This window comes from Eucalyptus grandis, chromosome 1 (genome assembly GCF_016545825.1).
Source record: "Eucalyptus grandis isolate ANBG69807.140 chromosome 1, ASM1654582v1, whole genome shotgun sequence".
Lineage (NCBI taxonomy): Eukaryota > Viridiplantae > Streptophyta > Magnoliopsida > Myrtales > Myrtaceae > Eucalyptus > Eucalyptus grandis.
Window position 1 is genome coordinate 43,865,708 of NC_052612.1, and position 121,896 is coordinate 43,987,603.

The 121,896-nt window shown below is 40.8% G+C and overlaps 7 protein-coding genes and 1 long non-coding RNA gene across 11 annotated transcripts; 2 read left to right on the forward strand and 6 right to left on the reverse strand.

Moving 5' to 3' along the window:
- The first annotated feature begins 30,487 nt into the window (after nt 1-30,487).
- On the forward strand, nt 30,488-35,023 carry LOC104455211 (putative receptor-like protein kinase At3g47110). The gene is made up of 2 exons (XM_010070036.2): nt 30,488-33,176; nt 34,656-35,023. The coding sequence occupies exons 1-2, from the start codon at nt 30,488-30,490 to the stop codon at nt 35,021-35,023; spliced, it is 3,057 nt and encodes a 1,018-aa protein (XP_010068338.2).
- A 17,053-nt stretch (nt 35,024-52,076) lies between these two features.
- LOC108960768 lies at nt 52,077-53,834 on the reverse strand. The gene is made up of 3 exons (XR_005548942.1): nt 53,655-53,834; nt 52,230-52,318; nt 52,077-52,114 (listed from the first exon to the last, which is right to left on the reverse strand). It is a non-coding gene; the product is annotated as an uncharacterized LOC108960768 (long non-coding RNA).
- Nucleotides 53,835-56,434: 2,600 nt separating this feature from the next.
- LOC104455216 (basic form of pathogenesis-related protein 1) lies at nt 56,435-56,928 on the reverse strand. Its single transcript, XM_010070040.3, has one exon. The coding sequence runs from the start codon at nt 56,918-56,920 to the stop codon at nt 56,444-56,446; it is 477 nt and encodes a 158-aa protein (XP_010068342.2). The 5' UTR covers nt 56,921-56,928; the 3' UTR covers nt 56,435-56,443.
- A 26,874-nt stretch (nt 56,929-83,802) lies between these two features.
- LOC104444452 (probable calcium-binding protein CML36) lies at nt 83,803-84,789 on the reverse strand. The gene has a single exon (XM_010058131.3). The coding sequence runs from the start codon at nt 84,621-84,623 to the stop codon at nt 83,946-83,948; it is 678 nt and encodes a 225-aa protein (XP_010056433.2). The 5' UTR covers nt 84,624-84,789; the 3' UTR covers nt 83,803-83,945.
- A 5,840-nt stretch (nt 84,790-90,629) lies between these two features.
- LOC120290870 (triacylglycerol lipase SDP1) lies at nt 90,630-94,295 on the reverse strand. Its single transcript, XM_039307463.1, has 3 exons — nt 92,810-94,295; nt 92,141-92,284; nt 90,630-91,940 (listed from the first exon to the last, which is right to left on the reverse strand). The coding sequence occupies exons 1-3, from the start codon at nt 94,226-94,228 to the stop codon at nt 90,948-90,950; spliced, it is 2,556 nt and encodes an 851-aa protein (XP_039163397.1). The 5' UTR covers nt 94,229-94,295; the 3' UTR covers nt 90,630-90,947.
- Nucleotides 94,296-103,682: 9,387 nt separating this feature from the next.
- On the reverse strand, nt 103,683-105,120 carry LOC104444481 (protein GAST1). The gene is made up of 4 exons (XM_010058155.3): nt 104,915-105,120; nt 104,427-104,486; nt 104,271-104,304; nt 103,683-104,113 (listed from the first exon to the last, which is right to left on the reverse strand). The coding sequence occupies exons 1-4, from the start codon at nt 104,981-104,983 to the stop codon at nt 103,932-103,934; spliced, it is 345 nt and encodes a 114-aa protein (XP_010056457.2). The 5' UTR covers nt 104,984-105,120; the 3' UTR covers nt 103,683-103,931.
- Nucleotides 105,121-107,249: 2,129 nt separating this feature from the next.
- Nucleotides 107,250-113,362, reverse strand: LOC104444491 (N-acetylglucosaminyl-phosphatidylinositol biosynthetic protein gpi1). 3 transcript variants are annotated; one of them, XM_018876946.2, is made up of 10 exons: nt 113,127-113,362; nt 112,352-112,551; nt 111,350-111,652; nt 111,117-111,257; nt 110,929-111,038; nt 110,629-110,850; nt 109,590-110,081; nt 107,972-108,405; nt 107,792-107,885; nt 107,250-107,707 (listed from the first exon to the last, which is right to left on the reverse strand). In XM_018876946.2, the coding sequence occupies exons 2-10, from the start codon at nt 112,520-112,522 to the stop codon at nt 107,593-107,595; spliced, it is 2,082 nt and encodes a 693-aa protein (XP_018732491.2). In that variant the 5' UTR covers nt 112,523-112,551; nt 113,127-113,362; the 3' UTR covers nt 107,250-107,592. The 3 variants fall into 3 exon arrangements, with proteins under 3 accessions (XP_018732491.2, XP_010056467.2, XP_018732495.2); XM_010058165.3 differs by having other exon boundaries at nt 113,123-113,362; XM_018876950.2 differs by lacking the exons at nt 112,352-112,551; nt 113,127-113,362 and having other exon boundaries at nt 111,346-111,493.
- Nucleotides 113,363-119,191: 5,829 nt separating this feature from the next.
- Nucleotides 119,192-121,506, forward strand: LOC104444503 (protein EARLY RESPONSIVE TO DEHYDRATION 15). Of its 2 annotated transcripts, none has more exons than XM_010058176.3 (3): nt 119,192-119,311; nt 120,322-120,706; nt 121,058-121,506. In XM_010058176.3, exons 2-3 carry the CDS (start codon nt 120,355-120,357, stop codon nt 121,177-121,179), a joined length of 474 nt encoding a protein of 157 aa, XP_010056478.2. In that variant the 5' UTR covers nt 119,192-119,311; nt 120,322-120,354; the 3' UTR covers nt 121,180-121,506. The 2 variants fall into 2 exon arrangements, with proteins under 2 accessions (XP_010056478.2, XP_010056486.2); XM_010058184.3 differs by having other exon boundaries at nt 121,061-121,506.
- The last annotated feature ends 390 nt before the right edge of the window (nt 121,507-121,896 follow it).

Genomic DNA, 121,896 nt, shown 5'->3' on the forward strand with positions numbered 1-121,896 from the left:
AAACCCAAGTAAAGTAATGAGAGATTCACTTTACTCCTATGAACCATAGACTATGGGTATGGTGACTTGATTACGTTAGATTTCTCTAACGCCCTTTCGGTACCATTTCCTTTATTTTGAAAAAAATGTTTTGCAGGCAACTTGAATTGATTTTAAACTATCTCCCTAACATGTGAGGTTATCATACAGGTGCGCAAACCACCAATTTAACACCCAAGAAAGCAATTAAATAATGCATGACTTACCTCAAAGCAACGAAAGCATCTGCAGTGTTAAATTAAAATCCACATCAACAACCCTAGATATGATTTCTAATTAACACGCAATTTCTTTTTTTGTTTTCACTTTTTAACGAGGCTATAATCCATATGCAATGCAATGCAATGCTTTTAATATAATATGAAATGATATGGCATGGCAACATGTCCTAAACTATATGAATAAAATTAAAAAATTTATGATCTCTTAATGAACATGCAATTGTTAAATATGCAATCTAAATTAACCAAAATGATTTAATTCTAATGACGTGCAATGCAATGCAATGACGTACAAAATGCAATGCAATGATGTACAAAATTATTTCAACTAAAATGACATGCAACATGCAATTTAATATGAGGAGAAACGGTAGATTTTGTTTTTTTTTCCCTTTTCTTCCTCTCTCCTCTGCTCTCCCTGTACCTCTCTGTGCACACTTTTACTTTTCCTTTTCAGCCTTTTTATGAAGGAAAAAGAAACCTAGGGAAAGACCTCTTCTGTTCTTTTTCTTTCGACCAAGAGAAACGTAGAAAAGGCCCCCCCTTTTAACTTTTTCCGTGCACTCCTTATATAAGGAAAACAAAATGCAATCTTTTGTAAATATTTCATCTCTTATGAAAATTGCTTATAACCCTTACGATCACAAAAATCCTTTTCCTTATCTCCCGAATATCTTCTACTGATTTTTAAAGATAAGATTGCAATCCGATTTTCTTAAATTCCAAAAATCCTTATTTCAAATCTTAATTTTAGAAAACGGGCTCGGGCCAATTTGTATTCTTCATGGGCTTAGTCCAGCCTGTTAATTTAAAACCCAAAACCACTAATCGACCAATCCGCCATCGGTCCAGTAAATGCAAATAAAAAATAAATGCACCTACAACTAAATGCTATGCAATTAATTAATATTTTTTAGGGGTTAAAATTAATCCATAATTTCTTAATGCGATAAATGACTAAACGGGTAGCCAAAATTTAGGTGTCAACACACTTCAACAAAGTCAATATATAAAACAAAGTAATTTTTTGGGCCCAAAATAATAACCAATCTTTTTAAAGGAAAATCAAGCTAGCCCTAAACCGGCTTAGAGCCAAAAAAGCATTGAAGCTAGCCCTCTCGATCCATGCTTACTCCTACTTAGTTCATACTTGTTATTCCATTTCACACATGATGAATGCATATTAACACATCAAATCCGATTTACATGAAGAATATGATATACAATTTACAAATACTTAAAGACATTAAAATCCATAAACTCAATCAATCAACATTTCTATCTAATTCAAGAAACACAAACTGAATGCTGCACTAGCCTCTTTAGCGGTGGATCATTGCATTGATTAGTCATGAGCCACATGTAAATTAAGAGCATCCCATGGGTCCACCAATTATAAAAACTATTCCCGGCTAAGCTTATATGTAGGTGGCGTCCAAAACCTCATGATTGTGAACGATTTATCTTTAAACTAAAATTGGGGACATAAGTATGAATTATGAAATACTATTTAATAGCTATTAGAATAGCGTGGCGGCTGGACATATGGATAGTGTATATATTGATTACTCATTTGATAGAATGGTGAGTCTTTTGTCTCTATGGACTTGTTAATCCGCACATAATTAACGATGTATAAATAGACTAAACAAGTCCATCACTGCTTAATGAAGTCAATAGGATATGATGGAGGAAAACCACTTTGTTTAATTGACGGAACAAGTCCCATAATTATATGGAACCTTTAAAAGTGTTTCCTATTAGACAGCGTTATGTTATTTATTGATATAGACTTGTCACAGTTGGAAAAGTCATCCCTGAGGATTTTATGTACTTGGATATAAGCACCTACGATAAATTTTCAAGTTGTCTCAAATTATGATGTTTAAAAAATTAAGACACGAGAACACGCCAAAATTTGCGGTCAATGAATTCTGATTTATAAGTTTTACACTTGTGAAGTCAATTGTTGGAATCGATATGAGTTTGTTGTATATGACTAAGTGGATAAAATGATTAACCTATAATTTGGGAAAGTATTGCGAAAGCTCTAGAAATCTTGACTGTTGGGACGGCATAATACAAGTTTTTCATCTGGAAAATAGAAAAATAAAAAAAGAGTTCAAGTCCGAACCATTAACAAATTCTGGTGGAAGATGACAATGTTTATTCATTTTATTGGCAAATCATGGTTCTTACGTTCAGCAGAACTGCATGCATGTTAAAAAAATTAATAATCATCTTCGTCCTTCGTATTTTAACATTACATTCAATCTGCTTCAATGAAATTTTTTGATGTAAAATAATTGATAAATTTTTTTTATGTAAATTACGAGAGAACATACTTTATATTTATGTCTAAAAAGGCCTAATGAAATTCCAAGTTTAAGACAGGATATAGATAAACTAATAGGAAACTACTACATATTATTTATCTAAGTGGATAACCACTAAAAAATTGAAACAAATCCCCCGATATCCTAACGTAGTTATTAAAATAAAAAGACAAGGAAATGAAGTCTACCGCTGGCTACCACAATGACGACCATCATCTCCCTCCCTCCAATTGACAGCCTCTTACAACCTCAACCCGGGCTAATACCATAGATCGAGCAAGAACTACCTCTTCCTCCCGCCATGCATGTAATAACCTTCCTTTTTTAGAAGACAGAATCGACCGCGCTCAAAATAAACCCACTTAATTAATGAGACAACTTATTAGTAGTTTTCTTTTATATGCCTACCATGCTCGTCCGCTAGACAAGACTTTAGACAAAGCTCAAGTGATTAGAGCATTATTCATATGATGCTCTAACTTTTAGATGCAAAATGTTTAATAAACTTTTTGATTCGATAACTTTTAGATGCAAAATGTTTGATATGGACCAAAAAGATTAATGCGAAACACTTTAATGTTTCATATGTACACATCTAACTACCTCACGTGTTATTCAACCAGCTATTGCATGATAATTACCATCATTGGTGTACGTAATTAGGTCCAATCTCTCGGGATGGTTGAATCAAACATGGACTTCTTGTTAAACATACGTGACAAAATATTTCAGCCATGTCACGTTCGTACTTTGTATTCTCTAGGCCTCACACAATGGGAGCATGGGTGAAAATCTAGAGTTTTCGACACCTGATCATCAGATCTGAAAATAGACAAAAAAAAAAAAAAATTCCTACTAGACCGTTATAGTGCATTGTAAAATTATAAGTATATGAGAGAAAAACCAATTCTTCGCATCATCTATCGTTATGGTTATCTTAAATTTCAGGCGTAAAGTTCATGGTTTTCAAATCCTCATGAATCATGAAAAAAACATACATAGCTTTAAGGAGAATTTATGCAATCTGTTCGAACTAAGGGGATAGAGGGGCATGTATTTGTCCCCAAACTATCAATCTGTTTATGTTGTCTCTTGAGTTCTCAAGTCAGTGGTTAACGCAAAATCAGACAAAGTTCTGAGGACATAACAAAGTGAAAGTTTAGGATCAACGTTTAAAAGTTCATAACAAAGTGCATGTCACTTCCAAAATTTAGAGGGCTTACATAATTTTTCCTTAATTAAAAACAGAGATAAAGGATGTAAAGCAGATAATGAAATTGTAAGGGGAGAAACTATCAAATGAGCGTGGCATCGACACTAAATTGAGCCATATTATTGAAAACGGTCCGTTCCATGTTTGCAGGTCTCCCATTGCACTCATCAAATTTGATGATTTAAATTCAGTTTAGTACATATTGTTGATACCTAAATTTTAACATCCCATTTAGTAATATTGCATAGTAAATTAGGAATTGACCTAGTCCCCTGAAAAAAGATATTAAGTTAAATTGCATATAAACTTTAGGAGCATTTGTTATTTAGTTTATATTTTTTTATTATTATATTTGCATTAGATCGGTAATGGATGGGTTTGAATCAATGGTTCTTTGCTTGAATTTAACGAGTTGGAATAAGTCTGAGGTGAAAGAGAATGTGGCAAAGCCCGTCATTCTTTAATGGCTGAAAATTAACTTTTGAGGAGTGTTGGAAGATTGGTTTAATTTGAAAAAGATTGATATTATTCTTACAGTAATAATTTAAGAGCATAGGAGGAAAATTTGGCCAACGAAAAGAAACAAAAGAAAGAATGATTTGGTGCCGTGCTTTTATAGACCTTCGTGGTCAAGAGGAATCGTTCTTTAAGCAAAAATCAAGGATTAGATGGCTGAAGGAAGGAGATCGCAACACAAAATTCTTCCACAACTGTGTTAAAGCTAGACATCTCAATAACCGTATCCTCTCTGTCAAGGACACTGCAGGTACGGTGATTTCGGATCCTGATTTGGTGCCTCAAGTTTTTCTATCTTTCTTTTCGGATCTGCTTGCTCCTAGAGTTGGCTTAGCAAAGCCAGATATTCAAGAGCTTACTTCTCTCATTCGAAAGCCGTTATCTGATAGCCAGGTATGTGCCCTAGCTTTGCCTGTCTCTGATTTGGAAATCAAGAGGACCTTGTTCTCACTTGCAAAGGGAAAAGCCCCCGGTCCAGATGGTTTTACAGTAGAATTCTTTAAAAGTAACTGGGGTATCGTGGGCTCTTTAGTTACAGAGGCTGTGAAAGATTTCTTTTCAGTAGGTTCTCTTCTTAAAGAAGTCAATGCGACCATCCTAACTTTAATTCCCAAGGTGCCGAATGCTTGTGAAGTTAACGACTTCAGACCGATTGCTTGCTGCAACACTATTTACAAACTTATCACCAAGATTTTGGCCAATAGAATTGCGCCTGTACTTCAGGATATTGTTAGTCCATCCCAGAATGCGTTTGTGAAGGGTAGAAGAATAAGGGATAATATCTTATTGGCTCAAGAGCTATTTGCAGGCTTCCACTTAGACCCATACCTCCCAAGATGTGCAGTCAAAGTGGATTTTCGCAAGGCCTATGACACTATTGACTGGGATTTCCTAGAGCTTACCCTTACTGCCTTCCGGTTTCCTCTGTGGATTATTAGCCGGATCATGGCTTGTGTACGCACACCCAGATTCTCTATCTCTATTAATGGGGAGCTTCATGGTTTCTTCCCTGGAGGCAGAGGCCTTAGGCAGGGCAACCCAATGTCACCTTATCTATTCACGTTGATCATGGAAATCTTCTCAGGAATTTTGAACCAAAGGTCTTCGGCTAAAGAGTTCAAATATTATTGGAGATGTAAGTCTCCCAAGCTCACTCATCTGTTTTTTGCAGACGATGTGTTCCTTTTTTGCCAAGCAGATTGGAAATCGGCTGTGATCCTTAAAAGAAGCCTCGACATCTTCTCTTCATGGAGTGGTCTTATCCCCAACAAAAATAAGAGTGACATCTTTCTTTCGGGAGGTGATCTGCTTTGTGCAATAGAATCCTCCAAGAATTTGGCTTTCAGGAAGGTAAACTTCCGATTTGATATCTTGGAGTGCCGATCATCTCTAAGAGGTTGACTAAGGCTGATTGTACCCAGTTAATTGATCGCATTACCGCGAGAGCCCGCTCCTGGTCCCACAGGTTCCTTTCTTTTGCTGGAAGACTTCAGCTCATAAGGTCAGTGCTTCATGCTATTCAGACTTTTTAGGCTAGTGTATTCACTTTGCCCTCTTCGGTTATCTTGGGTATTGAAAGCATTCTTCGTAGATTTCTTTAGAAAGGCACCTCCTTGGATAAGGGAGGTGCCAAAGTCTCATGGGCGGAAGTTTGTTTGCCTAAGGAGGAAGGGGGCTTGGGGATTCGGTCTATCAAGGACTGTAACAAAGCCTCAATGCTGAAATTTATTTGGATCCTCTTTACGAATAAGGAATCGCTGTGGTGCCGATGGATACACTCCAACTTTTTAAAGAAGCATAACTTCCGGGTTGCCACTCAGCCTTCGGTTTGTTCCTGGAATTGGAAGAAGATCCTTCATCTTCGGGGCTGTTGTAGACAATCCTTTGAATGGAAGGTCGGAGACGGCCGATCTACATCATTGTGGTTCGATAGCTGGTTGCCTTGTGGCCCTCTTCATCTACAAGTTCCTCAATCGTTTTTGTTGGACCCTGACGTTCCTACAAAGGCTACTGTGGCTTTTTTATATTCTTATGCTGGTAGATCCTGTAAGTCTCGGTTAGAGGATTATGGTTTCTCGCTTCCTCCTCATTCGGTTGATAACGATCGTTTTGTGTGGCGTCAAGATTCCTCGGGGGCCTTCTCCGTTGCTTCTGCTTGGAACGTCATCAGAACTTCTAAAGCCAAAGCACCTTGGACTCTTTTTGTGTGGGATAAGGATGTTGCCCCTCGGTTTCAATTCCTTTTGTGGCTTATTACTAAAGACCGCTTGCCTACGCAGTCCCTTCTCCTCTCATATGGAAGGATTGAGTACTCAGCTTGCACTTTTTGTAATACTCAGCCAGACTCGACTAACCATTTGTACTTTGATTGCAATATCTCAACTACCATTATCTACTTTTGGGCAACTAGGTGCAATTTGCCTTGGAGGAACGGTACTTGGGCGGAAAACCTTGCTTGGGCTATGAAATTCCTTGCGGGTAAGGACTTCTTTCATAGGCTATCCCGCTATTCCTTTGGAGCTCTTTGCTACCTAATTTGGAAGAAGAGAAATGCCATGATTTTCCGTGGGGAATCTCTTGATATCCCCGCTTTGAAGAATCATTTGATAAAGATGGTTAAAGATAAAGCAATTACCTACAAGGATGTTCCTGACAATCCAAGGAATCGGCATCTTCAAAGGGGTTGGAATCTCGACCCTAGTATCTTCACATAAAGATGGTTAAAGATAAAGCAATTACCTACAAGGATGTTCCTGACAATCCAAGGAATCGGCATCTTCAAAGGGGTTGGAATCTCGACCCTAGTATCTTCACGTAACCCCTTGGGTGTTATCTTTGGATCTTGCTCGGTTCTCATGTGCGGGTGTCTGGCTCCCGGATTCCCTGGCGTCCTTTGAGTCCGGTGGTTGTTTCTGGTGGTTGTGTTGTGTTGTTTGTTTACTGCGTTCTTTCTTTCCTTGCCTCTTGAGGCTTTTGCGCGGTTCCCTTCCACTCTTTTGCACGCAGTGAGAGTGTAAGTTTTGGTGCCGCTTGTGTACATTTGTCCTTTGTCTTTCAATATATTCTTACCTTACCAAAAAAAAAAAAAAAAAAAGAATGAAATGGTGGTTAATCTAATTTTATCTCTTCTGTATATTCATGCAATTTAAGGGAAATAAAGATAGAAAAATAAGAGGAAAGTGTGCTAAGGCAGAATCAGCGGACATGGGCATATACATATATAGCTATATGTCTCGTTTTGACGCGTCCATGCTCGTGGCAGAAAGGAAGGTTTCAGATGAGCAATATTGAAAAATAAAATGGAATGATGCATGTGGGGGATATATTTGGTGTCACTCTTTAGGCAACATATATTTTGGTTAATAAAAGAAACACAAACGCAAGAAAAGAGGTCTTCAATCCTCAGTAGAAGTGAGCAGAAAGGAAGGAAAACAAAATGAAAGTGAGAAGATTGTGTCTTGACCGTACCAGACGTGATTGGAAGGAGGAAAGAAATTTTGTTTCTTCCTTTGGCGGGGTCTCTTTTTCCATTCCGACACAGGCAAGGAATAGACAATAGAGGGAGAGGAAATGTATAGAGAGTTGTCTCGGCCACACTCTCCGCTGTGTCATCACCGTCGTCGGTGCTGCTGCTCGCTGTTTTGCTGAGCATGACAATGCCAAACCTGCCGCTGCATGACAACAACGAGCCGCTGCTCCTCATCGCTCGAACACCATGCGCCTGAGCTACTGCTGCTTAAGCTCACCACCGATCTGCTGCTGTCCCATGGAGTCCCGACGACGCTGTTGTTGCCGATCAACTGCCTGCTGTGGTTGTCAGTGAGCCAGGGAGACCCGATCCTTGCTGCACGGAAAAGCCACAACCTTTACCACGACAAACCTTTGAGCCGTTCCGAAGAATTTCAAGGCGGTGTTCGAGTTCCTCTAAGCTTTGAGCCACTACCTGTTCACGTGATTCCTTACGCTTGACCAACATTCGACACATGAGGGGAGGAAATCGGGAACAAAGACAGATCCACTCACATTGGTCACGTACAGAATACGCCCGAGAAAGAGATAACAAAAAGGGAGATTTTGATGTCATGCTCTGCGAGTTCTGAGTGTCATTGTTATCCAGGTTGCCGTGCTATTATTCTTCTCGTGCAACCACCGTTCAAACCCGCCGCTGTTCAAGTTGGAAACCATATCTTCAAATTAGGTGACAAATCCTATCTAAATTTGAATTATTAATTACCTAATTGGAATATATTGTGATCTTAATTAGACGTCTTGAAGATATGCCATAAACAAAAGATTTTTCAAGTATTTGTGAATTAGGATAATTTCTTAATTTTACAATATGCAATGATCAATAGTCTGATTTTATGGTCCAAATACGACTCGCGATCATGTGAAAAACTGGCCAATCTAATCTCATGCCCAATATACAATTGGTTGATTTTACTTATTTCCAAATTTAGATGGGTATGGATCATATCTTGAGTGATAGATGCTTTCCATTGCTTGATTTTATTTGATTTTACTTATTTCCAAATTGCTTGATTTTATTTTTATTTTTTATCTAAAAAATCGAAAAAGATTAGATACAATTAAAGTAGATATTTTTTAGGGTCTGCATGTTTATTTTGATTATTTTATAATTTCAAATTTAAATAAAAAATCACATGCATATCATGTAGATTAATTGCATCATGCCTACATCATCGCCACTATGTCATTACTACATGTCACGTGCATCGTGTTGTGTGTCATCTTACCATGTCATCGTATGCGATTTCATTTGCTATGTCATTGTATGCGGTGTCATTGTGCCACACCATATGTCATATCATCATATATGTCACGTCATTGCTTGCATGTCATGTACTGATCTATATGTTTTGGTCATTTAATTAAAAAATCACCTGTCATAAAATTTTGCATGTTAAGTTTATTTATTTCGGAAATTCTATGTCGAGGTTCATCTAATTAAATTGCATGTTATGTAGACTAGTTTAATTAGGACCGAATGTCGATTTTGCCTATCATTAAAAAGTTGCATGTTTAGGTTTGTATACTTAGGAAATATTGTGTCACGCTAGAATAATATATTTAATCGTCATTAGAATTAGGATATTTAAATAAGTTATGTCACATGTCATGTTAGATTAGTAGAATGCATTGCATAAAGCATTATCTTGATTAAACAAGTTTAAAAAAAACATTTGAGAGAAATTGCATGTTAATCAGAAATCATATTAGGTTGCTAATGTCATTTTCTAACTAACTACATATACTTTCGTAGCTTCAAGATGAGTAATTTTTCAATTTCCTTGCAATTTATCTAATGCTTTGATTGTTGAGTGTTAAATAATGGTTGCACACTTGCTTCGCATGTGAGTGAATTACAATCAATACAAACTGCCTATGATATATTTTTCTGAAATAGAAGAGAAAATGTATCGAAAGGGCATTACAGAAATCTAGGGTAATCAAATACTCGTACCCACAATTTCTAGTTCATAGAACTAAAGTAATTCTCCCGTCACTTTATTTGGGTTTCTAATTAATCAACCGAAAATAGATTAATGGCAACTTCTACTTATAAATTATTTACTTGTTAAGAACTTAAACCCTAAGTCGTAAATTAATATGGATATGATGGAGCTTGAGTTAACTTTAAGCTTAATAATTTATTAGCCAAATCCCTAGATAGGGGTGATCGGTTCCCGGTTCGGTTCGGTTCCAAGGTGGAACCGGGAACTGGACTGGGAAAACCGGTTCCCAATTTTGGGAACTGTGGACCGGACCATTGGTTCTGGTCCAGTCCGGTTCGGTCCAATAGGATCGGCACTTTCTTTTTTCACTAAATAACGACCATTCATTAAAGAACAATCATGCTTCGGACTGATCAATCCAATTCGGTTCCCGGACAATCTAATAAAACTACTCACACATGTTTTCACATGCAAAATATTCAAACTTCACTTGTGTGAATATTAATCATAATTTATGTGTTTCACTCTTAATTTTAAGCATAAAAGCCATGAACAATTTGAGTATAATCTGTGCTTGGCTTAGGTTTCACTCTTAATTTTAAGTATAAAAGCCATGAACAATTTGAGTATAATTTGTGCTTGGCTTAGATTTTATAGACAATCTCTCTTCTATACTTTGAATATTTAGTCGATGTTAGACTCTTTGAGACTTGAAGTGCCTTGTCATTTGCAAGTGAGGGGAGCAAGAGAGAGAGTGAGCATGAGGAACTCCTAGAGCCTTATCCCAATCGAGGAGAAGATAAAACTAACAAATAAGTTTTTTAAGAGCTTTGGTGGTCTCTTGACCACATAAGAGGTTGTTACCTTAATTGCAATTCCGATTGCAACAAGTTTCATATATAATATTCATATACTATATGTGTTTATATATTATATGTATATAAATTATATATAAAAAATTTCGTCTAGTCCAATCAGTCTGGTTGGTCCGATTCCCACTTTGGAATCGAGAACCGGACCGCCGACCGTGGGAACCGCCCAAAACCGGCCGGTCCAGTTAAGTCCGGTCTGGTCCTAGTTCGGGCAGTTTCCGTTGCACACCCCTATCCCTAGGTGATGCACCCACTTTGGGGAGGTCGCGACACATAAGTTAGATATAGTTATTATTTTCCGATGGGAGATATTATCATTATCATCAGTATCGCATGGACTATTTTCCGCAATTAAGGAGGACCAAACAAAGCAGGAAAAGAATAAGAGAAAGATAACAAAAACCACCAAATGCATCCGGCGATGCTGCTTGTCCCATCGTTGACTTCTCTCTCTCTCTCTCTCTCTCTCTTTTAAGACATTTTTTCCGTTGACATTTTTGTTCAAGCCTGACAACCAGAAGTGGGAGGTGAGCAGTCGGTTATTAGGCTTGAGCTAAGCTTCCTCACCTTGCGGTGGTTTTGACATCACCGTACCTCCCCTGGACGCGAAAAGTTATTATAATCCCCTATTTGATGGTAGCTAGTATCAAAATATTAACACATAGTCTATCTTACCACCAATAGACCCCTTGATTCTAACCCAAGCTTTTCTTCTTGGGTGGATAGGAATACAAGATGTGACATTGCAGGGTCTCTCACCCCACTTTCCTGTTTCTTCTCCCTTAATAATAAGGAAGTTGTGCCGTTGATGTTTTATAACATATTTGAAATGCTAGGCGGCATCTATCTCCGGCATTTTGGCAACCAAACAAATTGCAATCCCATGCCTGCAATCTACGTGTCCTATGCCTCCAATATTTCGTCTTTTAAATTCTATTGCATATTCTTTTTCTTCCCTTCTTTTCGTCTAAATATGATGAGGAACCGCAAATTCCAATCTATAGAATATCTGACTAACCTCAATAATCAGATAAGACATGGATCAAGACATCAAACAAGCAACCCGAACATGAGATTATTTATACTAGTAACTTACGGATTTGAGCTAATGTCTTGCTTTTGATCCACACCTTTGGGTCTATTCTTTTGTCACTAAGCCAAAATGAGGAATTGCATGTAACCTTTTCTGCAATCGATTGTAATGTTTTTTCCTGAAATGGCGGGTCTCCATCGGTCGTGCCCTAAAGCAAGAAGTTTAATTGTGACATTATTCCTGAAATTGCATAAAGCCACTTTATTATAAGTTCCATTAGGTCAATAAGTTACTGTCGTCTTTGTCAGTCGTGCCCTAGGACACTCCCGTTTTAGTTCTTATTAATTTGTATTAACATCAAAACACATCATCTACAACTTTGGTTAAAAAAATTTAGTGATTGACTTAAGAAAAAAGTGTCAATTGATGTTATAAATTAATCGTAAACATGATCATAAGTTTGACAACTTGCAGGTATTCCTATAAAATGGGAGGTTTGACTGAAAATTTTGCGCTTTTCGGCGGGCTCAAGCAATGCATTCTAGGGCCTTGTTAGTGAGTGCCCTAGGCCTAAGCAATGGCTTTGAGGCTTGGCTTAGTTCGCCCATTAATTTATTAAAAATTACATCGATAAAATATTTATTTTAGTTTATCTACCTCAAAATACAAACTTGGTAAATATTGAAAGTGAAAGTGGAAGTAAGGCTTAAAACAGAAGAAGAAAAGTATTTCATAACACAATTAAAGTACAATACCAAAAAATTATGGAATTATTATCTAATTATGTTTCCAATTTATCTATTTTTAGCTCAGCTTTTTTGCTTTAAAAAGCAAGACATTCCCCATGTGATTGAGCCAATGAATTCAAGTGAGTGAGCTTGGTACTTGTCAAAACCCACTGGATTGGGTTTGGACATGGCCCATAAAAGCTCGAACCAAACTTGTTCAGTGATAAGGTCTAATTAAGTGTATCTTGTCACACCATTTTCAGGTATGTTTTCCTCTGTATCCGATGATTTAGTGTTCGTGTCATATGAAAGCGCCACTACCAGCCCTAAGAAAGGATGGAATAGGTCCGTTGACCATGTAAAAAGTACTTAAAAGTCATAAACTTATGGCATTGATATCAATTCAGTTATAAACTTTTTAATTAGATCAATTTAGTTCTAAACTTTTTCACATTAATATAAATTTAGTCAATCCGATCAATTTTACCCTTGCGATGCTGATGTGTGGCCAATGAATGCTGACATGGCAATTGCCCCACTAGCTCGAAGGAACTCCTTTGTTTTGGATTTCAATTGCAGCTGCTACTTCCTTTCAATTTAGCCAAATTTTGACCTTTTGTTTAGTCCGATTTCATGGCCAATGTAAGGTTAAGGTGACGAGACTTAGTGGGCCACAGTGGCGCCAGGAGTTCCTTCGAGCTTTGAGGGCCTTAAGAGTTCCGTCACTCCAAATCTTCTGTTGTGGGGCCTGAGGTATTAAAAATTACCTTGTCTCTAATCACCAGATGCAATGAAATGAATGCAAAATCTGGTGGGGTCGGTGTTTTTTGAGGGATCGAATTTCACCGTTATCGGTTAATTTGATTCCTATTGTTTTTTTTTATATATAATATTCATGATCGTGGGCATATACATATATAGAGTGATATGTCTCGTTTTGACGCGTCCATGCTCGTGGCAGAAAGGAAGGTTTCAGATGAGTAATATTGGAAAATAAAAGGGAATGATGCATGTGGGGGATATATTTGGTGTCACTCTTTAGGCAACATATATTTTGGTTAATAAAAGAAACACCAACGCAAGAAAAGAGGTCTTCAATCCTCAGTAGGCGTGAGCAGAAAGGAAGGAAAACAAAATGAAAGTAAGGAGATTGTGTCTTGACCGAACAGACGTGATTGGAAGGAGGAAAGAAATTTAGTTTCTTCCTTTGGCGGGGTCTCTTTTTCCAGTCCGACACAGGCAAGGAATAGACAACAGAGGGAGAGGAAAGGTATAGAGAGTTGTCTCGGCCACACTCTCCGCTGTGTCATCACCGTCGTCGCTGCTGCTGCTGCTCGCTGTTTTTCTGAGCGTGACAATGCCAAACCCGCCACTGCATGACAACAACGAGCCGCTACTCCTCATCGCCCGAACACCATGCGCCCGAGCTACTGCTGCTTAAGCTCACCACCGATCTGCTGCTGTCCCGTGGAGTCCCGATGACGCTTTTATTGCCAATCAACCGCCTGCTGTGGTTGTCAGTGAGCCACAGAGACCCGATCCTTGTTGCACGGAAAAGCCACGACCTTTACCACGACAAAGCTTTGAGCCGTTCCGAAGAATTTCAAGGCGGTGTTCGAGTTCCTCTAAGCTTTGAGCCACTACCTGTTCACGTGATTCCTTACGCTTGACCAACATTCGACACCTGAGGGGAGGAAATCGGGAACAGAGAGAGATCCACTCACATTGGTCACGTACAGAATACGCCCGAGAAAGAGATAACAAAAAATGAAATTTTGATGTTGTCATGCTCGGCGAGTTCTGAGTGTCATTGTTATCCAGGTTGCTCTGCTATTATTCTTCTTGCATATTGCTGGCCTTGTGCATCTCCATCATTGCGAATCACCACCAGTAAGCATCACCGCGGTTGTCCAAAGCCGTGACCCGAGACACCCGCCGCCGGTCACACCGTCTATCGTTGTGAACAGCCACGCAACCACCGTTCAAACCCGCCGCTGTTCAAGTTGGAACCATATCTTCAAATTAGGTGACAAATCCTATCCAAATTTGAATTATTAATTACCTAATTTAAATATATTGTGATCTTAATTAGACGTCTTTAAGATATGCCATAAACAAAAGATTTTTCAAGTATTCGTGAATTAGGATAATTTCTTAATTTTACAATATGCAATGATCAATAGTCTGATTTTATACCACTGGCCGCAGTGGCTCCGTTGGATAAGAACTTCGCTGATCCTTACCCAAAGGTGAGGAGTTCGAAACCTAGTGGCGGCACTTGGTGTCTTACACGGGATGTTGGGGTGGTGGGTCCTTAGCTAGCGTCCCCCTAGGTTTGCTTGGTCGGCTGCCACTATATAGGGTTTCTGGGTCATAAAAAAAAAAAAAAAGTCTAATTTTATGGTCCAAATACGACTCACGATCATGTGAAAAACCCACCAATCTAATCTCATGCCCAATATAAAATTGGTTGATTTTACTTATTTCCAAATTTAGATGGGTATGGATGATATCTTGGGTGATAGATGTTTTCCATTGCTTGATTTTATTTGATTTGATTTTTATTTTTTATCTAAAAAATCGAAAAATATTATATACAATTAAAGTAGATTATTTTTTAGGGTCTGCATGTTTATTTTGATTATTTTATAATTTCAAATTTAAATAAAAAATCACATGCATATCATGTAGATTAATTGCATCATGCCTACATCATTGCCACTATGTCATTACTACGTGTCACGTGCACCGTGTTGTGTATCATCTTACCATGTCATTCATTGTATGTGATGTCATTTGCTATGTCATTGTATGTGGTGTCATTGTGCCACACCGTATGTCATATCATCATATATGTCACGTCATTGCTTGCATGTCATGTACTGATCTATATGTTTTGGTCATTTAATTAAAAAATCACCTGTCATAAAAGTTTGCATGTTAAGTTTATTTATTTCAGAAATTATATGTCGAGGTTCATCTAATTAAATTGCATGTTAAGTTTATTTATTTCAGAAATTATATGTCGAGGTTCATCTAATTAAATTGCATGTTATGTAGACTAGTTTAATTAGGAGTGCATGTCAATTTTGCCTGTCATTAAAAAGTGCACGTTTAGGTTTGTATACTTAGGAAATTTTGTGTCGTGCTAGAATAATATACTTAATCATCATTAGAATTAGGATATTTAAATAAGTTATGTCATATGTCACGTTAGATTAGTAGAATGCATTGCATAACGCATTATCTTCATTAAACAAGTTTTAAAAAAAACATTTGAGGGAAATTGCATGTTAATGAGAAATCATATTTAGGTTGCTAATGTCATTTTCTAACTAACTACATATGCTTTAGTAGCTTCAAGGTGAGTAATTCTTCCATTTCCTTGCAATTTATTTAATACTTTGATTGTTGAGTGTTAAATAATGGCTGCACATTTGCTTGATCACCTCGCATGTGAGTGAAGTAAAAGCAATACAATCTGCTTACAATACATTTTTCTGAAATAAAAGAGAAAATGTATTGAAAGGGCATTACAGAAATCTAGGATAATCAAATACTCATGCCCACATTTTATATTTCATAGAAGTAAAGTAATTCTCCTATCACTTTATTTGGGTTTCTATTATTTGGGTTTCTAATCAATCAACCGGAAATAGATTAATGGCAACTTCTAATTATAAATTATTTACTTGTTAGAACTTAAATCCTAAGTCTCAAATTAATATGGATTTGAGAGAACTTGAGTTAACTTTAAACTTAATAATTTATTAGCCAAATCCCTAGGTGATACATCCGCTTTGGGGAGATAGCGACACATACATTAGATATAGTTATTATTTTCGGATGGGAGATATTATCATTATCATCATTATCACGTGGACTATTTTCCGCAAGTAAGGAGGACCAAACAAAGCAGGAAAAATATAAGAGAAAGATAACAAAAACCATCAAATGCATCCGGCGATGCTGCTTGTCCCATCGTTGACTTTTCTTCATTCCCGCGAGCAAAGAATTTTCCTTTTTTTTTTTTTTTTTTTTTTTTTTTGCTATTAAGACATTTTTGCCGTTGATATTTTGTAACATATTTGAAATGTTAGGTTGAGCGGAGCTTTGCTCAAGCCTGACAACCAGAAGTGGGAGGTGTGGGAGGTGAGCAGTCGGTTATTAGACTTGAGCTAAGCTCCCTCACCTTGCAGTGGTTTTGACATCATGGTACCTCCCTACACGTGAAAAGTTATTATACTCCCCTATTTAATGGTAGCTAGTATTTCAAGCTTTTCTTCTCGAGTGGATAGAAGTATAAGAAGTGACATTGCAGGGTCTCTCACCCCGCTCTCTTGTTTCTTCTCCCTTAATAATAAGGAAGTTATGCCATTGATGTTTTATAACATATATGAAATGCTAGGCGGCATCTATCTCCGGCATTTTGGCGACTAAACAAATTGCAATCCCACGCCTGCAATTTACGTGTCCTATGCCTCCAATATTTCGTCTTTTAAATTCTATTGCATATTCTTTTTCTTCCCTTCTTTTCTTCTAAATATGATGAGGAACCGCAAATTCCAACCTATGGAATATCCGACTGACCTCAATAATCATATAAGACATGGATCAAGACATCAAACGAGCAACCCAAACATGAGATTATTTATACGAGTAACGTACAGATTTGAGCTAATATCTTGCTTTTGATCCACACCTTTGTGTCTATTCTTTTGTCACTAAAGCCAAAATGAGGAATTGCATGTAATATTTTCTGCAATCGATTGTGATGTTATTCCTGAAACGGCGGGTCTTCATCGGTTGTGCCCTAAAGCAAGAAGTTTAACTGTGACATTATTCCTGAAATTGCATAAAGCTACTTCATTATAAGTTCCATTAGGTCAATAATTTACTGTCATCTTTGTCGGCCGTGCCCTAGGACACTCCCATTTTAGTTCTTATTAATTTGTATTAACATCAAAACACATCATCTACAACTTTGGTTAAAAAATTTTAGTGATCGACTTAGGAAAAAAGTGTCAATTGATGTTATAAATTAATCGTAGACTTGATTATAAGTTTGACGATTTGCAGGTATTCCGATAAAATGAGAGGTTTGATTGAAAATTTTGCGCTTTTCGGCGGGCTCAAGCAATGCATTCTAGGGCCTTGTTGGTGAGTGGCCTAGGCCTAAGCAATGGCTTTGAGGCTCGGCTTAGTTCGCCTATTAATTTATTAAAAATTACATCGATAAAATATTTATTTTAGTTTATCTACCTCAAAATACAAACTTGGTAAATATTGAAAGCGAAAGTGAAAGTGAGGCTTAAAACAGAAGAAGAAAAGTATTTCATGACACAATTAAAGTTCAAGACCAAAAAATTATGGAATTATTATCTAATTATGTTTCCATTTTATCTATTTTTTAGCTCAGCTTTTTTTGCTTTAAAAAGCAAGACATTCCCCATGTGATTGGGCCAATGAATTCAAGTGAGTGAGCTTGGTACTTGTCAAAACCCGCTGGATTGGGTTTGGACATGGCCCATAAAAGCTCGAACCAAACTTGTTCAGTGATAAGGTCTAATTAAGTGTATCTCGTCACGTCATTTTCAGATATGTTTTCCTCTGTGTCCGATTTTCTAGCGTCCGGGTCATATGCAAGCGCCACTACCAGCCCTAATAAAGGATGGAATAGGTCCCTTGACCATGGAAAAAGTACTTAAAAATCATAAACTTATGGCATTGATATCAATTCAGTTATAAACCTTTTAATTAGACCAATTTTGTCCTAAATTTTTTCACATTAATATCAATTTAGTCCATCCGATCAGTTTTACCCTTGCGATGCTGATGTGTGGCCAATGAACGCTGACATAGCAGTTGCCCCACTAGCTTGAAGTAACTCATTTGTTTTAGATTTCAATTGCAGCCGCTACTTCCTTTCAATCTAGCCAAATTTTGACCTTTTGTTTAGTCTGATTTCATGGCCAATGTAAGGTCAAGGTGACGAGACTTAGTGGGGCACAGTGGTGCCAGGAGTTCCTTCGAGCTTTGAGGGCCTTAAGAGTTCCGTCGCTCCAAATCTTCTGTTGTGGGGCCTGAGGTATTAAAAATTACCTTGTCTCTAATCACTAGATGCAATGAAATGAATGCAAAATCTGGTGGGGTCGGTGGTTTTTGAGGGATCGAATTTCACCGTTATCGGTTAATTTGATTCCTATTTTTATTTATATAATATTCATGATCAATTTTTTTTTTTTACTATGATGCTTCTAGTTTTCGAATGCAGAGAAATGAAATACGGTCCAAGATGCTGCAAAATCAATCAATTTTTGGTTAGGGGTTGAATTCTAGACTTATCAGCGAACTTGGTCCCTAATTTTTTATTTTTAAAGAATTGCAATAACGATCTATCCATGAAAACTTAGATGTCAACGACTTTATAAAACTTTGTCATTAAAAAAAATCCAAATTTATGATGTTTAGTCGTTAGTCATTACAGATCATCGTCAACCTTCATAAAACATTGTTTTATATACATATCACATTCCAAAATCAGTGTTCCAATAATAAAACACCAAACTAGTGTTAAATAATGTACTGATTTAGCAATTGACCTCAAACCCGTCTCACTACCCAGCACCAAAAACTCGTTTACCTAACATTAGAGTGATCGGATCCCTGATTATGTACATGCCTTCTCGCTTTTCTAGGGACATTCTTGACCATCGACTAAGGACCTTCACTAAATATGGATCTCAAAGTGGGGAAATTAATGCTAATTTTTAGAACAACCTGTTTCAATAAATTATATACTTATTATACTTCAAGCTAAAATAGAATCAAGAAATTCCAAGTTCGATTTATGATACTCCATTCAATCCTTGACGGATTTCTGTCACACGTTTCAGATATAAATAATGATGCATGTTGTTCTCCAACCTTTTAAACTTCAATATATAGTGTTTTGCGCTAAATTTCAAGTATAACCCAACATGTGTCAACTTATTGGAAAACGACATGCTCTTTTTGTCAATCTAAACATGTAGGAGAGGAATGGTGCGATCATGATATCTCCTTGTATTTTCAGTAATTCTCAAATAGAAAAACTCTGACGTCCAATCTTATTTATTCACGAAGTTTCGTACAAACACTAGATTCCGTTCATTTTACGGAAACCAACTTCCACAAAAACCTTTACCGGATAATTCAACGTTCGGTTCACGGGAAACAAATTAGTTAAGATGCTAATGGAAGAAACAACTTTAAAAATGGGGAAAATATTTTTCGCTTTTCAGAAAGTGGAAGACATTTTCCATCTCCTTTCTTTCACTTCTACACCAAGCACTTTTTTTTTTTTTTAAAATATCTTTTCATCTGTTTTTATTTTTTTGAAAAAGTTGAGTTTTTAATTATTTTTAATTGTTATTTTTTTTTCTTCTTCTTTAGCCGGTCGAGGGCCACAACGTGAGTCCACGATTGGCTATAGGAGAACTCAAACCTTGCTAGATTCCAATGAGGTCAAGCCTTGCTAAATCTGAGGAGGCCCAAGCTTGCTCAAGGCCACCTAAGATTGCTAGAGGTCAATGAGGCTTTGGCCACCTCAGGTGAGGCTTGAGGTTGCTTGTGACCAGTCGTTGACTATCATCGTGGTTGGCAATCGGTAGAGAAAGAAGAAAAAGAGAAAAATGAGAAAAATGAAAGAATGAAAAGAAAAATAATTAAAATTTTTAAATTCTTTTAGTAATTTTCCTCAAAAAATCAAATCATATATTAAATGGCAGAAAATATTTTCAAATTTATTTTCAAATTTGAGCTGAATATAAAAAAAAAATTATCAATTTTTTTAGAAAATAACGTTTTTAAAAATATATTTTAAAAACGTGACATCTTCCTTGAAACTGACGGTACTAACAATTGTGTGATTTCATAGAGTCTATCATGTGCGCGCAAATGTCAAAATGAATTGACATAATAGGGACCGTACTGAAGAAACTCCGGAACGAAACCCTGATCCACACGTTGAAGTTATCCTCCTCGCCAAGCTTACAGCATAAGCCTTCTCTCTGTTGGGGTGTGGCTTCCTTTAGAAGCTGGGGACCGACTTTCCTGTCCACACGCAGTACGTCGGCAGATCCAAGGGCTCTGCGATTCAGACAGCCAGGGTATACTCCTCATTTCCCGCCCTCTGTAACTGCTTCCTCGGAAGTGACAAGCACATAACTCACAATTCTTTGTCTCGGTCGGGCGAGTTCTCTTCCTTTACAGAGAAGAAGACGCGTTGCATACGTTCTCAAAACTTGATTTCCATATGATTTCCCCTTTGAAGTAATTATTTTAGATTGAGCTTCATGAGAGTAATTTATCAGATTTTTTGTGGTGGGAAAACGACCAAGCCAGGGTTTAATTTTTCAATTGAGCATATGAACGTAAGAAAAGGCAAAAAGTACATAAAAAGTTCTAAATATTAATTCAATTTTAAACATTTTAATTAGATCAATTTAGTCATAAACTTTTCTACATTTATACAAATTCAGCTCTTTCGGCCAATTTTGACTGGCCTATTCTGAAGTGGATGTTAGCCGGTGTCAATCGTTTGGTTAACGTTGATGTAATAATTTTTCAATTATTTATATTTTTTCGAATTTTTGTATTAATTTTTTTTCTTTTTTCTCTTCTTCATCCTTACGTATCTTCTCCCTATAGTGGCTGGCTAGGCTCCGATGAGCCTCGCCAGCCATTGGGTGATGGTTGCGAAGCCTTCACCCACCATTAGGCGATGGCGGCAAAGCCCTCCCGGGTTGCCTCATTCACGACCTTGGGCAATGTTGGATGAGGCTCGCAACCCTCATTGATGGCAGGTGAGGGCTTTGCAACCCTCACCTAGTGGCCAATGAGCCTTGTCGGAGCCTTGCCAACCACCGCAGGGAGAAGGAATCTGAAGAGGAAGAAGAGAAAAGAAAAAGAAAAAGAAAAAAAAAAAAAAAAAAAAAATTAAAAAAAAAAAAAAAAAAAATTGCCTTGTATGGCTAGCATTGGTTAGCATCTACATTAATACCAGCCAGCTAAAATTAGCCGGAAAAATTGAATTGGTACTAAAGTGAAGAAACTTATAACTAAATTGATTAAATCGAAATATTTATACTAAATTGGTACCAATGTCATAAATTTTAAAAAAAAAAAAATTGGTACTTTTCTCCCTTGATCATAATTGACTTGGGGATTGGGAATAGATGCCCCTTATTTCTTTTTCTTTTTCTCTTCTTCCTCCTTGGTGGAAAATATTTTCTAATTTATTTTCAAATTTAAGCTGAATATTAAAAAAAATTATCATTTTTTGAAAAATAACTCTTTAAAAAATATTTTTTGAGAAAGGTAGTATCTTCCGGGAAATTGACGGAGTCTAACCGTTGTATGATTTCACTGAGTCTATCATGTGCGCGCAGAAGTCAAAATGAAGCGACATAAAGGGAGCCGTACTGAAGAAACTTGGGAACGAAACGCTGATCCACACGTTGAAGTTGTCCTCCTCACCAAGCTTACTGCATAAGCCTTCTCTCTCTTGGGCGTGTGGCTTCCTTTGGAAGCTGAGGACCGACTTTCCCGTCCACACGCAGTACGTCGGCGGATCCAAGGGCCCTGCGATTCAGACAGCCAGTCTCCTCCTCATTTGTCGCTCTCTGCAATTGCTTCCTTGGAAGCGACAAGCACATAACTCACAATTCTTTGTCTCGGGTGGGCCAGTTCTCCTCCTTTACAGAGAAGAAGACGCGTTGTGTACGTTCTCAAAACTTGATTGCCATGTGATTTCACCTATGAAGTAATTATTTTAGATTGAGCGTCAGGAAAGGAATTTGTCGGATCTTTTTTGTGGTGGGAAAACGATCGAGCCTTTGTTTAAGTTTTCAATTGAGCATATGAACGTAAGAAAAAACAAAAAGTACCAATTTTGATTGACTGATGCCGACATGGATTCCAGTCAGTGAACGCTGATATTGTAATTTTTAAATAATTTTTAATTTTTTTCTAATTTTTGCATTAAATTTTTCTTTTTCTTTTCCTTTTCTTTTTTGTTTCTTCTTTCTCCTTGGGTTTCTTCTCTCTATAGTGGCTGGAGAGGCTTGTAATTTTTAAATAATTTTTATTTTTTTCTAATTTTTGTATTAATTTTTTCTTTTTCCTTTCCCTTTTATTTTTCTTTTTTCTCTTCTTCCTCCTTGGGTTTATTCTCCTTATAATGGCCAAAAAGGCTTTGACGAGCCTTGATTGGGTCAGGCAGGGCCTCCCTCACCCAATCTGGCGAGGGCAGCCTGCCCTCGCCGGTGCCCAACGTTGGTGAGGGCGGCCCTAGCTAGCCCAAGCAAGGGCGACCCTCGCCTAACGCAACCAAGAGCCGCCCTCGCCTAAGTCTGGCTTCCCTCCGCCGGCCATGGCGAAGGGAAGAGAAAATGGAAAAAAAAAGAAAAATAGAAAGGAAAAATAGAAAAAATAAGACAAAAATGCCATTGATGCGGTAAATGTGTTATGGTTAGCAAAGTTTGGGATTTTTCGTATCACAAAAAAAAAATGGGGCAAATTTGTCATTTTTGGCAAAGTTTGAGATTTTTTATAATCTTTTCCGTCAAATAAATATCAGAATCCTCGCACATCACATCATCATTGTTAATATGAGGCACCAACTTGTCCTTTATATGGACCCTTCGGTTTTGTTAATTATTTTGTGTTATCCCGACTTTCTTCTTTGTTATTACCTTAAATATTACTTTTTCTTCCCTAAACTATTTAGGATGTTTCTTAATCGACAATGCTATGTTATATATAAATTTATGTGCTATGCTACTTGGCAAACTATAAATGGACAATAAGCCATATTCAATAATTTATAACAATATGCCACATAACTTATTATGCCAAATGTATAAAACAGTTTTAATGTTCTCTTTCTTGTTTCTGTGGTAGAAGTGAAAACAAGCCAAACGTTGGAAATATGAATAACACTACAGGTATTAAGACTTTACTCGCGTTTCCTACAGTAAATAGCGAGCTATGTGGCTTGCGCCATGTAATCAATTATGTGTAGAATCAACATAGGAATAATCTTTGTAAAAAGGAAAAAAAAAACATAATTGGGGCAAAATCATTTAAAAGAAATTTAGTTTTTTATTTCGCCATCATCTCTTCTCAAAATTACACAAAAATCTTCAAGCATTATTTCCAACTGCCATTAAAGTTTGTCTGACCAACGTTGAAACTATTCGAATGATTTATAAATTGGTATACCGAAATGCATTGTAATTATACTTTTTTCACGTTGTTCTTTACTACTTCACCATATTTATATAATTTTTATTAACTTCGCCTTCACTAGAGTTAACGTTCACGCTGAACTTAAACCCAAGAAGATAGAGATTTATCATGTGACCCCAAAGACATATCAAAATAGTTCATTATAAATAATATAGTATGAAATTGAAAATCTTGAATCATTTAGCAGTTGTATGTAGATAGTCTTCAAAACGAAATTTTGTTTGATCATCCTTATAAAGTTCAAATTTTTCAATACCTTTATTTCTCTTTTCCTTTTCCACAATCACTTCCGCATTATTCTTATCTTAAGTGACGTCCACCTCATCATAATATCTCTCATTTTCGTCATGCAAGATTAAGTCACGCATAGGTGAACCAAATTGACAGAAAGAAATATGATATTTTAGGTCTGATCAATACTTATGTTTTTGAAAAGCTCTAATCGTATTAATGGGTGGATACGTATTAAGTGCGACCTTTTAAAACTAGGTTATATTATCACGAAAAGTGATTTTTCGCAGACTTTGTGAAGATTATTTTGAACAACTTATCTTTAACCAAAATTGGAGAGTTGATTATGAAACGCAATAATAGAGGTTGAAATAGCGTGGTGGTTGGGCATTTGAGGGTGGACATATTGGTAACACATTTGATGGAATATTCGGTCTTCGTCTCCATGGACTTGTCAATCCTCACGTAATTGAAGGGGTATCAATTGACTAGATATGTCCATCATTATTTGGGAAATAGGGTGGTGGTTGGGCATAATTTGAGGGTGGACATATTGGTAACACATTTGATGGAATATTCGGTCTTCGTCTCCATGGACTTGTCAATCCTCACGTAATTGACGGGGTATCAATTGACTAGATAAGTCCATCATTATTTGGGAAATAGGGTGGTGGTTGGGCATAATTTGAGGGTGGACATATTGATAACACATTTGATGGAATATTCGGTCTTCGTCTCCATGGACTTGTCAATCCTCACGTAATTGACAAGGTATCAATTGATTAGATATGTCCATCATTATTTGGGAAATAGCGTGGTGGTTGGGGATAATTTGAGGGTGGACATATTGATAACACATTTGATGGAATGTTCGGTCTTCGTCTCCATGAACTTGTCAATCCTCACTTAATTGACGAGGTATCACTTGATTAGATATGTCCATCATTATTTGGGAAATAGCGTGGTGGTTGGGGATAATTTGAGGGTGGAATGTTTTATGGAATGTTTGGTCTTCGTCTCCATGGACTTGTCAATCCTCACGTAATTGATGAGGTGTCAATTGACTAGATAAGTCCATCATTATCCAAAAAGTCTTATATCTATTGTAGTTGTGTCAATTTAATAATAAATCTTTATTATTATTTTTTTTTACAATTCAATCTTCTTCTTTTTTGCATTTGTACTAGTTTAGTGCATTCGGCCAATTTTGGCCTGTTGGCGTTGACGTAGATGCCGATTGGCACAAATCGTCTGGCTAACGCTAATGTGACAATTTTTAAATAATATTTTATTTCTCTTGGAATTTTTTATTTTTTTTATTTTATTCATTTTGTTCCTACTCTTCTTTGTCTTTTTCCCATAGTGGCCAACAAGGGTCACGAAGCCCTTGCTAACCATTGGGCAAGGGCAGCCTTGCCATGGCCTCACTAGCTGCGAGCAAAAATGGTCTCGCATGTGATTGGGGAGGCCATGGGCACCTTAGAACGGGCTAGCAAGGCTACCCTTGCCTATGGCTCCCAGGCCTTCATGAGGCACCTCATGGTCCCTTCCCCCCCACCCCACCCTTCCTCTCTCTATGTGTACTAATGGTTGTTGTTCTTGATTGAGCCTTGCTGCCACACTTCAATTTTGATTTGAGGCGGTCGTAAAAAGGCTTGGAGGTTGTAGGTGAAGGTGGCCATGGCCTTGCAACCATGAAGGAGGCCGCCTTTCCCCGCAATTAGCAAGGCCATGGTGAGGCTAGCCTCACCCAGATTTAGGCCAAGCCACCTCACCCGCAATCCTCAAGCCTCACCTAGTGGCCAGCGAGCCTCACTAGCCACTATATGGAAAAGAAAAAGAAGAGTATGAAGAAAATGAAAAAAAAAAATAAAGAAAAAAACTAATTAAAAGATTCACAAAAATAAAAGGTAGAAATGTTTAGTACTCAATCGGTATAATTGAAATGTTTAGAACTGAATTGGTAAAAACACTATATATATATATATGACTTTTTAGGTAATTTACCCGGATTTAATGCAAATTGTTAATACATTTGCATTTCTATAACCTCAATTAAGAGGGCACCAAATAATATTTTCGGTGGTCTAATTTTTTTATTTGTTCAAAAGTGATCAGGTCTAATGAAGTGTATCTGATCAAGTCAAATTCATATATATATGTTTTCCCCTATATTTGATGTTTTATCTCATGGAGTGTTTGTGTCATATGAAATTGCAACTACCAGGTCTAAGAATGGGATAGGACGAGGCCTTTTGACCATAATTAACGCGGGGATTGGGACCAGGCGCCCCTTATTCCCTCCATCCTAGGGCTAGGGGTGAGCTCAACTAGCAAGTAATTGCATTAAAAGTTAATTAAAAAAGAACGATGCGATAATACATTAGGAGATAATTTGAATGGGAAATACAAGTGTGAGGACTCAAAACAAGCTTGTGGGTTTCATTCAATCGACCAATGGAAACTTCACAAATCATTTGATAAAGAGGATTTAATGCATGTTCCTAGTACATTTAGCATTTCTTTAACCTCAATCAAGAAGGCACCATATAATATTTTCAGAAGTTATCATCAAATTTTTAATCGCAACCAAAAATAAATATATTACTCATAGATATAATATTTTTGGAACGCGCTTTCCTACAAACATGAGTTAAAAAAATTGAGATTGCATCAAGCTTGACTACTTGAGCTTGATGTTTCAGCTTTTGGTGCCTGACTTATTATTGACTTGGACTTTAAACTAATTTCGTGTGAAAAGCCAAAAGAAACAATCAAAAGCAAGGGAGAAAACGTTTACCAAAGACATGACAGATGTAAAAGGAATTTTGTGGAACGAGAGAAAAGAGTTTCAAATTAACTTCACCTTTTAATGAGTCTCATGTTCATATAAATAATCGACGGAGGCACTTTTTGTCAAGGATATGAAAGCTTCATTCGTACTCAATCCTCTTGTGATTGACGGTGAATTATAAGGCACCAATTTGTTCATTCTTCAGTCTTTGGTCTTCATCTCCATGGACTTCATGGAATACGAGGCACCAATATTGGTATTGCTTTTTCTCCCCTCAACTTTATAAAGGAGTGTCCTATTGGACAATCCTATCTTATAGATTAGTATTGATATACCAACATGGCAGATCAAAAGCAAATAATAAGCCGTATTCGATAATTAATGACAATATGCCATGTCACTTATTACACCAAATTTATGAAACATTCTTAGTGTTTTTGACATTTCTTTTTCTTGTTTTGGTTGTAAACGTGAAAACTAGTGAGACATTGATAAATGAATGACACCACTACGTGTACTAAGACTTTACTCGAATGTTCTAAATGAAATGGTGTGTAGTGTGGTATGCACCTATGTCACCAAATAAGTGTGGAATCAGTATTACTATGGAGTTTGTGAAAATGAGAAAAGAGATAAATTGAGCAAGATCAATTTAAGCAAATTTACTTTTCTATTCCACCATCATTTCTTCTCAAAATTGCACAAAGTGCTCTCACGCGTTACTGGGAGCCTCCATTCAAATTTGACTAACAATCATTGAAGCAATCCAAAGATGCATATAGCACTTTGCCTTTACAAGATTCAAGAAATAACTCCCAAGGGTGGGACTTTGTCCCAAGTGATACTTAGTTCTAGAGCTGAGGGAAAAAAAAAAAAATCTAAGCAATGAGTTGGCTTAGATCAGATGGCCAACATTTTCATGTTCAAAGAGGTCCGACATGACATTTAAGACTCCCCCTATCCTTCTTTGTTATTACTCCCAACTTTTTTTTATGGCGTTTCCTATTAGATGATGCTATGTTATATATTAATGTTTGAATCGACGGCACAGTGGAAGCGGATCGTAATTTTGTAATTATGTCGGGAGTTATAGAAATTGTCAGAAATAAAATGAAGAACAATAATAATAATAATAAAAAAGGATACCAGAAATTTACGTAATTCGATCCGAATATCATAACTAACGTCCACAGGGAGAGCCAACAAATAATCCACTATAAATCAGAGAATTACAATATTACGATCATTTATATATTCAAGTGTTTTTCAAACCTACTTTATACCCAATATACACGGTGTTTAACAACTCAGCTCAATGGACTCAACTCTGCACAAACCTCTCTGAGCTCACGTCTCTCTCTCGAGCTCTTTATTTTTGCTGCTTCTCGAGCTCCGGACGTCTTCTCCTTTAATCGATGGAAGGGAAGGAAACAAAACAAAAATTGTACTCCACAAATGTCAACACCGTGCCGATCTTCAAAGCATGCGCCTCCGTGCAATTAATGATAGCGTGTGTGAGCGTATGACCATCATGCCCTGACAGAAGAAGAATAGCTTCTGCCTTCCCTCATTTATCCACGACAAGACGAAAGAAGTTCACAAAAGATGACCAAGAAGAGGGAGAGAGTTCGGCGCCTACATGATAGGCTTCTGAGGCAGCAAGTGCTGACCAACTTTTTCTACGAGCATGCATGCACATGGCCATTTGCATGCATTTAATGACGTAGAAGAAATTCGGACGATCAACCCATAAGCCTTATTTCGTGCCGACAAATGAGAAGAATCCAATGGATTGTAGCCTTCATTTCCAACGTGAAGTGCAGATCGAGGGCGGGATCCTCTCGGCTCCTATCACACGCCATTTCTCCTTAAAAGCTTTGCGGACGTTCTTTCTCGTTTTGGCATGTATATCGTTTTGTACGTATCGAATATCATATATGAATTCAAACTCGAGACATAATTTAACAATTAATATTAGTATACTAAACCGAATACTAGACTCTAAGTGAACTATAAGTCATATTCGACAACTAATAACAATATGTCACGTCAAATTCATCAAACAATCTTACCATCTAACATTTTTTTTTTCTTATTTTTATTGTAAAATTGAGAGCAAGCAAGACTTTAAAATAAGAGTAACACTACATAAACTGAGACTTTACTAGAGTTTGTTGGTAAATGAAATGGGACACTATGTGCTGTGCGGCATGTGCGGTGTGTCGTTAAATAAGAGTGGAATCAGCGATATTTTGTAAAATGGGGAGAAGTGATAAATGGGGCAAGTTCAATTAAAGGAAATTTTGTGGCAAAAAAATTAAAGGAAATTTTGTCAGCCCTCTAATATTCCGTGCAATGTGTAATATGCTTTGTTGGCTATACTTCTTGGCCATACTGGTAATGAAAATGCTTGTATTACCCTTAACATCAGCAATATGAGGCGAGGTGACGTTTGAATAAAAGGCAAAGTCGGAAGAAGGGAAATATCCCCAAACCCCTGCTCTGTTCTCCTTGATTTCTTACAAATCTTTCTCTTCTAGGTCTAGTGACATTGGAAGGATAAAATTGCAATTTTGATCATATAAGATGAGTTGGTTCAACAAGTCTGCTCTCTATTTGTTATTCAAATCCTACGGATGAGAAAGCTTTTCCAAGGCCATGAAGCCTTTAATTGAAGGCTAATGATATTTTGGAGACCACCAAGCAGTTTCATTTAAGGACTAAAAGAGGAAAGGGCATGCATGCTAGGATAACATACATGTCCCAAATTTCATTAGTCTTCCTCTTTTTTTTTACGGTTATATGCGTTGTTAGCATATTCCATTTCACTTTTTTTATTTTTCCAATGGGGTAATTGTCGTCAATTACATGCCGTTTATGTTGAAATAAGTTACGTGTTTGTATCCTCTTCCTCTTCCCAATCGTTATTAGATTGATGGGAAATATGAGGCACCGGTTATTAAATTATGGCTTGAGTTTGAACTTGGTACGAGACCCAACTCATTTAAAGGATTCTGATTTGTTCAAAATATGGTGTTCCTTTTTAATCAGTATCATATTTTGATTTGTTGGGTGGTGCTACTTAACTATTAAATGTATTGAAGGTTTGGTTCCGTTGAAGATAAATATCCAAGTTTAACCGAGGGAGCAAACATTAGTCGCACTCCACTCAACGCGTCCAGTTTTAGGCCTTTTCTAATATCCTGAAGAAGACGTACTGCTGAAGTCTCTATTTTATATCCCCGCACAAGAGGACTCTCTTTAGCGAAGAAAAAAAGGGGACGCACCAGTAACGCTTTCTTTGATCGCACGGAGTTTTGAAAACGGTGGATTTTGTGACGTGAGTCGATGAGTTTAGATTTAATCAAGGCATGGAAGACACTCGAACTTGCGAGTAATTGTAACTCTATGGTTCTCCGAGTATCGGTGGATTATAGCTGCTTGCTCTTCCAGTTGCGTAAATATCGATTTTTAGACCGAATCATGTAAATCTCAGAAGTTCTTTATTATTGCTCATTTATTTATCTGGTAATTTTGCATTAATTCATTAATTACAAAATTTGGTTAGTTTCCATATTATTTCACAAGTCTTCGGTCTTCGGTCTTCGGTCTTCAGGAGAGAGAAAGTTCACAGAACTTCCCATGATGGAGTTAGTCAATAATTGATTTGTAAGCAGAGTAAAGGTTTATAAATTCATCTCAGACTGAAAGTGGATCAGTGGATCACTGGACGAGATGGGGAAACAACTATTTCTTATTCTCAACTTTGTTCTCTTGTGGTGGTGGAGCTCAATCACAATCTCCGGATCATACTCACAAAACCAAACAGATCGGCTTGCGTTAGCCTCCTTCAAAAATGCAATACATGAAGACCCGTTCGGAGTCTTGAGCTCTTGGAATGATTCTACCCATCATTGTGAGTGGCAAGGTGTATTCTGCAGCAAAAGGCATCCTGGGAGGGTCACGTCCCTAGTCCTAAGATCGCAAGGCTTGGAAGGCTTCCTATCTGCTCATATAGGTAACCTCTCTTTCCTAAGGGTCATGGTTTTACAGAACAACAGCTTCCGTGGCGAAATCCAACCACAGATCGGCAACTTGTTTCGGCTCCGTAATCTCGATCTTAGTAACAACTCATTTGGCGGGCCAATACCCTCCAATCTTTCCCACTGCTTGAACCTTGAAATCCTGAATCTCATAGATAACCAACTTGTGTGGGGAATTCATTTCGATCTTGGTTCTTTAACAAGACTTAAACAATTGCTCTTGTCTAAGAACAGTCTTGGAGGTCCTATTCCTCATTGGATTGGAAACCTCTCGCAGCTACAAGAGCTCTCCCTGGCAATAAATGAGTTGAGCGGAGAAATACCCAAGGAATTGTCCAAACTCAAGAGATTGACACTTTTCCAACTACGTTCCAACAATCTAACCGGTGAGGTTCCAACAGGGATTTTAAACATCTCTAACCTTCATGTATTCAGTGTTAGTCATAACCAGTTGCAGGGAAGTTTTCTCAATGATGTCGGCATCACTTCTCCTTCTCTCTGCTACTTTGTTGCCAGCTATAACTTGTTCACCGGGATGATTCCATCAACGTTAACGAATGCCACAGGTCTTGAATATCTTGTACTTTTGAACAACAATTTCCATGGGCCAATACCGAAAAATCTGGGAAGGCTAAAGGGCCTTTATGTGATTGCATTGGGTTCAAACCAGTTGCAGAATGACTTGAGTTTTATTTCTTCTTTAGCTAATTGTTCCAACTTAAAAACTCTCGGGGTGGAAGGGAACTTAATTCACGGATCATTGCCAAGATCCTTCTCCAATCTCTCCACCAGCATGAAGGAAATTGCTTTGTCAAACAATCAGATCCAAGGATCTATTCCCTTAGCCCTCGAAAATCTCTTCAACTTGTTTGCCTTGGATTTGAGCAATAATAATCTAACTGATCGCATTCCTCATTCCATCGGAATACTTTCCAACTTGGAGCGACTTCTTTTAAGCGGTAACATGTTTACTAGAGAGATACCATCTTCGATTGGTAACATTACGTCATTAGGTCGCCTTGACCTTTCCTCCAACATTTTCCAAGGCTACATACCGCAAAGTCTTCGCAACTGTAAGCAACTAATTGAGCTTGATCTTTCGAATAATAACCTAACTGGCTCAGTTCTTGCCGAAATCGTGGGCCTTTCTTCCTTGTCGATCACGTTGAGTCTAGCAAATAATAATTTAAGCGGATCTCTTCCATTGCAAGTTGGATCTTTAAAGAACCTTGGCAAATTAGATCTGTCTTACAATAGACTGACTGGCTTAATCCCGGCATCCATCAGTGAGTGCTTGGTATTGGAGCGACTTCACTTAGAAGCTAATTCATTTCATGGTCAAATCCCCGAAGCTTTACGTCCATTACGGGGTCTACAAGAGCTGGACCTTTCCAATAATAATTTTTTTGGTCCAATCCCAAGCTTTCTCGCAGAGCTCCCACTACTCGAGTACTTGAATTTATCCTTCAATCAACTAGAAGGACGAGTTCCAGAGCTTGGAGTTTTTCTTAATGCAAGTTCTGTATCGATTTATGGAAATACGAAACTCTGTGGAGGTGTTCCCAGTCTGAAGCTACCTCTTTGCAAATCATCAAGCTCTAAGAAGTCTTCTTCAACCAAGGCTAGAGTAATATATGGGGTAGCTGGCAGTTTGTTATGTTTAGCTTTGTTGCTCCTATGTCTGTCTATCTTTTACCACAAAAAGAAGCAGACGACAACCATTGCCTCCACTTCATTATCTTTCGAGAACCAATTCTTGAGGATTTCTTATGAAGAACTCCTAAGAGTGACTAATAGATTCTCCGAGACCAATTCGATTGGTAAAGGGAGATACGGCACGGTTTTTAAGGGGATTCTTGATGGCGGTGCCACGGTGGCAATAAAGGTGCTCAATCTAATGCAAAGAGGTGCTTTGAGGAGTTTTATCTCCGAATGTCGAACTCTAGGAACCATTAGACACCGAAACCTCGTGAAGATACTAAGTGTCTGTTCGGGCGTGGACTTTCGTGGCAATGACTTCAAAGCTCTAATATATGAGTTCATGGCTAATGAGAGCTTGGAGGAGTGGCTGCACCTTGGGACTATGGGACGAGATGATGAGTGTAATGAATCAAGAAATTTGAGCCTAGTGCAGAGGTTAAACATCGCCATTGACATAGCTACTGCGATCGAATATCTCCACAAGGGTTGTTATCCAGCAATCGTTCATGGAGATTTGAAGCCAAGTAATGTGCTTTTGGACAATGACATGGTGGCTCGAGTTGGAGATTTTGGGCTTGCAAAGATCATTTCAACAGTGTGTGTCGAAGCCACAGGAGTTCAAGACCAGGGTAGTTCAACTTCAACCGCAGTCAGAGGATCCATTGGCTATGTGCCGCCTGGTATGAAATTGTCATATTTTCTCGATTATTTGTTATTTGATTGCGATAGTAACATGAGAGTGCCAAAAGTTTGAATAAACAATGATTCTTGACGTTATGTTATGTTTTGTATGCTTGGACACCTCTTTCTCACAGCTCAATTTCTCTTTCCCCTATTAATAGCATCCACAGAAAAAGAAAATACATATCTTTTTGTACAAAAAGATTACTAGTAGCTTGTCCTAATCGTATTTGAAACTAAGATGAGAATGAACCATTGTAATTTTGACCAATGAGTGGAAAATGTTTGGACAAAACTTGTGAATCCATGCGAACAAATAGATTAAGCATATTGAGTCATCTCATATAAATATTTTCTTTCTATAATAAGTATTTTGTCTCACATAACGTTCATGCCACTAAAATGGATTGCGATTCTCTTTTGGTATGTTATGACTTAAGGTCTTGACAATAAATAATTTTTCCTTCATGGCAGACCCTTTCATGACCTATAATTTAATATTTGAAAGATATATTAGATGACATGACATTTACGCTAGAAATTATTGGAGGATACACTAATTGACAACATGATGAACTCTATCCAACTTTCACTTTCCCTAAACTTCTTGGTTAGAGCATATTAAGACAAATTTATGCATTGACAAGTATAAATCCATCACCGTCGACAAATCACTCTAAGTCTCTTCTTTTTCCCCCACTGTGTTCGTTTTTTGCCTGTTCTTCTAGGCAATTTTTCTTCTCGTCTTTGCATAAAAGAAAGTGTGGTATAGGTATCAAACAAAATCTGGATCATGAAAATGACAAGCCCCACGTGGATCTCACATGTTTCCACTCAAAAAACCGGCGATTCAAATTTAGTTAACACATAAACTTCTACCAAGGCCTTCATCTAACATATTTTCTTCTTTTTCCTGTTTTCACCCGTACCTTACTAGAGGACAAAGCCACTCTTGATGTTTAGGCAATTTGTGTTGCAAACATACGACAACTTTGGTTGCACTTAGTAGTTTTGGAGAAGAAGAGTTATTATGTTGTTAATTGATCTTTGGTGCACTTTATATATTCTAATATCTCATTTCTCTTCTGTTGATGCACTTCTCAACGATTGATGCACTTTATAAGAGTTCGTACGACAGGCACTAGACATCAGCCATGTACAGAAAACTAAACAAAAATTAAATAGGGAGAAATGAAAGCTAAAAACCAGTAGGGGCTTTGGGACCCTTTGCCTTGCTCTGGCAGACGATCCATTGGCTTCTGCCGCGCATGGCAAGCCCGACAGAGAAGTTAGTGAGGGCTTGCAAGGCATCGCCTTATGTTGGTAGCGATTGGTGCGAGCCCTCACAACTATCCTTGGCAAGCTCTTGCAAATAGACATCAAGCAAAATCCCATGTGATTTAGGAACTTTTTCTATACAATTAATTCAAGAAAAAGTGTCTATTCATTCCTATCTAATGTCTTGATGAAATTTGCAGAGTATGGCATGGGACACAAGGTTTCCACACTTGGAGATGCATATAGTTACGGCATTCTATTATTGGAGATGTTCACTGGCAAAAGACCCACCGAAGAGGCCTTTGGGCACCATCTTAACCTCCACAACTTCGTCCGAACGGCTCTTCCAGATCGGGCAATGGACATCGTAGACTTAAGCCTTTTGAGTGAAGCTGGTGATCGACAACAGGAGATCAAAATCAGAGATTGCATTTTCTCCATATTCGAAGTTGGAGTTGCATGTTCGATGGAATCACCGCCGGATCGGATGGATATGACTGAGGCGATCAGGAAATTACACTTGATCAAGGCAAGTTACGAAGCCAAAGAGAGGAGGATAGGTATGTAGTTAAATCAATTTTCTCATTTCATATTGGAACTCCTTCACTAGTAGAGAAAATCATCTTGCAAAGGTAGCGCTAGCAAATTGACATGAACGTCTCCCTCACTAGCCTGCCTACCCACACCCATTATGTGTAATTTTTTTATAATTACACCAATATCTATATTTAATAATCATAGAAAGTGGATGTATGGAGTTAAAGTCTATCTATTTATACCAAGTAACCGTGTAAAAGTTGATGAATTTTCTTATTTGTTCGGTTCTCTTCATTTCTGATGCCATTGTGGATTGATGCATTGCTTAATTACCATGGCTGGGTCATTGCCCTTGCCCCTCTCTCTCTGCACGCTTGTGTACTAATATGTGACCTCACTGTGAGGTCACAAGCTCAAGGTCAACTCTTAATGTCATGCTTAACTAAGAGCCCGCGGTCAATTGGAGACCAAGCTTGATCAAATACAAAAACAAGGAGAGGGAGGCAACCTCATTAGAAGATCATGAACTCAAGGCCTACTCTTAATGTCGCCATTGAGAGTGAACTCACTGTCAATTGGAAACCATGCTTGATCAAATTTGGGTGACGTTACCATCAAAATTATGTTGTGGTCATGTTGCCGACACCAGCTGCCACCGTGTGTGACCCATACCTCTTCTCCAGACCTCCTTTTCTTTTATCTTTTTATTTGCTATGTCATCAAATTACAAAGTTTTTATTTTTACTTTTTTTTGGTTGATAGAGATATAGTGTTAACAAAGGCATAAATGGGACAAGATCAAAAAAGGGAACATGGATGCATATATGTTGCACTTGTCAATGTGCTTATCACATTGTCTAATTATCCTTGTCAAGTCTTCCCACTCAACCAACCCCGTCTCTTTCTTCACCATTAGCCATTGTCTCTGGCCGTTGCAGCCAATTGTCATCACAGTCGGCTCCCCCACGTCTCGCCGCTTTCTCCTTCGTGTCATCCACAACCATCTTTGCTCTCTCTATTTGCTGACCCAACACTCTCCCTCACTCTCTCTCTTCCCTCACCACCAAATCTCTGTGAGGTCTCGGCACTACCTTTGATGACCTGATCTGGCCATGGCCTTGAGATCTCACCAAGATCTTAGTGGACAGGCCAGATAAGGGGCAGGCGTCCCTAGATCTGGAGACGACCCTCTAACCTCATCACTGTCGACAACTTAATCGTATGACTAGGGGAGCTTGATGCGAGGTCTTGAGACCAGCCAGAGGCATGAAATTGACGTTTAGGCAGCTCAGCCACCCTTAGAGAGAGAGAGAGAGAGAAAGAGAGAGAGAGAGAGAGAGAGAGAGAGAGAGAGAGAGAGAGAGATTGGTGTTGGGATTTTGAGAAGTAATGGTGTAAGGAGTGAAATTAATAAAGAGAGAATCGTGTCTTGGTTTGGTGTTGGAGACAACGGATAGGTACCCATGTCATCAAATAAGTGTGGAATTAGGATTAGAATGGAGATTGTCAAAAGAGGGAAAGAGATAAATTGAGCAAGATCAATTAAAAGAAATTTAGTTTTCTATTCCACCATAATTTCTTCTCAAAATTACACAGTGCTCTCAACCATCATTAGGAGTTGCCATTCAAGTTTGTCTGACAATCGTTGAAGAAATTCGATGATGCCTTCCATATAGACAATCCAACAAATCTAGAGATGGCCCCATGGATTCACGACATGCTTTTCACCATTTAGCACTTTGCCTCTTTACAAGCTTCAAGAAATAGCTCCCGAGGTGTAGGACTTTGTCCCACATAACATTTAGTTCTAGGGGTGGAAAAAAGAAGAAGATCTAAAGAACAATTTGGCCTAGATCATACGGCCGACTTTTTCAGGTTTGAAGTGGCCGAGGCTGAAATTTAGGATTCCTCCTTATTCTTTTTCGAGCCAATCCGCACCTTCAGCTTTAGCATCTCCGGGATCTCAGGACTAATGTGGATCGAACTGGTCAAATTATACATTAAAACTAAAAAATATGATCATAATCAAAAGATTAATAATTAATAATAGAAGATGTTTAAAAATTACTCCAAACACTTGAATAAACTCTTAAGTAATTTATAACATTAACATATAAAAAATGACTTTTGAGGCCCAAAATATAATAACTAATCTATTTTTAATTCATAAAAAATGAAACAAAAATCCACTAAAAATATTAAACTATAATTTTTTCCCAAAAAATAGGCTCTCTAGTCTCTCTTCTCCTCATTGGTACCATGGATAGTGCGTTGTATTAAACAGTGACAAAGAGGTCAGATTGCTTTTCACAGAATGATCCAGAGCTTTAGCGAATCAATTAGAATATTTTAATGCAAAAATCAATTGTAATTTTCTTGAATCCAAGTGCACGGGACGCAATCTCTTTTCACGACATGACTCATGTACATTTCTTTTGAGGGGCCAAAGGAAGTTCCCAATGGCTTTGATGACTTGAGCAGGAAAAGTATTGGACTAGTTGCATGATGCGCACCGCGCTCAAGAACTATAAAAATGATTTTTGTTTCAATAATGATAAAGATCCCGACACTCGCGCATCACACCACGATTAAAGAAATTAAAAATAAAAACTTTTTCTATAATAAAAGTGAGTTTTGCTTTCACATTTCTAGATTGAAAAGATGCCCAAAATCCATTTCATTCGACCAGAAAAAAGAAATTGTTGGGTGACTTTTTCATTCAAAAAGAGATTATGTGGAAAATCTTGGCCTTTTGGAAAAGGAGAAAAAAGAAAGTTATTATACAAAAAGTTAGTTGATTGGTCATGTAATGATTTGATCTTTGTGTTCATATTGACCAAGTAAATATTATTAAACTGTGCTACATTGCAAACTATAAATGGACAATAAACCATATTTAATAATAATATGCCACATTACTTACTATACCAAATATATAAAACAGTCTAAGTGTTGGACGTTCTCTTTCTTGTTTCTGTGGTCAAAGTGAAAACAAACCAAACCTTAAAATATGAATAACACTACACGTACTAAGACTTTACTAAATTAAATGGCGTGCTATCCCCGTGTGATCAGTTAAGTGTGGAATCAAAATAGAAATAATATTTGTAAAAAAGGGGAAAATATAAGTTTTAAAACATGTCTGCACTTTTTAAAAGTCTTAGGATTCAATTGCACTTTGTTACCAAGTTTTAGGACTCAGTTACACATTTCGAAAGCTTTAGAACTAAATTGCACTTTCGTGATAAATTTTAGAACATCCAATGCACTTATCCCTAATTGATCCTACCCCATTCATGTTTATTTTCCTTTTTAATATAATCGTCAGTTTGGTCGCCGACTTCACACCAATTTGATGGTATGTCGCAAGCCACACAGCCGCCTTGTCAGTTAGTAAGAACTTTCTAGTAAAGTACCTTTGACATTACTCTTGAAATACTTGTATCACTATGCCCACTAAAACATTACATCTCTAGACACTTCATATGTTGAGGAAATGCAGTGGGTTCATGTCAATTAGTTCTTAATTGGGGTGGTTAATTTCCACATGGTACTTACATAATCTAAACTTAATTGGACTCACATGAGTCCAATGGACATACTACCTCGATGAACACATTGACCAAGAACTCTTGAGGTTTCCTAATCAGAATATTTCTCATAAACAAGTTCAATAGTTTGTTAGGACTGTCAATTATCTTAGAACTTTCGTCCCAAAAGTCTCTAAATTTTTGCACCCCTTGCAAATAAACATATAACAAAAAGAATTTTGAGGGCCAAAATAATTTTATTTCATAAAAACGAAAAAATCCAAAAAAAATTTGGGTAAATATATTAAACTATACTTTTTTCCCCAAAAAAATAGGCTCTCTAGTCTCATTGTCCCCTCGTCGGTACCATGGGTAGTTTGTTGTATTAAACAGAGCGAAGAGGTCAGATTACTTTTCCCAGAATGATCCAAAGCATCAGCAAATCAATCAGACCATTCTAATGTGAAAATCACTTTTAGTTTTCTTGAATCCAAGTGCACGGTACGCAATCTCCTTTCATTGAGGGGCCAAGGGAAAATCCCAAATGCTCTTTTGATCACTCGAGCAAGAAAAGCATTGGACTAATGGCACGATGTACCGCACTCGAGAATTATAAAAATGATTTTTGCTTCAATAATGATAAAGATCACGACACTCGCACCTCCCACCATGATTATAGAAATTAAAAAATATATTACGTTTGCTGTTGTAAAAGTGACTTTTGCTTTCACATTTCTAGATTGAAAAGATTCCAAAACCCATTTCATTCGAACAGAAAAACAAATTTTAAAAAAAAAAAATTTTGGATGACTTTTCCATTCAAAAAGAAATTTGTGGAAAATATTTGCCTTTCAAAAAAGGAAACAATGAGATTTGAACAATCTTTCAAAGAAAAAAACGAATGCAGGGTCTCACAACCCCTACCACGCACGGCGAGCCTGGTGAAAAACTCTTTTGAAGAACAAAATCCCATGTGATTTTGGAATTATTTCTATATAATTATTTATAAGAAAAAAGTACATCGTGTATTCCTATTTAGTGCCTTCATGAAAATTTTCGGAGTGTAGCACTAGACACAAGGATTAACAGTTGGGGATGCATACAGTTACGGCATTTTGTTGTTGGAGGTGTTCACCAGAAAGAGCCTAACTGCGGAGGACTTTGGGCCCATTTTTACCTGCATAGCTTTGTCCAAATGGCTCTTCCCAACTGATTGATGGATGTCGTAGACTTGAGGCTTTTAAGTGAAGCTGGTGATCAACATCAGGAGATTAGGATCCGAGATTGCACGATTTCCATGTTAGAAATTGGAGTCTCATGCTCAATGAAATCACCGCAAGACCGGATGGATGTGACCGAGGCAATCAAGGAATTATATTTGATCAAGCCGAGTTACGAAACCAGAGAGTGACATATAGGCATGTAGGAAAGTAAATTTGTCGCTTTATTTTAGAACTCTTTCACAGTGGCATGGATATGCTCTAAGTAATCCACCTACCCGTATTTACATATCATACAAGGTGGATGTCTGTCAGCCATTTAACCATGTAAAATTTGAAGAATTTGCTTTCTGAACAGTTCTCTTCACTGGTGCCACTGTATACCATATGATCAATACACTGCCTTGTTACCCAAATTATGTGGTCAATTCATTATCAGCAATTTAATGGCATGTTGCCATTTTATTTGGGAAAATTAAATGACGGGTTAATAATTTTGGGAGGTTGTTGAGTTGGTCAAAGGCTCGATATCAAACTATACTGCTTACGATAGCAATTTTAGGAGGGTTCTGCTTGCTTAACACAAGTGTGATTTAACCTTCACGGACCACTTCACTACCCAGCAAACTCCGTCTTGAAAGCAACTTGTGCAAAAGCCGTTATGCGTTAGCTCATTTGTTTTCTTGCTCGTTAGCATTAACATTTGATTGCAGTTTAGCCTTGACAAAACATAGAAAGGGCTTTTCTTGCTTGTTTGAGATCAAAGTAGACTTTCTTCGGGAAAATTGTCCAAAAAGTACTGAACTCATTGCACTTTTACCAATTTATTCCTAAACTTTTCAATTTTGTCAATGGACTCATAAACCTTTCAACATTTTGCTAATTGAGTCTATCTGGCTACTTTTGGCTGGAATTCACTGATGTGGATGCTAACCATTTTACGTGATACGGTTAGTGCCGACAAGGACCAAATTTATTAATTTTTTAATGTTTTTTCAAAATTTTTTATGTTTTTAATTATTTTTCTCTTTCATTTTTCTCCTTTTCTTCCTTTGGCCGGTCGCCCAGCCTCCGACGATCGGCTAGAGGCCATGACCGATGAGACTCAACCTTGCCGAGATCTTGCTAGGGACGAGGTAGGGTGACCAACCAAAGGCCACCGGTTAGGGGCAGCCTCACTGGGATCTGGCCAAGGGCAACCTCGCTTGGATTGGGCGAGGCTCACCCTTGCCAAAGGCCAATGAGGGTCAGTCTTCGTCTTTGACGAGGCCGACTTCACTAGCCTTTGACAAGATTGACCCTCACTGGCCTTCGGAAATTGAATTCCATTTGATTGTTTATCATTTCTTTGTCAAAACAAAAATTCATCCTTTCCCCAGTTGGTGAAATTTAAAGCCAAAATAGTTTTTCATCCTCAACTTGTTTGATGGGTACAATGGCTTCCAAAATACTCTTTTGAAACCAAATTCATTAGAGGAGAACATCCTTGTAGATCTTCTTTCAAGACCTAAGGTGAAAAGAACCCCAGGAAGGAGATTTGCCCAATGTCCTCACTCAAAACCACAGCACTTTCCTTGTCAGACGGCATTTTTCTCCATGTAATAACACTAAATGATAAACATATTGGAAGTGTGAATACATTGAAAATTTGGGCCTCCTTCCTTCGTTGGAACTCTGGCTCCGACACAGTAGTACCTTGTTTGTAGATAGATTGTAGCTAGAATTTCGGTAGTACATAACAACTTGTAAGGAGCTCTTCTATCTGAATTTTTCCCCTAATAAATAAAGTCTCGTGAACTTGCCGTTTGGAGAGAATATTTGTAATTTGTAAATATAGTCGAGCGTGTTTTTAATTGAGTGAGATCGATTGAAGACACTGGATGTAATAATGAGCTGGGCCAGCAACGAGAAGAACATAATAAAATGCATTCGATGGAATGTTCAGTCTTCATCTCCATGGACTTCTTAATCCTCCCGTAGTAGACGGGGAACATGAAGCACTATTTGTCCTTTATTTGGCTTTGTCTCCCTTTCTTCTTTATTATTACTCTCAACTTCTTTTATGGCGTTTCCTATTAGATGATGCTATGCTATATATTAATATTAATATACTAAACCGCATAGCAGACTATGAGTGGACTATAAGTCATATTTGATAAATAATAACAATATGTCACGTCAAATTCATAAAACAATCTTAGTATTTGACATTTCTTTTTTCTTATTTTTTTTGTAAAATTGAAAGCAAGCAAGACGTTAAAATAAGAGTAGCACTACATGTATTGAGACTTTACTAGAGTTTCTTGGTAAATGAAATGTGGCACTATGTGCTGTGCGGCATGTTGTCAAATAAGAGCGGAATCCGCATTAGTTTGTAAAAGGGGGGAAAGTGAAAAATTGGGCAAGTTTGATTAAAGGAAATTTTATGGCAAAAAAATTAAAGGAAATTTTGTCAGCCCTCTAATATTCCATGCTATCTGTAATATGCTTTATTGGCTATACTTCTAGGCCATACTGGTAATGAAAATGCATGTATAACCCTTAACATAAGCTATACGAGGCAAGGTAACGTTTGAATAAAAGGCAAAGTCGGAAGAAGAGAAATATTCCCAAACCTCCGCTCTGTTCTCCTTGATGTTATTACAAATCTTTCTCTTCTAGGTCTAGTGATGTTGGAAGGATAAAATTCCAATTTTGATCATATAAGAAAGTTGGTCCAACAAGTATGCTCTCCATTTGTTATTCAAATCCTATGGATAAGAAAGCTTTCTCGAGACTGTAAAGCCTTAAGATGAAGGCTAACGATATTTGGGGACCATCAAGCAGTTTCATTAAAGGACTAAAAGAGAAAAAGGCATGCACGCCGGAATAACATACATGTCCCGAATTTCATTAATCTTCCTCTTATTTTATTGTTATATGCGTCAGTGTGTTCCATTTCTCTTTTTTCATTTTTCCTGTGGGGTAACTATCATCAGTTACATGCATTTTCTGTTGGGATAGTGACATGTCCCTATCCCGTTCCTCTTCCCAATCTTTACTAAATTGATGGGAAATATGAGGCACCAGATGTTAAATTATGGTTTGAGTTTAAACTAGATACGAGACCCAACTCATTTAAAGGATTTTGATTTGTTTAAAATATGATATTCCCTGATAATCAGCATCAAATTTTGATTTGTTGGGTGATGCTACTTAACTATTATATGTATTGAAGGTTTGGTTCCATTGAAGATAAATATCCAAATTTAACGGACGGAGCAAACATTAATCGGACTCAGCTCAAAGCGTACGGTTTTGGCCTTATCTAATATCCCGAAGAAGACGTATTGCTGAAGTCTCTATTTTATATACCCGCACGAGAGGACTCTCTCTTTAGCCAAGAAAAAAAAGGGGACGTACCAGTGACGCTGTCTATGTTCACACGAAGTTCTAAAAACGGTGGATTTTGTGACGTCAGTCGCATAATGAGTTGTTCTATTAATAAACACTGTTAGTTTAGATGTAATCAAAGTGTGCGTGGAAATCACTTGAACTTGCAAGTAATTATAACTCTATGATTCTCTGATTATCAGTGAATTATAGTTGCTTACTCTTCCAGTTGCAGAGGTATTGATTTTCAAACCGAACCACAGAATTCTCAAGAGTTCTTCACTGTCTCTCGTTTATTTTTCTGGTGTTGCATTAATTAATTACAAAATTTGGTTAGTTTCCACATTATTTCACAATAATTTATTCAGTCTTCGGTCTTCAGTCTTCAAGAGAGAGAAAGCTTACGGAACTTCCAATGATGGAATTAGTCAATAATTGATTTGTGCATAGAGCGGAGGTTTATAAATTCAGCTCAGACTCAAAAGTCGATCACTGGACAAGATGGGGAAACAATTGTTTCTTATTCTCAACTCTATTATCTTGAACTCTATTATCTTGTGGAGGTGGAGCTCAATCACAATTTGCAGAGCATACTCGCAAAACCAAACGGATCGGGTAGCGTTAGCCTTCTTCAAAAACGCAATACATGAAGACCCACTTGGAGTCTTGAGCTCTTGGAATGATTCTACTCATCATTGTGAGTGGCAAGGTGTTTTGTGCAGAAAAAGACATCCTGGGAGGGTCACATCCCTTGTCCTAAGATCACAAGGCTTGAAAGGCTTCCTATCGCCTTATGTAGGTAACCTCTCTTTTCTGAGGGTTATAATTCTGCAAAACAATAGCTTTCATGGTGAAATCCCACCACAGATCGGCAACTTGCTTCGGCTTCGTGTTCTTTATCTTAGTAACAACTCATTTGGTGGGCTAATACCCTCCAATCTTTCCCGCTGCTCGAACCTCGAGATCCTGAATCTCGTAGATAACCGACTTGTGGGGGGAATTCATTCTGATCTTGGTTCTTTAACAAGACTTAAACTCTTGGGCTTGTCTACGAACAGTCTTGTAGGTCCTATTCCTCATTCGATTGGAAACCTCTTGCTGCTACGACAACTCTCCCTGGCAAATAATGCGTTAAGCGGAGAAATACCCGAGGAATTGTCCAGACTCGAGAGATTGATACTTTTCCAACTATCTTCCAACAAACTAATCGGTGAGGTTCCAGCAGGGATTTTAAACTTCTCTGACATTACTATATTCAGTGTTGCTTATAACCAGTTGTGGGGAAGCTTTCTCAATGATGTTGGCACCACTTCTCCTTCTCTCTATTTCCTTAGCACCACCGATAACTTGTTCACCGGGATGATTCCATCAACGTTAACGAATACCACAGGTCTTAGAGAGCTTTACCTTGACCACAACAATTTCCATGGGCCAATACCGAAAAATCTGGGAAGGCTAAAGGGCCTTTATTTCATTTCATTTTGTTATAACCACCTGCAGGATGACTTGAGTTTTATTTCTTCTTTAGTTAATTGTTCCAACTTAAATGCTATTGCGGTGCGAGGGAACTTGATTCACGGATCGTTGCCGAAATCCTTCTGCAATCTCTCCACCAGCATTCACCGAATTGATATGCTAGAAAATCAGATCCAGGGAACTCTTCCTTCAGCCATTGGAAATCTCTTCAACCTGTCTGCGTTGGGTTTATCGAATAATTTTTTAATCAGTCGCATTTCCGATTCCATCGGAGGACTTTACAAGTTGCAACAACTTGTTTTGGCTGGCAACATGTTGACTGGAGAGATACCGTCTTCAATTGGTAACATTACATTGTTAAATCTCCTTGACCTTTCCTTCAACATTTTCCAAGGCTACATACCGCAAAGTCTCGACAATTGCAAGCAACTAATTGGGCTTGATCTTTCGAACAATAACCTAATTGGCTCAGCTCCTGTCGAAATCCTAAGTCTTTCTTCCTTGACAATCGTCCTTAGTATAGCAAATAACAATTTAAGTGGATCTCTTCCATTGCAAGTTGGATCTTTAAAGAATCTTGGCATATTAGATTTGTCTCACAACAGATTGACTGGCTTTATTCCAACGTCCATCAGCGAGTGCTTGGTATTGGAACTACTTCACTTAGAAGCTAATTCTTTTCATGGTCAAATCCCCGAAGCTTTACGTCCATTACGGGGTCTATAGGAGCTGGACCTTTCCAATAATAACTTTTCTGGTCCAATCCCGAGATTTCTCGCAGGGCTTTCACTACTCGAGTACTTGAATTTGTCCTTCAATCAACTAGAAGGACAAGTTCCAGAGGGTGGAGTTTTTCTTAATGCAAGTTCTGTATCGATTTATGGAAATACGGAACTCTGTGGAGGTGTTCCTAGTCTGAAGCTTCCTCTTTGCAAATCATCAAGCTCTAAGAAGTCTTCTTCAACCAAGGCTATAGTAATATATGTGGTAGCTGGTAGTTTGTCATGTTTAGCTTTGTTGCTCCTATGTCTGTCTATCTTTTACCACAAAAAGAAGCAAACGACAACCATTGCCTCCACTTCATTATCTTTTTCGAGAACCAATTCTTAAGGATTTCTTATGAAGAACTCCTGAGAGCGACTAATAGATTCTCTGAGACCAATTTAATTGGTAAAGGGAGATATGGCACGGTTTATAAGGGGATTCTTGATGGTGGTGCCACGGTGGCGATAAAGGTGCTCAATCTAATGCAAAGAGGTGCTTCAAGGAGCTTTATCTCCGAATGTCAAACTCTAGGAACCATTAGACACCGAAACCTCGTGAAGATACTAAGTGTCTGTTTGAGCGTGGACTTTTGTGGCAATGACTTCAAAGCTCTAATATATGAGTTCATGGCTAATGAGAGCTTGGAGGAGTGGCTCCACCTTGGAACTATAGGACGAGATGACGAGCGTAGCGAATCGAGAAATTTGAGACTAGTGCAAAGATTAAACATCGCCATCGACATAGCTACCGCGATGGAATATCTTCACAAGGGTTGCTATCTAGCCATCGTCCATGGAGATCTGAAGCCGAGTAATGTGCTTCTGGACAACGACATGATGGTTCGAGTTGGAGATTTCGGGCTTGCAAAGATCATTTCAACGGTGTCTACCAAAGTCATAGGAGTTCAAGACCAGGGTAGTTCAACTTCAACCGCAGTCAGAGGATCCATTGGCTATGTGCCTCCTGGTATGAAACTGTCATATTTTCTTGATTAGTTTTTATTTGATTGCGATAGTAATATGTGAGTGCCAAAAGTTTAACTAAACAATTATTTTTGACGTTATGTTATGATTCGTATGCTCTAACACCTCTTTCTCACAACTCAATTCCTCTTTCCAGTATTAATAGCTTCCGCATAAAAAGAAATACGTATCTTTTTGTATGAAAAGATTAATAGTAGCTTGCCCTAATCATATTTTAAATTAAGATGAGAATAAACCATCGTAAATTTTTAGACAAAACTTGTGAATCCATGTGAATAAATAGATTAAGCATATTAATTCATATTTTGTCTGATATAAAGTTCATGCCATTAACACAGATTGCGAATCTCTTTTGGAATGTTATGACTTAAGGTCTTAACAATAAGTAATTTTTCCTTTACAGCAGACCCTTTCATGACCAATAATTTAATATTAGAAAAATATATTAGATGACATGACATTTATGCCAGAAACCGTTGGAGGATAAACTAGTTGACAACACGATGGGCTCTACCCAACTATCACTTTCCCTAAACTTATTGGTCAGAGCATATTAAGACAAATTTATGCATTTACAAGTATAAATCCATCACCGTCAACAAATCACTCTACGTCTCTTCTTTTCCCCCCACTGTGTTCATTTTTTGCCTGTTTGTCTTGGCATTTTCTTCTCATCTTGCATAAAAGAAAGTGTGGTATAGGTATTAAACATAATTTGTATCATGAAAATGATGAGCCTCACTTGGATCCCATATGTTTCCAGTTAAAAAAACCAACTATTCAAATTCAATTAACACATAGACTTCTGCCAAGGCCTTCACCCAACATATTTTCTTCTTTTTCAATTTTCACCCGTATCCTACTAAGGGACAAAGCCACTTTTGATGTTTAGGCAATTTGCATAGCAAACATGTGACAACTTTGGTCACACCTAGTTGTTTTGGAGAAGAAGAGTTTATATGTTGTTAACTGACCTTTGGTGCACTTTATGAATTCTAAAATCATCTTTCTCTACTGTTGATGCATTTCTCAATGGTTAATGCATTTTATAAGAGTTCACACAATAGGCGCTAAACATCAGCCATATACAGTAAACTAAATGAAAATTAAACATAGAGAAATGAAAGCAAAAAACCAGTTGGGGGCTTTGGACCCTCTGCCTTGCTCCAGCAGAGGATCCCTTGGCCTCTGCCATGCATAGCGGGCCTGATTGTGAAGTGAGTGAGGACTTGCAAGCCATCTCTCTATGTTGGGTGTGATAGGCGCGATCCTTCACAATTTTCTTTGGCAAGCTCTTGCAAATGGACATCAAGCAAAATCCCATGTGACTTAGAAGCTTTTTCTAAACAATTGACTTCAAGAAAAAGTGTATGTTTGTTCCTATTAATGTCTTGATGAAATTTTCAGAGTATGGCATGGGACACAAGGTTTCCACACTTGGGGATGCATACAGTTACGGCATTCTATTATTGGAGATGTTCACAGGAAAGAGACCCACTGAAGAGGCCTTTGGGCACCATCTTAACCTCCACAACTTTGTCCGAATGGCTCTTCCGAATCGAGCAATGGACATTATAGACTTAAGGCTTTTGAGTGAAGCTGGTGATCAACAACAAGAGATGAAAATCAGAGATTGCATTATCTCTGTATTCGAAGTTGGAGTCGCATGTTCGATGGAATCACCGCCGGAATGGATGGGCATGACTGAGGCAATAAGGAAATTACACTTGATCAAGGTGAGTTACGAAGCCAAAGAGAGGATGATAGGTATGTAGCTAAATCGGTTTTCTCATTTCGTCTTGGAACTTTTTCACTAGTAGAGAAAATCATCGTGCAAATGTAGTGCTAGCAAAGTTACATGAATGTCTCCCTAGCTAGTCTACCTACCCATACTTATTATGTGTGTTTTTTTATAATTGCATTTTATAATCGTGGAAAGTGGATGTATGGAGTTAAGTCCACCTATTTCCACCAAGTAATCATGTAAAATTTGATGAATTTGCTTATTTGCCTGGTTCTCTTCATTTCCGATGCCAATGTGGATCGATGCATTGCTTAATTATCATGGTTGGGCCATTGCCCTTACCTCTCTCTGCGCATGCTTGTGTATTAGAATGTGACCTCACCGTGAGGTCACGAGCTCAAGGCCAACTCTTAATGTCGTGCTTAAACGAGAGCCCACGGTCAATTGGAGATCAAGCTTGATCAAATCCAAAGGCAAGGAGAGGGAGGCAACCTTATCACAAGATCATGGGGTCAAGGTTAACTCTCGATGTTGCTGTTGAGAGTGACCTCACTATCAATTGGAAGCCATGCTTGATTGAATTTGGGCGATGTTGCCGATGAAATTATGTTGTGGTCATGTTGCCAATGCCAACAGCCATCATGTGAGACCCCCCTACCTCCTCTCCAAACCTCCTTTTCTTTTATCTTTTTTCTTTGCTATGGCATCAAATTACAGACTTTTTTTTTTTGGTCGATAGAGATAGAGAGTTAACAAAGACATAAATGGAACATGATCGAAAAGGGAACATGGATGCATATTTGTTGCACTTGTCGGTGTGCTTACTACAATGTCTAATTATCCTCATCAAGTCTTCCCACTCAACCAACCCTCTCTCTTTCTTCACCATTAGCCACCGTCTCCGGCCATTGCAGCCACCTATTATCATGGTTGCCTCCTCCACGTCTCACAACTTTCTCCTTCATGTCATCCATGACCATCATTGCTTTCTCTATTTGCTGACCCAAAACACTCTCTCTTTCACTGTCTCTTCTCTCACCGCCAAATTTCTAAGGTCTCCAAACCACCATTGATGACCTAATTTACCCATTATGGCCTTTAAGATCTCATGGAAATCTCAATGGACAGGCTAGATTTAGGAGGCATCCCCAAACCTTGAGATGGCCTTTTGATCTCATCATCGTCGACAACTTGATTGTAGATGACGAGAGGAGCTCAAAGCGAGGTCTTGAGACCCACCAAAGGCATAAACTTGACACTCGGGCACTCTTCAAACCTCCTTTTTTTCATTGCCATGTCATTTAATGGAGATACAAAGTTGACAAACACATAAACAAGACAAGATCAAAAAGGAAACATGGACCTATATTTGTTGCACTTCTTAGTGTGCTCATCACACTGTCTAATAATTTTTGTCAAGTCTTCCTACTCAATCAACCCTCTCATTCTTCACCATTAGCCACCGTCTCCAGCCGTTATGGCCACTTGTCAGCACCGTCACTCCTCCACATCTCGCTGTTATCTCCGTCGTGTCATCCACGACCATCTTTGTTTTCTCTATTTGCAAACCGAAAACACTCTCTCCCTCACTCTGTCTCTTCTCTCACCACCAAATCTCTATAAGGTCTCGGCACCACCATTGATGACCTGATCTGGCCATGGCCTTTGAGATCTCACCTCAATCTCAATGGACAGGCAGATGGATGTGGCATCCCCAAATCTTGAGATGACCTTTTGATTTGGTCATTGTTGACAAAGTAATTGTAAATGATGAGGGGAGCTCAACGCGAGGTCTTGAGTCCCGCCAAAGGCATAAACTTGATGTTCAAATGAGCTCATTTGTCTTTATCCAAGAGAGGGAGAGAAATAGCTACACAAAAGCAAGGATGCCGACTAACATTGAAGCAATAGGGGAGAGAGAGCAAATGGAGCATGGCATGACCCTTCATAGGCACCAGCATTGAATGGCGGAGTGAGGAAGGTCAAGAATGATGATGGCACTAGCGGCATGTCAATGACACAAGCCATGTGTGGTTGTGGGAGCTCGATAAGGGGGGAGAAAGATGGGGAGAAGAAGAGAGATTGGTGTTGGGATTTTGAGGAGTGATTGGGTAAGCTGTAAAATCAAGAAGAGAGACTTGTGTTTTGATCTTGTGTTAGAGACAGAAAATAATAAACCAATGCATACAATGGATCTACATCCAAGAGACATAAATAGGGACGGTGAAGGACATAAAATACAATGCCCTGGATCTAGTATAAAATAGGTAACATGATGGCATAATTGGGAAAATGAAAATCAATCATAAACTGACTCATAGCATGGTCGATCTAGGCTATGTTAGAGTGAGTTACCATAAAAGATATACTACATTATTGACCAACTGTCAATGAAGTGTGACGTCTTACAATAGCATGCCATCAACAAGCTCAAGTTTGGCATTAAGATCAACAATATCAGGGGGGCTGTAGGCTTCATGGATTGAGATCAAAACAGGAACAATCTAGCTATAATACCAAGTCAGTATGTGAGGAAATATTGAATTGTGCGTTGCTTTATTGAATAATGTTTTACATTATATGGGTACTTATATCCAGAAAAATAAACACAAATAGGGAAGCAATCTAATGAAGAAATTAACTAACATAGGAATTAACGATAAAACCAGAACAAATTGAAACCAATTACAATCTGCATTACATCACATAATCTTGAACATTACCTAACGATTGAAATTCATCATAACAATCAACATGTCTTTGCAGAATTTTTCTATGAAAGTTTGAGGTTGAAATTGCTCTCGCAAGTTTGTTTGATAGATTATAAACTTTTCTGTTTTTTTAACTTTTTTGGTCAATATAGTGGAGACAGTTGAGATAAGTGGCCTTGGCTATATTTGTTAACAAAGTAATGGGAGGATGACCACATCCTATGGTAAATCAAAAAAGAAAACAGTGCTCTCCTGCAATTAGCTTACAATTAGCTTACAATTAGCCAACAACTAGCTAACAATCATCACATGTGCCCTTCCTCTAGTGGCCTGGAGCATAAAATTTGAAAGAGCAAGAGTACTTGAAATCTGCCAAAGCCATTTCAAGCAGTTGCAGATTACTTCTAAATTGCTAGTAATAATCTGCTTAAGTTGCTTTTATGCGCAACGTGTCATGCATCCATATTTTCCAAAACTAGCTAATTCTAATACTAAAATATAACAACCTAATAAATGCCTATTTTTCCAACCGATTTCCAGTTTTATTTTCCAGAATTTTTTATTTTATTATATTCGTTTTCTTATCTTATTCTCGGTCCCTCCTCTGAATCAAATTTTCACTGAGATACTCCGTGAATTTCAGTATTACCTCAGACGGAGCAATTGGTAACAAACATGCTCAATGATGAAGAAATCATCAACATCACGGGTAATTAGAACAACACTTTGGATAGGCTTCAGATCAATTCAATCTACACCCAAAAGAGGTGACCAGCAAAGGAATGGTGATGACAGCAAGTTCAAGGCACAGCAACATGGTTATTCATTGAAAAATCATCACCAATTCACCATAACAATCTCCTAAATCATCATGCTGAGGTAAGAGATCGTACTGATGTAGCTTCATCACACACCAGAGGGGTTTTGGTAGGACTGAAGAAAAGCAAATGTTAAGCAAACCCTACTAAAAACTTAGTTTCACAAATCGCGAGACATTGATTCCCCTAAAGCAATCAATAATTCCCCAAAGAACTATGGCTACTTCCTTCTTTTTAGGGGGAATTAGAAAGATACAACACCTCAAGCTTTCTATATACAAATACATCGTAATACCTACTCAGGATAGCAACAGAAGAGAGAGAGAGAGAGAGAGAGAGAGAATAGGCCAAAGAAGGATTCACCTGTACTGAATTGATCTTTCCTCACCAAATTTACATGGATATCCCCGTACTCGAACCTTTCAAGTTGAAAGCAATGCAGATACGGAAAGAGTAGGAGTTTCACCCAGTGATGGATAACTTCGATTTCGTCCTTGCAGGGCCTTGAAACATAGCAACAACAAAGATGTGAACGGTGGACAGAAAAGAAGAAACGCATGTGATGAAGACAGCTAAATGCAGAAAGAAGGATACAGAGTCCATAATTATGATTGCAACCTTGTCAAGTGCAGTCAGCGACCTTCCTGAGCTTCTATTTTGAGAGACAAGCTCTCGGCAGCATATTCAGCGGATTTCAGCAGACTCCACTGTTCATTCACAAGGGAGACATGTCCTTTAAACATAACATTTGTAAGCACTAGCAGAAAGGATGACAAGTCTAATCCAACAAGAAGAGGATAACAAGTTTGATCCAACAATAAGCATATGAACAGCAGAATCAACACGGTTCCACTTGAATTTGGCAAACATACTTCAGTATTGATTTAGTTTCATATAGGACTCATGTGCAAGAATGGACAACGACCAATGTACCCACTGATTAAATGAGGACCGAAATTCTTTACAATCTCAAAGCATGAATAGCAAACAGAGAAGATGTTAGCATGTCACTGTGAAGATTTAGGTAAAACATACTCACTTCTTTACTCTTCACTCATTTACACATATACATGCACAAGCACTTCCCAAGCACCTCACTGCTCTCTGTTTTTCCTCAGGCTTTTTGATGTTAGTTCATGGCAAAGAACTAATCCATCCAAAGTAGGACCTTCCGGGCTCCCAATAGATTCAAGAGTAAGACATCTCTCCTATTTACCCCAGTCAGAATTCACCAGTCCATGTATTTTGCATGACAAACGGTTCTACCTTCCGAACAAAATCGCATTATGATGCAAGCCAATATGCGCATCTGCCTCTTGAGAAATTTTCTATCCTATCATATCAATATGAAAGCTTCCCCGGCCACTATGACGAATAGCAATCAGCGCAATTGAGAAATCCTCGATTAGCCCACGCAACAGCTCAAAGGAAATTCACGAGTGTAATCGAATTCATAAGTACAAAATTGTTAAGCATCGTTAAAGCAAATACCAAATTAAGACCACAGCACCAATCAGCCAAGCAAGAGAATTCACAACCAGCGAGCATAATCTCAATCCGTTGAATATAATCCGTCAGATGCCAAAACCCTTGGGTATATGTAAGTCGACATGCTTTGCTCACGAATCTATACTTGGCATAACATCAGAATCAGAGACAACATATTTGGATGGATTTGAACAACAATTCAAGTAGTCATGGCATGTGGAGATCTTGGCCGTAGTCCAAAATCACCGGAAACAGAGGAGCTGTAAGTGAGTCGAACATGTACATCATGCAACAATCATTCCAGACACTAAAGCATAAGAACGCTGCTCAAAATCGTATTCCGAATTCGTTCAGGCGTTTTCACGAATGTTTGATGGTCAGTTCAAAAATTAGAACACAGAGTCATAATCAAAGAGTCAATTCCGATATAGACGATTTCAATGACATCAGAACGTATTTAAACTACTAACAGATCCGCAATCATCATTCTACTTTCACTCATAACCTTAATAACAAATCTCGGATTCAACTGAATAAAACAGAGCAATGACGTACATCCCTCGGAGTCCGTCTTTGGCCAAGAACAGCCAAAGACGTCGTCACAGGTGATCTGCGTCTGAGAAGAAGCTCCAGCAAATATCTCAGCTCGTCGGATTTCACGGCCTGAAGATTTGAAGAGGTCGGGGCCATCGCGAGACATGGAACCGCACCTTGCTTGCGTAGCATCGCGCGCTGGTGAAATAAAAATGAATAGAGAAGAGTAATCAGGAGAAAAGGAAAAGAAGACAGTCGCCATGGGGGTCGAAAAGAAAGAAAACAGAAGAGGGAGGGGTGACAATATTATAAAATAAAAAAGAAAGGAAACAGAAGTGGATGTATGGAGTCAAGTTTACGTATTTCCACCAAGTAATCATGTAAAATTTGATGAATTTGCTTATTTGCCATATTCTCTTCATTTCTGATGTCTTTGTGGATCTGCGTCTGAGAAGAAGCTCCAGCAAATCTCAGTCCGTCTTTGCGTAGCATCGCGCGCTGGTGAAAAGCCAACGTGCGAGTGCGTTGTAGACATGGAATCGGGAAGCAAACCTTCGGGTGTTCTGGGCGTGCTCAAAGGAAACAGCGAAGAGGTGAAAGGAAAAGGAATAGAGAAGAGTAATAAGGAGAAAAGGAAAAGAAGACAGTCGCCTGGGGGGTCGAAAAGAAAGAAAACAGAAGTGGATGTATGGAGTTATGTTTACCTATTTCCACCAAGTAATTATGTAAAATTTGATGAATTTGCTCATTTCTAAAGCCACTGTGGATTGATGCATTTCTTAATTACCATGATTAGGCCATTATCCTCGCCTTTCTCTCTCTCTCCGTGCTTGCTTGTGTACTAGAACGTGACCTCACTGTGAGGTCATGAGCTCATGGCCAACTCTTAATGTCACACTTAACTGAGAGCCCGTAGTCAATTGGAGACCAAGCTTGATCAAATCCAAAGACAAGGAAGGGGAGGCAACCTCATCACAAGATCATGAGCTCAAGGCCAACTGTCAACGTTGCTATGCCAACGAAATTATGTTGCCGTCATGTTGCTGACACCGGCGGCCACCGTGTGTGGCCCCTACCTCCTCTCCAAGCCTCCTTCTCTTTATCTTTTTTTCTTTGCCATGTGATCGAATTACAGAGTTTTTCTTCTTCTTTTTTATCAATAGAGATATAGAGTTGACAAACACATAAATGAGACAAGATCAAAAAGGAAACGCAGACACATATTTATTGCACTTGTCGATGGGTTATCACATTGTCTAATAATCCTGTCAAGTCTTCCCAGTCAACCAACTCTCTCTCTCTCTTTCTTCACAATTTGCCACCATCTCCGCCCATTGTGGCCACCTACCATTACCGCTGCCTCCTCCACGTCTCGCCACTTTCTCCATCATGTCATCATGGTCGCCCTTAAATGAGAGAGGGAGAGAGATAGCTACACGTGGTTGAACTGCCAGAATCTCAGCTTTTGAGGTGGATCTCGCGCTTCTTTTGGCGATGTTTTGTACTTTTGATTGTGCTTTGTGTTACAAAACTAACGGCGTTGTCGTCCCAGCAGAAGATCACGGGCGTGGACCGCAAGTGTGTCCCACCCTCCTTTTTCTTAATATACACCTTCCTCGTCATTAACCTCATCACCGTCGCCACTGCTGTCACCGCCGTCGCCGCCTTAGGAGGGCCAGTATGGCGTTGTCTGCAAAGAGGCCGTGAGGCCACCATGTGGTGGAGATACGTGACCCCTTGAAGAAGATGCCGCTCCGACTCGGCACCTTCAGCACCCCGAGGAGGCTGCTCTCGCCAATGACGATGCCGCTGCCAGCCTCCGCGGCTCGAATGCCAAGACCAACTTCCCTCCTCCTCCTCCCTCCGCTGCCTCCGCCCTCTCCCTCGCCCTCAAATGACACAAGCCTCGCGTGGTTGTGGGGTGGGCTCCATAAGGAGGGAAAAAGATGGGGAGGAGAAGAGAGAGCGGTGTTGGGATTTTGAGGAGTGATTGGGTGAGGTATAAAATTAATAACAGACTCATGTTTTGATCTGGTGGTGGAGACAGCAGATAAGTAAATTAACGTTACAATGGATCTACATCCAAGAGACATGAATAGTGATAGTGAAGGCGATAAAATACAATGCCTTAGATGTGGTATAAAATACATAACGCGACGGCATAGTGAGTAAAGTACGGAGCAAACAAAAACTATCTCGCAATATGGACAACATAGGCTATATTAGGCAAATATGTCCATGAGATATATACTAAACTGCTGATCAACTGTCAATAGCATACGACAACTTGTAATAGAATGCTGTCAAGAAGCTCAAGTTCGGCATCAGGATCAATATCAACATGGATTGAGATCAAAATAGGAACAATATAATGTTGATATGGAGTCAGATAGTGAGAATATTGAATTGTGTATTGTGCAATTGAAAAAGGGAAGTAATCTAATATGGGATATTTAACTTCAAACCATTGGCACATCCATGAATCGCCACACGTAAAAAGCCCTTTCTCTTATATCGTGAAGCATAAAAGCCGAAGGAACACTTACAAAGGTATATATAACCACTTGATGATCAAGAACACTTTGAATCTGCCAAAGCCATTGCAAACAGTAGCAAAATATTGCTACTTTGCTTGTAATAATCTATTTAAGTTGCTCTTATGAGCAACATGTTATACATCTATATTTTCCTAAACTAGCTCATAAGTCATATTAAGCTAGTCGCTTTTATTTTTCCTTTACTTTTATATAATACCCTATGATGCGTATAATAATAGGTCATAAGTAAGCTTGTCACTCTAAAAGACTTTCCTAGTATGGAAGTTCTCCTTCATAGTTGCCTGGAGGATCATAGTTGCACACAACGTACCACCACCCGTTGTTACACTGAACCCTAGCGCACCCGACTCGGACCGAGTCACGCCAAACCATCTGAGTGTAGTGCAAGCAGTCACACCCGCTCGAGCAAGTGTTGGTGTTGTAATTGTAGTTTTGCTTCTCTGCGACCCACAAGCTAACGGCATAGGTGCCAGTGAATGTGCTAGTGCCCTTGGCAAGGTTCTCGCCGTAGGGCCCATTGGAGTGCACAAGGCTGCAGTCGCCGACCCGTTGATTTGCGTAGCTTTGGGCGTAGGTAGCAAGGGCGTTGTCCCATGTCACATTCGCCACACCAACTTGCTTCCGAGCGACATTATGAGAGTCAAGATAGTCTTGGGGTGAGTTTTGGGCATGACTAGGCTGAAAGAGAGAAATGAAAACAAGAGAGATGATGATGGTCAGAGAATTCATGATGCTCAAGGAATTAGCTGATGTTGGTTCAAGGTGATATTTTTGGTGATCATTAGGCTATTTATAGAAAAAAAAAAAAACATGGAGATTTTCAGGGCTTCAACTCATTGTGTGCGATGAACTTATCCGGGACATCTCCTTTGGACAGTTCAACTTTGCGTTAAAATCCAGACTGATCAAGAAATGATAAAATTAGTAAATGCGGCATCTAGGTAATTGGTTTTGCATGTTCTTTCATTCCTCAAATGGAAGTAAAGTAAAAGGCTTTAGCAAAGTTTGAAGTTTCAGCAAGTTTGATGCAGTAATTAAAGTATAATGTTAGACGTTATTTGGAGTAATGCTAAAGACATTGAGATTAGTGCATGAAATTAAATTATTAGGGGATCTAAAAAACTTTGTCCAAGTGTGATGAACAAACAGGTCTTTCTCTCTCTCTCTCTACACCATTCAAAAGCCACCACAACTCGTCATCGTATCCATCTTCGTTTTTTAAGATCAACTGTCCATCTTCAACTAGACTTACGATCTCCAGCATCCCCCACCTTAAAACAATACGTCACTATCCTCTCATAGGAGAAATACATCAAAGATACCAAAAATTTTGTATAGCACTCACTTTAATGTCAATTTTTTTTGTCGAATACTTAAATATCAAATCTAATAAAAAACGATTACTTAATTATGTCTCCGGAGAGAAATTTTGACTAAAATATATATGTGACATTTGTAAATAAAATTTCAATATGAGCTGGCATTTAAAAAAAAAAAAAGTCTACATGGCATTTCCATGTGTACATTTCTCATCTCCCTCCACGTCATTTTTCTTTTCTTTTTTTCTTTTTTTTTTCTTCTCTTTTCTCCCTTGTGCACCCTCACTACTTCACGTTGTAGATGGACTCCTCGACCACAACTTCATCGAGGCTCACCCATCACCGCCCAAACCTCCGAGCTGCGCCACAACCTCAACAAACGACGCCAAGAATCGATGAATGATATGGTCCAGGCAAGGAACGAGATGGTTCAGATCTATGAAAGGAGTCCTGTTCAGTCAAGATCGCTTGGTTTCATCGAATTAGAAAGCCATGAAGCACGTCCAGCAATCAATGAATGCCCAGGTTGGACAGAAAACCAAGAACAAGCGCGCGAACCTCTCACAGACATTTCATCGAACACCTAAGGGTACAACAACCAGAAAGCATTCAGGCGCTCAAATTCATGCCAGAACCAACCATAACCAGAAATCAGCACTAGGAATACACAGAGAAAGGAATGAGCAGGCTCAGAACGCGCGAAGCTGGGGCCAGTGAGCCCCATTCCATCGATTCGACAAAACAGGGGAAAACGAGCTTGGGCGTATCCTGTGAAAGGAAAGTTGCCGGACGCGATTGCTAGGTAGATCGGAACAAAATTGGCTCTAGAAACCGCCTCGAGGGACTTGGCCGGTGAAGGAGGCAACACCAACCGCAATTTGAACTCGCCGAGATTGGATCCAACCGAGCCTCTAGTTTGTAGTCGGGTTTTTCAATGAATCGGCTTCATTAACGGCGGATTTTGAGGTGGCTTTGATGAATTTCCCAGATAAGAAGCCAGAGAGAAATTCCCTGCTGTGCTCCCTTTTCCCCATTCATCCCCTTTCCGTCGATTGTTCAGCAAGAAATTGATTTTTCTTGTTGGACAAAGTCGTTTTGGGTCATGCAGGCAAGTGAAACTTGTTAAATGAAGTCGTTTTGAGCTTTTTATGCTAAGTCAGACCACCGATGAGCCACGTCAGTAGAAAAAATATAAAAATATTACCATACTAAATTTCTGGCATTCGAGATCGGAATTGATATTTAAATGATCATTTTACTTTTTTAAAAGTGACACTTGAGTTATTTGAAAAAAATAAAATTAGCATTAAAATGAGCGTCGTATATAACCTTTGACACTTCTAAAATACTTTTCCCCTCTCCAACTCCTTGCAATGGCTGCCTTTGAGACGTCAATGAGCCCTATTCGGCCCTTGAGGCCTTGATGCTATCAAGGTTGCGGCAAGCGTCCAGATCTGGAGGTGCATCCTCCTTCTCTAGAGACTCAATCCCTCCACTCCAAGTCTAGAGGAAGTGGTATCTGGATCCGTCTCCCTCAGCGGGCAAGTGGTCACTAGAGGTGGCAAAATGGGTCATGGACCCATTTTGCACCCATATTTTTTATAAATGGGTCAAATGTGGGTTATGAAGTTGTAATGGGCCATAACCCACATTCGACCCACTTTAAATTCAGTTTTATATGGGTCAGAAAATGGGTCACACGTTCTGACCCATTTTCGACCCATTTTCAAAACTTAAAACGTAAAATCATCTTAGTGATTCAATGACGTTCGACCCACCTCTGCTGCTCGCCTCCAGCGCTCCTCCGCTCGCCTCCACCACTCGCCGCCGCAGCTTGCCTTGACGGAGCTCGGGCGAGCCGTGAGCTCGCCGGCCGCGACCGAGCTCGGGCGAGCCTGGATCGAGCGAGTCGCGAGCTCGCCGGCCATGGGCGAGCTCGGGCTCGCCTGGATCTGGCGAGCCGTGAGCTCACCAGCCGCGACGGAGCTCGAGCTCGCCCGTGTCGAGTGAGCCGCGAGCTCGCCGGCCGCGACGGGCTCGGGCTCGCCCGGATCGAGCGAGCCGCGAGCTCGCCGGCCATGGCCGAGCTCGGGGTCGCCTAGATCGGCGAGCCGCGAGCTCGCCAACCGCGACGGAGCTCGAGCTAGCTCCGTCGAGCGAGCCGCGAGCTCGCCGGCCGCGACGAGCTCGGGCTCGTCTCGGATCGAGGGAGCCGCGAGCTCGCCGCCATGGCCGAGCTCGGGGTCGCTGGATCTGCGAGCCGCGAGCTCGCCGGCCGCGACGGAGCTCGGACTCGCTGGATCGGCCGAGCCCCGAGCTCGCCGGCTGCGACGGAGCTCGGACTCGCCCGGATCGGCCGAGCCCCGAGCTCACCGACCGCGACGAAGCTCGGCGGCTCGGGCTCGCCCGCACGGCGGCCTTGATCTCGCCGGACTACGGCTTGGCCGGTCACCGTCGACGGAGTAACAATGGAGAAGGAGGAGAAAAAAAGAAAGAAAAGAGAAATAAGAAAATAAGAAAATAAAATAAATAATAATAACAATAATTTCAAAAAGTTTTAAAATAATAAAAAGTCAATTTTTTTAATGATATTTGGTAGATAGATATCCATATACATACTGGAAAAGTACTTTTAGACTCGATGCTATTTAGATTGATAAATAGAAATTCAAAACATCATAATGTAATTTATAACTTGATGAACTAAAATCAATAAATCAACCAAAATAAAAAACAATTAGGATTAAGAGGCTATGTATTCTTGCATTCAAGAAGATTTGTTTTAAACAAATATTATTTTCATATCAATTATTAGCTCATCAAACTTTCTCTTATTAAGAGTTCTTCAAAAGTATTTTAATTTAAAGGTTTTTCACATTTTTTATTTATTTACTTTTTAAATTTGGGATTAAAAGGTTTTTCATATTTTTATTTTATTTACTTTTTAAATTTGGTGTGAAGTTTTTATTTAAGTAAATAAATTGAGTTAAATATAAATGTGTTTCGATAATATGGGTCGGGTATGAGTCGGGTATGGGTCAGGTCAGATATGAGTCATAAGATTTACACTATAAGAATATGGGTCAAAACGGGTTAAATGGGTCAAATATGGGTCGACCCATTTTCGACCCAACCCATACCCGACCCGACCCACCCATTTGCCACCTCTAGTGGTCACTATTGCCCATTGGTGTGGTAATATTTAAAATAAGTCAGACAAGTGACACGATCTCAACGGGCAATGGATACATAAATGGAGGCAACATATTGCTTAATAAATCAATCTTCCATAAAAAAGATAAAATCTATAAATCATTCTTAGTGTCTCTGCCATTTTCCTTAAATTAAGCTATCTGACATGTACATGTACTTCTCTTTTGTCTCAATTAAGTTATCATCCAATTGTTCTTTAATGAATCCATGCATTGAAACCATATAATTTGCGTTTTTTATTTTATGCAGCTACCTTTACGGTTCTGCAATTGGCATGAATGCGAAGGGCACGCCCTTACATCCCCACTTGCCATTGAACGGTTGGATGCGCATCCTGTATTAGTCTATCACCCCACAAATAAGTCTTATAATATAGAAATTATTATGAGTTGGGGATATGTAATAAATTGAATCTGAATTGTAGAAAATGTTTGGGTCATATGTAAGTCACACCTAGATCTTATCAAATTCGACAGTTGAATAGCATTAACATCTTTACAAAGACCCAGCAAATGACATAATACATATAGGTCAGGATACTTTTCTCAAACATGTCTGCACATGTGCAAAGCTCCAGTAGTAACCTTATTCGATAATTTCCAAACCCTCCACTTCAAGATCCATAAAACAATATTTATCATTTAGCAATTGGTTTTTCTTTTTCCTCACAGCAAAAGATGACTAAATGACTGAAGACTGATTCATTGAGAAAATACTAAAACGCATATTGTCCGGGTTGTTAATAAATCATGGAAGTTAAGAAGCTCATGAAAAAGTGGAGCCGATTGACAAGAGATGGTGTACCAAAAATTCAATATCTAGGGAGGAAAATCCAAGAGTATACAGAAGAAAAAGAACAAAAAGGAAGAAGACAAGCTCATGCTATGCCAAAGTCTTCCAAGTTTTCCTTTGAATGTACTTTCACTTTCGAAGCAAATTCTATCAATTTCAACCTTAGTCTATGCAGAAGCAATCGGTAAACACAATCACGTTGGAGAACCACTTTAAACACAATCGACACTAGGGTTTCAAATTCCCAAAGGAGCAGAGCAAATCCGTATGCAGAACGCAGCCATTCAAGTTCAAGAATTGTGAGTCACAACTATTAAATGTACAATGAGAAGGAATTGAAGCGAGAAACCTGGATTCAATGTGAGACAAACACGAGAGAAGCAATGGAGAGAGAGGTGAGCACGAACAGAGGCGATCGAACAGAGGAAACACAACCAGAGGCAACTCCACCGGAGAGAGACGACTGGACAAAGGATTCAACTTCGAGAAGTAAGAATCGAAACTTACAACAAGAAAGAATTAAAGCGAGAAACCTGGATTCAAGGCGAGAGTAGCACGAGAGAAGTAATGCGGAGAGAGGCGAGAATGAGCAGAGGCAATCGGACAGAGGCGACACGACTGGAGAGAGTTGACTGGACAAAGGCGAAGGTGAGCTGAGAAGAAATGAAAGGCAACCTTCAGGTTTAAGAGTGAAAAAGAGACGAGAGGCAATTTCAGGGTTTTCTCTAAAAAAAAAGAAGCCGTTTCTCGTTTTTGTTCCTGGGAATAGGAATTAGTTTTTTTTTTTTTTCTACTTCTTGCTCATACTCTAAATCTATTCTCTAGCCATTTTCTATTCTAGGGAATAGAAAAATTAACTAACGTTATCAAACAGATTTCTATTATTTTTTTATTCCAGAGAACAAAATAACAGAAAAATAGAAAACTAGAAACGTTAACAAACGGAAACTAAGGGTCCATTAGGAAAATGATTTTAGTACTCATCGACCAAAATATGTGTCATTTTTCATTAAATTTTCAATTTCTACTTAATCTAAATTACTTGTTTTATTTGACAATCAATATATCGGGCACTTTGCAATGGCTTTAGAAGATCATGGGTTACATTGCAAATTTTCTAAAATTAAGAGGCAATTTGTAATGATATGAAAATCTAAGGGATATATTGCAATTCTCCCGCATTTGCTGGATTTTTTTTTTCCTTTGAGATAGGCACCACCTAGTCCCGTAAGAGAACATGACTAAAGATTCTAGCGAGAATTAGGCTAGAGTCCACGTAAGAGAGAACATTAGAACTAATTTCAAAATGCCATGTTAATACTGATATAGATATAAGGGGCAAATTCCCACGATTGCAAGAACACGGGGGCTACAAATATCCCGAGGAATTCTAGTATCACTTTTGAGTAGATTTGATCCCACCAAATTCTGGCCCATGCCAAAAGAAGTGGACGTACTACTGATGGAGGTGAGAACTTGAATCCTTATTGAATCTTATTTTTTAATGGGAATAATCCAAAATGGAATGTGTTCAATCAAAACATGTAGTGTGAATTTTTTATCTCTCTAAACATCTCTATCAACTTGAAAATTCAAGAATTTGAATTGATGTCCTTTCATTGATTCCTCCTAAATTGCATTCATTTTTTGGTTGGGCATGATCTTGAATCCTGGACAAGGGCCTTTCAATCTAAAGCCCGATCTAGGCCCGCCCAGCCTGCATAGTTATTATTATTTTTTTATTTGATAGGCTGGACTAGGCCATAATGTTGGCCCAATTGGAAGGCTTGGTCTAGCTTTTGCCCGCTCATCATGTTTCTTCCAGTATGATCGAGTCCTCGACAAGTTCAAGCATAGCTCACCCAATATATCGAGCCCAATTAAGATTAATATATTCCAACTGAAGCTGATTCGCTCTAAAAAGAGAAAACATTTGCACTATCGAAAATATAACAAAAGAATTATTTATCAATCATACACTAGAAATCACTTATTCATATAATATCAAACTCAGAAGATCACGTACGTACCGAAAACCTTAGGGTGCGATAACCACATGCTATGTGCTCCGGCAAACCAGTTTCATAAATATTCGGCGGCACAATTGAATCAAATGTGGAAGGAAAGAAGAAAATGAGGTGAAAGAATTGGAGATGATGTGTTATGGATCAGCTAATTTAATATTTGGGAAGAGAGCACTCCTTGGGCAGGTTGTTTAAGAACCTTGCATTGTCCTGACAATAGTCATATATCATGTGATGTCTCCTAACCCATTGGAACCACCTCCTCGTTGTTCCACCAGTTTGTGGGGCTCTCCGCCCTGCAAAACCTCGGGTTGCCCTTCCAGACACAGGCGCCAATCTTGTAGTCCCCGAACGAGGCCACGAAGGGCCCTTCGACCAATCGACCATGTCACGCTTCCCTCGTGTTCCCAAGATGTCGCCATCCCCTAGGGTGGCTTTGACACCCATCTGTTGCCACCTAGGGAACGTCCACCCACTTGTCCGCGTGGTTTCGGTACGTCTAAGTCGGGATCGAATCCATAAAGAAACTGCAAAGAGGTTTCCATCCATTCTTTCACGGATGATCAGATTTTTCGCGAATTTATTAACCCGCAGGTAAATCCACTCTTCGTGGTTGTCGAACTAGTCAGCAAATAGATTGGTTTGGAGAATGTACAGCTGCCCGGACACGTCGCTGAGGAACTTGAAATCCATCTCGTCCCGTTCATATCTCGTCTCGTTCAGCTAATCGGACGTCCACTGAAGTTTGATCCCAATTCAAATCGACCATAGAGGCACAGGCCAATGCAAGGTATTTTATCTTTATCCTTATCTATATTATTTGTCGAATATAAAGATTACTTTAAATATACTATCTTTTGTTTTTCATTTTTAAATTTGAATTCAACTGGGGTTTGTACAGGATTCTTCATCAAGAAGCAGGTGTTTCGTGACACCCACTGAGGGCCGCCCCACCTTCTCAACATTTATATTATTGGTTGCTAACAAAACTACATTTATTATTTTAATGTGCCGATACTCATACAACCCAACCTCCCAATTTGGTGTGGTATCTTTATCGAGCCCCATACCTAATTCTACCCTTTATGTGTTTAATGTCCAATGATGCTGAGGTTTGCATGAGACCCAAACAAAAGCAATTTAAGGACATACTCAAGTCTGAACTCAACATATATACATCTTAGGCAAATAATCAATAACCTGCCCATAGCAATTTAAGGCTAGTAAACAATGTATTTAATCAATCATAATATTGAGCTAAACTATAAATCTCACGCACCAAGTTTCATCCCTGTTTTAAAGTCTAAACTACAGTTGAGATTCAATAACATCAAAATCATGTTAAGATTCAACCATTTCATTTTATTCTGAACCGGAGAGAAAAGACGGAAAGCTGTACTGCGCTTTACAGCTTTCTGCGACATGGAAACAAGGACATGTCCCTCACGTCTTAATGGAACACAGCCCACAAGTTTCAATCATGGAGGTGAGAAAAGGATGTAAGAACATGAATTGTCAATTTCGTTGGCAGAAGACAGCATTCATTTGGTTCTAAGGCGTGATTTAATCGTCTCCGTCTCCATGGAACAAGAACAGTTTCGTAAGATCGCCGGCCGGCGATCTTCCCCGTCGGAATGGGGAAAGATTTTTTTCTCAAGAATGGCAGGAAGAGAAAAAGTGTCCTGAATCTAGAAAGAATGTGCTGGAAAATTCAGCCGGCCTTCCGAATTAGGAAACCGATTTGAGAGTTTGACTTAGACCATGACAATAATCGACCGGGTAAAAAAAGAAAATTAAGAATACATCCGATTTGGGAACTCGGTTGGGCCACACATAAGCCCCTCCCACGTCGTTGATGAATGCTTCCCCTCATCTCCAACGAAACGTACTTCGAAAGCATGTTGGGATCGCAGATCAACACTGCAGATCTGGGTCGCTGACAGATTGGATCGAGTGAGCGAGCTTCGATCGATCCGAGGAATCGTTTCCAGTCCTAAATTTCGTGCCCGCAAAATGGAGTGAGTCAATCATCAAGTCGAGCAAATAATAAAACAAGTGAATGGAGATTCGATCGATCCGGCACTACTCGATGGTGCACTGCTCATCCCCCTAGCACCGCGAACGCCCAAGGAGGAGAAAAATAAAGAAGAAAAAACAAGTGAAGTTTTACGTGGAAAATCCTTTCAAAATAGGGAAAGACCAAGTGCCACACTAGATAATCTCTCCACTATCAATATTAGTATCAACGTAATAAATTTCAACGTTACAATAACAAATGATGTTGTCCAAATGTAAAAGTAGAAGTCTGAGACATACATAGTTATGAGAGAAATTACATATATGCCATTAGTAAAAAGTTCTTATACTTTAATATTATTTTCCTTTATCATACTCCCACAATTCCATTACCGGGCACTTGTGTCACAACCATTCGAGTTTTGATCAAAAATAACAAGTGTAATGCCTTGAGTACATGAAACATGTGAGTTCATTCTCTCCATTCACTAAATTCGAAATTTTCTTGGACAGCTCAATCGGCTTAGTAAGGAGAGGTTTGAAGGAGGCTGAAGGAGCTATTATTAACCCAATGCAACAGGTGGTTATGTTGTATTGTGCGTCTCCATTGTATGCATGGTGGATGTTGCTATCCGGTTTTGTGTCCGTGGGGAAGATACCAAGCACATAATAAACTTTTTCTTTATATCATTAAAATCTCTAAATATGTACGGCGTGGTTGAAAATATCTATTTTATTTTCTGTGACATTAATACCCTAAATTTTTCATGGCGTTTTTGAATATTGGTGTTGATGTAGACATATTTAAGAGGTATTTGATAGCAAAAAAAAACCTTGAGAATATTGAACCTATTAGGCATAATTTAGAATTTTAATGGCGTTAACTATAATTAAAAAAATTTGTTATTCGTATTCTTCCCCCTCCGTTCGCTCCCCCCCAACCACCAATTTTCCACGACTTCAATGCTGGGAAGATTCATGTCGAGTCAACCATCATATTGATATTATGAGGAACTCCTAAAAGTCTTCTCTGAACTAAGTGCTCGCAAACCATTCGCACTGCTCTTGAAAGCTGCCATGGCAGTTTCCTCTGTTAAGACTTCTGAGCTGGTTTTAAGACTTCCATATCAATGACACCTTCCTCTGCAGTTTTTCTCTGTTAAACTTCCGTTGGTTCTTAAAACTTTTCTATAACAGCTCTCACCGACAAGAGGAAGGGGCACAGCAATCTCTCACAGCACACATTCATTTGTTAAGCTCGTGATGAAGCAACTCAGGTTCGGCCTCTAGAGAAAGGGAACAGGAAGGAAAATGGTGTTAAAATTTGCCACCTTCGGACTTGCCCAAGATCCCGATGATTTCAACCAGGCTTTCCCCTACTCCATCATCGTCTCCCTCAGTGACACTCTGTCAACCCTAAGAATACACTTGCACTCTCACCAAAACTATTGTCAGAGGACCTGTTGCTGCTGGTGCTTCTCTTGTCTTGAAAGCCCCAGCCTCTGAATTTCATGATGATGAGATTCAAGACCGATACGCAGAGACGCCATTTCATAGTATCAATTTTGATGTCCGTCCAGAATTTCGCCAAAGACAGCTCGAAGAGTTTACTCTGGAGAAGTTGGCGGTGGCTACCCCCCAAATTTCAGCCACACGGAACTTTTAGGCAGAGGTGGATTTGGCGATGTCTATACAGGTCAATTAGCTGATGACTCTCTAGTGGCAATCAAAGATGCCCGGAAGAGGCAGCGCTCTGGGTATAAGAGAGTTTGAAAGAGAAGTAACGGTTGATAGCATCATACCTCCACGTCACGATATGCTTCCCATGGTCGATTTTGCAGAACATAAAAATGCATAGACTTATTGCTTGTGTCCCCCTTTGATGTTCAATGAAAGTGCGGACGCTGCTTGAGCAAACGGCCCAAGATACGACCCCCGCTGGACCGGCTTACCCGCAGAAAAATAGCCCTGGGAGCTGCGAGGGGACTGTCCATCTGCATGATCTGAACATTTGCACCTAGATATCAAACTTCAAAATTATGTTGGATGAGGAATTTGAGCTTCGCATTGGGGACTTTGAGATGGTCAAGTTCACCAATCGCAAGCACGGTGGATACTTGGTGGATGGCATCGAGGAGGCACCTGTACTTCCGAGAATGAATCTGAAGTGGCATCCCGCAGTGAAGATTCAAATTCCTATTTCACGAATAGGATATGTGGCCGTATGGATATATGGCGCCAGAATATGCGATGGAGGCAAATTCTCGGCAAAAACCGACGTCTTTGCATTTGGGGTAACTTCGCAACTCGTGACAGGACAAAAGCGCATTTACACAGCGCGTGCAAACGAGCAAGTGATAATGTTACCCGATAGGGTAAAGGGGCTTATGGTAGAGCGTCGTTTGGAGACTCGAGTCGATCCCCATCTGCAGTCCGAGGATGGGCAGGGGGAGATAGAAAAAGTGATTAGGCTGGCTCTTTTTGTGTACATCCAGTCCCAGAGAACGATCATCCGTGGCGCAAGTAATTCAAATACTTGAAGGCAGGTAAGTTCTAAAGTTGTGTACAACGCTTTACTCTTAAAGTTTATTTTGGATCACTTAAGTATCAAAAGCTTAGAAAATGATCATTTTCAAAGTGTCAACGCCAAACTGATTGGCCGTAATCCGACATAGCACTTTTTTATTAAGTTTTGAAGCCGATGTGGCTCACCGGAAAGTACAGTCAAGTATCCAAACAACAAACGACGTTGTTTGACTCTTTCCCCTAAGTAAGAACCCTAAATCCCCAATTGAAAGACCAATAAAGAGAGGGGGTAGAAGGCAAGCAAATGGGCATACTAGTGATGAGCAAGAGGCGGGAGCAACGATCGAACTCGTCGGGCATGGGCTTCTCCTCGTCTTCTTCCTAAAGAACAACACAAGCACCAACACTAGCACCGCTCTGCCTACAGTTCGTCAACAAGCCCAAGCTCCTATCCTCCTCCTTCCCCTTCAAAAAGACCCACTCGCTGCCTCTGACGGGAGTCCAAGCCACCATCTCCATATGTGCCCTCCCTCGTCTCCCCCTCACCTCTTCTTCTTTTGCTCTCTCCACCTTCGACCCCCTTATCCCCAAGCCCTGAAACGACCGACACCTCCGTCGTTCTGGTCATTCCCACCTTCTCACAGCGGCCCAAGCCCAAAAACAATAGCTCCAAGCACCCGTTCAAGCTAAGGGATGGGCACCTGACAAAGAGGGCACACACGCCATGAACGACCTCATCAGTCGCTCACTTGGTCAAGCAACTATGACAGTGGTTGAGTGATGGCGACTAAGTGACAAGTGGGCAAGTGATGGTGGGCGAGCAAGCTACGGTCAGCCGCCGGGCAGGATTGCGGGCTAAGAACCTAATTTCAATCCATGTATGATGGCAAACAGCTGCACTTCTTAAGGAGGACAAAAAACAACATCATTTATGCTATTCTACATTGAATGCATTTTTAAATTTTTGTTACATCAACTTCTTTTTTTAATAAAAGCCACGTAATCAATTTAGTTGGAATCTCTCGCCGATGGCATCAAAGTGATCATTTTTTCTCCAATTTGGCACTTAGATGATCGACTAAAACCTTTGGCCACTAAAGTGAGCGCCGTATACAACTTTTAACATTTTTAGTGTTCTTTCTCCCTTTGAAGGCCAGCATCAAGGAGAGATAGGAGGAGTATCGCCGCTCAAAGAGTATCAGATTCCATCATATCAACTTCCAACTTGGTACCCCAGTAGTAGGGATTTCTCCTCTTCATCTCTCGGTCTCAAAGAATTATCAGACCTAGGCAACTCACTTTTGATGTAACAATATAACTCATTTTACACGGATCAAGCTTTTACAAAAAATAAGAGTTGGAGGTGGAACTTAATATGTCATGAGAGAGGTTTACTTGGAACTTAATATGTCATGAGAGAGATTTACTATGCTATTTGCTAAAAGACACCAGCCACCGAGAAATGTCATAAACTTATAATGGTAGAAACTATCACGGCAAGGACATAACCTAACTGACTAAGTTGTGATGCACCACAAATTCCGTTGTTTTCCTTTATTTTTATTATGGCTTCAGTGAAACCCCGCCGTGGGCTGAGTGCTATGCAATAAAGTTATCTTCCATGGTCACATTTCTCACCCTAGGTTCACATAGGGGAATAGGGTCGCAAAAACTATTTTAGGAGGAGTACGAAGGGGCTGTTTGGTTCAACATTCCCAAGGGCTTTCGAGCTCAGCCCCTGGGGAAAATTTCAACTGTTTGGTTCGGCATTTGGAGCCATACTTGGGGGAATGCTAGCATTTGGAATGCTAGTGCAGAATCTTGAAAGCCCAAAGGAGTCCCACGTGCTTTGGGCTTTCAGCATTTTCTCGAATGCTGAAGAGGGGATTAATGAATTTTTCTTTCCAATATTGCCCTCGGCCCGATAATTACGTTTCCTATTATACCCTCAAATCTCATCGTTCATCGTCTTCCTCGTTGAACTTATTTCTTCAACGAAAGTGAAGCTTAGCCGGGCGGAGCTTTCAGTGGCGGGGCTTTAGGCCGATTGCCCACGACCACTGACTGTACCGCCGTCGCGTGGGTCGCAGCCTCGGGCGACGTCGCTTAGGTCGCGCGACCCACGCGACAGTGACGGTGCTTTCAGTGGCCGGGATCCCGGTCGCCATGCACCGCCGTCGCCAAGCGCCGCCGTCGCCGCCACGCCGTCGCCAAGCCCGCCGTCGCCACGCACCATCGCCGCGTGGGTCGCGGCCTCGGCGGCGTCGCCCGGTCGCGCGACCCACGCGGACGGGCCGAGCACCGCACGATCTGGTCTCCACGCCACCGCCGTCGCGTGTCGCGCTGCGCGTCCGGGCGTGCCGACGCCCGCCGCGCGACCCACTGCGACGGCGGTGCGTGGCGAGCAGCTGGGCCCTGGCGGCGTCGCCTGAGGGAAGCCACACCTGGGCAAGACAACCGGTGCGTGGGTCGCGCGACCCGGTAACGCCCCGAGGTCGCGACTCGCGACGGCGGTGCGTGGGTCGCGCGACCCACCTCCCACCACCAGGCCACCGGTCGCCTCCCCACCATAGCCACCGCCGCCTCCCCCACCACAGCCACCGCCTCCCCCACCGGCTCGGCTGCCTCGAACGTTCCCACATCTCCTTCTCCCTTTCTCCTTTTCTTTTTTTCCTTTTTTCTTTTCAGCTCAAAGCTCCTTTGTGAAATGCACAAAATAAAAGGGTTCCCAAACACTTTAGCATTCACAAAATGCCCATTTTCTTAAAGATACTTGGGAAATGCAAAGGCATTTCCCAAAGTTGAACCTCAAACACCCCGAAGTCTCGGAGCAACCATACATAACAGAGGCCAAATAAGCTGGTCAAAACGTCTCAAAGCACAGAATTTACACAAAAGCATGTCCTCAAGCCAAATATCTCCATAAAAATGAAAACAACTACACAATCGAGTGACAACCGTAAACTCACTATGTCTAATTGATCCTCCTAAGCATCACGGGGCAAGGAACCTGAATGTTAAGGGAAAGGAATAAACAAACACAGCTAAATGAGTGATACTATACTCATCAGGGGATCCAACGCCTATTATGCACACTTTGTCAACATCACTTTCTTTAAAAAACAATAAACAAAACTTATAGAGCCAAAAAAAGCGCATTTGTAGCAATAAATCTAAATATGTGCTCACAAGATAGCAAAACAAAAATGGAATTCGATTGTCAAGTTCATTAACTAAGCTCTTATTTTTCCGAACAAAAAAAAAAACTAAGCTCAAGTTTCCGACCCGAGAAAACTACTAATCTCTCGCCCATTGTCATACAATACAGCCACATTTATTTTCATGGCAAGCCTCGTGACAAGTTTCCCCTTGATATAGGTTCCACCTATAATTAGCCGGTGGCTTGGCTCACACGCAATATCCTAAAATGGACACAAGGATACTAGAGTGCCAAAATTTAGCGCAAATGACACTTAAGTCTTAAAACTTAGAAAAGTGACATTTAAGTGCCAAAATCAAAGCAAATGGATGGGATTAAACGGCAGAAAATCTCGGTCAAATGCCGACGTAGCGATTTCCGATGAGCTTAGTGCAAAAACAACGTCATTTTACACGGCGATATAGCTAAATGGTGACAAAACAACGTTGTTTTGGTGCTAACGTGGTAAATAATTAATATAAAAATTAATTAAATTAAAATTAAAACAAATTATTATTATTATTATTATTATTATTATTATTATTATTATTATTATTATTATTATTATTATTATTATTATTATTATTATTATTATTATTATTATTATTATTATTATTATTATTATTATTATTATTATTATTATTATTATTATTATTATTATTACAACAAAAAACAAAAATACAAAACAGGAGGAGGAGGAAGGCAACCGGCGGTTGAGGCTTAGCTCTCGCCGTGCCGCCACCTCCCGTCGTGCTGGGAAGGTGGGGGAGGGTCGGCCTGGCCACCGAGTTTGGCCGAGGGCCGGTGGACCTCAGCTGGACCGGCCGACAATGGGCAAGCGGCCCTTGCCCGCTGAGCAAGGCCAGCGACCCTCGTGATAGGCTCGGTTGGGGTCGCCGACCCCAACTGAGCTTGGTGGCCTCGGCCAACCCTCCCCCACCTTCCGACAACGGGTGGGGAGGCGGCGACGCGAGGGCTGAGCCCTCGCCGCCCGAGCACCTTCTTCCTTCTCTTTTTTTTAATAAAATAAAATTAATTTAAATTAATTAATTAATTAATTTTTATATTAAATTTGAATTATACCAAAACGACTTCATTTTTGTGTATATTACCTAGTCAGCCTTCTAATGAGCCACGTAAGTGAAAAAATTAGTAAAAAATTGTCACATGGGACTTTGGCGGGATTCGCCGGATATGATACTCAAGTGTTTCATTTTTCATAAAAAGTGGCACTTAAGTACCACTTTCGTAAGTTTTGGCACTTAAGGGGGTGCATAACAACTATTTTGTTCCAAAAATAGTTTCTGGAACAAAAATAGATTTTTCTATTTTTGTTTCTAGAAGAATTTCTAAGCAAAAATAACCATTTGATAATAACACAAAATTTCTACTCTAAAAATAGAAATTCGTTTGATAATGACACAAAATTTCTTCCTTCGAACGGCGGTAGACCGCATCGGTAGGATGGACGACCGCGACCGGCGATGGGCGACCGGCTTAGCCGGCGGCGGCAAGCGCCAACAACCAACGGCGGGCGAGCGGGGCCGTGATCGGCTATCCAGCGGCAGCGGCGGCAGTGGGCAGCGTTAGCTGGCGAGAGCAGCGGGAACGGCGGCGGCAACGGCGGTGGCGGCCGGCGGAGGCGGCGGCGTTGGCGGCGGCAACGACAGACGGCGGTCGGCGGCGGCGGCAATGAGAGACCGACAGATTGTGGTCAGCAGCAATAAATGAAAGACCGATTGACGAACAATGAGAAGAATTTTTATTACCGATTTTATTCCGAATAGAGAAGTAGAAAACTTTAATTTTTTATTTCTCTTTCCAAACCTATTTCTAGAATAGAAATCTATTCTAAAATAGAAATCTATTTAGAAATAGAAAAACTGAATAGGTTTATCAAACGGATTTCTCTTCAAAAACAAAATCTAACAGAGAAACTATTTACGGAACATAAATTTTGGTTATCATGCACCCCCTAAGTATCCCATTGTGCCAAATTTTGATACTTTGATGTTTTTCCTCCTAAAATGCAATATGTATACTAAATACCCGCTACCCAACTCAAGGTTCAACAAAACAACAAAGCACCGAGTCCAACAATACCACTTTTAATCAACCGCGTGAATTATCTAACTTACTTTATCATGAGAGTTGACAATCCAAATCATATAATATTTCCGAATAGCGATTCACATTTTCAATTCATTTTAGAAAGCAATGATCAAACTAAGTTCACAATGCTTTAAATATGAAAAGCAGCGTAGATCATAATGCAAAACCCTAGCAATGAAAATGTAGTCAATGTCCCGTCCCATTTCATAAAACAAATGCTCAAGCACTAGCACTTTTCCTTTAAATACAATGACATCCATGCTTATCTTATATCATAATAAATGTCACGCCCGAAAGTTAGCATGTCCAAAAAAAGAGGTTTCCATGGCACGGGCGTAACACGTGATGACCCTCGACCTATGTTCCCGAGATGTACAGTATTCTCCTGGGGCGGGTGATACCGTATTTGTAGGCATACGATATAAATGCGAGTAGCTGGTAATTGGCAATGGTGCGGTAGTTGGTAGATGGGGAGGTGCAATCTCCAGTTAGATCTAAGGAGATCTACGGGATAGGGTTTTGCCCTTATACTTGTATATAAAGGGGTGTCCTCCCTCATTGTAACTCATTCACAACATATATGAAAATCCGCTTCTCTCTCATCAAGTGTTTCTCTCTCTAGGAAGTTCGTTGTGAGTCGAGTGTGAAAGGCTGCTTTAGGGTAAAACCTTAAGGCCGCACGGGTGAATCGGGAGTTGATCGAGTTGATCGATCGCCCGTGACAAGTGGTATCAAAGCTGACGGCGATCCAAGCGCGCAAGTGCAATGGCTGATCCACGATCGATGAGGCGTTGGTCTTGGTGACGCATCAAGGCTGATCGTGGGCGGAACGCCGAGAAGGGCGGTGTCCGATGGAAGAAAGAACCGTGGTGTCAAGAGCCTATGGGGGATCTTGCACAACGGATGATGAAGCTAAGAGTTGTTCGTCTCCTGATGTCCAAGGATCGCCGATGACCTAACCTGGTAGTGGACGGAGTTGACGCCGGAAGGAGCTGGTTGCGGAAGTGCAAGAGCTCAAGACCGGCATGGGAGAACTCCGCCACGAGTTGCTGGGGACTCTTACAGGAGGAACTCACACAACGGTATGAACCCTTGAGGCTGCAATGGCGGCCATGTGCGCGAGATTGCGAGAAGCTTACGGGCAAGCTCGCGGAAGCACAAAGCTGCACGCATGAACGGTGTCATCACGGTGCAAGGTCCACGTGGACACACACCAAAGCCAAAAGAATTCCGAGGCTCGCGGGTGGCCAGGACGTGGACAACTTCCTTTCTGTGGTACATGGAAGGCGATACTTCCGAAGCCATGGGAATCAACGACGACCGGACTGCGGGTAACACCTTTGCATCGATGTATTTAGCCGATAGTGCATTGTTGTGGTGGCGTCGTCGGTCGGACATGTGGTGTAGGAATCCTATCACGACCCTCGGAATGGTTTTGTCGAGGAGTTCAGCGGAACTATTTCGCCACGCGGAAGAGGAGGCTCGTGGACGAGCCAACGTCTCGAGCGAAGAGCGGTGTGCGCGACTACATCAAGCGGTTACCGGAGTTGCTACTCCAAATCCCCTCGATGAATGAAGTCGAAGCGTTTCACCCGTTCATGGGTGGACTCAAGCCATGGACGAAGCAAGAGTTAAAGCGGCATAACGTGGGAGACCTCACTACGGCCATGACCGTAGCCGAGTGGTCAGGAGTACAGGCGTCGCCTTCCACATCCCCAGCGGACACCCGTCCAAGGGACAGCACTGTGGGGGGGAGATCGGGTAGATTCAACAATCGCCGGACGGGCTAGACCGCCGAATGGTCCTCATCCTCACCGGGCTAATGCGGACAAAAAGGTGGGCAAGGGAAGGTACGCTCATATATTTGTTTCTTTTATGCGACGGTCCGCACATGGCGTGGGATTGCCCGAACAAAGCCATTGGCTGCTCTTTGCAAAGAGGACGAGCCTAGGGAGGAAGCGGTTGGGATCGTTGCGCCCTTTAGCACGATCAAGGCCAAGAAGGCCAAAGAACCTAAGGGTTTGATGTTCGCGTACGTGAAGATCGGAGTGACTACTATGAGTGCGCTGGGTGGACACGGGAGCATCCGACATCTTCATCTCGAGAGGAGGCCGCGAAGAAACTTAACCTACGGGTTGAGAAGGGAGCCGTTGGCTCAAGACCGTCAATTCAAAGGAAGTCCCTGCGATCGGGGTTGCAAGGGACGTGGAGCTACAACTCGGATCATGGAAAGGCAAGGAAACTCTAGAGGTAATTCCACTTGACGACTACGATCTTGTCGTTGGAATTAAATTCCTAGATAGGATCCATGCTGTTGTAGTTCCCTTTGCGGAATGTATATGCGTGTTGGACAAGAGTAGCCAATGCATGATTCTGGTCCATCGTGAGTCGGAGCGTGATCGGAAGATGTTCTCATATACGACTCACCAAAGGAGCAAGGAAGGGAGAGGTGACCTTCCTCGGCGGCCTTGAAGATTGAGGACACAGGTAAAGGAAAGAAAGTCCCAGACGGAAGCAACCCAAGTCCTCGACTCGTTCAGGACGTCATGCCTTCGGAAAGCTGCCGAAGAAGCTACCGCCCAAAAAGGGAGGTGGATCACCGGGATCGAGCTTGTGCTCACAACTCGACCGCCCTGCCACCTTACCGTATGCCCACCCGAGTTGGAAGAGTTGAGGAGGCAACTCAAGGAGCTGCTCGATGCCGGCTACATACGGCCGTCAAAAGCCCTGCTTCTAAGTGCCCACTTAGGTCTGTTCCAAAGAAGCACGATGGGTCACTCCGATGTGCATCGACCAATGTGCCCAACAAGCGACCGTGAAGAACAAATACCCGATCCCGCTCATTGGGTCTCTTTGATCAACTTGGGGAGCTCGGTGGTTCACCAAGCTGGATCTTCGATCGGGATACTACCAAGTTCGGATCGGCAAGGGGACGAGTCAAACAGCGACTGCGTAACGCGGTATGGATCCCTACGAGTTCACAGTGATGCCGTTCGGCTTGACCAACGCTCCGGCCACTTTCTGCACAATGATGAACAAGGTACTCCACCATTTCCTAGATAGGTTTGTAGTGGTTTATCTAGACGACATTGTGATTTATAGCTGAACGTTGGGAGATATGTCGAACATCTAAGGCAAGTCTTCCAAGTCTTGCGCGCGAACGAGTGTTTTCGTCAAGCGCGAAGTGTGCCTTTGCACAAAAAGAAGTTCCGTTCTTGGGGCACATTGTCGGGGTGAACGTGTGCGGATGGACAAGGCGAAGATTCAATCGATTGTCGAATGGGAGCCACCGACGAAGGTACCTGCGTTGAGGTCGTTCTTGGGCCTCACCAACTACTACCGACGGTTCGTGCGAGCTACTCGAGCATCACCGTGCCACTCACGGACCTGCATCAAGAAAGAGAGGGCGTGGGAGTGGACGGATCGATGCCAAAGAGCCTTCGACCGATTGAAGACGGCCATGACCGAGGAGCCGGTGTTTACCCGACCACACCAAGCCATATGAGGTGGGGGAGACCGACGCATCGGATTATGCCATAGGAGGTGTCCTTATGCAAGATGGCCATCCGGTGGCGTTCGAGTCTCGATGCTGAACGATACCGAGCGACGGTATACCGTTCAAGAGAAGGAGATGACCGCGGTGGTCCATTGCCTCCGACGTGGAGACACTATCTCCCGGGATCGAAGTTCGTCGTGAAGACGGATAACGTAGCCACGAGCTACTCGGGCCAAAAGAAGTGGAGTCCGAAGCAAGCTCGATGGCAGGATTTTCTGGCGGAGTTCGACTACGCGCTGGAGTACAAGCCGGGGAAGGCCAACTCCGTAGTAGACGCGTTGAGTCGAAGGACGGAGCTGATGAGCCTCACGGTGAGTCGACCGAGCCGCCACTTGGGTCGAGCGCATCAAAGAAGGGGCAAACATGATCCAAGAGGCCGAGCTCTCATTGGGTACACCAAGGAAGGTAAGACTCACAGTTTTGGTGTGAGGACGAGCTCCTCTACACCAAGGGAAGGCGGTTGTATGTGCCTTTCTATGGGAAGCTAAGGAAATCTTGCGCGAGTGCCACGATCCGAAGTGGGCGGGTCATCCTGGGATCCACCGCACGTTGGCCTCGTCGAAGATCGGTACTATTGGCCACAAATGCGCGACGACGTGGAGGCGTATGGCAGAAGACTTGTCTCGGTTTGCCAACAAGACAAGCTGGAGCAACGTCGCCCGGCTTGGCCGGAGCCACTTCCCGTCCCAACTCGTCCATGGGAAAGCATTTCCATGGACTTCACCGTCAACCTACCGAAGTCCGAAGGGTGCCGGACTCTAATGGTGGTGGTCGACCGGTTTTCAAAGTATGCAACCTTTGTGCCGCGACAAAGGGGATTGCCCGGCCGAAGAGGCGGCCAAGTTGTTCATGAAGCACGTAGTGAAGTGCTGGGAGTGCCAAGAACGATCGTGAGTGATCGGGATCCTTCTTCACGGGGCGTTTACGGTCCGAATTGTTCAAGTTCTTTGGGGTCGGAGCTGAACATGTCAACAGAGCCCGCATCCCCAAACCGACGGTCGATGGAGCGGGTCAATGCACTCTTGGAGATCTACCTCCGCACTACGTGAGCACGACGCAAGTGAATTGGGCGAAGTTAATCGACGTAGCCCGGTTCTCTACAACTTGCGACGGAGCGAGTCAACCGGCCGAGAGTCCGTTCGAGGTTGCAGCGGGCAAACAACCGAACACCCCGAGCACCATTGCTTGGTTACCGGGAGTAGCCCGCCCCGCGTACAAGTTCGCCAAGAACATGCAAGAAGAGCGGACTTGGCCCGGCGTGTCTACACAAAGCCTCCAAACGCATGAAGAAATGGGCGGACAAGAAGCGACGGCACGTGGAGTTCCAAGTTGGAGACCAAGTGTTGGCCAAGCTGCATGTGGTCCTTCGATACAAGGACGTGCACAAGGGGTTGATCCGTTGATAGAAGGTCCATTTCGAGTGCTACAACGGGTTGGAAAGGTCGCATACAAACTGGAGCTACCACCAAAGCTCAAAGTGCATCCGGTGTTCCACGTAAGTATGCTTAAACCTTTTCAAATTGATGAGGAAGACCCGGATCGAGGGAAGTCACAACGAGCACCGCTCGGGGCAAAGACCTCGTATGATCGAGAAGTCGAGAGCATCTTGGCGGATCGAGTCATACGGAAGAGGTGTGTGCGGCCAGCGCGAATATTTGATCCGATGGAAAGGTCTTCCGAAGAGCGAAGCTGATTGGGAGCCCGAGGAGAGTCTTTGGCAGTTCAAGAAAGAGATAGAAGATTTCCATGCCGAAGACGCGACGAGGGCGTCGCCCGATTAGGTGGGGGAGAATGTCACGGCCCGAAAGTTAGCATGTCCAAGAGGTTTCCATGGCACGAGGCGTAACACGTGATGACCCTCGACCTATGTTCCCGAGATGTCTGAGTATTCTCCTAGGGCGGGTGATACCATATTTGTAGGCATACGATATAAATGCGAGTAGCTGGTAATTGTGGCAATGAATGCCGGTAGTTGGTAGATGGGGAGGTGCAATCTCCACCGTTAGATCTAAGGGAGATCTACGGATGGGTTTGCCTTATATTTGTATATAAAGGGTGTCCTCCTCATTGTAACTCATTCACAACATATATGAAAATCCGGAGCTTCTCTCATCAAGTGTTTCTCTCTCTGAAGTTCGTTGTGAGTCGAGTGTGAAAGGCTGCTTAGGGGTAAAACTTTAAGGCCGCACGGGTGAATCGAGAGTTGATCGAGAGTTGATCGATCGACCGCGACAATAACATATACAAAAGTTTTCAAGAAAAAAAATACGTGGTAAATTTATAGGAAATAAAGGCACCATCACCTAAATTCGCAATCTTATCAAAGAAACATTAACCAAATGCAAAACTTCCTCAACGACAAATCTCGACTAAGACTCTACTAAGAGACTCTTTTTTTGGGTCAAACATCAACTCACTTCACGATATAATTATTATTAAAAAAAATGGTATTTAGAGTACATTTGTTGTGTAAAATTGGATTGGGCATTTCCTACTATTTTGGTTATTTGAATTGACATAGTAAAGCATCTCTTGAAATGGTTTGTGGGGTAGGAAGATTTGAGGAATGATGTGTGAAATGTGATAAAGGTCATAGGTCACTCGATTTCTTCACGTTAAATTAAGTACTTTTGGTAGTTAAGGGGAATCCACATACATGATCGTTTGCACAAGCTTGAAGTCAACACCGTCCTTACAAGAGCATGATTTTACTAATGAACAGCTGGGAAGTGCAATGACTCAATTTCAAATAGGATGAGTAACGAGAAGGAATTAGATTGAACATGTATTATTAAGTGGATAGTAATTTGTGTGCTTTTATAAGTGGATTGGAACTCCTATCCAGGGCGGGAGTTTGGGTTAAAAGATTATTACTTGACCAGAAGAATAAATAAGAAATGATGACACGGACCTAATTGAATATGCTTACCAGATTTGATCAAATCTGGAAATCAGCTATTCTAGCCTCTGGTCTACTACGGCTTTGGGGCCTGTTGTCCTTGAGGCCATCAGGGTCGAACAGAACAAACAGTTGCTCCGGTTAAATTCGTGCTGGGCTTGATCCGACCAGACGAAGTGGATGGGACTGAGTTTTCAATCGAGGGATCATCAGTCATGTTCCCAATCCAGCAAGATCCTTCGCTACCATATCATTCACACGAACAGCAAATTGCAGTAGTTCGTAGACATGCCCAAACCAAATTCAACATGTGCGTGCGCTTCCTGCCCCCTTAAGTTCCAATAACGAACTCTTTGATAACATGAAATTTGTCCTCCGCACGAGTGTAAGCGTTATCTGATATGCTCTATGTGTTAGGAACGTGAATCTTTGGAAAGAAAATAGAGAAGAAAATAAGCGAATTTTTACATGAAAAAACCCTTTTATAATAGAGAAAAAATCACCACTAGACAATCTCTCCACCATCAATATCAGTAACAAGTTTTGGCATTACAGTTACAAATTATATTGCCCCAATTTAGAGCAAGAGTATAGGCCATAAATTACATATATGCCATTAATAGTAGTTAAAACTCTCTTCTCTACTTTAACACGAGATTACATATATGTCATTACTAGTAAAAGTTTTGCGCTTAAATAATATTTTCCTCTGTCAGACTTTGCAACCCTATCACTGTGCACCTGTCTCACATCAATTCGAGTTTTGATCGAACATGACATGTAATGCCTTAAATACATAAAACAAATGCGAGTTTCTTCTCTTCTTTCGCTAAAATCATTATTTTCTCGGATAGCTCAATCAGACACTAGAGATCGATGTGAATTGTAAATACCATGGAGTCACTCTTTCACAATGATTTACTTGACTAGTAGCACCAAAGAATATCCTAAGAGAAAAATTATGAAATGAAATGTGAAGATATCTTATTTCGATTATTTCTAAGTGGGCCTTATATTCACGTACGATGAGAAAATCAAAAAAGTAAAGTGCTCGAATCCGTCTCTTCCACGTGGTCATCCACTAATGAATTCGCATACGCCATCAAAATCATTCAGATTGGAAAATTTGATTCGTCCCACGCTCATCGTGTCCAATGGTCCCAACTGATAGGATTTATTAATGGACCGGCTTGATGGATTTATTGAATCTTAGGTAAAGATCGTACGTCAAAACTCAAAAGGCACCACACGTTGCAAGTGCTAACTTAACTGCTCGAGCGTGCAATTGACCATCGCGTCGTCGTCCGATTCGCAACCACAAAAGTCCGACCCCCCCACGACACATTTTTTCTCACTTGGACAACAACCCACGAAGTTTCCAGGAAAGTTCGAAAAGCTTAAGATAAGTCTCCCCAGGCTTCAATATTAAAAGAGAGATCCGCATTGCACGAGAGCTCGCGCTCGTACGCAGTCGTATACGCCAAAAACGAGAAGTTGGAAATGTCCACCGCCCGTCCCGGTTTTCTCAGATTGACTAGTCTTTTTATCTTGTCCCGACAAACTTATCGACCCAATGGATCAACGATTGCTATTATTTTAGAGGTGTAAAAAGTAATGGTTTGCGCACTTGGCGTGGGTCCCATTATAATCCCAAAGCGAAGAAGAAAACAACTGTTGCTGCGTCGCGTTGCGTGGGACTTGTGTTGGGATGCATGTTCGATGCTCCCCTCATCGGTCTCCTCTTCTGAATTTCTTATGTATCGGGTTAGTCGTAAGCCCGTCGCTATTAACTATTAATTAAAGAAGAAAAGGGTGCTTGGCGCGCTCCGCTCGCTTCCCGCCAACCGCCTGTTTTCGATGACTTCCTCCGGTCGTGGCGTGTTAAGTCTGAGGCCATATTGCGCTACGAACGTGCTGGAGATATGCTTTTTGGTTGAAAAATGCTGCTATAATGGCAAGGCTACTGAATTTGTTAAGAAGAAAAGGCAAAACCTTACCACCTAACTTGATGTCATTACCTCAAAGCTGAACTGACAACGTCGTCCCCCGATGATAATATTATCGAATCTCTGCCTATTCTAATCCTTCGACCCAAGTCGTAAAGTACAAAACATATCGCACCTTGAGCGCACGACGAATCGCCAAATAAAAGGTCGAACGCCAAAAAAGTAAGCAGACAAAGCGGGGTGCCAAGGGATAACGGTATAAAATCGATGTGTTCAAAAGCGTATATGCTTATCTGAAAGCTGGACGAGCATACACTGCTCATTCGGCGCTTCATGGCGACCTCTTTTGTTAGGAGAAAGATCGAGATTTCATACCTTGGCTCCGTTCATATTTTTAGCGATTTCAACTAGACGCCTTTTATATTCTCGAGTATTCAAAGAAAGCAGCAGCTCCTTTCGTCTTTTATTCCAGTTCCCATGTATTAAAATGTTTACTTTATACTATCCACCCCATTGGTGGTCGCGTAGTTTGCATCAAATCCTCGCGGTCGCTTGTGCGACTCACCGTGATCCAAGAGAGGTGGATCCGCTCGGGTCGCCCCGAGTTTTCGCCGTCGGCTGTATGGGAGTTTCTGAGTCACCAAAAACTCATTTCAAACCTACACAAGTCCTTAAACTTCTCACGGAAGGTAAAGGCAGGAGAACCGCTCAGGGGTGAGTGCTCCCGTACTTGCCTTCCCCAGCCTCTCAGTCGGCTGATAAAAACATCGACTGGAAATTAGGGAGGTTCATTGTGGTGAAGATAAACACCACGTCTGGAGCAATCTAGGCTACGACTGGGCTGGCATGGGTAACCAATCCCTATGCTCGCCCGGCGTGAATGGGTGAGGGTGAAATACCCTCTGCTGGCTGAACATGCCTAACGGCACTGTTCCAAAAACCAACAGGTTCAGTCAATACTCCCGGATTTTGGAACAGTGCCGCTTGCAGCGGGATGCAGTGGGAGTTGAAGCTTTATGCGCGCATGCGACTTGTTTTCTCCATGGACGGAGAGAGAAGACGGAAAGCGGTCCTACTCTTTACAGCTTTTCGCGACTGTCGTACATGGCGTGGAAACAAGGACATGTCCCTCGCGTCCCGATGGAACACAGCCCACAAGTTTCAATCATGGAGGTGAAAAGGATGTAAGACCATGAATTGTCACTTTTGCTGCAAGAACACTGGCAACAGACTTTCAAGGCGTGATTTAATCGTCTCGTCTCAACGGAAGAAGAACAGCTTTCGGAAGATCGCCGGAGAGGCGACCTCTTCTTCCCCGGCGATCTTCCCCGTCGGAATGGGGAAAGATTTTTTCAAGAATGGCAGGAAGAGAAAAGTGTCCTGAATCTAGAAGAGTGTGCCCGAGACTTTCAACCGGCCTTCCGAATTAGGAAACCCATTTGAGAGTTTGACTTAGGACCGTGGCAATAATCGACCGGGTAAAAACAAAATTAAAAGAAAATGAAGAATACATCCGATTTGGGAACTCGATTGGACCACATTTAAGCTCCTCCTCACGTTGTTGATAAATGGTTCCCCTTATCCCCAACGAACGTACTTCGGATAGCATGTTGGGATCGCAGATGAACCCTGCAGATCTGGGTCGCCGACAGATTCGATCGAGCGAGCGAGCGAGCGAGCGACCTTCGATAGATCCGAGGAATCGTATCTAGTCCTAAATTTAATGCCCGAGAATGGAGATTCAATCATCAAGTCGAGCAAATGGGGTCGTAGAAAATCGCATCCGGATATAAAGAACCCAAAACACAGAGAAAACAAGAGTCCCAAGTTCCATTTTTAAGTTCACTCGCGTATGTACGGCAGTGAGAGAGACACAAAAATTACAGATCCTCCCATCACAAAACAATCCTGGCCGTTGATCTCTTCCTTACCCAAAGATCTCAACCCTCGCCACCCGACCGAGTTCCGTCGACATCATTTTAAAAGAGGGGAAGAAAAAGCACGTAAAAGAAGAAGGCAAAAATAACAACGGCGTACGGTACGATCATCAGTAGCAGGAAATACCGACCGACTGACTGACTGACTTCAGATCCTTATCGACTCTATAATATGATGCATTGGATCGCGACGGTGATGACTACGATCGTCATCATCATCTCGGCAGCTCCATCATCCGAGTGAAGTCCTCGAAGCACACGAACCCGTCCCCGTTCTTGTCCACCTCCGAGATCATGCGGCGGCACTCCTCGAGCGTGCACCGCTCGTCCCCGAACGCCGCGAACACCCCGAGGAGCTCCTCCGCCGTGATTTTCCCGTCGTGGTCCGCGTCGAAGAACTCGAACGTCTCCCGCAGCTCGGCGTCGTCGCAGGCCGGCCCGCACGCCGGACCCACCCGGCTCAGCAGCTCCTCGATGCTCACGGCGGCGTCCTCCCCCTCGCCGTGGCACCCCACCTCGCTCAGCATCACCGCCACCTCGTCCCGGCTGCCGAGCCGGCTGAGCAGGGCCTCGAGCTCCTTCCGCGAGAGGATCCCGTCGCCGTCCCGGTCGATGAGCCCGAACGCGCGGGCGAGCTCGAGGTTGCTGCCGGCCCAGACCCCGCCCCCGCCGCCGCCGCCGCCGCCGCCGCCGCGGCCGAGGACGCTGGTCGGGGTCAGGGACTCGCCCTTGAGGACGGAGGAGGAGGATTCGTCCGAGGAGGAGGAGGACGACGAGGCGGCGCCGAAGGAAGGCGTTTCGGAGCGGGACGCGACGGATCGGCCCTTCCGGGACCCGAAGAGGTGCTTAGGGCTGAGCTTGAGCGCCTTGGAGGTGATCTTGACGAGCCTCATGGCGAGCTAGAGCTAGAGAGAGAAAGTGAATGCGACGGTAGTTGAGGAGAGAGAGAGAGAGAGAGTGGAGAAAAGAGAGAGCGGTGGTGGAAAGTGGTAGGAAGGTGGAGGTGCTTAAATGATGGAGTGGGGAGTCCGGAGACTGCAATGGCAGCAGCTTCCGCGAAGCTTCGTGTAGATAATTTCTGAGAGGTATTTATAGGATGTGAATACTGCCCTGGGCCCCACCCTGGAAGGACAAAAAAAAAACTCCAATTTGGGTATTAGTAAATTTTATCTCTCTTTTTTTTTTTTTTTTCTATTCCTTTTCGTAGTGGGACAGTTGGACTTTAAGCACCTACTTAATTTTCATTTATTTACATTAACAAGTGTCCGCAATACTTATTAGGTACGTTCCACATTAGGATATTAATTAAAAAATGGTATGAAAAATGCCGATATAATGCAAATTATATTTTTTCATTACCCTTTTGCTGCGGACTAATGATCATAAAAATATATAAATCGATTGTACGTTGAAAATGCATCACTGTAATAATTTGTTTATGAGTTTTTCATTTTTCTCTCTCTTTATGGTTAGACAAAACTTGTAGTGATTCACGATAGACGACTCCAATGATTGGTTTGGCCTCCGACATTAGGAGGAAAACACTTCGAACCACGGATATCGCCAATTAATTATCATTATATACGTGTTATCAATCTCGTCACAGTTGATTCGATACATACAAACATACATTTTGCTTTTATTTTCTATTGCTCAATTACATCGCATTTCGCTATCATGCCCCGGCATAAAATAACTTCTGCAATGTTCGAAGGTGTTCATTAAAATGCGAGCAAGGTGGTTGCCTGCTTTCTTGCTTTCACCGCGAAAGCGACGCTTCTCGGCGTCGGTTGCCACCTGGAAAGTGGCTTCGGATGTTTTTGCCACACGGGATGGGATGCCCTTGAGAAGACACTATGGTTGCCAGCGCCCTTCTAAGCAGAATTGTGAATTCAGATTGGAAAATTACCCAAAAAGGAAAGGGCTCTTGAGGAATCCTCAGGAATCTGATTTCCTCATGGTTGCCAGACAATGATTTGGATGAAGAGGTGGGTGTTTGGACTTTGCTGACCCAAATAATTGGCATGCCTTTCTAGGTAGAAAGAATAAGGAAATTTGTCAAAACCAAAAATAATAATTATAAAAATTAGAGGAGGAATAGGAAAATGATATATATATATATAAGTATGTATGTATATATGTGTGTGTGAATCATACTGGTTAATTCAATAGAAGAGATAAGATACTCTGTGTCGTGATTTTTCACAACATGTTAATCTTTTAGATAGTAAAATGCCATGGTTGATAGAGCCAATCGAAGTCGATAATTAAGAGTCCCTCGTCTTCTAGAAAATAATAAAGGCTAGATAGATAGACTCTATTTGAGTTTTTCTGTGTCACGAAATTCTTTATATTTTAAGTAGATGGTTTAAAAGGTAAAAAAAAAAAAGAGAGAGAAAAGAATGGGAGATCCAATTTCAATTTCAGGGAACGCATGTTTGTAGCATGAATCTAATTCTTTATCATGGGTGTTCTAAGCAACAAAGATACATTGATTCCTCGCGTTAAGCTTCAAGGAGTGGAAATAAAGAATCCAAAGATGGCATGATTCACATGGACTAGACTTCTAGATTTGCCCACCAACTTGGAATAAATTGATCCATTTTTCTTTTAAATTCCTTTTCATTCTTATCTTTGTAATCACAACAATATATTATTTGTGATCGAGAATACCGTCGTGTGAGCGTTGAAATAACATGTATGCCGTGTATAGTAATAAATCTCACTAAACTTTTTTTCACTCGATGACATGATGATGCTATGTGAGATTTCTCAATAAATTAATTACAGAATGTGGGAGTACGAGTCTCGCGTGTTTCAATACTATCGAGCTCATATGATTTCACATGAATTAGAATGAGATTGGATCAGATTCGTAAGAACCGACCTCTACCCCACTTACCAAGTATATGGTCCGCTTTTGGTTACATGACTCATCTACTCCATGTCCTCATGATTTTGTTCTTATGGATTTCGCTCAAAAAAGGCCTCATTGTTTATTAAGACTGATGCTACTCTTTATATAGTACATTACCTCACCGTCTTCATATGATGTAGGATTCGATTCATTTTATCTCCTTCACCATTTTCGAGGTGAAGCCGCACTCCATCTCTCGTAAAATCGGGTCATTATAGGATTAGTAAGGGATGGGGTTGAAGGCGAGTAAGGTGAATGAGTTGACATTAGGCTAAGCCAAGAGGCTACTAATCCACCTGATATTTTTGGTGAAAACCCCCTGTTGAATACGTGTGCATATTCCAAGCATCTTCCAAGGTGCTCTTCAAGTTTTATCGAAAGGACATTAGTGGCAATGTCGACGGGTCCAATTTCTCCATTTTTCGTCTGCTCGGTGGTGGTGGGGTTGTGCACGTCTAGTTCATCGACCCGATCACTTGTGGTCGAAAATCATTATCTGTGCACCTCCTTATGATAAATCTACGACGCCGTCCACTTCGTAAACAGGAACATTTCTTGAGATTGATGGAGACATCGGGTTACATGACGTTGCGGGGACGTAAAAAAAGAGTTGGAAAATTCCGAGAAGGATGTTTCGCGATGCCGTCTTGAAGATTGCAATATCTCCTATAGAACTCGCAGGCCGACGCGATAGGCACTAGCGAAAATCCCGTCAACACGACACCATGTCTATGCTCTAATCTTCCACGCTTAGTTTGTCTACTGGGCGATGGATGAGCACGATTCAAGCCTTGAAAATGCTCAGGTTAGTGTGGTTGGACAATCACGAATCAACTTCAATACGCGTCCCAACCCCAGAAGGTGCACATTTGCCATAGAATGGAGGACGTGTTCACGTGGATTTCGAATTCTGTGCAAACACCACGTCGCTGTATGGACCATCGGAGTTTTATTACCAATACTAATAAAATAGAGAGCAAACTTCAATATAATTTCTTTTTTGGAAAAAAAAAAAACCCTAATCGTATAAAAAATACGGTAGATCTTCTTCAATCGAGACGAACAAAAGACGTGCGTTGATATAAATAAACGAGCCTAATACACATGCATTCTCTCGAAACTTTTCTAATTATTATATTCGGATGTGCACAATTAACCTGCCCCTTTAATTTCTTCGATTAAGTACTATTTAATTTCCCTAAAGCTACGACAGCATTGTACTTGTTTGAAACGACATAAGACGAGGTCGTCTTTCTAGAATAACAGGAAACAAGAGAAAGCGAGAATGGAAAAGCAAAGAGGAAAAGAGACGACAAAGGGTGGTTTAAACCGTTCAAAGCGAACGCACGTTCCGAACAGCGTCGCTTGGGAATTTTGAAGGTGCTGAACAGCGCGACGCCCTCAAAACCTTCGCCTCCTGTCGCCGACAGGAAACCGCACGCCGAAAAGTTTCGGCCCACAGACATTTGATACTAACTTAAAGTCTTAAACTACTATTCTTCGTCTTCTTCTTTTTCTTCTGAAGTGCCCGTTTTTCATGGATTTGTCTAGAATCTCATGACCCTTTTGCTCGATTTTCTACCGAAGTTATCGATTCGATGATGGAAATTATCAGCATAGAGTTACTGGTATACTGGTATACGTAGAGGACAAAGCCCGTGCATCGTGGATGTGTAGCTATTGCGACATAATATATGCACATTGTCTATTTCATAGGATTGTAGATGAATCGATTTTCTCTGTATTTTTTTTTTTTTTTTTTTTGAAGAGAAGTAAAATGTACGTTCAAGTTTAGAATCTCGAGTATGAGCAAGTGATTTTCAAGAAACATGGCTACAATGGCAAATCTTATTCTTTATGACTGTTTTTTGGTTGGTTATATTTTGACGTCAGCGAATGTTAGTAGAATGACGGAAGTCCCTGACGTAAAAGAGAAATGCATTAGTTGGTGAGGGAGGATGCAAAAAATGGAACTCGAGACCCGTTTTGGTTCTGAGTAAAAATTGAAATGCAAAACTATATGATTCGATCCACCCATGAGCAGCTGCATTGCTATTTGTTCTCTCCTACTTCGATGCGGTCAAGAGTTCGAATTCCCGCATTACTATCACGATTTAAGTAAGTGGATTGCTAAACCAGCTTCCTCCAAGATATAGTCATCTAAATAGTAACAGCGAGATCCGACGGTGCCACCGGGCACCGGCGGACCACGTGACCCTGATTAGCGTAAGTGAAAGAAGGCTCTGACGAATCCTCGATTACAAAAAAAAAAAAAAAAAAAAATATATATGATTTGAAACTCTATCTAAACAAGATAATTAAGAAATTTACGTCCTTCCTTCGTTTTCTCACTCATTGTATGAGCAAGAACAGCTGGTCAACCTAGTCTCGATCCTAATTTTGAAGTCATCAAGATCGTTGTGGAGTTTAACTCAAATTATACGTTTCTTTTTTCTTTCTCTTTTTTTGAGCAAGAACTCAAATTATACGTTTCAACTTGATATTTTGTAAGCCGACTACTGCTCAAAGTTCTTCGTACACACGGCCTAAACGACATAAGCCAGGTGTCACTCACAGGCCCATATGCTCATCTCTGATCTAGTACTGACTTGTCGTGTTCGAATTCTTTACTTGACTAGAATCGAGATATTTTTTCACCATAGCTGCAGTAAGTCAAGCCAAAGTCTAATGTGACAACTGTTCACAGTACCAAGTTCGACAAAGTTTAAAGTATGCACGGAGCACGAAACAATGAAAGTTCATGTAGAGTCAAACGAGGGGCGAAACCCGTCTTGCAATCCGAGATCCGTGAAAGCAAAACCCATCATTAAATAAATGCGTTTGTCCTTCTCCGAAAGCTGTAAAGCGCGAAAAACCAGTCGATCACTTTAAGCGTGTAAGTAATTTCGTCGATTAAAACCAGTTTAGCCAGGTACCGTATCTTATCGATTGCCCGTGCTGTAAGCTAAGACAGGCTACAGCACTGGTTGGAGCCACAGACGGGCCCACTCAAGGAATTCCCATTCGAAAAAGAGGTAGCATGATTGATTGACGGATTGGTGTCCATTCTTTTTCACGGTCGTTTTCAGATACTAGCTGGTAGATGGGGATTTTGCTTGGAGCTAGTGCGCAACCTCCAAACGAGGCGATTTGGACATTTCCCACAGAAAAAGCTGTCCCTCCCTTGGACTTGGTCCTGTGAATCTGCACGATATGGCTCACCATTCCGCACTCAGAAAAGGCCCTCTCCTTTCCAGATACTCCCAAGTCGGCATGGAGAACCACCCTTTTCTGCAACCGAACCGTATATAAAAAATAAAATAAAAGTGCGGTCCCGCCCTGTGCTGAGCTCATTGTATGCGACGGCATTCGTATCTCTAGCAGTATCTTCGTACCCTCAAAGATTATGTATTGATGGGTCGCTCTCTATGTAATGCTCTCTACGACGTATCCCGCTGATGCTCAGGTAAAGGGAAACGTAGAGACAAGATATGCATATATGTATACATCGCACGCATTAGACGACAGTTACTTAGACATCGCATGAATCCATAATGACGACAGCTTGAAAATGATCCGAGTAGGCGTGTTTGATCATCAGAGCCTTCCCACTCGTGAAGCTGAGATTACCGATTAATGGCTTAATTCATAGCTACTTGCACGCTAGAAGTTGAAGCAGCAGCACCGGCCACTGTGTGAAAAGGTGAGATAATCATTTATCTATTCAGTCTCATGCAGATTAGACATGCCCCGTGAGAAATTTTTGTCCATATACTTCGAATTTCTGCATCGCAGCCTTCAGTTAGATCATAAAATATACAGAAAACAGTCAAAAAAACGCGGTCAAGTGTGGTATCATTTCACATGGAACCCCCTTCATCCGCCTTATCAGTAAAATGATGGCTCACTTCTGGTAACATCATCGTGATGAACTCTCATAATTATCCAGATGCATCATCTAAGCTCTCTCAACATGAGCATGAAATCCTAAACATGACGGCAGGTGATATTGAATGACTTGAATCAAAATGACAAAATGTGCATACCACTAAACATTCCTAATTTTTAACAAGCTACCTCATGAGCAAGAGAGAGGAGCAATTTCTAATTCAAGAACAGAAAAAAATTCGGAGTTACTGACTTCTCGACCGCAGATTGCACCACCTATTATGCAACTCGACTCACTCTAATGCCGAAAAGCAAAAACAGCATGAGGAAATTCCTATGCAACCTCAACTGTTCAAGTTGGCTTTGATTGGTGAGCAGCATATGCAAACGAGAAATGAGACTCAGAGTCCACTCATTGAGGTCGTGAAGACGCTCCATCTGCATGGATCTGTTCATTTCTGTAATTTGCATCATCAGCATGACCTGAGATGTTATTGCCATCTAGAGTAGTAAGATTTGAGCCGCTTTCACCGTTTGTATCGTCATCGCTAGATTCGGATGCCGAACTCACATCCATCTCCTTCTCCGGCGAATCCAGTTGCAAGCATTCAGGGACTTCGCAACTGCAGTCCCCACTTCTATTTGGCGATGCCAGATCCTCCCTTCGCACGACGTTGAGCACGAACCCATCAGGAACCCTTTCTGCCTGTAAAAGATCACCTTCATTGACTGTTATGCTCGAGCTGTTTCTAGTCCCTAGATCCCTCTGGTCAAACTCCATTCCCTCTGAACTCCGGTCTGGTGTGGTCACCCGCGAGGTTTGGACAAATGGGTCTCTTCCCATCTGAGCATTGATGGAATTTGGACTTGGCAACATCTTCAGTTCAAAGTCAATGTCCAAATTCTGGACATAATCGATGAACTTATTTGCTGATGCAGTCCTCATCAATGGGCCACCTGACCTCGTCCACGAATTCAAATCAACATTCTCCGATTCGCTGTCGCTTCCGTCATGCCTGTGAGCCAGTATATTTCTGCCTGACAATCCTCCTGATGCATGAAAACCACTTCCCTGAGGATGTAAGGAGGAAGTCACATCATTGAGGATATATTCCTCCAGGGATCCTGTTGAGTTTTCTCGAGCAAGGCAATTCCATGAAGGGATTCTCCTAGAAGCATTGAACCTGACTGGGTTGGCTAAACCGTGAGAAGAAGCAGCTGCTGCTCTCTCGGCGCTTCTTTTGAGCCTGCGCATGTGGTTTAGGACCGCAACACATTCATCAAGAGCAAGTTCAATGCCACAATTGGCTTTTATGGCCGAGAGCTTCTCCCAAGTGCACCTCCTCCCCTGATTGACCGCCTTTTGCAGTTCCACAACAGATGGATTTTGTAGCATCTTTGAGTACTGGCCATAAGGAGAGGAATAAGAATGAGCAACCACTCACCAACCCACTATAGCTAAAAATATGTAATACTTCCAGAAGAATTAAGGACCCATGTTACGATACAATGATATGCTGTTACATCTGGTTAAAAATTTCCAAACACTTAAAGAGCTTCTGCACAGAATGCAGGACCTCAACAATACCAACAGTAGGCACATACCTGAGCAAGTGTTGCAGGCATAACAACCGTGACATCACCCTCCCAATCTTGAGCAAACAGCTGGGCTATTCCTCCCAGAGGAAAACCAAGTTCCAGGACCTGGTTGCATCTATGTTTTACCTCCATCTCAGCAAGGTGAGCAAGCTGCACAACCAACCATGGCATGTCATTTTCATCTTAGGACAGACTAACTTTGATAAGCAAACATGAGCGCATCAAGTCAGGCTGAGAAAACATGCTCAAGCTCAAAAGGTCCTGATTGTTAGGAGGTGAAGCACAGATTATATTCAGTAAAACTAGTAAAGCAGTAGATTTTTACAATGAAACATGACGTTTGAAATGGCATGTCTGCAGCTCTATTATTTACTACTGACACAAACTGAACACATCACTCAAAAGATTAGGAATTGATGTGCCACTTTTAGTGAATCTGTCGACCGACTACTAAACTTAAGCGTCCACAATTAGGTGAGGTATGCATATGCCGGCATGCCCCCAGAGGACGAAGATAAAGGAATGCAGTGTCCCCTGATAATGGTCGGAAAAAGAACATATCAATCTGCACAAGCAACTCAAGCAACAAATAACACAAGCACTGTGATCCAAATCGAGAAGAGGAGTTCAGATAAGAACACCACAGGATGCATGTTGCACCCCATGGAGACATACCTTGGCTGCAAAGTTTCCTCCATAAGCTCTAACAAGTTCCTTGAGCCTTAAAAGTGGTGCAATATGAGGGTTTGCCTGACTGACGATGAAATGATTGACGTTGAACAGCTCTTTCAGCTGCATCATTGGCAAATCAATCTCCAAGCTACCATCCCTCCACCGACGCATAGATGGGCCTGAACCCTCCTCTGGTTCTAAATTAAATGGCGGATGGTATGGAACAATTTCTCCGCTCCGATCCTTCGCCATTAGTTCCTGAGCTTCAAAAAGACCAGGGAAGGCACAAGAGGCGGTCACTGCACTCCATATCACCACGTGAGGCGAAGTCAAGTAATTGAGGCATCTAGGGGGCTCATGCTTCCTTGGCGAGCACACCGTTATCCCAAGAACTCGTCCAGTCATGTCATATGCTTCTTGAAACGTAAGATTGCTGGTGAGGTGCCTCAACATCCATTGCAAGTGTCTGATCTCATGAACGGCTCCTTGTGTCATAACCCTTTTCACAACTGTAAAAATGCCACCTAATTGATCGAAGAACTGCAACGAGTGCAAAGAATCCTCAAAGAAACTCTGGAGCTCAGGCCAAGACCTAGTTGCAACGACGGCGCACATGACGGATCCAACACTGGAGCCTGCAATTATTCTAGGTAAAAGCTTGTGCTCCACCAACGTTTTCACCACGCCAATGTGAAATGCTCCGAGGGACGCTCCTCCACTCAAAAGCAAAGCCGTCCTGCCAAAGGCATGCCTAGTTTCGTGCATGAAAGAAAGCTTCTCTTCCAAAGAGAGCTCTTCAGAATCTGATTCGCACACCATTCTTAACTGTGTCGACACCTCATCGATGTAGTCCTTTATGAGCTTCGGCACTTGAAGCCTCCCTTTGTGAAGCTCGGGATTGCACATGTTGCCAAGATTTCTCACTAGATCGGCTCTCATGCAAAAGATGATATCTCGCATAGATCCCTCCTGGCGACGATGGCGGAGCTCTTGAAGCTTATTCCTCACCAGTTCTTCATCATAAAGGTCACAATCATTCATCCGTGGCGTCTCCTTATCAAGCATCTTCGCAGCATGAGCCCACTCCTCGTAGGTCAGCGCGGTTCTCATCATATTCCTCCAAAACTTCCTCCGGTAGGCCATTTCGGCCCTCACTTTTACATTGGTGTACCGTTTCAACAAGAAAGCAACTATGGTCACCATCGCTAGGATTCCTTGCGGATTTCTTGGATGCAACCAAGAAAACACTGGGGCCACCATGGCTCTTATCCTATGGTAGTAAGCCAAAAGTACACGCAAGATTTCGTGTTGCAGATGGAACAGGGATTTACAGAACAGAATCCTAAAAGCAATCGTTCGCCCCATGATTGTTGAAGGGCCGATGGAGAACCGATCGACAGTCGCCTCATTGCTTATATCCATGCCTCAACGCATAAACTCTAAACCCTCTATTTCCTGATATGTCGAACTAAACTTGCCAAATGAACGGAACGGGAATAGTTTCGTAATTCTCCAAATGGCTCAGTTGTGCAGGGAAAGGTGGCGGCTTTCCTGAGAAATAGATTTCTCTTCTTATAGAGGAGAGGGGGAAAAACTTCAAAAAGGAGAAATTTGCGAACTCGCGCTTCTTACAGAATCTTAATGAGACCAAAACGGGAACCAAGCGACCAAATTAGATTTCATTCCTAACCTATAATCGCCAACTAATCAAACCTCAACCTAAGACCACACGAAGATAGCAAACAAAAGGCAATATCAACAAGCTTTCTTTATACGTAGGAGGAACTCGTAACAGAAAGAAACGTAGTTCGCAAATTCGTTAAAGCCCAAACAAGAACGGAACCACGAGCCAATCTGACCTCAAAACGCTCGAAACCTTCAGGACCCAGCATCCAGGATCAATGCCATCCGCATCCAAGATCCCAACCAGCTATCGAACCGATCCGCAAGAACCCAGATCAGCACCCTCCGAGGCAAATGCAAAAATAAATAAATAAAGTCTTTTTAAAATGCGGAGTGGCAGAGAAGGGATGGGGTTGGCATCGGTGGGGAAGATGCAGAATCTCGGGAACGGTGAAGGAAGAGATAAACATTATGGGAGTGACGTAGAGTCGAATAGGCAGAGACGTGGGGCGACGACTTTGGATGGATTGAAGTCGACAAAACTGGAAAGCTCCTCCCCCATCCCGGCGATTCAATCCAAAGGGGGAGCGGAAGCGGGAAGAAAAGAAGAAAGCACTGCGGATGACGAAAGGGACTCTCCCTTTTTTTTTCTTTCTGGCGTGCGCTGCGAGTCAAAGAGCGGTTAAATCTGGGAGCTTTCCATTTATGGCATGCGACGCTTGACAATGATGTCCCCGATGTTGCGGCTCCGTGTCGGGAAAAAGTTTAATGATGTAAGCGAGGGTCCGATCTCAAAGTTTTCGCCGAAGAAGAGACAGAATTCAACAAAGACGACATGGCGAGCATAACTGTAAATAAACCGAAAATGGGTGGCGATTTACCCCGGGAGGAGAGGGAGGGATTTGTGTATTTTCCTTCTTCTTTTTTCGAATTCTGTGTGGATTGTATATATTCCTGTGCGCCACATCTTATGAAATGGGACGTGATAGTTTCAACCCCCTACAATTACATCCATCCGATTTTTACTAAGGAGACGAAATTACCCTTTGTTATTCAGTTGAAACGCTTTAAAGTGATGAATTCTAAATTAATTTCAAATTCATGACCAATTTATTAAATATAATTAATCCATATAATAACTCAACCGGTCATATATGATTTAAAAATAAGTTTATCATCTATTTTGACAAGTGAAGATGTCCACTTATTTTTATAAGTCAGCTCATCCGAATAAAAAGTACTTACGAAAGCGTGGAAAATGAAACATGAGCACTGGCTCAAGATATTTTTGAATCGATCTTACATACATTATACAACTCAGTAACAATTTTTTTTTTTTTATTATCCAGTGTGCTCTACTTTCACGGTGGTCATTGTTTGAGAGACTTTTCATACAAGTAATGACACTAGAAAATAAAGAGAAAAATGACAAAATAATTGTTATAACTTCTGTTATAAACCCTTAATAAAGCAGAGAAGCAGCAGAAAATGCGAGTGTTGTTTCGAAGCTATTGAGCCCAGACCAGTAGACAGTAGATACGAGGAAAATTTGGCATTACATTATCTGGGCCATGGCCCATCAAAAGTGATATTTGGGGAATTGGATACTTGGATTGAAGAAGCTATCGAGCCTGTCATTCGTAACCTGGTCCAATAAAGAAGATAAACATAGAGTCTTAATAATAAAATAATTTTCCACCCCTAGTAGTATTGTTAATGAAATTCATTCATTTTGAAGATCTAGACAATATACGGATTTCTCGATACGATTTATATAGATTTCCAATAGACCAATTCTAATTTTCAAGGGTTAAGCACGTCCAATTTTAGAATGGAATGTAGATTTTATTAATAGAAGTAACATGATATTTCGTAATTTAGACAACATATGAGTTTCTTGTTATAATGTATGAAGATTTCTAATAAATCAATTTTAATTTTGTTCTCCCCAGAGATATCTGTCATCTATTCGTACCATTTATCAAGAAACTCGCATCAAGCGAACATGGAAAATTAATAAAAACACACCAAGTTGAGATGAACTTAATGCATCAAATTCAAAGCCCTTAATTCTGCACCCACAGGATCTTGAAACGAGCCGACTGATTTGTATTTTCGACCTAGAAACTTCTATTTTGCGAAACAAGGCACGGGCAGAAGTAATTTCAGAATAGGAAGCTTGTCTTTCCTAGTACTTCATATATGGAAACCCAATATTACAAGTCAATATGCGCAACGCCGCACTGATTGACGTACGAACGTGGAAGCCAAGTCACGTATTCCGCCTGTTTCGTCCCTATAAACTCCGCCGCCGTCTCCGAAAAGCCCCAAAAAAACCACACGGCACACACGAGAAACTACAGTCCAACATCGATCGCAGCTTTCATGGCTGGCCTTCAATACTACTTCTTCCCCACCGACTTCTACTACCCTCGTCCGAAGCCCGTCGCCGGGACCAACGCTGCAGACGGCAACGTCAATGTCGATGTCAATCCCCGCGTGGTCCCTAGCTCTCGCGATGACAACCCCGATAACAAGACAGAGGAGGAGGCGGCGGCGGAGGTGGCGGCAGCGGCCACTGTCGATTCGGACATGAAGGGTGAGAGCAAGAAGCCTCTTGGAAATCTTCCTTCCAAGGCCCTGGCGCTTTCCCCGCACCAGATTGGCGAGGTACGTCGCCGTCTCGAGGCGGTCGTCGTGGATTCTAGGAACAAGTCGGATCGTAATCTGTGAAGATCTCGTGCAATCTTGATTGACGAAAGACCTCTCATAAAATTTCAGTTCTTTCCCTCCTAGGGTTTTTTAGAATCATCGTACATGTGATAAATATTTTTCTCTTGTATTTTGTTCTTACAAATCGAATCTTCCTATTTTTGTTATGCCAACATGGGTTTCTCGCCATAAGCACAGGGATGTGGATGAATTAACTTCATGCTCTAGTTAACGCAAGTTTGTCACATAATTATTGTGACGAGTGTTTATCGAGGAACACGTTGTATTGACACACACAGATTCTTGGCTCGTTTCCCAAAAACGACTTGTTAAACATGATACTCGAGCACAAGTCACGAATTCAAATCAAGACATCCTTCCTTATATTTATTTTATCCGCCATACCCTACTTACATTTCAATGTTTGATCATATGTTCCACGTGGTTACTTTGTGTATATCCAATTTCTGAGGTCTAGTTTGTTTGGCTCAATATTTCATATGAGTTTTGCGGCTCTAAGGCCCCTTAAATAAATATAAATAGCGATTGGTTCGTTTTTTTCACAAGTTTGGGTTATGCAAGGCTTTTAGCGCAAGGCAAGTCCAAAAGTCTTTTGAGAATGAACATTCTCAAAATGCAAGTCTTGACCCTATTCATTATTTATCTACTTGCGGTCCGCACGATTCATGTGACCTTGACGACCACCGCCTGAGGTCACGTGACCTCAAGGTGATGTGTCCTACAGTTGTTTTGGCCCACAATAGTTAAGCTCCATCAAAAATAATTTGAAATTTTAAAAAAAAATAGCAAAAATCCTTTATAAAATGTATTTTTTACTAAACAATACTTAAGTCAAAATTATTTCCTAATACACTTTAAAATTACAATTTACCAATATTTGCATTCCAAAAAACCCATTTATCCCAAAGATTTTTGCATTTTCTCAAGGACATGTCTCCAAAACCGTAGCAAATGGGGCCGATATGTGTGGTGCGACATATATGTCGAAGTTGAACATTCACATATGCTTGCCTACAAGTCACTATGATAGCCTTCCAAGGAAAATTCATAACTAAGATCATAATATCGTCTCTCCAGGAACATGTACTATGATTACAAAGTAGTCCTACTCTCTTTACCTAACAGCTCCTCTTTTCGTAAATCCTCGGACAACTAGTACATACTTACCTAGAAAGAAATTTCCCTAGCAAAACCTCGAACAGGCATTTCCACATGCGCCCCATCCACCCGATTCCTACTACGCTGGAGTCCACATGATCAATGATTCTCAAGTACTCGATCTTTATGGTCTATACGATATGTTTATGATAGTGAATAGACTTTTCGGGCAACTGGTTATCACCAAACCAACGGCCACGAAAAGCACGCAGTAAAAGGTGGAACGCGCTTCAATGGCTTGAGCCTCACGTCCCACCGACCCTTCTTCACTCCATCCGTCTCTCGATCTCCGCCTCGCTCGCTCTCTATAAATTGCCCATTCTTCACGTGTCTACCTGCATCAACAAACCCCCCCTTGGCTGACGGCACTCCCTCCCCTTCTTAATCGCAGAATCTTCTCCTCCTCCTCCTTGCTGACGCTCCTTGCTTCTTGCTCCTTGCTTCTTGCTCCTTGCTTCTTGATCCTTGCTTCTTGCTTCTTGCTTCTTGATCCTTGCTCCGGCCCTTCGAATGGCGGGCCTCCAGTACAGTTACTTTCCCACCGACTTCTACTACCCGCGTCCCAGCAAAGCCGCGGCGGCGGCGGCCGCCAACAAGAACCTGGTCTCTCTCCGGACGCCGAAAAGAGACGCGGAGGAAGAGGATCTCGAGCGGCAGCCCAAGAACTTGGCCCTTCGCAGCGCCCCGAATTCGGCTTCGGCTTCGGCTTCGATCGTCTTGAGCAACAAGAAGGAGAGGAAGGGTACCCAGAGTCAGAGCAACGATCTTGCTTAGCGCTCCCCGTTTTATTCGTTTCGTATGAAGATCGGCGGAAGATTTCCTATTTTTGGCTGAATAATGTATATCGGCAGGTGTTTGATATGTAAAGCAGAGCACCGCGCGACTCTGTTTCTGTAAAATATCCTAAATTATGTATAAAAATTGGATTCCCGTTCATCAATTTCGAAACTTTATATAGCGATGTTCGCAGGATTTCTCTTTTGCTGGGTGAATTCAAGAGACTAATCATCAGAAAGATGTTCCTCCAGCTATGGTACAATTCCGTGGGGTCAGTTGACTTGCTCTGTTTTTCTGCACCTCCCAATATTCTTTCTTTTCTGTCTTGTTTATATTGAATTGGAAGATGGAAGAACGCAGTGCTTGATCTTTTCGTTGTTCTAAGAGGCACGGATGCTGAAACCTAACGTGGAAAAAATCATATTCGACGAAAGCAAAAACAAAAATGAAGAAGACAATCGGTGTGTTAACAAATTATAAGAACGTGACCATATTTCTGAGGAAGCACGACACAAAAGCATGGCTGGAAATACGCGTTTGAATCCGTCTCTGATAAGCAGTTTCTCTTCTCTAGCGATTCTATTCTCTCTCTGTTTATTCTTTGTCGTATTCTTTTCCCACTTCCTGGGGATCTTCTCCTGCCGTCAAAAGCCGAGTTTTTTTCTTTTTTTTTTTTTTTTTTTTTTTTTTTTTGGTCGAAAGCCAAGTTCGACTGGGCAAAAATGAAGGGCCAAAGCGAAGTCCAACCACGAGGGAATTATTCCTGTTTGGATGCGTGCAGGCGAAGGACTGCTTGGGGAGCAAGCAGAGAATGGAGACCCATCAAGGAATAATGACTTGGTGAAGGAATATGCGGTTTGAATTTCAGGCAAATCTGCGCTTTACCTGCCTTAACAAACGCTGAACGCTCTTCCTAATAGACGTTATTCACATGTTAAAGGCGGCAAGGTCTCGCTGTGTGGGCTACGACTGATGGATTCCTAATAGACGTTATTCTCTGCTTGGGGAGCAAGCAGAGAATGGAGACCCATCAAGGAATAATGACTTGGTGAAGGAATATGCGGTTTGAATTTCAGGCAAATCTGCGCTTTACCTGCCTTAACAAACGCTGAACGCTCTTCCTAATAGACGTTATTCACATGTTAAAGGCGGCAAGGTCTCGCTGTGTGGGCTACGACTGATGGATTCAACAGGGTTTGGCAGCAACTTATTAGAGTGCCGCCTCCACGTTGAAAGCGACGTTTACGAGCCTCCTACTTTCCTAATTTTATGTTCCCCAAAAGTCCACGAATCATTGAAAGTTTTCGGTGCCTGTAGTTCGTTCTCTCGCACGTGTCAGTCTGGCTATATGGACAGTCTTGCATAAGAGGAATGAGAATCGATCCTGGAGTGGCCTAACCCTCCCGGTTCAGGTCCTACAAAAAGTGGATTAGTTCTTGATTTTGAAATCTCTATATCCACACCATGTGGATTGGTTCTTGATCTTAGAAATTTAGAATCAATTCAATTCGAATTAACTCTGACAATTTATTACAACGTTTTTGCATATGGTGTTATGAGTATTATTGATAGATAATTATAAGAACTTCTCATTTTATCTCATATCTCTATGAGCGGTCTTAATCGTTTTTATGATTTCTTACTTTTAGCATATGTGAAATTTCTATTGTTGTCTTATCTTAAATTTGTTGAACATGTATTAGTATTTATAGTTTAGTTGCACAACGTTGCATTGTCGATGGATATGTAATTTGAAATTGTAAGTTTGTATTTTAAAAATACAAAAAAATGAAACAAAAAAAATCATCAATTGGTCTTAAGTTAACTCTAGAATCTGATCGAACTCATTGGTAAGTTTGGTCCTTGATTCCAAGCTCAATAAGGTCTTTCCTCGATCCCAAAAATTAATGACCGATATTGTGCAGGTTGGTTCTAAATTTCGTATAAAATCTTTTCCAATCTCGAGATTCAAGATGGGCAAGAGTATGTGATATGGTGCGTAAGGATACATCCCAAAAGTTCTCGAGGGATCGGATACTTTCTTTTTGAAGACCTGATCCTCATGAATTAGAAGATCTATCAAATAAGTAGGGTCGGGCTAAGTCGAATATAGTTCTATCCAAGTTGACGTATTCAACCCATTTTAACTCATTTTCATATAATACAAATCCAATGATGAATAATGAGTGTCGGACACATGAAGTGCCAAAATTTGGTATGAAATGACACTTAAATGCCAAAAATTAGGAAAGTAATACTTAAGTGCTAAAATCGGAGCAAAATTGATCGCTTACATGCCAACAGTAAGAAAATCCAACCAAAATACTTGCGTGGCGATTTTCAAGCGAGGTAAATGCAAAACAATGTCATTTTGCACGCTGACGTAGGTAAATAATTAATAAAGATTAATTAAATTAAATTTAAAACTAAATTTATTTAAAAACAAAACAAAAAACAAAAACGCAAGAGAGAAAGAGAGAGAGAGAGAGGGATGGAGATTGCAGGCGACGATGGTGAGGGCACAGCCCTTAGCCGCCAGCAACTCTCTTCCCTTTAAAAAGAATCAATAAATTAATTTAATTAAATTTTTATATTAAAATTCAAATACGTGCAAATGACGTCATTTTTTCATTTCTTTGCTGAGTCAACTCTCTAGCGAGCCACATAGGTGAGCAAAATTAATAAAAAAAAATTAACACATCAGATTTCTGACAAGATTCACCAAAAGTGGCACTCAAGGGTCCCATTTTTCAAAAAAAAAATAGCAGTTTAGTATCACTTTCCTAACTTTTGACACTTAAGTGTCATTTCATGTCAAATTTTGGCACTTAGGGTGTACTTTTGCTGATTAATAATTGTCTCTCAACTCGACTTCTTTTATATTTAATCCAATTTGGAAAAGCTCATACCAAGAGTGCGCAACTAAATCGATTCTAGCTAGGAATCGATAGACTGCTTGAAAAATAGGTCTAGGTACCAAACCGAATTTTGACCGGTTTCAAAACCGGTTTTATAAGCTAAAAAGCCAAAGTCCTAATTTCTTTTTTCTCTAAATTCTAACTTTGGGACCCATTCATCATTTATTGTTCCTCGGAACTCCTCTTTAGTCTTTCCTCTTCTCCTAAATTTTTGTATGGATTATATTACGTATTTGAATTTTTTATTGTTTATAATTATACATGACAACATATTCATCTAATGAGTTGTTGTTCCTGGTAGATAGGGATTTATGTTATTCATCTTAAACTTTAAATCATTTTGTTACTCATAACCTCATATAATTTTACTGTAAATAATAAACAAAAAAAGTTCTAAAAAAGAAAGATAAAACAAGTTTTCGATAGACCTTGAAATCAGACCAAAAAAATAAGATAAGTTTCAGAACCGGTTTTTGGCAAACAAAATAGGTTCCAAGGTCCAAAAACTGGGAACCAATTATAACGGAGTAGATTCTAAGTTCTAGTTTTGAAAGCTACCACCCAATACCAATCGCCCCTGACTCATTCCCCAACTAAGGTGAAAACATGGAGTGCCTGATGAGTGTGGAAGAGAAGGAGAGTGAAAAGAGAGTCATAAAAGTGAATTGGATCTAATTGTAACACAATTAACACCCATATTAAACTCATTTATAACATATAAAGTTAGGTGTAAACCCATTTATTGAATATAACTAATTCATATAACAATTTAGCTTATCAAATATAAGTTAACAAATAGGTTTTTACTCATTTTAATAGTTCTTAAGTTAGCTCTTTTTCCACAATTTGCACAGCAAGAGATGGCCACACATTCAATTTCAAGCTATGTATATGCTGATGTATCGCGGTAGTTGGCACTTAATTGCCTGACTGATGATTTTTTTTTTCTTTGGCTAGGAAGGGACAGGCTTGGTCGTTAGGTCCAACGGATTGTCTTTTCGTTTTCTTTGTTTAGGCCTAGGAAACGCAGGCTCCCTCCAACCACCAGACCGATGCATTGGAAAGTGGTCCGTGTCCTATTCAAGCTTGCCGATTGAGTAGGACCGTTGATTACTCAGTTTTCCAAACGCACAGCTAGTGACAAGACTCGAGCTTGTCCGGGAAGCGTTGCCTGCAGCTGCACGGATCACGCACAATCCCGGACCCCAATGGATGGCATCTAAAGCGACGGAAAATGAGCATGGACTGTCGATACTGCTGTGTCTCTAGCAGAAGCCGAATGATCAAAGCGAAACGGACGGAAATGCGCAACCTCCAGAAAGAATTGAGGTTGGGCCAAGAAGCCCACCAGGTCCATCTTTGATGCATGTTCCTCGTCTCGAGGAGAAAGTACTTTATGCGCCCGTTACATGGCCAGAGGGGCACGACCGGCTCATCGCATTATCTGCATCGACGTGCATTTCAGTCGATTTTACGTCACCCGCTTTTCAAAACTCTGTTACTTTCGAAGGGCTTGTTTTTCCAGAGGCTACCGTAGCTTGGTTTAATTGACATAAGAAATACATTCTCTGTCATGATATGCACGTCTCGGGACTAGTATCACCAAAAATACTATTGAAAGTAATTAATTCATTTCCGAGCTTTCTTGGCATCGTGGTTAATCAAGGGAGATTGAATGACCACTCTGATATATTAAAAGTAGTAAAAAAATAAACCCCACGGAATCAACCGGGAGAGTGACATAAAAAAAGTAGAAATAATACAGTAGACAGCTCCTCCACAATAGTTCTCGCAGCAGCTTCCGAGAGAGCTGTCCCAACCAGTCAAGGACCTACAACACTTCACAACACGGTTACCGTGCGGCGTCAAATGGGCTCGTGCGATTGCCGTAAATGAGATTGAAAAGGGAAGAGAGATCAGGGGCATTTGGGGCCGCCGCGCTTGGTCTTCCAGTTGTTGTAGCAAGGGCAGAGTTGCTTGTTGCCGTAGGTGCCTGGAGGCACACACAAGCACTTGGCGCAGCATTTTTGGCAGAAGAACATGCATGGCTTCTTGTACTGCGTCTTCGAGCACCTCCCCGTGCACCTCGGTCCGCACTCTATTTTTAAGATGATCAGTTGATTGTTAGTAACAGGAACCTTTAAAAAACTCGATGTGTAGTTCATCTTTCGAATTCTTGCTTATAATAGATAGTGTCTCATCACTAGTTGTACGTTCAGTTCCATTTTACGGCGAGATTGTGTGTAATCTCTTACCTTGGGGCTTCAGACTGCCTTCTCTGGCGCCATACTGAAAGAAAAATAAGAAGAAGAAGAAGAAGAAGAAGAAGAAATCAAGAGAGGAATTTATATCAGAATTCAATATTCAAGATAGAAAAAGAAAAGGCAATCATATAACAACAATTATCGCACCGAGGGGAGATTGCCTGGAGCAGCCTGGGGTTGTGGCGACGGAGCCTCCGTAATCGTCGCCTGGAAACACAGAAACTGAATAATTTAGTCGATTCGCAAGAAATGCAACGGGGTTCATTTGTTTCTTTTTCTCAAACCTTGCCATGTAGTGATTTCTGAAATAATCGATATATCTTTGATACATAATCGATCCTACACGTTATATTCAACTCAACGGTTCATCACCGTGCTATGCACTGTGCACCAAGCTGGCCGTCTAATGAAACTGTGTAAAAGTTCTTCAAAAAGTTAAGCACGCTCTAACAAGCCTGTAAGTGTCCGTTCGACTATACATGTGTATGTCTTGTGTGAATGCATGCTTCATGATCACCAGGAAAAGAAAAAATGAAGTGGTGAGAATGCGAGCGTTGATGCACATGCACAAACGAGTTGACGCCAGAATTGGTGTTAGGGATGATCAGGGAGTGCTCGATAAAGCTGAAGCTCACATGGTTTTCTGGTAGTAGAAGGAGCATCAGGAAGAGGGACAGTACAGCAATGCTAAGGGTTCTTGCCATATTTTTCCTGGTTGTGTGTGTGTCTGTGAGAGAGAGAAAGATAGAGAGACTTGGCTGGAAATTGAGAATGTTAAGAGTTTCTTTATATAAGAACAGCTTGGGAGATTCTGTCACTAATTTAGAATGTGATGTGTCCTTTTGCATGAACCATGATGGCGTTGATGATACCAAGCTAATAGTGTTTGTTTAGTAGCAAGAAGTTGATGCCTCGTTGTTGCTGGTTCTTGTCCTCTATCTCCCAGAAAGAACAAACAGGCCAAGCTGCAAGGAAAGTGAAAATGGAGCCAGCTCGTATCGTGGGATTCACCCTCAATGATTTCCCAGTCTTTGGCTTTCTCTTTGGCATATAGGTGAATGACATGACGATAAACTAATCAAGAGATTCGGACACTCCTTTCGACGTGTGCTTGATCAAGAAATCTGCTCTCTTGATGTTAGCATGGTCGATTCGCATGCTTCTAGTCGACTTTTTTGCTTGGCGCACTGGAATTATGATTCTGGAAAACTTAGTTTAAAGTATTCAAGTTCGATACCGTGAGAATTAATGCACTGGAACCACGAAATTCAGATTAGGGAATTCTTCTATCTCGTTAGCTCGTGCATTTGAGAGAGGCTAACTGAACATTTTAATTTGTATTCATGCCATGTAAAGTGAACGCTCAAAACAAGATAAAATAGTTATGACCCCTTATTAAGTTCATTATGATGCTAAGTATGTTGTGTACCTGATAAAGAGTCATTTGAAATTCATTAGAATCAATGGCAGGCCAAGATGGATTCTTTTCAAGCTAGGGGAGGCCAAGTTTTGTCAGGTTCCTAGAGTTGGTCCCTTCCCAAGGCTTCCCCATGATCAATCCGATTCCCACCCATGTGAAATAGGGTTGTTTGAAAACGAAAGGTGGGGCCCATAATCACATGGTAACAGTCACATGTATGTCTTTTCGGCTGTTGCATGGGCTTATTAATCAGAAAAAATCTCATCACGTAATGCTTATATCACGTGATATGCTGACGTGAAATTATCAATTAAATAAATAATTGAATTATTAAGCACAAAAAAAAAATGCTCATTTCATAATATGGGACACTATGCGCAAATAGCATATTACGTGATTTCTGCATTACATGACAAATATTCTCTGTCTCGGGTTCGAGGCCAACGGATAACTACCACATCCCAACAACAGAATGTGAAATGAGATAGAAGCAAGTGGCAACCATACACTCACCTGTCATGAGGTCCAACCCCCGCTCTCTCGACATGCAGGGAGGTGGCAATCCGTGGCCATGTACTTTTTTTTCACTTGTGGAGCTTTCATTCAATGTTCCGTGTTCCCTGGATAAATGGAATCCCGTGACTTTCTGCTGCTTCCTACATTTTCTATTTTGTACTTCTTCTTGTCTCCATCTTTCGTTTCTGAATCTTGGAAATCTGTGTCTGTGACTTCACAGAGAGAGAGAGAGAGGGAGAGAGGAAGGGAGGGAGGGAGGGAGGGATGGTGTCAGGAGCATTGCGGGGGAAAGATTTCTGATCATGCGAGCATATTTCCTCGGTTTACTGACTCTAATTGCAGAAGAGATCGTCGTGCCATTTAAATAAGGAGGGATATCATACAAAATAGCTATTTACAAAGCATTTGTTTTGAACTACCATGAAATTCACGGACTTACAACGGCCCTCAACATCGAGAGCCCGGGCATCATAGACGCACCCGAACACTCTTCCGCGATTCCATGCTGAATGGCAATTGCGTTATGATTAGTTTGCCCTCTTTTCTGGAAGGGTCGAGATCCTCATTTGCGATTCTTGCTAGTGATCATTTCAGTCTCGAACTGCATTACAATCACCTCAACGCAGCTGAGGCGACGCTTTCCTTGGCCCCTCAGTATGCCACACGAATACGGGGTTACTAATGGCTTCTGATATTCGACCAAAAAAAAAAGGCTTCTAATAAAAGGATTGATTGCACAAAAAGAAATTTGAAGGAATAAATTGAACAAATAACAAAAACTTAGATGGTCATTCATGTAGCCCAAGATCAGTTTAATAGGGCGACCTAGAACTGGATTGCATAAGTCCAGTTAACTTCACATGCCATAAGAATTATCATTTCTCTAAGCTGAACTAAATACTTCATAGGATCTTGTTCGGTCAAGAACAAGAAATATAAATATCTATCTTACTCTAGCCACACCATCGTAGAATGAAGCTTTGTGAAGCCAAAAGATGATACTGAATAAACCAGGAGGATGTGACTGTATCTTGTTAGTATCAAAGCATTCCTTTAAAACCATTCCTTTAAAAGCCCCAAAATCAGTTCAGCACACAGAGTGGTGACACAATTCTGACCATAATAAAATTGTGCTTTCTGATTGAATATGCCAATGTAGGACAACCGAAAATTAACCTTAAACATGAAAAAATGGCAAGCTAAATCTACAAAAGTCTGCCTAGCCAGGAGCCAGCCCAAAAGGAGCGAGAGGCTGCCAAAGTACTCGTGGCATTCAAGCGATCAATAAGCAAGCAGTGAGTTGCTCTTAGTGATATGGGGAAAAAATGGGCCGTCAGTGAGGTCAGCTAGAATTAAAAAGCCAAGACAAAAAAATCTTCAGTCTCCCATGTGTGAAAGAATTGATTTATGGCAGAGTTGCCAGTACTCCTTAATCGGTATGTGCATCCATGGCAGAGTTGATGGAGGATGAGAAACTGGACCATATGAAATCCTGTGAGAGAGAGAGAGAGAGATTGCATCAAATTTCACCTGTAACAGCATTAATCAAGTTAATAGAGGACAGCATCCTACCGACCTTTTGCCTGTGAGAATTCCATAAGCAGACTCTGCAAAGAGTGATGCAGAGACACCAGTAAAAACTTTCTTGTAATGAGGTAAGATTATTTGTCCTGCAACAAATTATCCCATAGGTATTGATTTACAGTTACTATTGACACATTGAAGAAATGAATGTCACGAGGATCTGAGAATTTACCAATGCTTGGAACACTGATGCGTAGAAATGAAACCAGGGCAGTAGACCTTTTGTATTTCTCCGTTTTCCTTGGTGCATTGTCAAAATCTGGATTTATGCCATTGCCATCACAAATAGATCTTTCCATCGGATGTACTCCATTATATTTACAGGAAACAATTTCAAACCATATCCCAGCAGGAAGTCTGGTTGGTCTCACCAACCAAAGAAGAACTTTGACATAAGGTGTCTCATGGATAATAGATATAAAAACTTCAATTAGCACATGAGTAACTCTGATAGAAGTATTCACAATGGTGAAGAATATATAAAAGACACAGGTTGTTGGCAACAGAAGTAGAAGGGGAGTAAACAGAAGAGATCCAACAACATGTTGCTCGACAGTGTAATCGTAGCTATCTAATCTCAAGCGAAGAGGATTCAACTTTTGACCCCTGCAGAAAATTCAGAGACACCATCAACAATCCAAGACAACAATAGAAATGTAATGATTAACATCCCAAAATTAAAATGAAAGAATCATTTTAGTTTGTCCAAAAGCCTCGAGAAGGCACCAAATAGTTCATAAGATTCCCACTAAAACTGAAATAAAGAAATTGAGACCTAGCTCACAAGATGGATCACACCAGTTTATACCATAAGCACATTCATAACCAATAAACAAGTTCTCTTCCTCACTTTTTGAAAAAGATTATCTTCCTGTTGAAATATTAGCACTGATGAGGTTAAATAAAGGGCTGGTAGATGTCTTCATGAAAATTTTGTCATAAGTGTCTAAGGAAATTATTTAGATATCAATATCAGAAAAACGGTATCAACAAATTGCTTAAAGCAGCAAAACATCCACATCAAGTAAATATCGTAAATTGTGGAAGGAGCTGCAGCCAGCAGGATCATGAAGATTAGGAGCGATTTCAGGATTCAATACAGTGGATAGAAAACTAGGTAACTTTCATGCAAGAGCATCTTTATAGGTTCCACCATAAGCTCCCCCTCCCTCAACACTTGGTCATGAATTAAAAGAGATGTCATTTCAAGCACTAATTAATATATAAGTAGATTAAGATTATATGTTGCATGAGGGAACAAAACATCCATCATTCAAAAGCCAAACAGGCAAAGGACCTTTATGTATATGAAAGTCCCAGAAACTTCCCAAATACTTGACTATGACACGGACAATTTTGATTATATTCCACAAGACTGGAGAAGAAAAAAAATGGAGGCAACAAAGAGCTTGATTGGCAGAGAAACATGCCAACTTCAGAAAGAAAGAAGCAATGCAGTAGAGATTGTCCAGACAATAGAATCAAACAGCATCATTCAGTAACTGTGTTTAGTATAAATGGAGATGACATCTTGTAGAACGTTGGATGCTCACATCAGAGCAACATGTAAGCTACAGGCCGGAACTTGACTTATTCCAACAGGCGATAAAGTATAGCAGGAGCATAACAGCCACCCACCACTTGATTGACAGCTAAGGCAAAATTAACTCCAAAAATGAAATGTCAACTGCACACACTGTTGACACAAAAGCTGCCGATACATGTTGCAGTAATTTTTCTCTTACATATAAATGATTTATTACACTAAAGAAGAAAATAGAAAGTATTACCTAAATAGGCGCCATAAAGCAGCCAATGCCTGCGTCTGTGAAGCATAAAGACAGGCTATCAACGAATGTAGAGCTGATACGTGTAAAGTTGCTGCCCCAATCATGTCTACCATCAGTGCGGCAATAACGGTAGCCCCAAAAAGCATCCCCATTATAGCGATACCTCTGACCATATTCATCAGAAAGAATCCCACAAAAACCCAAAGGGTAGACCAAATTTGTATGACGTTAAGAGACGTTGTGCCAAGAATGGCTGCTAATTCTGTATTCAATTTAAATCCTGCAGGGACTCCCATTAACCACACTGATCCCATGCGCAGATAATTATTTAGGCCCTCCACAGAATTCAGAAACCACAAGCTAACCATTTCCGCATGATATAGTAATGACAAACCAATCAAGTTTCCGAGGAGAATATCAATGGCTATATTTGACCACATGGAATGCTTCCGCAATGCGGCTTTCTCAGCGTACTCTACATTGGATTGACACCTACAAGAGGAGGATCACGATTAAGGTGAGAAACTACCCCAAGTCCTAAAAAGTATTATCCAGTGATTCCAAAGTCAACGATATTACAAAGAAGACAATATCATCAACCACTACATCTAGAGTAGGTATAAACATTATCTACCCGAACCACATCCCAGGAAGAGGGAACAGAACCACAAAGAAAGAAAGTAAAGGAAGAACTGCCAGCACAAGACCTTCTAAATTGTTATCGACTAAAAAGTTTAAAGCAATTTGCTCAATGAGATGAAGCTTGAGATCATTCACTTATGCACGACAACTGACCGATCCACAAGTTGTCCCTAAGATCTTCTATAAATGAGTAAAAATGGAAAAGCATTCTCCGTGGAGCGGGGCTTTTAGTAAAAGCATCGAGATCATTTCTGCCCTGAACTTTCAAGAAAAAGTCCAGTGTAACAGAAGTATTGGAAGTTAAACAGACTCTGTCAAAATAAAAACAATTTATGCATCATCTTAGTTGAAACTCTTAATAAGTGGAAAAGTAATCATTCAAGGAGTCTTTTATTACCTGAGGTCACTATTCTGCAGCAAGACAGGCCAATATAGATATTGACAAGACCTAATTTTGATGTTAGACCATGTGGTCAGGAACACCCTTGAAGATACTTTGTACATCCACGACTGTGATCCCCACCTCATAAAGTGATGAGAATACTGGATAATGCTGTAGAAAAGAGTGAATAACGAAGCTGCCAATATGGCCAATGCATGCCATATGAAGGCATAAAACCTGGAAGTCCAAAGTTCATGTCATCAGAAATCAGGAAAAGGAAATGGGTTTAAAGAAACAATAGTAAGAAGAGAATACATCGAAATAAGGGATGACTGAGAGACAGATCGTTCTGGCCCAGAACATGTCTTTGAGTTTAATGTAGCAGAAGCAGCTCTAGAACTGTTGATTGCGAGAATTGCTGTACTCTACATTTAAGGACATAGAAACCAGTTAACAAAAGGCTGATGGCCGGGCTGCAGTATTGAAGTCAGCTATTAGATTACCAGGTCAACTTGAGCGTGTTTTTGATGAAGCTCTTCAATCCACTTGGGCTTCTTCGTAGGAACTTTAACTTGCCCAGGATAATGTGAATAACTTAGAGAGAAATGGTGTGCTCCATGTGTTGGAGTTTCGTAAACTATAACCTAGAGATTTTTCAGAATAAATTTAAGTGATGGAACATCGATAAAATGCTTTAAACCGGAAGCAGAAGTGGAAGTAACCATAACTTACATACGTGCACATCGCAGTGATATACTACTTCCCCTTTCCAGTGAATATGATGCACTTCAGGGAGCCATAAGTTGTCTCCCTGATAGCCTGAGCAAGAATTATGCGTTAGCTGGATCCAGCTATTGCTTCCTACAGCAAGTTGCCTACATGATTTGAGTGGTTCGGTTATCCTGTAGCAGCCACAGCCTTGATCCCCTTTCATTTTGCTGCCATTACTTGGGTCAGCAGCATACAGACCCAATACACAGAATGCAGATTTATCCTTTAAATTTACTGGCATTTCCCTATTTGTGTCTTGAAGATTTTCCTGTAGCAGATTATAAATGTTTAAAATGAGGCGCATCTGTTCTGCCAAGTAGAGCAAGGAAAAATTTGCAAGAACAATTGCTTTAAACTTTGCCAGAGAAAATAGCATAGAAGCCTAAAGAGTAGATACCAAAAGCTTAATGAGATGAAAACTTGTGAAGCCTGCCCCAGGGCACATCCTGCAACTGAAGCAAATGCCAAGAAGCTTACCCGACTAACTTCTAATGCTAATCTGAATATATACAAAATCTTTGGGGTAGTTTAAACCGTCTTTTCTCACCAAAAAGTACAAAAGTCAAGATCTTGCAAGGGGCAACTGCAGGGTGACTACTCTCAACTATTTCTTTTAAGCAACTGAGTAGAACTTGGAAGGATTGCTTCTTGTGAAAGAAATTTAAAACAAGTACGAATTTAATCTCCACTCATCCAGCTATAAGATAAGCATCCCAGTGTCTTTTGATAGCTTGTGCACACATTACATTTTTTTCACATAATTTTCTCCATGGCAATACATTGCTGAAATGGAGCCCAACGTAGAAATTTATGCATGACTAGGCAAAAGATATTAAAGCAAAAGATGAGAGTAGCACCAATAAAGTGCACCAAAATCTTCAAAAGAAAGAGAATTAAAGCCAATCATGACAAAAGCTTGATCACTCTAGCAGCAAATTGACAACCCACGAAATTTGTAGTTTTTTACCTCAAGACCAGACGACAAATGAGACAGGAAGGTCTCATTAATGGCAAGAGCGATTACAATATCCACAGAAGCTGGAGAGGATGAGACAAACCACCCAAACAAGACCTCATGTGATGATGGTTGAGTTAAAAGGTGCTGCTTGGGCCACCAAATTCTCAAATGCCTTCTCATTTTTCAAGTCATGACCACGACATCGTCCCCTGCGAACAGTCAGAGAAGTTCCGCATGAGTTACAAGGGCGTCACAGTTACTTTGTGCAGTTGGAAAGGCTCGAAATCTGCTTAAATTCCAACAAATAACTAGAACGAAAAACTCAGGCATTCTCATGAATCCCAACTGATGGAGCGTAAACCTAGATCTCCACTGAAGCAAATAAGCAAACTGATAGCTAAAAACGACTTTTCAAGCAAAGGGCGCACATATCCATGTTCGAGCTCTAAAACCCCAAATGGGCTTAATGCAGCTGGTGTTTTTACTTTAACCGCAATGAGAAACGTGTTTCACTTTGTGAAATGTGAATTTTGGGAATCGACATTCGGCTCTGGTTGCGATTATCTACTATCACAATCACGGGAAAGGATCGAAGAGCTGCTGCCCTCAAACAACAATCGACATTCGATACCATCCGCATCAGCAATACGATCGTCCCACGTGAACTGCTAAAACCAATGGCGAGATATCACGGACGATTAGCACGCAGTAATTTCGGACGCAATCGTCAAACGACATTCAATGTAGAGCAGCTCGCGAGTCGAGACGGAAGAAACTCACTTGCTCTCGAGTTGCGATCGTCCTCTAGGAGAGAAATCGAGGTAATGCCCGCGCGCCTCGCGAGTAATCTCGTGCGGAATCTTCGACGGCGACCGCGAAATCAGACGAACGAGCGATGGAATCGAAGCTTCCGAACTTATCCAACCGCCCTGGTACGAGCGCGACGCGAGCGCGAGAGCAGAACGGCGGGAGGCGATCTTCGAGGTCGGGATGGCGGATCTCGCATGGACACCGGAGAGCAGCTCGCGAAGGAGACGTTGAGAGACGACGGAGAGAGAACGGGAGGTTTTTTCGAGGTGGTGGGCTTGGGCCGAGTGATGGGTCCTGCGCGCAGAGGCCCATGGGAGTGGAGCTTCTGCGACCGTGACACCGCGGCTCTGGGCCGTTCGCTTGTAGTGGGCCTCCACTCAACTTCTAAGTTGGGCCGTCTTGTTACGAGAATCTAGAGGAAATTCGTCTTGGTTTTTGTTAGTCCCCCTGCACCCCCTCAAACTTTTTTTCATGATACTGAAAACTCTAAATTTATACCTACATGACATACTCACCTTCCTTTAATGAGCATTGTTAAAATTATATAACGCTCACGTGACTTAAATGAAATAAAAAAAAAACTTTATTTTGGCTGAAAAATCATCTTACCAGCTTTCAAGAGAGACAAATGTGTCACGTATATACAAATTTTACATTTTTTATATCCTAAGAAAAAGAAAACGCATCATGAGGAGTATATATTGGATTTTTGGTTATTTTTTCTCTAATTTCTTCAATATAAGCGGTCATTAATTTGAATTTTAACTTTTGTGAGGGTAAACAGTCGTCATGAGTAGCTACATTGATTGAGAGTCCCTCCCTCATCGTAAAAGTCAAGAGTTCGAAATCCGTAGTTACTAACGATTTAAGTGAGGGCCATAGCGGTGGATTGCTGGGCTAGTCTTCTTCGAAGTATAGGAGCCCGGGCTTCAGAAGCCGTTCGAGCACAGGAGATCCGTGGTAGAGTCCTCAGTTACCTAAAAAAAAAAAAAAAAAAAACAGTCGTCGTGAGCCACTTAACTAAAAAAAAGAAAGAAAAGAGAATGACAATTGAAGCGGAGGCTTTGGTGTTTCCAGACACGGAGTCGTAGATGCCCGAGATTAAAGGAAAAGAAAAGCATAACTACATAAACAACTCAAAAGCTTTTTATCGGTTCTTCTTGTTTGTTGCGGTGGAGTCTTTAGGATTAGGACATCTTCCTGGTCGCTCGACGAATTTTCCACAGACGTAAGAAAAATTCGTCGAAGTTTCCGCTTTGCGAATGCGACTTCGGACCTCGTACCTTTGTCGGGCATCACATTCCCTTAGTAAAGATGGCAAGACATAGGCCGAGGAGTAAACTATCTTATCCCACATCGTATCTCGGCTTGGACCTGTCACCCTCAAATAGTACTTTTGAGCAAACTATCCAGGAGTGGTATTTAGTGATATCTATAACAAACCGCTTACCATGTTCTCTATGATTACGTATGGAACTTCGAGTCGTTACAAACTTCCCTCCCAAAAAGACCTTCATCTTTCTTGTGTCAGCCCGTATCATCCGGCAATGCTGTCCCTCTTTTTTTTTGGTCGGGAAGGGACACCTTAATTGAGCCATCTCGCCCATCCGATCACTCATTGTCCTCTTTTAAATCATCTCGATCATCGTCCTCTTAGAAGAAAAAGAAAAACAGTAAATGCCTTTATAGAGATGCAATCATTTGGCAACTAGTTTTATTTATGAAAACTTACATTTTGTGAGGAATAATAAAAATCATCGGTCACGGTGGCTACGCTAGATAAGACCTTGCTAATTTTCAGGACAAAGTTGGAGGGTTCAAAACCTAAGGAGGCGCTAAGGTGTATTAAGTGTAATCGCTAAGTTACATTTACTGGCGCAATGTTTACTGCAGTTCTGCTCCTCCAAAGACAAAAAAATAAATAAATAAAATAAAAATAAAAATGATAAAAATTCAAGAGCATGAAATAGGAATACAAATGACACGTACGTTCAAAATAAATATATAAAAGTCCAAAATTAAAAGATAAAAATGTCCAAACATGCGACTTAAAAAACAAGTCTATCAAGATTTTTTTTTTTTTTTTTGGGTCAGTTATCAAGATTAAATTGCCTTTATGGTCGTCACCGGGGGAAGAATTAATTACAAATTGGCTGGTAAAAAGATTTCCTTTCTTCAGTATAGATAGGTTAAATACAGCCAATAAATCCTCTAAAGCGAAGCATCTAACAAATCATGAAGCCAGCTGGATAATCACAATCCCATTGAATAACCTTGGGAAAGATAAAGCGGAGCCACGGCCCACAGGGCAACAAAAAATTTGGAGATTATCCAAAAAGAGCATGTCGCTAATCAACTATATACTATAGATTAACATAAGTTACGTCATTTTATCTGACTCGACTCCTAATACAAAAGTATCGATCAATTGACCTCGACTCATCGGAAGTAATGATGTTCATGACTCATCGGAAATAATGACAACCTCACGACGGCGACATTGGAGTCATTGATGGAGCGAATGAACGAGAGGATGTCGTGTTTTTCATATTTTTCTGATTAAAATATAACGAATAATGATGACAATCCTTGGTGCCATTGCCACCATCAAGACAGAGCAAAGCACTAAAAAGTCTACTACAGCTGCGGGGCATTTTTCGTTTTAGTTATGTGATTAGGGAATAAAAAATCAGCATTAAAATAAGCTTCGCTTGATAAAAATTATAATCAAATCATAAAACTTATCAAAATAATCAAATTAAATTTTCATTAATTACACTTTTTGAAAGGTTTATAATTTAAATATAGTTTCACAATAAATCTTAATACTTTCGATAGATATAAAATAGCAAAAAGAAAAAGGTGAAAAAAAGGCGTCAATGTGCCGATTTTCGTCCACTAGCCAATAGCCATCGGGACACAGAACTCACCTTTTTGCTAGAAAAAATTAATCCCCAAAAGTGATGAAGACAAGTCGTGGAGCATCAACTGAGGTTGTCGTGATTAGGCGTACTTAATCAACTTGTTAGATTAATATTCAAATTTAATTAAGGATTAGTGGAGGCCCATTAGGTGATCCTGATGATTGCCACTGACATGATTGCAACGGGTGTGTTATGCTGGAAATCGGAGATTGGACGATGCTGGGGGTCGCTGTCCGACCCGACTGACCTACCCAACACCCCATGTGTTGCATTCGCGCATCCCCCGGGATTAGGCGGAGGCTTTGAGTGGCCGCCCCTAATTGGATTTGCCATAGCATCGCATTCTCCTCCCCCATCTCCATTTTCTTTTAATAATAAAAAATTAAGATGAGGGCATCAAAGCACTAAAACTTAAGATGAAAGTACATTTTTTAATTTTAAAATTTTTAAAAATATAATTAAGTTGTAAAACTTATCACGAAAATTTGTTGAGTCATAAAACTTTCAAAAAGTGCTATTAAATCATAAAACTTATTAAAAATTTATCAAATCAAGTCATTTTGTTAATTGTATTTTTTTTTTAAATTTCAGGACTTGATTACACTTTCATCATAAGTTTTAGGACTTTATTCCAATTTTTGAATATTTTAAGACTCGATTTAATTGTACTTTTTGCAAGATTTATAACTCGATTGCATTTTTTTCAACAAATTTGAAAACTTCGCTTGAAGCGATCACAACTTGAATTGCGACATGTGATGCTCAATAGGTGCTGCAACGAAAGCAAATCGAATCTCATTCGTATCTCGACTCGTTTTAATCATAACTGAGTTTTTGAGAGGACTTAAATTCTCAATTACAGGACCACTCTTGGACACTATAGAAATTTTCCCAAGATTCGAGACCGGTCATGGATTTACCCAATAGGTTATCAGAACCCAATAAAAGAGTTTGCAAAAATTGCCATGCACTTTTAGTGGAATTCGTTTACCATGTGCTTCAATCAAGATGCATAATGACATTGCCATGCTTGTTTTCTAGTGAAAAAAAAAAGAATACCTGATCCTCCGGGAAGGATAACAACGAGGAAGGCAGGTGGAGGTCAAGTCAATCATGAGGTGCATGTGGTGAATTTGCTGGGGGGGGTCGCTCGTTTTACGAAATACCAAATTTGGCCCCCAAAAGAATTATAGATTGGGCCCACCTAATTCAAATATCGAACTAATATTCGGCTATTTCTCGCATGTGAGAGTCGCGACGGGGCTTCCGACCGAGCGCGTGCAGCTGCTTCCTCGTTCTCTTCCTAAAGGTGACGCTTGGGCGGCTGCTCCGAGTCCGACATTTTACTCGTGCAGGTTGCTCGAGATGAAGGAGTTAGAGCTGCGGTTTTCCCTCTCGATGCACAAAAATTAATAATTTAAAAAAAAATTACAAAAGTTTTTTAACTATACTCATCATAACACATTTATCCTAAAAATTTTATACAAATAATTATAAACTTATACACACGTGACGTATTTATATCGAAACCATAAATTTGTATTGTATTACGTAAGTACAAGTTTTGAGTTTTTTATGTTATGAAAAAAAGTTCTAGATAAATACATCGGGTGTGTATAGGTTTGGGATTTTGTGTGTAAAAAAAAATATTTTAAGATAAATGTGTCAATAATTTAGGGATTTTTATGGTTTTTTTCATAATTTTTATCCCTTATCATTGCTAATTGACTGTTGCTATGCAGTTGAGTTGAGGTTTGATGTCAATCGATGGCTTGTTGTTGAGTGATAGCAATGCACATGAGCACAAATGATCTCACTCGTCAGATCAAAATGGCCCCGCCTTATATGTTAAGTGCACATGCACCAAGCATCAAAATTAGTGATTGTTATTACATTATTTCACTTATTTTCTACCTGAAAAAATAACTAGATGATTAGTTGACTTGTCATGCAACATCAGTTAGTTAGTAAACATGATGTGAGAAATGTAAGATTATTTGGTACTATGAGACGTAAGACCACTTGAATGCATTATGAACTTAAGACCTAACATTCTAGGTTGTAAGACGCTTCTTGATCGGCCAAACGAAGCAATACATGTTTTTGGGTGAGGCACTGATGAATGGTCATTGAACTACTTAGGTAGTCCCCTCAATCTTCAAACGAAGCAAAGCATATTTCATAGTTCTCTCATGGAATTTGGATAACACGTATCCTAACATGAGAAAGAGATAATAGCTCACTTCTCCACCTTTGCGAAAAAACATTAGATACTCTAGATCTACATTGGCCCACTCAACATGAGTTATTAGATCCTATAAATTCACGCGAAACTCATATGATTTAAATAGTTAGCACGGAATAGACTTATGCAGACCCAGAGTCTAAAAAGAAGGGCTTAAACTTTGAAAAGTAACATATCGCTCATATGAACTTTCCTGTAATTACACTTCAGCTCCAACTTTGAAAGCTCACAAATTACAATGGAACTTAGATGTTTGTTGTCTTTGCCAATTTTTTTTTTTTCCAATCTACAAATCCATTAGGTATCACTAGCAATGGCCTAACTCGATTTTTTTTTATGAAGATATTTTTTGTCGTGTGCTTTGAAACGCTAAGAAAATGGAGGGATGAACGGTTACTGAAGCTAAGAAAACTTAAGTAAAGTCCATTTGCGTCGAGAAAAATAACTTAATATATAAACAGAAAAATAGCTACCATGAAAATTAAATTCCACCAGGAAATTTTATGACTACTCGAAGCTCGGAAGTAAAACCAAATGTGCCTTCATCTCTCTTCCTCTTTTATTTATTTATTTTGCCCTTTTCTCTTTCTTTTCTCCTGCCGTCAAAATGAAAAACTATTTCATCACGAACCGACACTGTTCTACGACTACTACGTTATCGTCCTCTTCCGAAGGTCAACAAAACAGGGCCTCCCAAAACGCGGTTTCTTCCTGACCAAAAAAGAGAAACCAAAGAAAAGAGACACGGTTTCTCCACCGACTACCGGCTCGTGACCGGGATCCTCCTGGCGGCCACGCCATACAGTGGGCAGGTCCGGTTTCCCCGAACCTCCCCCCACCCCCCACGAAAACCCCCGTCCGAGTCTATATATACCCCCCACCCAGGCGCTCCTCACCACGCCACGTACGCTACGCCCCGCCCTCCGGTCCGACCCGACCCTGCAAAATCCCGTTCTCTCTCTCGGAGGAGATATTTCGCCGTCGTTCAAGGTACGATTCCTGGCCTCTCGCTTCCGATCTTCTCCGCGGGCTCGATCGCGCGTGGAACTCGCAGATCGTGGTCGAATCGAGTCCACATTTTGCTGATTTCCGCCGACTCGTTCGAATCCGAGAAAGTGGGAGCTGGCTGGGTCGGCTTTTGCCCCCCGATTTCGTCGGTGATGTGCTCGAATTCGTCTGCTGCGCAGTTCGATCGTCTTGCGGCTCGTTCGCTTCGATCTGCGGCGAACTCGCGCTGATCGCGCTCGTGTGAGCTCCTCGTGGTTGGTCTGTACGGTAAAGGTTGTGTCTTCGTGTTCGTGAGTAGATTAGGGCCTGAGAGGGCTTAGAGACGGATCTGTGTTGCGGTCGAGGTTGATAGCGACGTGGAGCGCTCGAACGCCGAGGATCACTTCGAGATCGCAGTGAAATATGATCATCGGGGCCGTTTTTGAGGGTTTTTTTAGTAGCTTTAATAGAGGATGTTGGTACTAACGAACCAGTTTTTCCCAGGTCTTGCGTTGACAAAAATAGTTATCCGGAAGAACAAATCTGGTCTTATGTTTGTTGTTGGTAGAATTTGGAAAAGTTCGTTTTTTTATATCCTGATGAAATGGTAGAACAAGGAAAGAAAAGGATCTCGTAGGTAGGACGGTATTGTGCTAGTTGTTTGGGTCTCTGGAAAGACAACTTACAGCTATTATTTTCTGCCGTGTGCACTGATCTAGCTCTTGGCTGTTGATTTTGGGGTTTTTGACTGATTGAACACTCAGCAGTCGGTTTTCACCAAAAAAAAAAAAAAAAAAAAATCCGCAGTCGGCTTATTCACTCTAAATCATTTTCTCTTGTCTGCAATTGTGTTTATGTTCCTGTTCCTTATCCTCTATATGCTGATGATCTGCTGACTTAGCAGCAGAGCAGGGATATGTGGTGCATAATTTGTTTAATGTCATTGTAGTTTGTTTATTGTATGATGCATCTGATGCTGACTCCTGATTCTTTCTTTGACATTTGGGGAACAGATAAGAAGTTGCTAGAGGCAAGTTATTTCGAAGATGGCGCTTGTTTCAGGAGGAAGGTCAACGTTGAACCCAGATGCCCCTCTATTCATCCCCGCTGCTGTTCGCCAGGTTGAGGATTTCTCCCCAGAGTGGTGGCAGCTGGTTACGACCTCTACGTGGTATCGTGATTATTGGCTCAGCGAACATCCTGAAGGGCTAGATGACAATGTGGACTTCGAGGATGAACTTCACGGCAGCGATGTGGCAGATTTGCTTCCAGATACCTTTGATCTCAATGCTGAAGATTTTTCCTTAATGGATTCCCAGTTCGAGGAGTTCATCCGATTTACTGAGTCTGAGGGGAACGATTTGTCTGCCCCAGCATTCGATGGAACAAATGGAAAAGGTATACTGCTAGATTCCTTTTAAGTCCTTGCTGTGAGAACATTCACTGTTTGTAACTTTTCTCATTATAACTCCATCTCTCTCCTATCAGGCAAAATGAGCTTATGCCCAGTGTCTGAGAAGCATGGGACCAAAGCAAGCGAAAAGATCTTTCCATACTAATCTATATCATCTCTAATCCAAGACCGGAATAAACAAATATAAATTTGATGTAGTTTTAAGGAGCTCTACAGCTTTATGAGAATGTCATACTTGCAAAATAGGGCATGTTTGCTTAAACTTGTTGAGTTTTCTTTGGTTATGTAGGACTCCTAATGAATGACGGTTTTTGTTGTTGTTTTCTCCAAAATAGCAGGCCTTTTAGATATGGGCGCAATGAAGCAGAATGCAGACTTTTTGAAGTCTTTGGACGTTGAACGCCAATGGACAAAAAAGAATCGGCAAAATATGCAGAGAAGCCAGCCAAGAATGTGAATGCAAAATGCAGCCCCCGCTTCATCCAGCAGCCTCGCTGAAGTTCCCTCTGAGGATAGTTCTTCAGCGTAGGCTTGCATGCCCCACTGGGGTAGGTTTTTTACCTGTTTCCTGTAGTTCTTTTTGTAGAGCAAGGTCACTTTATGCGGCCCTTGACCATCTGGCATCTGCCATGTATTTTCCTTTCTTAACCAAAGGCACTTTGTGAAAATGTAAAAATCAAAGTGTATAATCAACTAGAAAAAGAAAAGAGAAATCTCCTTGTTCAGCCTACCACAGTTGAGTATCCGTCGTCTGTTTCATCGTATATAGCTGTAGTTTCGCAAAGGGACATTTCAATAGTATCGTGGGTGGCCAGTTTGGGGACTTCGTCACTCTTTGACAACAGAAGTGGCAACAGAATGTTATGGTGATTTTGGGATAAGTACATTATCAAAACTTGTCAACGATGTTCACTTTGTTGCCAAAAGTTTCTATCAGATTTGTGAAATATTTTGAAAAACACCATCACTCTCAGTGGTGCAGTTGGCTCGGGCTCTTTGCGACGAAGCACCAAAAGTTTCTATCGGATTTGTGAAATTTTTTGAAATACACCATCAACTTCAGCGGTGCAGTTGGACGAAGGTAGCTTGAGCTTTCTTCCCCATCACGAGTAGGATTCTTATCTGTAGTATTGTGGTGATATAAGTCCTCCAGTCACTTTTTCAGGGTTTGCTC

Coding starts and splice junctions, on each gene's coding strand:
- LOC104455216 (XM_010070040.3), bottom strand. CDS start 56,920: ATGAATTCTCTGACCATCATCATCTCTCTTGTTTTCATTTCTCTCTTT.
- LOC104444452 (XM_010058131.3), bottom strand. CDS start 84,623: ATGAGGCTCGTCAAGATCACCTCCAAGGCGCTCAAGCTCAGCCCTAAG.
- LOC104444491 (XM_018876946.2), bottom strand. CDS start 112,522: ATGAGAAGGCATTTGAGAATTTGGTGGCCCAAGCAGCACCTTTTAACT. Junction 111,258..111,349: donor TATATCACTGCGATGTGCAC/GTATGTAAGTTA, acceptor AAAAATCTCTAG/GTTATAGTTTACGAAACTCC. Junction 110,851..110,928: donor CAGTCATCCCTTATTTCGAT/GTATTCTCTTCT, acceptor TTGGACTTCCAG/GTTTTATGCCTTCATATGGC.
- LOC120290870 (XM_039307463.1), bottom strand. CDS start 94,228: ATGGATATAAGCAATGAGGCGACTGTCGATCGGTTCTCCATCGGCCCT. Junction 92,285..92,809: donor GAGGAAACTTTGCAGCCAAG/GTATGTCTCCAT, acceptor TTGGTTGTGCAG/CTTGCTCACCTTGCTGAGAT. Junction 91,941..92,140: donor TGCCTGCAACACTTGCTCAG/GTATGTGCCTAC, acceptor CCTTATGGCCAG/TACTCAAAGATGCTACAAAA.
- LOC104455211 (XM_010070036.2), top strand. CDS start 30,488: ATGGGGAAACAACTATTTCTTATTCTCAACTTTGTTCTCTTGTGGTGG. Junction 33,177..34,655: donor CATTGGCTATGTGCCGCCTG/GTATGAAATTGT, acceptor TGAAATTTGCAG/AGTATGGCATGGGACACAAG.
- LOC104444503 (XM_010058176.3), top strand. CDS start 120,355: ATGGCGCTTGTTTCAGGAGGAAGGTCAACGTTGAACCCAGATGCCCCT. Junction 120,707..121,057: donor CGATGGAACAAATGGAAAAG/GTATACTGCTAG, acceptor TCTCCAAAATAG/CAGGCCTTTTAGATATGGGC.
- LOC104444481 (XM_010058155.3), bottom strand. CDS start 104,983: ATGGCAAGAACCCTTAGCATTGCTGTACTGTCCCTCTTCCTGATGCTC. Junction 104,487..104,914: donor TTCTACTACCAGAAAACCAT/GTGAGCTTCAGC, acceptor CTGTGTTTCCAG/GCGACGATTACGGAGGCTCC. Junction 104,305..104,426: donor CTCCAGGCAATCTCCCCTCG/GTGCGATAATTG, acceptor TTTTTCTTTCAG/TATGGCGCCAGAGAAGGCAG.